The 115,216-nt window shown below is 43.9% G+C and overlaps 1 protein-coding gene across 2 annotated transcripts; it reads right to left on the reverse strand.

Moving 5' to 3' along the window:
- Nucleotides 1-50,107: 50,107 nt before the first annotated feature.
- On the reverse strand, nucleotides 50,108-114,866 carry SV2B (synaptic vesicle glycoprotein 2B). 2 transcript variants are annotated; one of them, XM_088063300.1, is made up of 13 exons: nucleotides 114,665-114,866; nucleotides 79,753-80,602; nucleotides 69,860-70,040; nucleotides 69,113-69,264; nucleotides 67,137-67,270; nucleotides 66,299-66,388; nucleotides 64,132-64,242; nucleotides 63,002-63,090; nucleotides 62,123-62,287; nucleotides 59,470-59,603; nucleotides 58,551-58,751; nucleotides 56,112-56,271; nucleotides 50,108-55,077 (listed from the first exon to the last, which is right to left on the reverse strand). In XM_088063300.1, the coding sequence occupies exons 2-13, from the start codon at nucleotides 80,234-80,236 to the stop codon at nucleotides 54,894-54,896; spliced, it is 2,085 nt and encodes a 694-aa protein (XP_087919426.1). In that variant the 5' UTR covers nucleotides 80,237-80,602; nucleotides 114,665-114,866; the 3' UTR covers nucleotides 50,108-54,893. The 2 variants fall into 2 exon arrangements, with proteins under 2 accessions (XP_087919426.1, XP_005521650.1); XM_005521593.2 differs by lacking the exon at nucleotides 114,665-114,866 and adding an exon at nucleotides 108,818-108,979.
- Nucleotides 114,867-115,216: the final 350 nt, after the last annotated feature.

A 115,216-nucleotide genomic window follows, 5' to 3' on the forward strand; every position in this document is an offset into this window, starting at 1 on the left:
ACAGATCCACACTGCAGTGTGATGGAGGGCAAGGCAGGGAGGAAGGAGGGGGAATGGGAGATGCAGAGGGCTGGTAAGCAGCACACAGAAATCTCATTTTCAGTTGCCAGCTCAAAAACAACCCCAGCTTGCTGTGGCCCAAAGCCATTTCCTGTTGAGTGTAATGACTTTGGTACTTGCTCTGCACATATTAGACAGGCAACCAAAAGAAAACAACAGCAAAAAGCTGTCTTTGAAAATGAAGCAGACAATGCTAACAGCAGCTATCCATCTTAGTCTCCATTTCTCCCTGGAAACAGATCCCAGCAATGAGCAGGACACCCAAATCTTTCATGGATATAAAAAAATGTTAAATAAACTCCAAAGCTACTTCTGTCTCTCTGTGAGCATCAACAGAGGGAGTGAAGGGACCCTTCAAGCTGTAGTCCAGCCCCTCTGCAGTGAGCAGAGACATCTTCAACTTGACCAAGTTGCTCAGAGCCCCATCCAACCTGGCTTTGAATGTTCCCAGGGATGGGGCATTGGGCAGCCCATCCCAGTGTTTCACTGCCCTCACTGAAAAAAAACCTTCTTCTTGCATTTAACCTAAACTGAGCCCTTTCAGTGCAAAGCCAATTCCCCTCGTCCTGTCACAACACGTCCCGTAAGAAGCTTTTTCCCACAAATACAAGTTTGTGCCCTGGTGCTGAGGTCACAGCAAACCCACTGGCACCCCAAAGAGACAATTTGCTCCTTGGCACAGGCGCTGTGAGCTCCCTGGTGTGGAGCCCTTTGGCAGCAGCGAGAGCCACCCTGCAGCATCTGTGTGCAGAGCTGCAGCCCCACAGCCATCCCCTTCCTGCCTGAGCTGGGATCAGGGCAATCAACCAAACACCCTTAATCCTGACCTGGACGTGTCTGGGGGAGACACTGTGCATCTCTGCTGTTCTGCACACACTGACTTTATGTTTTCACCACCCAATGAGCTCCAAGCTGGCAGCCAAGAGTGACAGAGGATTCTTTCCCCGTTAAACAGCTGTGCTGGCAGCACTGATGAATGTTTCAGGATAACTAACATCCTCCTCATCTCAGATGCCTCTGCACCTCTTAGCCTGTTCATGTGGAAATGGCTTAGCCCTGGATTTAAACAGTACTTCTTCCCAGACTCGCTTTCCCTGGTATTTGTCCACGTTATGGCATGTATCCATGTGAAAGAAAAAGTATGTTGAGGGTAATGGAGCAGAAGGACAGAGGGTCATCATTATTTTTTAAGCTGCTTCGAGGACTCCAAAGAAGCTACTTCCAACTGACAATTATGTAGGCATTTTGATGTGGCTGCCCTGCAGGAGGAAGTTTGGCTCCACCACACCTTCCCCTCGCTCAGATTGCTTTCACCTGAATTTTAATCATCTGAAAGACTCTTAAGACTCGAGAAAGATAAAATCAATAAAATGTTTAATGTAGAGAGATGGCACAGGGTGACCCTGAGTGCTGTTCTTTGTGGATGAAAAATGCCTCATTTAAAGTTTTTCAGTTTGTGGATCTCCCCCAGCAATAAATTTTATTTCCTGTCTTTTGCATTCACTTTTGATTTCAGTAGAAATTGGCTCCCACAGTCAGGGCAGGACAGGGAGATGGAGCTGGACTGACTTTGTGCACAGACACTTCACAATCACCCAAGAGAAGTGTAGCTGGTGGAGTTTTCCAGCAGCACAGACTAGCTTCTCCATGAATAGGAGAGCTGGCATGATGAATAGTGAAGCTTTCATCACTACCAAAACATCCACAATAGTTGTTAATTCCTTCCTAGCTGAAGAGGTGGTGTGTAAAGGACTGGAGCTCTTCAAGAGATGAAAAGATATTTTGTCCCCAACAGAAAGCAGCTGATAATGAATTAGAAAAGCACAGCCCACACCATGCTGAACATCTGCATTTGGATTTTAATTCTCCATCCCCTTAGAATCCTGTTTTAGTGTTGTCCAAAGGGAGATAAAAAATTATTCCTCCTTTTATTATGTCTGTGCGTTTTTGGCAGTGAGATGAGCCTGTATCTTGCAAACTGATGTTCTCTCTGATGTGAGGAGTTTGGCTGCTTTGGGCTCTTGTAACTGCATTTACTTTTGGTCCAGAAGAGGCAAGAGCAAAGAACTCACCTTGCTGTTTCAGGTAATTGGGAGCCAATCAAACAGGCTGGGACCCTGCCCAGAGCTTTTGATGGGGACCCTTCCCACACAGGGCTTGGTGCTGTCCTGTTCAGTCAGTGGCATGAACTCTATCATGATTCCAAACCACTTGAAATAACCCTCTCTGGATCTCTTACAACAAAGGTCTTCGCCATCTTTTTATGCATTGAAATACCACAGAGTAGCATTGCAAAATCCACATCCTGGAGGAAAATGATGGAAATAGAGATTTTTCTTCACTGCCAGAGTGAAACTCATTGACTTTTATGATATGTCATGTTTTTCTCAGCACTGAATCTCCTGCAGATGCATGATTAGATAGAAATCTCAGCTACAGGATTCCACAGAAAAGCCTGAATTTAATGCTAGGTTTTAGGAAGCAGAAGGTGCACTAAAAAAAAGTTAAAATATCACGCCTTCTTGGAATCTGACTTACACATTTGGAATGGTAGATACTGGAAATAGTTAATTAGTAAAAACACTTGGGATATTCTCAGCTAGAAAATCCTCTGTGCCAGGATCACAAAGGGCGAGGGTTTAATCTAATACACAGCAGCAGTGGGAATTATGGTCCCTGCTGTATTTCAATATCCAGTGAGCCATTGCTTGGGTGTGTTTGGATACCTCCATAGCCTTGCCCTCATGAAGCACAAGGGGATTTACTTTCCTCTAAACCTGATTAATCAGTACCTGTGGAAGGCACAATGGATTTCAGTTCATTTTGTTATTATACTAAATTCTTTTTTGTTCTGTTTTGTTTTTTTAGCAGATGCATACCTTCAATGCTCACTGAATTTAATTAATTGTGGTTCCTGCCTACAGAGGAATTACCCAAGTTGCCAGCACTGGACTGGACCATCAGTTCTTGGGTGTCCTGCACCAGAATGTCCCTCCTCACCAAAGGATTGCCCATCTGTTGCTGAGAGTGGTGGTTAAAGGTCAAAAGATGTACATTAAATCTTATTTCTGTTTTCTCAGGAGAAGTTCTGCGTGAATAATCAGCGACCTTCAAATGCAAGAGACTCATTCAAGAGGCTGAGTGGCTCCCAAAATTTGGGATCAATTAAAAATGTAACCAAACCAGTAGAGAATGGGTAAAAGAATTCTACTCCTTTCTATATATTATCAGTTTAAAACTGAACTGCAGCAAGTGAAATAGGAAACAAAATCCTTGACAGTTCATTCCAGAGCTACCCTTATGAAACACCAATCCTGTCATTTATTTGCCTTGTCCTTGATAAATACACACAAAAGAAGGGAAGACTTTACAGCAGAAAATATCAATAATGTCTTAAGGGAGTCAGGCAAAATTGGTTTGTCTATTTATAAATCAATACATGAAAACTCTCCATAAAGCTGGTACTTATTTGACTTTGATGCCTGAGCATTACTGAGGGTGTCACGGGTTGTTCTCTGCACTGTGTAACGGCACAGAGAGGCAAAGCTGTTGTGCTGTGCTGGGTCTCTGGTTTCCCACACGTGTCCTTGTGCCAGCACAAGCCAAGAGGCTCCATGGGGTCATGGAGGTGTGCTGAGCACCCCTGCTGATGGGAATCCCACAGGGATGTTCCTCATCCGCCCTCCCTGCCCCTCCATGCTGCCCTGATCGCTGCACTGAGAAGTGGAACAGAAGAGCTCAGGCCCTCCTGGCATCAGCATTTCCTGGAATATCAGCAGGATTTTGTGCAATGCTGTTTTCTCCTCTGTTGTATTCCCTAGGTCCTGGAAATAAGTGGAAAAGGCTATGCAGACTCAGCTGGGACAAGTGAGGTGGGTCAAGACATTTACATCAAAACACAGGCGAGATATTAGCTCTAAACTCTGCTTCCACTTCCCTCAGGGAAGGCCCAGGTCTGTCCCTGGAAAAGGGGTGCTTTTCTGTCTGTGCAAGACTTTAACTGAGAAAAGATGCCCAGGTAACCTAAGGGCATCCCTCCTGCAGCTACCAGGACTTGTAAATGTTTCCCAGAAAAGGAGTGAGTGAAGATGCAGAGGGAGAGATGAAACCTCTCATTAAATCAACAGAGCAGAGCAGTTGTGGAGTAGCAGAGGAACAGCAAAAGGCAGGCAGCCCTTCTGCAGGGCTGAGACAGCGATGGCAAAGCAGATAAGCACAGTCACTAAACACAGCCAAGACCCCAAGCATCAATCTAAACCCTACAATTACGAAAATATTGGCCTTAACGTCACTTGCAGGATGTACAATTAACCCTAAGAAATCAGCGAGAAAAAAACTGATTGGGCAGAAATTCCATAAAATGGGGGTCAACACCTCTTTTGTTTTCTCCATCAGGATTTAAAAAGACATAAAATCAGGGATATAAAGGCCAGCAGCAAGAAATAAGACTTTTTTTTTTTTTCTCATCCAGCAGTAAACAACACACATCTTTCAGAAAATGAGACGTGTCCCAAGGAATTTGAAATGGATCATTGCCTTTTATGAAACATTAGATGTGTCTGGAAGTTAACACTGAAAATTAGAATAGGCAGAGAATAGGCAGACCACAGAAAAACATCATTAAGTGCAATGTATTGACTTTCCTTTCACAGTGGGGATAAGAGCATTATTGTTTAGGTAAGTGAATGGGAATTCAAATGGGAGACCAGACCAAATCTACCTAGTTTTGTTTTTTTGGGTTTTTTTTACAAGATTAAATTTCCTGCAGTGTCCTGTATTACTGTATTATGCATTACTGCCTGGAGGAAAGTTTCTCTCTAAACAAATAGATGAAAATATTTTGAGAGAGATCACAAAGGAGCTTAGAGCAATGAGCAAAAACCAAATAGGCAGTGTAAGCATGATTAATTTGTTTCTGCCTGCTCCTCCATTCAGAGAGGGTTGAGCTGGGGAAAACATGGTTTATTTGCAAAAGGAACAGATTCCTATCACAAAGAGAATGGGGGCAAAACCGCTTTGAATTATTTCTGTTGTCTTTTGTGCAACAAATTCTCTGACAGAAAGATGTAAAACTTAAATCTCCCGCATGCTGGAATGCTCTCACATTGCTTTTTCCAGCAGTGGGCTGTGCTCAGATGCCTTTGTTCTCCATATCTCCCTTCTCCTCTTTGTGTGCTCTTTATTTATGGTCTTCTACCTGTTGGTTACTGTGCTACATGAGTGGGAAAGACTGGATCTCTGATAAAGGGCTTCGATGAGCAGAGATAGCGCTGCTGGCTCCTTCTACAAGGTGCTCCCTAAACAATTTGTGCCACAACAGGAACAGCCTCAGGTTAACAGCCTGTTTTTGAGTCTTAGACCTTGCTGTGAGAGGTGCAAAGGTTAGGGAGATGAGGTTGGAAGGTGAAGGCTGTCACGACTCTGCCCTGCTGGCACAGCTGAGCGGGTGGTGGGTGGTGCTGAGAGGTCAGGGAGTGACTGCCATGGTTCAGCTTCTCAGCCTGGTTTTGCTGCTGAGCTGGAGGTGTAAGAACGGTGCCCTGAATGCAGGAGCAGGAGCTCAGTGGTTTCAGATGACCTACTTTCCACCCACCCCTGTCCTGATGAAGAAGAAGCTGTGGTGTCTGACTTGGACACACTTTGTGTACAGCCTGGCTGTTGCAGGAACTTTCCTGAATCCAGCCCTCAGTTGTGCTGCTGTTCCTGGGTGAGCAGTGGAGATGCTGCTGCTGCCCAGTGAGGCCAGCAGCAGCCTCATCTCCCTGTTCCTCAGCTCTGTCCTCCCAGGCTGTCTCCATCTCCTGTGTGCTTTCCTATCCAGCTTTGTGATAACCTGGCATTTGTACTGATGGTGACTGCTGAAAATATATGTGTGCTTTAGATTTCATAGGGATTTGGTGTCATTTTGGTCCTTTTTAGAGCTTTGCTACTCTTTTTTGTCCCTGAGAATAAGTCCTGATTGTGCTGGTGATAAGTCCAGCAAGGGCAGCTCCCAGATGAGTGGGAAAACATGTAAGAAAGTTTCCTCCAAAGATTTGGAGGAAGGCAATAGATTTTTCTCAAGGTTTGTGTGCTTTTATGAAGTGAAGAATAGCAGTAAAAATTTTATTTTAAGCTATAGTTAACCTGTATGGGGTGAAATGAAAAGAGGTTGAATGCACCAGCCACAGGACTCCAGGTTATGGCATTTTTGTTCTTCAAATCACATTATAACCAGCTCTAAAGAAAACAGAAACACTGGAAACAGTTTTTTGGGGGAAAAGTGAATTGCTTATTGCTCAGCTGTGGTTAAGAGGTTTTCTCCCTCTTCCTTCCTCCATTCATTGCTAAGTTATGTCCTCCCCAGTGGTAATTCACCATAAACACCTCAGGGATGGAGGGAATGATTGAAAAAACAGGAAAACGTTTGAAAGCCTTGACTCACTGCCAGCAAACCACCTTCCACTGCAGTTAAATATCTGTTTGCATTTGAATATTTGATGGAATCTGGTCGAACTCAAATGAAACTGTTGCTGGGAGAGAGATAATGCTACGGCAATCTATAGTAATGATCTGAAGCGGTGCCATTTGCAGCAATGGCCCTGCTATGGCTGCTGCATTGTTAATGAGACCGCAGAAACACACAGAGCCCATTAATGCCAGGGAAAGCCTGCAGGGAGCTGGGCACCAGGAGGCCCTCAGCTCCCATCCTCTGTGCCCGATGTGGAAATTTCCACTCAGCCCCTGACACGCGGGGATTGCCTCCCACTGACAGCTCCCAGCTAAAGAGCTCAGGGGAGCCCTTCCTAACCCATCCCACTGTGCAAAGACTGGGATTACTGAAAGCCTGGTCCTCCTGCAAAGGGCACACCAAGGAAGAAGTAGAAAGGCAGGATTTCCTATCTCTGATGGCTTCTGAAATGAGTTTGCCTGCAAACCACTAATCCCTGTGCTACTAAACAGTTTCACTCTCCCATACTGCGACAGTTTTCCCTCCTGCTTTTCTTGAACAGCTACCACAGTCAAGGATGGATCAGTTATAGATTCCCTCACAAAACATAAAGCCCTAAACAAAATGAAAAACTCACTTAACTTAGTGAAAGATTCTAAGATTAAGTCTGGAGCTAAAGCTGACCCAGAGGTCATCTCTGAACTCCTGCAATGGATAAAGATGTTCACTTCTAAGCTGGGTGAGATCCTGCACAGGTCACTGAACTGGGGAAAGCACAACTGGTGAGGTGACAAATGGAGCCAAAATTCTTCCTCAAAGGAAAGAGGAGCCAAAGGAGAAGGGCAATCACATCTTTTGAGCAGCAGGCTTCATGCCAAGGGAAAAAGAGATGTTAGGCTGTCACTGCTTCCTGCAGCACTGCTGAAGGGGTATTGGCAGGAAGAAGAAAGCAGGCATTGCCTCATAAGCTCACCTTGATCTTCTGAGTAATTGTATTTCCACAAAGTGTCACTTCCTGCCGGCTCACAGGTGTTCCCACCTGTGTTTGCTGCCTGAGCACTCAACACCACCTCCAAGGGGTGGTTGTGGAGGCCCTTTCACTGAGCTGCTGCCAGGCTGAATGGAGCAATTCTCATTTTTCCCATCTTTGCTCCCTGCCTCCATTCCACATACAGCACTGCCAGTTGAATTGTTGGGAAAAGCTGGGACAGGGGGGCTCTTCACATTCAGTTTTTATTATTGGCACTGTAAACAGATGTAGGAGTTTTCCACTCCAGCTTTCCCTGGATGCAGGAGAGGATTTAACCAGCACAGCGACTGCCCAAAGGGAGATGCTCTTACCTCACATGGCAAAGAGCTGATACTGTACCTGGAGAGAGAATCCATGAGTAGGTCACTTAAAGATCTGCTCCTTGAGAGATTTCCCTGTGCCTTATTCTGAAATATCAGGCTGTGCCTTCACCTGGCAGGTAATCTGAGATGAGACAAGTCCTGGTGCAAGCTGATCTGGCTATTTGGACACTGGTTTCCAACAGCTGAGAGAGACTGCCATCAGAACCAAAGAATGACATTTCTTTCAGCAGTGACCATTTAAACCCAAATTATTTTTTTGGGGAATTTATCAATTTAAAGAAGAAATTGTTAGTCAATCAGATTCTGAGAAGTAGCATTCAGTCAGGACTTGCAATACTGATCTCAGCCTTGTGCTGGCATGTGGGGTGTTTATTCAAGCTTGACCCTTGAAAAGGGTCACCAAGCCCCTGTCCCAGGGTATTGCTGTTTGCTTTCAATTGCAAATGAACATTGGATAAGGACTTAATCTCCAGTTTGCCTTGTAGAAATAGATTTATCACTTAATAAAACCCTTGCTGTGATGGGGAGAGAGCAGGCAGAGCCTGAGCAACAGCTCTATTGTGCTGTCAGTATAAATTAGAGCTAAAGATGTTACTCTTTAACTACAAGCTTTGGGGTTTCTGTGTTTTCTTACAAGTGCAATTTTCAGCTGACAAAAGGCATCTTGCACAACAGATCCTTTCCTGTTTAGGGTTTCATCCCACACGGTTTTCACAGCCTTGCTGCCCTCTGAATCTCCTGCAGGCAGCATCATGCAGAGGAGAGGGGATCAAACTACAGGAAAGGCAGAGTCTGCTTTCAGGGGCTGGAAATTGTAGTGTACAGCTATTGATGATAATTATAGGGAAAAGGTTCATTGATTTACACTCTACTTTCTGAAAAACTGAGGTTTCAATAGAACCAGGGAAAGGAAAAAGTAATAAGCTAAGACATCTGTTCTACTTTATCTGTTATTAGAGAGGATAGAGCTGGCTTCAGGTGTCTGAGAGAGTGATGCTAAGCTCCAAGACAGAGTTAATTCTGAAGAAAGAGCTTTACTTCTAAAGTACACACCAACTTATTTTTACTAGGATGTCACCCCAGGCTGAGCAGCTGAAATCTGGAATAAGAGTGCATCAGCTCTGTAGAGATGGCCTTGTCCTGAAACAAAGGTTCAGGGTAGGGTGCAGGGACCACGTCTGGGCTTCATCATTTGGGAATTGCCTGAATGTGCTTCCTCTGTAAGGAGACTAAAAAGATGATAGAGTAATGCTCAGTCAGGAATATTGAAATGCCAGCTATAGATAGATGGATGGGGTGGTATCAGCTCTACCTAGAGCTGAGAGCTCTTGATCTCCTGCCTGACTGCAGAACCTGCTGTAGCTGTAGGTACAGGTTGGACATCCAGGAACAGGCAGTGCCACAGTGGCAGCCTGGAGTTTTAATGCAGAGAAGCTGAATTAATATGAGTGGTGGCTATGAATCCAGGAGGCCAGGTCTAGCTCAGGGCTTTTCCATGTCTGAAGACTCCTGTCTCTTTTTAATCCTGCAGCTTGTTGAAATCAGTTTTGTCTTTTGCATTCAGCTTCTGAGCTGTTCCCATGAATTGTAGATTCCATTATTCCTGGTTTCACCCGGCCCGGGACTTGGGGGTGGCATAAACCAGCCTGAAATTCCCTTGGAATAAACAAAAATTCTATAAAATAATATTAACCAGGACTTATGGAGTTAACTTACTATGGCATAAAAACTCATAGAGGAGAGGAAGATTTATTTATAAGGTAACATTTTTATATACACTCATGCATATATATATTCATTAACTTGCTAGAATATATATTGGGAACATTTAATACACTCTTCAACAGCTGAGAAATTTCTGTTCAGCTCACGAATTCATCACCACAGTGAGTGATAATGAGCCTTTTGCTGAAGGATGCAAATCCTACAGCATCCCTGCATTCCTGGGGAAGGAGGGACTAGGAATCCAGGCTCTCCCTGATACTGAGGCTAGACTGAGAATGGAAAAAAGAAATTAACCCCTGTAATTTTTGCGAAGTGTGTCTATAATGAACCATATTAAATCTGAAAGGTAAAAGTATTTTAAACAGAAAGTAAAGGTGGACCTGATGTACCTAATGACTGTTAATCAAAGAAGAATTAGGACTAATCAAAGGTTTTCTAATATTTTGTTAAATCTTTCCTACAGAGATTTATGCTCTGGCACTACAGAGAGCAAAGTCTTAGGAATATCTTCCAAGTTAATTTCCTCTAGAAAACAAATAATTGAATTTGCGTATTTACTTGCCATTATTTCACACTACTTTTGGGACATCTTATTTCACTCCTTCATTAATTAATTTGTAGCAACTTATTTTCTTTATTCTTATAATGATTCACATCACAGTGATATTGGATATATTTTTCAAAATCACTTTGGTTATCTTAGTCATGACTTACTAAAACGTTTGTACTCAGTGCATATTGTAATCTACAAAATAACATTTAACAATCATTCAAAAAAAAAAATATATGTGAGGGTGGGGAGTTTGTGTAACTTGCTTTGTATGGAAGAAAGAAGAGAGCAGAGAAGCAGCCTGTCAGCAGCACCAGTTCTTGCTGTTATGACCACTGGTGACCAACAGCCTCCAAAATCACAACTCTCCTCCTGTCTCATTTTTCAAACAAAACGCAAATCTACTCTTTTAAAGATGGCTTTGCTGGTCTCTATGATTGCTCCCTCCTTTTCCATTTAGGGAAACACCTTTTTTAAATAATAATAATAAAAAAATAATTATATTGGAGGTACAGATTTGTGTGCCAGTGAATACTTTGGTATTCTGCACAAGGAAATGCTGACCATATTCATTTTATTTTTGTCCTGTAGGCAAAAGAGATCTTTTCTTTTTGAAGTTCTCCATTGCCTTAAGAACACTTAACAGAAAATTTCCCTCCTTGCACTAACAGGACCAACATTCTAAATGTATTGAGCTGAAGGGGAGGCTGCAATCTTCGTTAGCTGCTGAAGAATGCACCACACCATCCAACTTCGAACATTCTGTCAAAAATATAATTAAGCCATCTTCTAAGTAATAGTAATGATGTCTTGTATTTTCCCAGATGCTTTTATTCCTGCAAAGAATATATTTCAGAAATCACAGACCTCCTCCTGTCTCCCTTTATTAAAATAAATTTTGAAAAAATGCCATATCTACTTTGATGAGAGGGATATTTATTTATGCATGCATGTATGTATGTATGTAGGTATGTATAAATTTATTTATTCATTTATTTACTCATTTATTTATGTATCTCAGTGTTTATTGATGAGATCATTTTAGTAAAGGATACTTGGCAGGGTCATGTGCATGTATATTCATGAATACGAGTCAGGGCTGGAATCTCTTTCTCGAATCCTTGAAGTGCATCAGCCTCTTGTGCCACCCTGCAACTTTGCACAATCTTAACCCAAGGAATCGAGGAATCCTTTTTTCAGCTGAAATTCAAAATGTGCTTCACACCCTCCAGGTGCTGCAAAAATATCCAAAACCCCTCCTAACAGGCCACAATCTTTATTGTTTTCCTCTTTTAACACTGGAGGACTCCTGTTTCTAAATTATCACGCCTTTAGGGACAGGGCTGTGAGTGCCCAGTGGAGAGACCCTCGTGGACAGGGGGTGGCAGCAGGAGCCCCACTAGGCATCTCTTCATCTCTTCAGCTCAGCTCCTCTCTTCATGCAGGCAGAGCAGGAAAATCAATATAAAGTATGCCCCCTTCTATTTTATTTATTTATTTGCTTTTGTCTTTTTTAAGGGAAGTTTAAAAAAAAAAAAATCAAACACTATCTCTAACTTGGTTGTCCCTTATGAGGGATTTTAAGGTAATCTTTCATCAGCTTGCTTTACCACCACAGGAAAAAATCTCCCACTCTTGCACTCTTACTTCAGGCGACTGAAGCATGAAATGGGAAATCTCATCTGCAGTGGAGAGCAAATGTGTCACCTTATTTATTAATTTCATCATCAGCTGAAGACTTTGATTTATTGGACAATCCCAGCCAGAGTGTTTTGAATAAAAGCAAGAATAAAGACTAGCTCTGGAGAAGGTTGCTGAATATTTTCTTTTGATTATTTACACAGAGATGCAATGAGAAATGTCATTTAAAATCAAAAATCAAAACACTACAAAACCAGAATCTCTTATGTCTTTTTCCACCCTGTGGGAAGTTTTTATTCCTTTTTCTTTGCCAAGTCTCATCATGGCTTTGGTCACATCACATTCCAGCCCATGCCTCTACAACTTGCAGGTTGTGGAGTGCTGTACCTTGGATCTGTTTGATTTAGCTAAACTTAGCTGCCAACATGATGGGTTGAGACCCTGGAGTCCTGGCTTCAAGGTGCCATTGACAAAATGAGCAGAATTTAAAATATTTGCAAAGTGCTCACATAATGCTGTGAGCTCTCGGGCACTCTGCAAGTGCCTGGTATTTTCTTTGCAAATGGGATTTGCGTGTATCTGACCATTTAAAATCTTGCAAGAAAACGTGAAGTCACCACAGCCAGGCAGGAGGCAGACTAAGAACCTCAGATTTATTTCAGACTAAGAACCTCAGATTTTATTACTGCTTTTGGGACACAGAACACAAAGGCACTATCTTTCAAAAATCGATATTTTCCTCTTTTCTACAGCAGACATACACTGAACCAGTTTCACATAAATTAATTTAAACTTACAATAATAGTAATACATCCAGAAGAATGGAGTTCCCTATGCAATGCTGGAGCCTGAGATCTCAGGTATAAAATCAGGAGAATAGCAAAAACAGAGAGATGGACCAGGCATGGATGCTGGCTCGGGCATGTCCCAGAATGATGTTCCTGCTTCATTTCCCCAGGGCTGTTAGTGGATTATCTACTGATGGATAGGTTTTTATTACAAGTGGACATGTTTTCCAACATCTGATCTTCATGCAGATGTTAATTCAGAGAAATATTCTGCTCTGGTTTGTGCAGGGCAGTTGGCTAAGAGCATCTTGACAGTCCCTTGTGGCACTGTAATCCATGAGCCTTGCCAATAAATCACACCATTGCTCCAGCCTTCCCTGTGGAATCACACATGCAAAGGATGTGATGAGGAGGATCAAATCTAGCCCTCATCTTTGTTCAAAGCACTTCTTTTAAGAGGAAATGTGTATAATGAGTGATTCACCCACTCCACTTAACCCATCATTTAATAAGTTAGGGGGGAAATACAGACTGTCCTCATATGCAAATCTCCTGTTTTATGCCTGTAAGGCAATGAAACTCATAGATATAAAAAAATTATATTGTAATGTTTGCTTCTTCCTTAAGGGGAAGCCTGTGGCATTTAAAAAACACACATTTAGAATCTTAAAGCCGTTGTTTTTGGTGTTGTTTAAGGGATGTGGGGCCAGAGAGTTAACTGAGTTAGATGGCTTTTCAGTTGGCATCAAAAAGAGCAGGAATGAGTCCCCGTTTGACAGCTTGGAGATAAACTGTAAATGTGAGACATAATTTATATGTATTTTAAAAATTCAACAACAACAGCAAATAATTCAAGGGACTCTAGCCAGCTGGTCCTCCTTCTAAAACTGGATACAGCAAGCAGGAAGTCTTTGCACAGTGATGATGACATGCAGAAGCCTTCTATATAAATTTACACATTTATCAAGCCTTTGTGGAATAATAAGCTACAATCTAGCCAGCCTGGGGCAGTCTGCTGTAATTGTTATGATTTGTTTTCCAGATACAGTACAAATTTCTTGGTAATCTTTCCTGAATTTTAATAAGGGGAAAGGAAGACTTAATTAAAGAATCCTTTGTACCTTCTATGGCAGCTGCCATCTGCGAGTGCTTCCTTCTGGGTCTTATCTCCATCGTGCAGCCCCCAGCTCTGCCTTTGTGCAGGGTGCTGGGAACTCACACTCAAGGAGTGAAATACCCACGCTGAGAGGGTTTTGGGAAGCATTAGCCACTTTGGCATCTTCAGTGGAGAGGCAAGGACCAGAGCTCTTTGATCAGCCCTGATGCATTAGAGCATTTATTGAAGACAAATGGCATTTATTTCAAGACAAATTAATGACATTTATTTCAAGACAAATTAGGGAATACCCCATTTTACATATGAAAGAATCACAAAACTTTATTTTTTTTTTTTTTTTAAGGAGTATGTATAACATAATTGACTTCTACCAAGAGTAGTCTCTGGAGTCAATAGGGCCTTTTGTATGTTGATATAAATAGACTTTTGTTTTTACAATGAAATAGGGAAATGTAGCTACCCATAGAAGCTGTCAGTAAACAGGTGAGCTTCTCAGATGCAGCTCTGTACAGACAAAATTGATAATTTACTTGGAAATAAATCCTCCCCACACACAGTTTCATGAATAAGCAACTTTTAAAATAGGAGTTTGTAATTAAGGCTGGGTGCCCCTGCTTATAAGGTCCTGAAAATCCAAATAATATGATAGATTTCTTTGCAAGTATGACCCAGAAACTGGCTGGGATTTCAGAGAAGAATGTGTCTGACCACAGGCAAAAAGAATTCTAGAAACTAACTCTCCTTGACTTAATGCAGAAAGAGCAAACACCAGAGGCATCTTATGGAGCCTTTGCTCCCTCCTTGCAAAGTATAAAAATATATATTCTTATGTAGCTTTTGCTGTAAGAAATTAAAAGTTTGGCCAACATCTCATTCTTTCTGTTCTGTTAAATGATGCCTGGTATAGCTGTGAAAGCTTTTCTCTTCCTCTCTTTGCCACAGTCCTTTTCCCTTCTTTCCTATCCATCTATCCTATATGCCCGTGGGCTGAGAAGCTGCTTTGGAATGGGAATCCTCAGCATTGAGCTCCTTCCTTGCATGTTAACCCCCCCTTAGGAGCAGCCAGGATGTAATTAATAATCAGTCACTGGAGAGTCAGGAATGTAATCTCTAGATAACATCCATCCAACTTAAGCCTGCCCTCAGCATGAGTTTTTGGAGAAATGTCTTGGGACTTTGTGTCTTCTGTTACACCTTGATATGATCACACAGGAATCCTCGTGGGAGTGGAGAAAAACACTGGCAGACCTGGTAGCCAGGGTTTCATTTCTTCCTGTCTGACTGCACACGTGGTGTGATGCCTTGCTTTAGCTGATGGGTGTGTGAAAGCCTGAACTGTGGACAGAGGGGTTAATTTGTTGAAAGAAAAATGAATGCCCTTTGTCTTTTTCTCCTCCTCTTTTTATCCATTTGCTCTACTCTATCAAACTCTCAAACTCCATCAAGCAAACTGCTTTCCTCTACATCTGGAAAAATTCAGTTTGTATTTTACTTCTATTGCACTTTTGTGTCCTTCCAGCTCTGTTAGCATAGATCAAAACAATCTAGGAGCATATGTTCCTATCAGATTTAATGTGTAGACTTTCTTAAATCTCTCAAAAGACCTTTCAGATCTAAGCCTACATTTAAGTAAGCAATTAATTATTGCATAACTCTTCCAATGAAAACACAACTTGTTTTCAATTTAAGCTGCAGTTCTGGCTCTTTTGAAGTTTCCTGTCTGTTCATTCCAGGCTAGGGATTGTGCAAATTTGATCTCAGACAGTACCTGTCATATCATCAAAAGGTATTGGGGAGCCTCCACGCGTCAGGAAGAATCTCCAGTTCTCCACTCACCCCCGTGGAGTTCAGGGACCAGCAAATTCAGTCACACACATCAGTGTGCAAACCACTGAACTGAAACCTTTCTCTGAAACACTTAAAACACTGTATCTTGCCTAGAAGGACACAGCCTTCCTATAAGAACAGGGGGAGGACATTTAATTAATCCTATGACACTGTGAAATGCCAGGCAGGAGGGAGCCCTTGGGGAGGGAGAGGATTTGGGAGTGAAGCGTTTCTTGTCCTGGTTCATGAGCCGGGGACAAAAGCCAGGAGTGATTTTCTGAAGAGAGGGGGTATCTGTGATTCAGCTGTCACATCAGCAGCAGCTCCTGGTGACCCAGTGCCCTGACAGGACAGGGAAATACTTCCACCAGAGCTGGGGGTGAAATATGTCTTTCTGCTGGAAAACTCCGGGCGGTCCCACAGCTTGTCATGCAGTAAATCGTGTTCACCATGCAGAGCATCACCTGCTGCCAACCCAACAGGAGGCACCAGAGCCAAGCACAGAAAGCCCCATAAATACACAGAAAGAGCAGAGGCTTAACATAGGGCTTGTTGTGTTGGTTTTTGAAGGATGGTGCATAATTCATCACCTGGGGGCAATCATGAGAGGGATGTTTAAATTCCTCAGAGAGCACAGAGCTTATAAATAATAATGAACAGAATAAAATGCAAATGTCCTGGAAGGAATCAATAGTCATGAATGAAATCAGCCCTCAGATCCTAATTGAAATGAAAATGAGATGCATATTCAATATGTGCTTAATAGAATATACATAATATGAGCATCCTGAGCTAATGAACAAGATCTTTCCATCATGCAGATACACACAGGCAGGCCCCCCTCCTAGGAAGAGAATGCCAGTAGATGCACCCAGCCTTACCATACCTCTGTGAATTGCTATGTATAAATACATATATATTGAGGATAATAGAAACAATGAACTTTTAACCTCTGTTAGGTCTCAACCACAAACATCCACAAGAAGAGCAGCCGTTGTTCCTGGATATCCATGAAATTGTGATAGGTATTTTGCATATTGCTCCAAAAGTAATTGAAGCTTTTGTTTGTGTTGCAAATAGGCTCTGTTGAGGTAAATGTGCTGAGCCTTTATTCTCCTTTGTATTTCAGGTCATTTTGCAGTAGCTGAATAGGTGCCCACATGCTAGTTGCTCTGGTTCCTTGGTAGCCCTTCCTAGGATCTCAGTGACCCACACAGAAGAGTGGGAGCTGCTGCTCTTTGAATATAATTACAAACAATTCAATTATTTCCTGCACAAAGCTGAGCTGGGGACCTCATGTTACCTCAGCAGAAAGCAGATGTGCACCTCTGTGGGGATGACATGCCCTGATGTGCTAAACTGGCACACCTCCTAGCAATAAGGAAAGAGCAATCTCCCTGTTTAAAACCAAATTTTTGGTGTTTGTGACTTGGAAGAACGAGCAGCAGAGACAGAACATCAGTGTCATGTGCAGGGGGTCTTGGCTAGGGCTGCAAACATCGGCTGTCACGAGCACAGCACTGTTGAGACAGGAGCAGGAGATGCTTCACAGCCCAGGGACCCAAGGAATCCTGACAGCTGGGTAGGTGTGAGGCACCATGGCTCATGTAAGTTCACCTCCCTGAGGTCCCACTCCTCTTGTGCTGGAGAATACAAGTTAAAAGACGCCCAGTTTGCTGCTGAAATGCTGATTGCCCTTTGCCATGCTGGGTGCCTCACTCAGCAAAACAGAATTCCACATTCTGCTCCTGGGATAAAAACCCAAAACCCAAAGTCCTAACTGGAATTCTGCCACAGTTCAACCTCTCTGCCTCCAATTCCTCATCTCCACCCCACATCTGTCCTGAGGGTTGAGTGTTTAACATTGCAATGTTTTGAAAACGTTCTAAATGTTCTGTGCTAAATCCTATCTGAAAGTACCTAACTGTTAAACAGATGGAGCTTATTTTATTGCTTTGCAAAGCAAATGTCATCTGTATTGAATTTCTTGCCTTGTCTGCTAACAGAATTCTTCTCTCTGATTTTATTTTTCCATTCCTGAGGAGACAGGGATGTTGGGGAGGGAGCCGAACACAATAATTTAAGGGCCAAAAATCTCATTCTTGCTTTAGTATCCAGCATTAATGTTACTGCCTCATCACTACTGAGCCAGAATCCCACGTGGATATCAGACTGATGAGGTCTTTATCCCAGACCCATTACTGGATGGAAACACATTCTTCTGAATCTGCACTCCATGACTGGATGGGGCACTCACTGACAGGGAAAAAAGTGTGTTCTGAGTGTAGCAGAAAGCTGAAGCAAAATCATCCCTCCCCTAGCACAGCACAACAGCTCTTCTGACACAGTGAAGGCTTTGCTAAGAGCCACTCAGCTAAGCTAAGGGCCATTAAGCTGCCATAGAAATCCCTGCGGGTTTTCCTCATGGGAAAAATGGCTGGAAATTATCACTGGTGTAAACTGCAAGGGTGCAGCTTTGCTCCTGCCCCTGGCTGACAGCTGAGCCCAGGAGAATGCCTGCAGGGAGCAGGAATTGCTCTTGCTCATCAGCTGTCCCTCTGCCCTGCCTCAGCATCTCCATCCCCAGACATGAGCACAGCGCTTTGGGAAGGCTTTTGACCAAAAGCTGTTCTCACAGCCAGCTGAGTAATTCTTCTTGTTGTATTCCTTTCTCTTCCAGCAGGTGGTTGTCTGTAGCTGTTCCTTTGCAATTTTTCTCCTTATTTTCTGGCTCCAGGCAGTGGAAAGCCAAGAAAAGAGAGAACATTGAGATGATGGACCTGTCTTCATCACCAGGCCTGCATCCTTTCACCCTGCTTCCCAGACCAGGTGCTCTGGGTTCCAGTTCCTCCTCCCTGAGACCCTACAGCCTCTGCACCTTCAGGAGTGTGGCTTTGAGTCATAAGCAATTAGCCTGGAAGGACTTGAATCTATTCTAGGCTGCTGCTGCCAGGTACAGCAGATGCTATCTGTTAGATTTTACTTTCCCAGAAATTCTTCTGATTCATAAAACAGTCAGGATTGTAGACCCCTATTTTGTCAGCTCTTTCTTTCCTGCTGTGTAGCTTTTGGCAGTGGAAACGTGTATGAATGACTACAGAGCTGGTCTTCTTTATTAATATCTTGGTTGGCCAGAACATTGTTGGATAAGCTATGGATCGTCCTGGGGAGTCTGCAAGGCATCAGGAAGTGATTTTCCAGATGAGATGTAGAAAGAAAGAAGGAAAAATCTGTTTTGAGCTATGCACACAATTTCCCATGGATGCAAACAAACAAAATGGAGAATTAATTCAATTAAAGAGCATTCAAGCTTAAGCCTTGTTTTAGGATTTTTTAAGTGATAACTCATGTAGCTAAACTTCTTTGGAGTTTCCCTGGATTTTTTTTTTTTTTGTATTTCTTTTTCCCAAGTAAGACAATCCCTCAGTTAAAAGGATCAGAACACTCTGAAATAATCTTTGAGAGGTAATTTCTCTTGCTGCTCTCCCTGGGGAGCAGCACTCGGGGTGGATGCTGGTCCCAAAGCAGCTGGAGACAGCTCTCAGGATGTGGCTCTCTTCATCCCTTAGTGCTGGGTTGAAGGGGAGGAGAACCACATAAATTGGTGTGGAGCAGATGTTGGGGCTGACCCTGGCAGCCCAGGCTGAGTCAGTCACAGCTGGCAGGGAAGTTCCACACTCCTGACATCCCTGTCTGGAGGGGACACACAGCAACACAGCTGAGCCCAGGCCTGACAACCTGACCCACACCTCCCCTACCAAAGGGCTGCTGCTGCCACTGCTGGAGGGTGCCAAGGCCAAACTGAGGGGTGTGAGAATGGCTTTGCATGAAATACATAGACTACTTAGCTGAAATTTCACTCCTTTTTGACATATCAAAGGCACATGTGATATAAAAAGATACATCTATTTCTAAATCCACCTCATGCTGTTTAGAACAGGGGTGGGAGCCATTCATGTTATACACAGAAGTTGATGGAAGGGGGATCCTGTGAGTTTTAGGGAAAACTCTTACAATAAAACCTTACCTAGAGCCAGTAAAACATTCACCATTATCACCCTTTCCACACTAGTGGTCCTCATCTTCTATTTCTACACTTTGTGTGAGGATTATCAACTTTTCGCTACGCCAATGACACCCTCGTCTTTTGGAAGACTTTTTGTTGCAGTGACAGTATTAAGATCAGTTTAGCACTTGTTTTGCTGGTTTCAGTTTTTTAAAGCACAAAAAAAATTCATTTTAAACAGTAAAATTACCAGATAGGAAGCTAATTTAGTAAGTTGATAATATATTCTCATTTTAATTAGAAGACTGCACATAGAGCTGTCTTCTTGAAGTACAACCTGACACAACTGCAATAATCCTAAACTGCCAGATCTGATTTTGTTTTCCAAGTAGGAACTAAAGAGTACTTTAATTTTTTTAAAAGTACATTGAAGAGGATAATATTTCATTTGCAAGGCCATTCCATAAGGAAGACTGACTCAAGCACTACGAGACATAGAAAGTGGAAAAGTTAAAACCAACTGAGTTGAAAAACAGTTATGATCACCCAATGAAATAAACAAATAAAAGCTTCAAAGGAACGGTTCAGTTTTGCCACCTAAACCTTTCTTAGTTTTCTACAAGCCATGGGTAGAATGCTACTGCAATTCACAATACAGAGCTTATTTTAATATTCTGCTCTCTCTATACATATTCCATGTCTGGGAGAACTGGGCTTTATCTCAATATTATCAAGGTCTTTCCATCTTAAAAACAGTGTACAAGAACCAGAAACTGAATACAGCATTCATGGAGAGAACAAATACCCACAAAATTTCACCAATGTCTGATGAAAATCAAGATGTACCCTCTGCAGAGATGATTATGTGGACCCCCCCACCCCCATTCACAAGTGAATATTCTATTTTTATGTATACCTGCTTCCTAACTCTGTTCCCAGTGAAGGAAATAATAAATTATTTTTAATTCCATTTTTATCCATGAAGCAATCTCAGAAACTTATTAATGGACAGGAAATGTTGGCTGATAGTAATGTGGTTAAGAAGTACTTTACTTTATAATCATTTTACCTGGGTTCAGATTAAGATTCTTAAACCACAGAAGAAATTATTTCTCACTCTTTTCTTGTCAGAGATTGAATACCTAGAACAATTCAGAGTGGAGATGATACCTGCTGAGTTTAACCCAGGGAAAAGGCTGTGGTAGAAAATTTCACAGGGAAGTTTAGGGTAAAGTTGAATCTATTTTTTTGTGTGGTGGAGAGAAAGAAAGGTCCCCACCTCCAGATATGTTTGAGTTACAGGGACAACAGTGATTTTATCAAGAGGAAATGGGAGCTAGGGAAATAATTCTTGTTTCTAAATAAAAGCATTCATTTTCCCCCACCTCCCAATGCATGGGATGTAGTCAATACGAAATATTGCTCTTAGCTGCCTCAGCATGCATGTCAGCACTTTCTTGGCTTGATTTCATTTCAAAGCCCATTCAGACTCTATTCTCCCCATGCTATCCTTCTGCAACTGATTCGGGTTTCAGGTAATATTTTGCTGTCTTCCCTCAAGAATAAAAATCAGAGCTGGCTCCTGTGGGCAGTAACTGATTCTCGCATGAGCTAGAGGCAAACCTTAGGGTTCATTCCACACTCACTCTTTTGTAAGTGTGTCTAGCTTGATTGAAACATGCAAAAAAGCATCATCTACAGCTGTCATAAGCACAGCACTTATCTAGGAAAAAAGGCTTGCAGATGAAAATGATCCTGGGAATAATTGCAAATCCAAGACAAAAAAATCAAGTGACCTCCTTTTAAATACCACAGAAACATATTGGCAAACCTTTACCATTAGACTGGAAAATAAATATCCATCCACTCATGGTCAAATTTCAAATGAACATGATGTAACTAATCAATTTTTGTTTATTTAGCATGCTCTAACTACTCAAGTAAATCTAAATTAATGGCATGAGTAATTGGATTCATTTAAGACCTTGCATTTCCTTTCCTTATGCTCTGCTGCTTGCTGCTGCTTAAATGGGAGCAGCCAAACCATTTTCTTCTGTGGGTCACACAGACAATACACTGTGAATTGGGGTTCCAGGTGCCCTTTTCAGAATTATCCTCTCACATGTGGCATAGCCAATGATTAAACCTGCCAGAAAGCTTAGAGCTCTAGAGCAATTCAAACCTGAGACTTCCAGCAAAGAAAAGAAATGTATACAGAAGAGAAAGTACCCAGCGTTATTCCCACTAGTGGGAGAGGGAAGAGGTTAGTTTGAGGTTAACAACAAGGCTTTGGAGGCCTTGGCATGTGGTAAAAATGTCTTCCGGCACAAAGCTGAGCCTCTGGGCTGTACCTCAGCCTGAGTGGGATGTGATGTGTCCTCCAGCCTCTGCTGGAATTCATGGAGTGAGACATTGCTCACCGGGGATTGCACTGGAGCCCAGGTATACCTGGGATGGATTTTATAGAGGTTGAGGTTGATAGTGGTTTGTACCTCAGGGCTTGTGATCCCTTCTTTAACAACCAAGTCTGCTCTCCTGCAGGCCTCCTTCCTCCTCCCAGCACACAGAACTCCTCATGCCTGTCCTGTCCCACGAATCCACGTGCTGTGATGGTTCTACACATGCACAGTGCACATCTACTCCTCTCTTTTCTGGGAATATTGTTCTGTAACACCGTTGGCAACACAGGGTGATTACAGCAGCTTTTTTTGCTGTATAGCAGGTAACTTGTGTCAGCCTTTGTCTTAGGAGCCTGGAGCTTTACCTGCTCAAAGCAGGTTTGCTTGGCAGGAATTTAAAACATTTCTTATGTCTTAGAGGAGTTTCCCCACTTACATTTTGCTAAAGTGGGGTATAAGGAAAGTATCACTCCATTTTGACTACTCTTGTTTAAACTGAAGTGGTGCTGTAAGTCAGCCCATTCCTGTCAATCCTTTTCTGCCACACTCATGGATGGCATTCCACCAGTGACCTCCTCTCCTCACATGCCCTACAGAAACTCCTCTCATCCAGCAGCTTCTTCAAACAGCAACAGGGAGCCCTCCACAACCTGCTTCCCACAACTGCTCTGCCCCCTTTCTAAGCCAAAATCACACCGACTCCAGGTGTTCAGTTTTATTCCAGAGACACAGAATGCATCTTCCTGCCCTGTTTTCTGATTCTGCTCTAACCAACCTGTTGTAATTTAGGTCTGGGCCAGCTCTTCCTTGCTGCTCCTTTTTCCTTTAAGCTCTCCAGCAGGTTTCAATCCAGCCTGGAATCATCTTTACTGCCATCCCTAGGAAAATGCCTTGGTGCACTGACAGGAGTCCGTGACCAGGCCCAGCATGGTTTGTAAACTGCATCCATCCTCTGCTGTGGAAGGGAAAATGTCTGCCCAGAGAAGCTGACTCTAAATACACAGTGGCGTCACTTCCAGAGCCTTGACTGCAAAAATTAACTTTTTTCTCCCTCGAGTCCTCACTGCCAATGTTCATGCACAGAACTGCTGAAAACTGGGGTCTTTTCTTTTCTGGAGGTGTGGAGAGAGAGGTGGAGAGTTACTTCACAGCACCTGGGCATCATTTAACCCAGCCCAGGGGTTTCTGGTGCCCCTGCAATTCAGTTATTCAATTAGTAACCAAGAACAAGTGCATTCTTTTTTCATCCCATGGTAAAGAAGGCTGGTGCTGCCTGTTGCAGCTTTATTTATAGCTTCCCTACATCCTTCTGCTCTCTCACAGGAAAACCAAGGAATGAGCTGGAGGCTGCTGCATGGAGAAAGGGAGTTCTTTAGGTAGGGGCTGGATGTGGGGTTCTGATAACACTGTGTCACAACCCAGAGAATATCTCTTAGAGCCTGTCTCTTCTCTCTCAAGACACTCTTTTAACAGACTAGGCTTTTTTATGGAAAGAGAACCCTTTTCACCTAAAACGTTGAAGGTTTTGCAAGGCAAAGTTGGATCCAAAAGGGAAAGAAAAAAAAAAAAGTTACTTCTACCAGAGTATTTCTGGGAGAGAACAATCACCTTCTGGCCTTCTCAGCAGCCCTGTCCTCTCTGTGTTGTGGTTAAAATTGCTCAGCAGTGATGCAAATGCCTGGAGCCCTTAGCCCATATGAAAATGGTGTCAGGTGTGTGAGGGTCAACAGGCAGGAGAGCAGGAAAAGGCAAAGGGGTTTTGGACCAGGAGCAAACAGAGTTGTTAAAATGGCATCTTTTCTAACTAGCAACAGAACTGCTGACTCTGGTTTAGATTATTGTTCCTTGCCTTCCATGAGCACTAATAGGCTATAAATAAACCCACAAAACCTTACTGCCAGGGAAAGCTAATTTCTGGTGCATTTACTGATGTTTAGGGCTTTCTTTTCACAGCAGATGAAATCACTGGAGTGTTTGCTGTGGTTTGGTGCATAGTAGCTTGAATCAGAGCTTTGCTTGGAGCAGCTCCCAGCACTCCCTTTGTTGTTGGATCAGTGTGAATTTGCAAGGGGCCAAAGGAATTAAGGGCCCACAATGCCTAATTTTGGTCATCAGGATGCCCACTTTTGTCTTACAAATACAAACTTTGAAAAAGTACACCCTGTTTTCAACCAGAAACCCACTGAACAGACTTCTAAACCACGGAGTTTTTTTTCCCTTGGTCTCTTCTTTGAATTCTTCCTTTGGATTTTGGTCTGTGCAGCAGGGAGAGGTGCCAGTGTTGAGAACACCTGAAAAGCAATTAAAGGGAGCAGCTGCTGAGGGACTGCTTCTTTATTGCCCTCCACTGAAAAGGTTCATGGAAAACTATTTGCTTTCCCTGAACGGCTGAAGAAAATGTTAGACAAGTTGTAGCTCTGTGCAGAGGTTTGTGCCTGCTCTAACCTCTCGCATCCATTTGATATCTGCAAATCTATTGACAAATTATTTCCTATCTGCTTTTCACACTTGCTAGATTCCTGGGATGAGAGGGTCTTTATTTCTTTGCAGGGCTGAACTACCACCAACTAGATTAGAAAATGTTACTTTCTGATAGATTTTTTTTCCCCTTTTAGCTGCCTACAGAATGCTATACCAAGGTACACTGAAAAAAATAAATTCCACACCAGAGATAAGATTTTTCTATTAACCTTCTCACCCCAAACTTCTTCAGAGACATTCATTTTTTCCCCTAGATTTCTATAGAATTTTTCCATAAAAGCTGAAGAAGTTTGCAGAAATCAGCCATTCTTAAGAGAATTTCTTCATGCTCACATATTTATACATTGCTTTTGAAATCAGATTCCATGTAAATATACAATTCTACTATAGGTGAGGCCTTGTAAGGCTCAGTTGGTACATTACAGAGCCCTTCATTTCACCAGGCTTTGGTGAAACCCAGCTCTGCTGTGTTCCTGGTACAAGCTGCAGGAAAAGGTGTCCAGGAGCTGGTACCACACATGGTTCTCTATAGAAATCTGGTGTTGGCCAAGAACTGGAATGATAAAGGAAATGGTCCTTTGGGCACTGGGAATTGACCAGCCCATGTGGAGTGAGTCTGCAGCACTTCTTGGCCAAATTCACAAGCAAATGAGTGTGCCTGTACAGCACTGCCACTGGGATGTGAAGGCAGGCACAATTAATCAAACCTTTTGAAATATGAAAAAATCCATTTCATATGCAGCTGAAGACAGCCCTGCAGAATTCATCCCCATGATGTTCATCCCCATTCCAAAGGGAGAATTCCCACATTTTGATTGCATGAGTACTTGCAGAACAATATGCAGAGTGCTGCCATCAGAGGTCTTTTGCAATCCAAAACAGTCTAATGCAACCCTGTCTCTTGGGGGTTTTGGTTTTGGTTTTCTTTCCCTGATATTTTCTCTTTCTCTCACTCTTCTTTGTGGTTTATTGTGTCCTTTCAAGCATTAATTTCACAACTGATAAATAAAATTTCCTACTGACTGGGGTGCAATGGCAGACAGGGCAGGATTTACACTTCCAGTTTAATAAAACCAGTGAGAATGATTTGTTAAATCAATGCAAGAAAAATGCAGGAGAGGAATTTCAGAGTTCATGGGCATGATTGTATAAGAAGGAAGTAATAGCTTAGATTTCTTCTGATATAAGCAGTGTTCTCAGGACCCTCACACAGTTACAGTGGTCCTACATTCCTTCTTTATAATGGATTGATGTTTATTGCCTAGGATTTGGGATTTTTTATCCTGAAATCTGGACAACTGTTAATTTCAAGATAACTTATGGCTACTCATAAATCTAATGATTCAAGAGAGCTTTCAGTAAAGGGACAATGTGGTAATGACTCCCTTGAATTCTAGCAATGAATTTGAGCAGACTGACTTATTTATGTTCTGCAGGTACCAACCAAATTTATTAATCTTACTGCAACAGTTAGATATCAATGCATTGTGTTGTTAACTATTATATTAGAAAACTGGGGATTTGGAAATCTCTCTAATTATTAGTGGTTGCTGTGGAGAATGGACTAGATCATGATATTTACCAAGGTAGATGTGTTTGACTTCACACCACTTTCCTTCTCCTTGGTGTGTTATTGATAGTGCTCTGTTGCACTCATTCTTTGGAGAAAAAAGGAATTCACCAAATAAAAGAGTTTTCACTGATGTCCACATTTCATTGTGTTGTAATGCTGTTATTTTCCCCCTAAATTTTATCCATCCTTTGTCTAGTATATGTGGGGCTTTGAGGATAAGCACAGCAAACAAACAAACAAAAACAAAAAACAAATAAGCAAAAACTCTGGAGACTCTTCAGTCTTCCTTAGTTATAACAAAGAGCAGGACTGCATGTAGGGGCTGTAAGGAGATGTGTAAAAGGGATCATGATTTGACAGATGTCTTGATAGGTTTTCTTATTCCTGTGCTTTTAAAAATCTTATTTCCTTTAAATATATCCCACACCCCATCCCATGGCAGCTCAGGATACATGGACAGACACACACAGACATCCTGCTGCTGCCATGACAGCAAATGTTATATGGTTTTTATATATATATTTGTTTGTGTGAACACATCTGTCCTCGCTCTAGGCCTAAGGCTCACAAGCCAATGCCAGAAGCTGCAGTGGTTTAAGACCACAGAGTTAGGCTGAATGTGGTGAAAGCTAAGCACATGCTTAACTTGATGGGAACCTTCTTATCCAAGTACAACTGGGAGGACAAGGACAGTCAGAAAGCCAGGAGCAGTCAGATCATCCAGGGAAAACGACTGCAAGTTGTCACCCTCCATCACAGCTTCCCAGGCAAACAGGGCCAAGTCCTTGGAGCCACTGTATCCTACAAGGAGTCTCCCAGGTCAGGGTTTTCCTTGGCCGTCTCCAAGTAATACCCAATAGGGTAAATACTTTTAAATTTTGCCCACAATCCAGAAGATTTGTTGCATTACGTCTTTGTCCAAATAGATAAAAATATTGCCCCTCATTATCCACAACCCTTGAAATTTTGTGGGTTTTGATTTTTTTTCTTCAAATAATTAAGCCTGTTTTCTGTTGGCAGCCATCACATTTGCCTATGCGAGGCCAAGTCTTTCCAAGTTTATTAGATTTAGTATTTCCAAGAAATAGCTTTCATAACCAGAAATGCCCATTAGTTCTCCAGCTATTTCCTGTCTTATCCCCAGGTTGTTGCCCATGCCAGATGACCATGCAAGGGCTGTCTCATGTTACAGAAATAGTCTCCTTCTCTCTGGAGGACACCAACTTCTCCGACCCCACACAGAAATAATGATGACTTTAAAACACAGAGTGCAGCAATTACCCATGCATGTGTCACAAACCAGTTCCACAGAATTATTTACTGTCTCTCTGCTTTTAATTTTGTCCTTGTTCTGCATCCTATAAAGGTCCCTGTCATGCTGCCAGCATTTTGGTGCCTGTTATTTATTTTATTTATTGTTGAGAAATGAAAATATGTGTAAATCCATAAATAGCTAATACAAGAAATATTGCTTCTGTGACATAAGTCTGAGTCTTTCATGGCTCTTGCATCAAATGAATGGTCCAATGGGTCAGGCAGCTGCAGCCAATCTCCCAGCACCCTATGACATTTAAATATAATTTAGCTTTCAGTGTTATGGAGGAAGAGGGGAGGGGAAACTGCATGAGTTATGAAAATACAAATTAAACTGCACTACTATTGCTTTACAATAGCCTGTACCATATTAAATAGCTGACGTGTCTGTTGCGAGACCTTATCTTGTTACTTTTACATTTATGTAAACTTACTTCAGTTAAAAAGAGCAGGAAAAGAAAAATCAATTGAAACAGAAGACAGAGATTTAATTTAGCTGGGGTGAAATCTGATCAAGGAAGGCAAATGATGAAGATAAAAGTAACCCCCTGTCCCAATGAAGAGAGAGAGTGGCTGTCTGATGTTCATTAGAATTAATTAACAGCATTCTGCTCCTCTGGGACCTGGGGGGCTGAGGAGGGTGGGATTTGCTGCAGTTCCAGGAATGAATTAGAAACACAGACCAAAGGAAAAGGGAGCCAGGGGTTCTCACCCTTCGAGACTACAATGGGTTGGTAGATCTAGATGGGGATGGACAGAAGTGAGGTGGTTTAAGCACAGCCCTTCCTCCCCACAGCTGTGGTGGAAAAGGCAGTGACTGATGGATTATTGTGCTGGCAGTGTGCCTGGGAAAATGAGGTTTATGTGATCCACACTTTGTATGCAACTGTCTGCCTCTGTAAAAATCATAATGTCCACTGGCTGATTTGAATGAGACACCTGAATACTCAAAGAAGTTCCCAGAAGGAAATAGGCCAGCAGGTGGAAAAGCCTCTGTGTCTATGTTCAGTCTGAAACTAGGAATGAACTCACATTTCCTTATGAGACACTAGAGAATCAACATTAGACAGAGCTATTATTGACATCCCTGCCAAGCCCACCACTAACCCGTGTCCTCAGGTGCCACATCTACACCTCAATACCTGCAGGGTTGGTGACCTCACCATGGCTCTGGGCAGCCTGTTCAGTGCTTGCTCACAGTTCAGCCTGTTCCAGTAACAAGAAGAAATTGCTGAAGAAATGTTTCCTCATATCTAATCTAAACCTCTCCTGGAACAACATGAAGCTATTTCTTCTTGTCCTTTCCCTTGTTACGTGGGAGGAGAGCCTGACCCCTACATGGCTGCACCCTCCATTCTGGGAGCTGCAGAGACTAATAAGGTCACTCCAGAGCCTCCTTTTCTCCAGGCTGAGCCCCCCTCAGCTCCCTCAGCTGCTCCTTATCAGACTCATGCTCCAGTTCCTTCACCAGCTCCATTTTCTCCAGAGACACTCCAGGCCCTCGATGTCCTTCTTGTAGTGAGGGGCCCAGAACTGACCCCAGGATTGGAGGTGCAGCCTCACCAGTGCCAGCTCCAGAGGGACAATGACTGCTCTAGTCCTGCTGGCCACGCTGTTGCTGACACAAGCCAGGATGCTGTCAGCCTTTCTGGCTACCTGGGCACACTGCCAGATCATATTCAGCTGCAATCCTGACGATGAAACCCGGGATAATCCAAATACCAGACACAAAATGGCAGGAAAGAGGTTTCATAAATTCGTGTGGGTTTTTTTTCTCCTCCTCTCTCACCAAGAAGTACTGCCAGGAAGGCTGTTCATGCCAGCCCTGAAGATCCTGTGCCCACACTCGGTGTGTGAGAGGAGGAGAGGCTGCCAGTCCAGCAGTGTGAGCAAACCAACAGACCTGCTTCCAAAAACATGGGAGGCAGCTGAGTGTGGAAGGGCACAAACTTTGTTTGTTTTGGATTGAATAGGAAAGCTCATTTTAAGCTTCATAGGATTTTTTTTGAGGGATGGAAGAAATCAGCCTTTACCAAATGCAGGGGAAAAACTGACTTTTTAAAACCTGGAGAGGATCAGGGCTTAAATAAACAAGGTCTCTGAAAAGAAATCATGCAAATGTGCTTGACAGATTCCCTGTTCAGAAAATGGTGCCCAAGAACAAATAGTTCTTTGGCTGTTGAAATGTTACAGGATATTGGCAGCCTAAAGAAATGAAAATAACCCCCTGAATCAAGAAATTCTGCATTCCCTGAGCTGCTGTGCTCCTGCCCTGTGGTCAGGGAGTGTGAGCACTCTCAGGATGGTGACGACTGAATGATTTATGAAGTCCCTTTTTCAAGGGATGCCTTGAGAGGTACATCTGTATAGCTGATCCCAGCCAGCAATGGCATCAGTCTCTGAAGTCTGTTCCATGTGTTGTCTGTTCATTACACAAAAGCAGAGTGAATCTTCATTTACTGCTTCTCCCAGCAGTTTAGAGAGGGGACAAAAGTGAACAAGGTACATGGACTGCTCAATTCAGTATTCAATAATAAAGCAAAGACCAAGTGGATGGGGACAAACCAGAAGATCATGCTGATGGCCTGCTTAGATCTGTCCCTCCGAACCTGCTGCAATCTCAAGCCTCCAGAGCTGATCCTTCCAGGTCAGCAAGCTGATTCCATCAGATTAGGAAGATGTGATGTTGGGAGAAAAGGCCTCTTCATTAGGATCATTTGACCATGGAACAATATGCATGAGGAATTCCTTAGCTGGACACTGACTTGAAAAGCAGGGAAAGGAGGGGGAAGGAGCAAGAAGCCTCTTGGGCTGCGCTCTGACAATCTGAAAATTCACCAAGCATTTCGACTATCAAGCTACTCCAAAACACATGAGCACTGTGAGGCATGAAAGTAGAGTGAGATCTGAATTTGATGGGTCAATCTCTTCAGTGATTTGATTGCAATAAATTCAATCTTTAGTTCAGAGAGGTGACACAGAGCTGAAAATTGAAGCTCAGCTACAGAAATTGAGTCTCGGGAAGGCAAGAAAGCAGCAAGGCATAAAGGGAAAAGAAAATAATTTCTTAAATAACTTCCCTTTTGATTCCTCTAGCTTAAGCCAGTGTTTGCCAAGAGATAATCTGTGCATAGCTTTGCCTCCTGTGTTTCAGAAAGGGACTCACTGGGGGCCAGACTTTGAAACCCCAGCACCCAGCAGCCAAGTATGAACTGTAATGCTGAGGAATTTCTTTCATGACTAATCCTGCTGGCTGTCCTGGTAGGAGGGGGAGCCCTTCCCTCCCTAAGGGAAAGGAAACTCAGTCTGGGCCATGGTTTGCACACAGCAGAGACCCTGAGGGCAATGGTCAGTGGTTTGATGCCACCGAGATGTTCACCTACCAGGAGCAGGTGCTCACTTATCACTGGGGCTGAAGAGGGAAAGGATTCAATACAAACAGCTCTCGATGTGTTGGCAGAGTCCCCAGCCAAACTGGAGATTGTCTAGAGGCTGCTTTCATTTCCAGGCCTGTCACCTACCTTGGAACAGTTGTTGTTCTCCAGGAGCCAAGGCCGTGGCACTTTGTGGTCCTTGGAGCCAGTTCATGTCTCAGTATGAGGAGCTCTGTTTTGTCCTATGACGACATAAAACTTTGGTCTTTTCTGCACTCAAAAATATTCAAACAAGAGAAATTCTGAGTTCAGCCCTCTGCAGGAGCTTTGGGATTTCCTCCCTTCCCAGCCTGGGAAAGCTCTTGCAGGCATGGTAGAGATTATCAGTAGTAGTTACAACACTATTTATGCATTGTATTTTAAAACATTTTGCTTGAAGCGTTCTGCAAAGAACCAATATTACAATAATAAGCAACAATTTAGAAATTAGCATCAAAGTGGAAAACCAAGATAGATATAACATAAGAGCTAAAGGGCATCATTAGAAGGAGGGGGATGCTTCCCTTTGGAATGCAGCCATCATGCAGAAAATGCCTGTTCAGAGCTAACTTTCACCTGATCCTTCTTCCCTTCGAGAAAAACATGCATTAGAATTTAATGTTGCAATTTCTATGTTAGAATTCAAAAAGCAAACACAGCCATGAGCTTCTGCTTGTTCTGAGATCTTGTTCACCCTACTTCTCTCCTCTTAGATCTTATTCCTCTTTAACAGGTTGTAAAGGCAAACACAGCTCTCTTGACTGCACCAGGAGTCAAAATTGTTTTCTGCTCTTGCTTAAGTGAAAGATCAGGATTTTTGTGGGCTTGGGCCACAGTTGTACTGTATATGACCACATAGTCCAATAGCAGTGACACAAGTAGAGATGAGGAATAGCTTTAAAGTCTTACAGACATAATTCACCACACTTATTAGTTACTGTGACTGTACAGATTCCTACAGCAATCAAGGTTTTTCATTAAAGCCCATTTTTAATAGAACATTCACCTTCACTGGAGGGAAAAATGTTAAAGACATATCTGTTTTCCTTAAAGTCTGGGAATACTATAAAAATAGTTGGAGTCCTAAAGAAGAATATTTTAATTTTCAGCTGGAAAATAGTGGCCAAAGTGCCAAAATCTCAGCTTCATGCAGAATAGGAAAAAGAAATTAAAATGTTTGGTGAAGTCTTTTCCTCTGGGTCATGTTTACAAGGTCACTGCTACATTCCTTCTCTTTCTTGGCTGCTCCAGGACATCCCTTCCCAATTCTGCTCTTTCCCTGGAGTTTCTCACCTCTGTAATTTTAAGTCCACTGTCCTTTGATGCAGCAGGAGCCTGGCAAAGCCCCAGAGGCTGCTGATTTTGGGCAGCAACTCTGTTGTGCTGTCAGCTGAGAGTCCTCCCACCAGTGCTGATCTCTTTCTAAGGCAGCCTTTACATCAGTTTGTACGTGAAGGTGTCTTTCACTCTACTATTTACAGAGTTCAAGGATAAAAGATTTAATAACCTCATCAAATTTCTCATTTCAGACTTCTCTAAGCTTCATCCAGTTAAGCTGCACTGGGCTGAACTAACTGTTCAGCTTATGTGAAACTTCTTATAGAACATCCAGGTTTTTTTAAAGAACATGGAAGATGGGACAACCATGTCACTAATTATTTTGCTGCTTAAGCATTCTTCCTGTTTAAATGCTTTTACCTTGCATTCAGATTGAATTTTTTAGTATTTTGACATTTATTTTTAAAGTATTTTCCATAGAACCACACACGAATCTAGTGTATTGTAAATATTCCTTTTGGTCCTAATATATTTTAATAATAATATATTAATATATTTTGTAATATATCTTATAATATAACCTATCTAATATGTTTTAAAATTTCTTCTGACAACTGTGGTTTTCACCATTCTTGGTGGGATGACTGATCTTATTTTTCACATGTAACACTGTGTGTGTATATATAACATGCATATATACATTTTATATGTTTAGTTTTGGGCAGCTGGCTGCTAGTAAGATGCCCTTAGCCAAGGCAGTTGGGTGGTGGCTCTGTCCTCATCTATTTGAGACAGCAGGAGCTCTTCAATTTTAGGACCCTATTTACCTCTGCTGAACTCTGTGTGGTACTTCTGGTGATTGTGCTGGTCATTGAGTAAATGCTGTAGATAATTTCAAAGTCATCGGCAAAATATCTTCTGGAGGCACCAGGACTGATCCTTTGTGAGGCAGCAAAAGTGTCTCTGAGTGCATCAAGGACTGTTTTTCCTCCTCATCCAAGTGGCTGAGCACATCTCTGCCTTTAAGAGCTCCATGTGGGAGGCAGCTGGGCTGGCAGGCAGAGCCAGCCCTGTCACGGGGCGCTGGAGGAGGCTGACCAACAAGCCACAGGTTCCCCCGTCCCACATTGTCAAAAGCACTGTTCCCATTTAGTCACTCGCACTCACTGTCTTTCAAGCCTCATTGAGCTCCAACAGGGGTAAAAAAGTCTCTGTGACCAACGTGATCTTCATCTGCAGGACAGAGACGTTTAGAGGATGTCACTGCCATCACTCTGGCTGGGGGTAAGGCTGAAATAACTCCTGCCAACCCCGCGATGGAAACAGGACGGAGGAACACCGCTAACAACAGGCAGCCATCGGCACTTCCCAAACTCTGCTCTGAAATAAGGCCACTGGGCTGTCTCTAACCTGGCTGTGGGTGTGTGTGGTGCTGGGAGCTGTGGGTCTCTGGGTAGCAGGGGCTGTCTGGAGCAGTGAGGGGCCCTGCAGCTGCCAGAGCCCAGCCCAGGGTGACAGCTGTGGAGACATCATTACTGCCCACCTCCCTGCTCCTGCTCACAGCTACAGACACACTGCTTTTCAGCTCAGTTTACCTGTGACATAATTTCCCCATAAAGGAGGGCTGATTGTAAATCCAGATGGAAATGGATTTGCATGAAATGCACTTTAATTAATTAGCTAAATGTTTGCAAAGTGCTTTGAAGATGTAAAACTCCATACGAGTGTTCAACGGTTCTAATAATAAAATAACAATAATTAATTTCCCCAGGAAGCGTGTGTACAGCATGTGCTCAGAATATTCCTATCCAAGAACATAAAAAAAAAATAACCCCACTTTACCTCTGACATTTTATTGAGGACTGAGTACTGCAATAAAATAAATTAATTCATTTATTCATCCATGGAGACTTCAGTTTGGCTCTAGTTTAAAAAAGAAAATAGCAGCCATAGTGCCCATTAGTCAATGTGACAGAGCAAAAGTATAATTTAGAGCAGTTAAGCAAGACAGGGCTGTTTAGCAATGAGGAGTCTGATAAGGGGACCAAGTATCTCTGATTTCAGTTTTCCTCTAAAAGCAGTATGGCCCTGCAATAAGGTGGCCTGCAGTGACTCAAAATCTGGATGTTATTCTGAGTACATTAACTATGAGGAAGCAGGCAGAAATCTGGGCTGTTACAGATGCTTTTACACATTGCTTCTGGATGGAGCCTGGGAAATTATGCTCCCTTCCCTTGGAAGAAATGTTCCTTTTCGTTGCTTGCATTCCCTTGGATTTGATTTCTGCAAACAAGAAGTTAGTGAGAAAAAAAAAAAAAAAAGCCATTTACCAGAGGATTTGCTTCTCCAGCAAAGGCTTCCAGCATTTTAAGGTATTTACAGCAAACCTTCAGCTCAAGAGCCAACCTTCCCTGTGCTGCACCACCAGGATTGTGTTCTCTGAGGGAAACTGGGCTAGATCATCCTCACTCTGAAGGAAGGAGTTGAAAATGCAGTGCTCTTCCTTCAGCTTCCTGATTTTCACTTGAAATCGCTCAGACTTGTTAATTTACCCATGACATCCCACCAAACACATCTGCTGGAGCAGGTCACCACAGAGACTCAAGGGCAGGGCAGAGAAGATCTGAGGATGGGCTGATTTCCCCCTGCATTTTTCATGCTTTATACAAGTGCAGAGACGAGTGGTGAAAGTTTGTGTCATTAATCAATAGCTTATGCCCAAAGCATTAGGGATTTTAAAGCTGAGGAGATAATGTGACAAATGAAAAAAATGATGTGAATTAAGAGAAAACTGACTTTTCCCCTTGATATTAATTCATTTCTATGGCAAGGGTGCACTTTCAGAGAGCAATCAAATTCATTAAGAGGTTTTGATGAATATGGAGAGACAGGAAAACATCATTTATCACTTGGAAAAGCTTCACAAAGCACAAGAAGAGCCCCTTTGTGGAGTCATAACTGCAGGAGATGTCATCTGTCAGGGAGCCTGCACGATAGCTCTCCCTCCCCAAGTGGGGATGTGCAGATTGCAAGAGGGGCTTTAAACTTCTCTCCAGAGCCTGAGTTCAGGAGTTTGTTTTTAGTGTATTTTAGAAATAAAATCAGAGAAGGAAAGTGGGAGAGTTGAGCTGCCTTCTGCAGAGGGACTCTGCCACCCTGTTCAGCAAGGAATTGTGTGAGATTCACCTGATTCATCTGTCTCAGAGCAGGATTTTATGACAAAAACCATCTGCTTTGTTCCCAGTAGTTATATAGAGTATTATATAACAAGAAGCACTGGAAGGAGACACTCAGACAAAAACAAACCTCTACTTTATCTCCATGCCTATAAGCAAATTGAGTGAGAGCAAATGATTTTAGATGTATCTCTAAGCTCCTTACCAAAGCAGAGGAGATATTCATGCTCCAGCAGAAGTAAAAAGAAGCATTCAAAAGAATAGCTGAGGCCAGACATTTTTCCTAAATACTTAGCTGTTTGCCAAAAACTGGAAGATTATTTGACAGTCATCAACATGAATTTTCTTGAAGAGGGTGCCTGGAATAAGTAGAAAGACCTGAAGGTTTAAAGCATGCAAAACTAATAGAACTTTACCCTGACTCTGAATTCATCCTGCTTCTGGAGAGAAACAATGGGGAATTTGAAATCTCCATACAATCTCAACATCAGACAGAATATGATTGACCTGTTGCACGTGACCATTATGTTACTGAAAAATTCCCACCTATGAACCAAGGGATTTAGCCCTTGGAAAACCTACTTGTATTTGCAGAGCCGTTTCCTGACCTTTTCTGTAAGCCAACATAGTCATGAGCAGTAAGATCAAAAGCCTGATGAATGTCTGATGTGAAAAGAAAAGGCTTCAGGCTCTTTCCCTTAGAGACTGATGAACACTCATTTCCAGTTAATTTAATAGGGTATATGCTGAAAAAGGGACTCCTGTATACAGTACATTGAACACAATCTCTTATATTTTCTCTGCTTAAGTGGACGGTCTGTTCTCGTGAGCCTCTGTCTTAGCAGACACTAAATATTCTGTTTGTCAGATGAACGTACCTCTTCAGGAGCTCAGTCTGCAGGCACTGAGTGCACTTCAGATGGCAGATGTTGATTCAGAATGGATACAGAATCCCAGAACCCTGCCTGATTTGGGACAAGTGGAAGAGGTGACCTGAGTCTCCAGTGAGGCAAACCAGCTGAATTTCATTGATTTAGGGGCAGCAGCAGTGATTGTGGTCCCTGATGATCTGAGTTGGGTGCTCCAGACCAGCTGACTGCGCAGCAATTAAAGCAAAGGGAAGAAGAAGGAGCGTGTTTTGAGGCAGCAGCACCAGCATCAGGCTTAAAGCTGACAACAGAAATCTAAGGATGCATTTCATGACATGTGAGCATTTTGTTCCTGAGCCATCATTGAGGACTGGTTTTTGGCTGAGCCACACACCTTGAAGGAACAGGAATTATCCTGGGGGGAAGCAGCTCCTCTGCCTGAGGCACAGCTCAGTGGGACCAGCTCAGCCTGTCAGCCCCTCAGCACTGACTCCTGCACATTTCACTGGAGACAGGAACACACTAATATGTGTCCTCACTGGTTCCTAGCCCAAACTTCCCTACACAGAAACAAAACTCAGCTAAATTTGGCAAAGGCATCTTCAAAAAACTTTTTTTGGCTGGTTCCTACCTGTAAAATAATAATGTCTCTACAGAAAATGACTTTGGGAGGGACATAATGAAAGGGAGGAGGGAAAGAGTTGACATTTTTTAAAGAAATCCATTAAGTGAAGCTAAGCATGTCATCTAGATCTTCATTTTGCAGGTGTCAAGTAAATATAAAAAGATTGTATTTGCAGTAGGCAGGAGCCCATGCTCAAGCCCAGGTATCTATGTTAATGTTACCAATGGCTTTAGGGTTTTCTTCACTGGGACATTATTACAATCTAACCCTCCCAGCTGCTAATTTCCTGTGCTTTGCAGGATGGTGAGCAAGGTCCAGGGAAGGGAGGAAGTCCTTTAGAGGAGAATGGAGCATTTTACTGCATTTTATTGCAGTAAGTAATTACAAATTTAATTATTTCATATACTCTGTGCCTTTGATGGTTATCATCAACATACAGATACTCTGCAACAGCATAATTTCTTTGGCAGCAGCAAATAAAGAGTCAAATGGTGATTGGAACCATCAAAAATCTGTGTCCCTGCTTCTTTTGTCAGGGTCTTTTGTGGAGCTCAAGTTTGTGTGGATCTCTCCCTTAAATCCACTGAGCAGAGTCAGGGCCGCAAAGCAGATTGTTCTCTGTTCTTTCAGGAACTTAAATGAAGGCTGGAAGAATAATAGAATCACAGAATGTCCTGGGTTGGAAGGGGTCCACAAGGAGAATTGTTAATCTATTTCATTGTAGCTGGGGTGGTCAGGGCTGTAAAATGCTTCAGTGCTTAACTGCACTTTTATAACCCTTTTACAGGAGACAGTGATGCCAGAAAGCCTCTGCATTTACCACTGCAGAGGAAGTGGAAGCAGACATGCTCCTAAAAGTGCAGTTTACCAGGGGAAGCTGCAGCACCAGTATCTGTGCTAGCAATGAGCTCTTCCCTCAAGTTCAGCCCTAGGATTCACTCTCCATTTTTCCTGAAACTCAGACAATTCCACGATGGATCAAACACATGTGAGATGCTACCAGGCTGGTCTCTGACAGCTGGAACAGCTCCAAGGATACTGTAGACGGCTTCTGTTGTAGCAGATCTGAATTGCATGAGGAGGACCTGAGAGCTTGCCATCATTACCCTCTGCAAATCAGGACTGAGAGGCTGCCCTGCAGATGTCCCTGCCCTTCCTGTTCACTGCTATCACTTCACTGTTTTCTTACCCTCCACTCTGTTTTCTCTTGATTTAGTCTTAACCATGAGCACTTTCATGCCACCTTTCTTGTTTTTGGATCAGGGTGGAATGTGGCCCCTGGCTTTCAGCAGCCACCCTACCCCACAGGGTACCTGCTGTCCCTGGTACCAGCTGGGACAGACCTTTGGATCCAACCTGAAAAATGGAGGTGCCAGCAAAATGAGGAGCCACAGTTCCTCTTCTCTCTAAATGCCATTGTTGGTCTCAGTGGTAATACATCAGTGTTTAAAACACTTTAGCTTTTCATCATCCATTAGACTAAACATCCGCTACTCATCTATTTTCCTTCCGCAGTATCATTGTCTTCACGAGCCAGAATTAATTGATTTCTTTGTGTTGGCTTGGGTTTCATAGGAAGACTAAATATTCCCAAGAGATGAAAACATGAACTGAGTGGTGTGGGTGTGTGTGTGTGCAAAATAGATTTCCATCTAGATAAGGGGGAAGTGAGAGTTCAATACAGAGCTACTGTTATAATCCTGGAGACACAGGAAAACCACAAAATTGCTCTATGTGCAACATGGGAACAAGTTGCTCAGAGAAGCTGTGGCTGCCTGACCTTTGGAATTGTTCAAAGTCAGGCTGGATGTCCCTGCCCATGGCAGAAGGTTTGGACTAGATCATCTTAAAATGTCCCCAAACCAGACTGTGTTTATATGGGGCCTCTTAGGTAGGTACTGAAATATCTATTTTATAAATAAAGTAGAAATCCATGATGGAAGTTTAATTCTTTGCGAGAGATCAGACAACAGACAAACTACACAATCCTTAAGAAAACAGAGGAATTCTGGATGTCACTCATGCTCTTCCTCCTGAACCCTGTTATCATCTGAATGCACAAGAAAACAAACTCTACAATAAAATAAGCTTCAATCATAAATCAGTGAAGCTGAGGGGGCAGCAGGTCTCTCAGTTTTTCCTCTCTAAATAAAAACCTAAAAAGACAAGGAAAGTTCAATTTCTGTCCAGTAAAATGCCATTATTGTGTCTGACAATGACAGGTTTTGCAAACCCAGACATGCAATGAACATGCCCATGCATACAAAGTTGTTCCATAATAACAGGTTTTCTGGCTTAGTCTCAAAGCTGACGTAAGTGAGAAGACTGGGAGCGTCTCTTCTGCTATTTTATGGACTATGAATAGGATTGCACTTGTCCTGATGATCATCCCATTTGGCCATCATTCATAACATCAGACAGACTGCCCCTCACAAAGAGGAGACATCCATACCCAGGAGTCTGTCAGAGTCAACACATCACTCTAAGCATACCCACAGTGACCCAGCATGTGTTTTTCTCCCTTCCTTCTTTAATTTGAAAAAGTTTTTCTTTTTCCCTTTCCATTTTCACCTGCTCCCTGGATGGAAATTTCACTGCTAGGAAGGCAGGGACACCAGCTGCTCTGTAACTCTCTCCATTCATCTCTCTTAGGTCCTGATTCAGTCAGGTGCTTTTGTGCCTGCTGAACGATAAGCACCTGCTTGAATCCATCCTTGTTCAGTGAAACATTTAAAACTCATTGTAAGCCCCACTGACACCAAGCAGAGTTAAACACAGTTAATGCCATACTTAAAATTCAGCCCAGTTGTGTAGTGCTTTGCCAAATCATTATTTGGCACTGGATAGCAATGCGGGCATAAGTGACCTCCAAAGGCTGCTCATGACAGCTGTTTATAGCAGTTAGGGGCAAATACCTTAAGGTGCAGTTAAGGAAATGTACCCAACTTCAGATCTTTGCCACTCACAAGCAAAAGCTTAAGGAAGCTGAGAGGAGAAGGTTCAATTTGTTCTCCAAATGTGACATAAGCTCTGAGGAATAAATGCACAAAAATGCTGCTTTTAAAAATTTTGAGGTTAGCAATCATTCACAACTGCCATAAAAGCCAGACAATTTCCATATACTTCATTTTAGCTGCCTAAAAACTAAATTCACACGTTACAAAATCTGAAGGTAACTTAGGGATCTTTGCTTGTGGATGCCTACTTACAATTCCCAGCACTTGAAAATTCATCATCTAATAAAATTATTTGAGTGAAAAGCATTCAGTGCCTCAGTTATACTCCTGCCTTTTCATGACCAACTGAGATAACTCATCACTAACACAAATTGTGCTCGTGCACATCAACACCAGCAGGAACAGCCCCCTGGAGGGTGTGCAGTGGGCTGGTTATGAGAGTATTTATGTCAGAGTACAGGGAGTGAGGAGTCCAGAGCTGTACCTACACCATCCATATCCTCAAGAACATAAAGGCACTGAAACTGCCTGACTCTGGTCTACAGAAAATTTGTCTGAGCCATCTGTTCTCCAAGAGTTTGTTGACCAGTGCACAACTGGAGCGGTAATGCCTAATGGGAGGTGTCTAATGGGCAGATGAAGAGAGCAAGCTAAACAGCTCAGTCTCTGACTATTAAAAACTGGCTTTGGTTGGGCTGCCTGGCTGAGCTGCCAAAGGTTGAGCTATTAGAGGGCTCAAGATGCTTATCTAAAAATAGGTTTAGGACTTTTTGTCATATTTCAATATTTTGGTTCTTTCTAACCCACTATAAAATCTGCCTGATCTTTGGATCTGCCTGGAGCGCTGTGAAGATCAAACTGAGGCAATGAGAGACACAGAAAAACAATAGATTTAGTGACAGGAAATATTTATGCCTATCTTTTATTTTTCTCTTAGATGCAGCCCCTAGTACAGATATCACCAGAAACTTCTGAAAGTTCTTTCAAAGTGCAAGGAATCTCTCAGTTCAGGTGTTAAACAGAAGAAGCAAGACCTCAGCACCAGCCATGCTGTCTGCAGGCAGAATCCCTCAGTGTCCCACTTCTTCCTGCTCTTGAAGGACTCTCATGCCTTGAAAGAGCTCCAGTGGAACACAGCTCCTCTGCCTAGCAGTACACTCACCATGAGCTCACCAGAGGTGACAGCACCATTTCCCCTGTTCAGAATATCTGCTGAGATGTTGATGTTTGGCTCTGCCTGTGTGTGGAACCTCTCCTCAGCCAGGACCTGCAAGAGCTTTGCTGTGAAGCATCGGTGAAGCCCCAAACTGGTGAAATGAGTGGTGAGACAGGAGGCACAACCTCCACAGGAGGGAAATCATGACAACACAGCTTGCAAAGAGTAGCAGATGCCACCATGCTCACCCAGAGCTTGCCAAAGAGCTTGTTTGTTTGAGTTGCCTCCATTGCCTTTTTCCATGTACGTGATTGCTCATGCACACAAAGCCAGTGAGTGACTGCAAGGGGATAAACACACACATGCTCAAACCCAGCCACACTGTGTCCCTTCTGCCAGCTGGAAAAGGAGGGCTGGAGTGTTTCTTGTTTTCCTTGTTTCTTACCCCCACAGAAAAGTCTGGGATACCAAACAACAACGTGTACAGAGAAGATAGAGCAGTTTAAAATGGAAAAAAAAATACCTGAAACAGTCTCATCTGCTTGCCCAGGAGGAGCTGCTATTTCACTTTGATGCCTGCTGAAGCTGTGGATGTTTCCCTTAGTCTCAGCAGTGATTTTCGTTCCTTAATTAATCAATTACACATGTAACTGTGGTCCATTAGCAAGGCAGATGACTGTCTTCAGACGCTGATTACTGGTTTCGGAAGAGCCCAAAAATATTTCAGTAGGATGAATAAATTTCCTCTATGAGGTTTTAATGAGACCATTTAGCTTTTATTCTTTTTTTAAAAAACAAGAACTGAAATGGGTGTAATAAACCAACTCCACCTACATGATGCACAGGGGAAAAACAACAGGCCCCAGTTTTAGACCCTGTCTGCACTTAATTGTACTTGGAAGAGTATATAATGGAGGACTAATGGTACCTATGTGTTTAGCTCACTTAGCAGTGCAGAGGGGATGATTTCCTATACACAGCATAGCACTTTGGTTGGCTGTTTTATAAGATAATGATCAGGACACATACATTAGTAATAAACTGCCATGGCTAGTATGTCCTGAGTTATAAACTCCAGCTGGTCATGATCATAATTATTAATAATAACAGTAATGTGCATTTCTAAATCATATCTGACCCTAAAAGCTACTGGAGTCTGTTTATGTAATATACACATTGCAGTAAGTCTAATTTCATCTGTGTATAAATATAGGGGCATTTTTTCAGTATGGGGACAGATTTTCAAAGAAGCAAGAATTCAGTTCTTAGAACAACCCAGTCTACTGTGCTGCACACAAAAATACAGCCAGGATTTCAGTAATTTATTTTCTGCATCTTCCCGTAGAATGCACATTGTGTCTGTTCATTTCATTAATCCATTATTGACAAGAAGAGCGCAGGACTTTGATTTTAAATCTCATCTGAGAGTCTGAAAGCCTCTCCTCTCCTGCAACTGCTTGTCCCTGGGTCACTGCTACTATTATTTGATGATTTATGTTTGCATATTCTGCTTGGAGGTTGCATTATATTTGCTTTCTCCTGTTTGTCTTCCTGACACTGAGGATAAAGCCAGCAATCAACATGGGACATCAGAAAGGGCTCACAGCTGGCCCCAGCCCCATTACCTCCAGCCTTTCCTAATGTTTCACTGATTATTTTCCAAACCGAGAGGCTTAAGCTGTGAAATTCCTGAAAAATTAGTTCTGAGCTCAAGTGCTAAAAATACACATTTCATGTAATGCTGGAAAGAAGACAGGGTGATCCCCACTCTACGTTTGCCAAAGCATCTCTGAAATCCAAATAAATTAAACTTCTTATTCAATCAGTGTTGCCAAGTGGATGGGTACAAGCAGCTCCAGTGGTGAGCAAGTAAATTGGCTGTATTCTGGGATTTATTCTGGTGGGCTTTTTACTAGTAAGGGAGGCATCACAGTCTTTTAGTCCTGCTGGACCAGTGTCCTTCATCTCCCCTGGACACAGCTCCTGGAGATGTGCTGTCCAAAGCTTTGGAGTCAACACTTTCCCTCCTTTTTCCTTCAGGATATTTAGATTCGACTCAGGAGTCAGATGTCAGGAATACATGGATAAAACATCCCCAAATCTGGGATAAAGACAGAAAGAAGCAATTTGCATTGTAAAGAAGTTTTATAAGTATGCAGTCTATTAATAACTGCCTCCACTTGTGACAAATGTCACTGGGCTGATTTGAGCTGCTTTGGAGGCGGAACAGATACAATTATCTATCACCCCGGAAGATATTCTCAACAAATTATTCACATTTGAAGGGTATTAGGATTTTCTTTTGTTTACCTGATGAGCAGTTTTAACCCAAAGGTCCTGGTTTTTAAAGTCTTCCGACTCAGGGACACTTTTGTAGGGCATTTGCATCTCCCTAACCCACCAGCCCTGTTGAGCTTTGTGTTGTACAAACTTGAAAGCACAACATGAAAAGAATTAGAAGCCAATGGAGAAGATTTGGGCATTTAGATAGTTTCAGAGCTGTGATGGCCAAGGAAAAGCTTGCTGTGGCACCTGGAAAGACAGGAGTCTGTGAGCCTTCTTCAGAGAAAAGTTTTGCAATTACCTGGCCCTCACCATAGTTTGACACTTCTGAGCTATCTTCTAGAGAAGAAGTGCTCTCACTGAACCCAAGGCATTTGGAGGAGAAAACAAACTCCCACACAGGCAGGAAAATCTCTGTAATTCAGCTGATGAATTCACTCTCAGCAAAAAGCCCATGAAACAGATCCCATTACCCTGTCCTTGATCTCGGAACAGGGGGAACAGAATCGGTCACTTCTCTGTGACTGTGCTTGGGAACTGTCAGTCCTCAAGACTGCATGAATCATGAAAGTCAGACAGCAAAGTCACCAGTGAAGGTTTCAGCTCCCTCCATCTGTCCCTGCAGGTGGAGAGCCCCGTCTCCTGCCACCTCCCAGGGGCTGACTCTCCACATCCCCAGTCACACCCTGCACCAAGCTGAGATCTCGCTGAAATCAATGAAGCCGGTTCTTTGCAGGACTTGGCTTCCAGCAGAAACAGGCCCACGGGGTGTTGTGAGAAGACCTCACACCCATCCCAGTCCCAGCAGGCACTGACTGCAGCCTTAGGCCCCGTGGATGGTTTTGTGCCCAGTTACAAAGGCACCAATTCCCCACTGTCACTCCATCCTGGCCACTTCTCAGGAGGTTTAAGAGACAGTAATGGCACAGTTACCAACACCTTACCTTCACATTTTCTGTTTTGTTACCTCCAGTACAAATATCAATTACACAGTCTGACAAGGAGAAAATGAAATTGCAAGGTGTTAGGCTGCAGGTATTTAGTTCAATGATTGGGGCTGTCTTTAAAACACTGTAATGACACCATCCTGGACGGATAACAGAGAGATGGGGTATTGTGTGCATTCCTACACTTTTAATTTAAATTAAAATTTGCTGTGATTTAAGATGCAATCTCCTTTGAAGGTCTGTACTTTCCTTGGAGAGAATAATTATTGTCAGCTAATAATGTGAGTTGCTAGGCTAGTGATTAGTATATTTGCAACAGGGTAAATTTGCTTCCTATTGACAAAGACTCAAGTGTACTATTTACTGTCTGATAATTTTAATCTGGAATTAATCTTTGGCTTGAAAGGACACCTATTTTTTAAAGCTCATCATCCCCTTGCCCTGCTTTTGCTTATGTCTTCAGTTTCGAAGGTTCATTTTTCTTCATGATTTGCAGAAGTCATTACCAAATGCTTGGAAGTCCATCAACCAGGTTACCTTGATAATTTCTTTTATGAATAGTAATAAGAACAATGCCAATAAATAAAGCTAAATCATGCCCAGAGGAAAACAAAGTAGTCACTTGTGAGTTGTGCTTGCAAAGATTGGTAGTAAGAAGGTAGCAAGGACATAAAATAAGTAGTCAGCATTATCCCTCACATCTCATTTTGAAATCAAATTAATCAGGCCACCACCTTTATATATAAAAAAGGACTTTATTCATAAATGTAATGCCAAGGAACACTTTCTTGTTACAAAGGGGAGCACAAGAACTAACAGCTCAGGTCTATGACCACTGAGCAACTCGGGACAGAAAATTTTAGTGCTTTATTCCTCAATCAGCTCAAGGACAGACATCAAACTAGACCAGGATCCCTATGTGGCAAGGAGAAAGATCTAGATTGTCTTCCACACCGGCCTTAATTCTTTGTGGCCTATTGAAAGCAGGGTCATTTCCCTGGAAATCTCTGTGGTACAAACATTTCACCTTGTGCTCATTCCTTGTCATGTGCAAGGATGCCCTGGCTGAGTAAAGCCTGGTGATTAGCTCAGTCCTCACTCCTTCCCTGCCATTATCTCACAGACTGGGGGAATTCATTCTCAATGATTATGTTGCTGATAAGGGAATTCCCAGGACTGCAGTGACTGAACATATTGGATTTACATAATCTTGCTTAAAAATCAGCATTTCATTTGCATCGTGTCACCAGATTCCAACTGCATCAAGCAAGGGAGGATACTTGGGGAAGTCATACCTGAAGAGAAAAAAGAAAACCCAGAGAGAAAAGGAGACAGAAGGTGATTTCCCCAGATTTTGCTGTGCCCTGAGACACCTCAGAATTCTAGTTTAGAAAGTCTTCTAAAGTGAGAAGGAGCTGTCATCTTTCCAGTGAGCCACACCGCCACCCTAATTCTCATTCAGAGAATTTGCCACACACAGCTCCACGAGCCTGGGGCTTGCACACACAGCAGAGATCCAGGCTGAGGGCTCTGCCCTTGCACCATGACCAGTGTGCTAGTGGGAGAGGGCTGGGTGGGGCTCTGAGCAACCTTCTCTGCTGGGAGGTACCCCTGTTTAATATGAGACAGTGGTCAGAAAAGTGTTTGGGTTGGAATTTGGGGCTTTTTTTTTTTTTTTTTTTTTGTTGGATTTTAACATTTCCCTGCTTTATTTTCCCATCTAGATTTCCTCTTTATGAAATCCTGTCTCTAAAGCCTATCAAGGCAATATTTCATCCCCAGTGGACACTGGAAGGTTACAATAATCATGTTCATGATTTAAGGATATACTTAACTTCAGCCTTGAACTCTTCTGTGGTGATGTGGCATTCACCCAGGGTTACCTTTTTTTTTTCTCTTTAATGAGAGTTTCTTCCCACAAGTTTTATACTGAACCTTGACCTGTGGAGACAGGGAAGCTGGTTATTTCTAAATGTGTAGCATTTATAAAAAGCTGCTTTAACTGACCTGGAGGAAGGGCATTCTGCAATACCAGAGATAAATGTCAGCAAGGACATGGAATAGTAACTGTCACCCCAAACCCAAAACCTCAGAAAATCTGTCTGAGAAGGTCTCTTGAGCCCCTAATGTAGGGGTCACCCCACACAGAGCAAGAGACCTTTCCCAGACCAACACAAAGGTGACACTATTCCTGTCCTCTACCAGGTGGGATGCAAAAGGGGACAAAGTAACTTAGCAGGGTCCTGTGCAGAGCTAGGGCTGCTCAGAACTCTTTATGGTCTCTTTGGATAGTGTCAAAAGAGGGCTGTAAATAGTTGTTCTGAAATATTTATAGGCCTAAGGGCTCGGTACGAGGCTGGCTTCTTCAGAGCAGTTTGTTGTTCAGGGATCTAAGAGAAGGAACAGGGTTGCTGGAATGATTTCAAAGGTCTTATCCTTATCCTAAATAAGAAAGGATAAAAGAGCTAAGTTTATCATTCAAAGATGTATTTTGAAGGGCTAAGTGCAATATTCTTTTTCCATTCTGAAGCAGAAGATTTCAAGGCTAAGAAAGGGCTCCCTCTGGAGAAATCTTAGACTTCTTCTGAAACCCCAGGACAGGAGGGGATCCTGCTCCTGTCCTGCCCATGGCACTCCACTGCTGGACAGGCTGCAGCCCTGGGAAGTTACGTCCTCCCTGGAGTGTCTCTTTACTTTGCCAGGACAACAAAAGCTAGGAATGAAGCCACTTGAGATCTGGCTTTGGTTTCCTCGCTGTTAGCTCTGTTTGTGTTTACTGAGTAGCTCTTTTGTTTATTTTCTATAGTGAAGGAAAAGCTTTCCAGGGAATTCTAAGCTTGTTCTCTCTTTTCAGAGAGAAAACATCAACACAAAATCCATGGTGGCCCCCAGCTGTAGCCAGGTGTGGTGGGAACCAGCTCCTAAGGCTGGGGTAAAGCCCTGCTTGAGAGGATCACAAGCCTCAGGCTGGGCTCTGTGGGTTCTGGAAGCCATGGGCAGGACAGCTGCAATGTAGATTTTAGTTGGTTAATTCCCAGCAGGATCAGAATTCTGATCTGAATCACCCATATAGGGAAAGCATCGAGGGTTTGTGGCCTCAGGCTGTTTTGAGGTGATAAGCAAAGCACTTAGAAACACCTGTGCTGTCCCCTGACTTACATTCCTCATACAGAGATGTGGGAGGGGGTCACCAAACCACTCTGTGCTGAGACTCCTTTTAACAGCCCAAATTTTAACTGCAGAAGGTTCTGCCTTTTGGGGAAGGAGGAACTTCTGAGACAGTGTTGGTGACATCTTGTCATGATTAGCTGGGCTGGAGACCTTGTCTACAAAGCTCATTCCCTACAGCATCTCAGCAGGCTGCCCCAGGAGGCACCCCATGCCCCCCTGCTCAGAGCCCTGGGGCTCAGGCACTGTCCAGTCCACAGCTTTTCTCCTCTAGCTGCAGTCCCACCACGTTATTACAAGGAATCCACATCTCCCCTGGAAAACACTCAGGATGTGCAGGCTGAGAAAGCTTGAAAACCATTGCACTAGCCTACTGAAGCAGAAATTCTTATTTTCTCCCCCATAATTGCATTTGCTTTGCTTCACGTCTGCACAACTCACATTCCAAAAGCTTTGGCGTTAGTCAGGGCTGCTTATTCCCTAAACTTTCCAATCACTGCTTTTTTTGTTACCTCCTTTTCCCTGATTTCACTGAGGGTCAGAGCCCTGTGAGCTGGATCTGATGGCACTGCTCCAGCACCTCACCTGTCTGATGGGGGTCCTGGGCACAGCCTCCAGCAGCTACTGGCGAGCAGAGACCAGTCAATGTTGTGGGCAACTGCTGCCATCTCCTGGTCTTTCAATCCCCCAAAAAGCTTGGGCATCGTTAGTAAGGTCAAGTGCAATAATTGGATTTTACATACATGTGCATATGTGTGTATGTAGGTATACACACACACATTTTTATAGGTGAAAAAAGAGCTGAGCAATAAATTTAAACCTGACTTTTAGTATTTTCAAATAGTACTGTATGGGTTAGTGCAGTAATAATTCTGTACGCTTAAAATGTTAAAAATTATATATAATCCCCTAATTATTTGCATTATCATGGGTTATGGTAGCTGAAAGTTCTTCAGCTAATTCTCCTTGCTCACTGAGAATGGTAGGAAAAATGTTTTGATATTTTTTTTGGATTTATAATCATCTGCTCACAAAAAAACTTGTCTGAGAAGGACAGACTCAGTATCAGCCCCAAAATCATACCATGGTTTGTACATTGGCAGAGTGCTCAGTCTCCAGCAAATTCTGCCCCAAGCTGGGCTTTATTTCTCATCCACAAGGACCTGGCCAAGCTTTGTTCTTCCCTTGTCTTTTCAACAAACGTGAACTTAGATTGCCACGTTTGGTCTCTACTTTTAAAGTCCCCAAATTAGGATCTGAAATACCGGAGCACTGGTAAAATGATTTGCCATCTTACCATAACCTGACCCAAATCACGTTCCTAATATGAAGTCACTTCACAATTCAGAAGCATCACTCAGGCCTATTGCTGCATTTTGTGGCTGCTAGGAATGCCATCATCCCCAGCCTCCTTCCTCCACCAGGTAACCTCCTGTGACAGCTTGGATGAACTTGCACATCTAGGGAATCTGGGTCATTTATTAGTAGCTACAAGAATCTGTACCAGAAAATCCACATGATGAAAACGAGATGGTCAGGGCAGAAACATCAATATGGAAAAGCAGGAACACAGATTTGTAAAGGTTTTCTTACCAACCAGTCCATCCTATGTGATCTCAGGCAGACGTGCCACATAATCCTGTTTTTTAAGTTCCCTGCACCCTAATTTAAAATTAGTCAGGGGTTTTATGCCTTGTTTTTATCAGCAACCCTGTCTGAACATTCAAATATGGGATTTTTCTGCTTACTGAAACTTCAGCCTTATGCAGAATGTCAAGTAGCCTGGAGTAAGAATGACTCAAAAACACCTCCAAGGCTTTGAGTGCAAATCTCTGACCTTTATCTAAAAACCCACTTTGTAGAAAATGCTTTCTGATGGTGTTTGCTGATGCACGCTTTCCTACAGGCCAAACACACAGAAGGGGCTCAGGGAAGGTTGATTCCATAGCTCTGCACTCTGGACATGAGCACTGCAAAAGTCACAGTTGGCAGCTCCCACCTGAGACCAGCCCGTACCAATCCCAGATTGCTGCTGCCTCTGATTCAGCCAGGGGAACCCCAGCCCAGACAGGTCCTGTGGGACCCAGCTGAACCCAAGCTGAGGGAAATGCTGGTTTAGTCCCCTGATGATGGAAACACCTTCATGGCTTCTTTATTACGTTTCCAATCTCTCTGGCTCTTTATCTCTCACTTTAATATTACCTTCAGCTTGTTGCAGTGGATGTGATGAGAGCACTAATCATTGATTTACCCAACAACTTTTCAGCACTTAAATTTCTTAATTAACTAACTCAAATCAAAACCCTTCAGCGGGCCGAGGACATGTGGGATCACTGCATTTTATGTTCTACATAAAGAAAGTCTTGTTTAAGTCCCACAGTCTGGCAGCCAGCCTCCACTGCTTGTGCCATGAGCTCTTTCCCTACACAACTGCTGCTGTCTGTATCATTGCTCTGAAAGCATGGCCTGGACAGTTAGATATATACAAAGAGCTGCAAATAAAGAGATCACATTCTCTAGAAATGCATGTGAGAAGGGAGTGTGACTGTGGTCAAATAGTGTGCCAGGCCACAAAAGCAGTGCTTCTTTGGGGATGCATTCCTGTTACAATGCAGAATTTAGCTTTTTGGTCTTGCACAGCATTTGAAGATATTTCATGCTTTCTCCTACCAGAAAAATCTTCAGGGTGAAGATTTTCTCATGTCCTGTGTTTGGAAGTCCACAGTGTGAAATGATTATGATAGAAGGCAGATTTAATTGAGTTGGGATTGTTTGAGAGAAAGGAAGGATGAACAAGTAGCAAACATCAAAGAAAACCACCACAGTGTCAGGGTACAAAGTTACCCAGTAGAGTCCTTGTGAAAAGGCTCAAATGTACATTAAACACAAACACTACAAGAGCCATTCTTTTTCTTCCAGCCTTTTAATGTGACAGAGAGAACAAAAACAAAGTCCATTGGAACAGCTGCAATTTCCAGTGACGACCAGACACAGATCAAATAAAAAAAAATAAAAGAAGTTTTTAAATGAAGAAAAGGAACCAAGGGACTGGAATTGGCTATTTCACACATAGAGCTGACTGAACATCTAAATGAAACTTTCCATTAAAGCACGACACCAGGTGTTATTTACAGTGGGACTTGCAGTGTGTGTACATTTATACAGCACTAGCATCACATACAGCAAAGAAATTAATTTCATTTTGTTTCCTTCAGTTCCCAGGCTTGATTCTTCCTAAAAGCAGCATTTGCTAATATAAGGGTGAGAAACTGAGGGAGAAACTTAATGCAAAATAAAATGCATAGGGCTCAAATCTACATAAACTTCAAAATATCCTCTCAGGTTTTGTGACTCCTTTGGAAAGTCAAAGGACACAAGCAGGGAATATAAAAGGACCTAGGGCCTCCTTAAGAGCATCAGAGTATACTCTGCTGTTGGAGGTCTCAAAGCAGGACCTGGAAGGGACCTGGACATCTGCAGAAAGCTCAGCTCCATGCAGTCCTGCTCTGTGCCCTTGTGTGAATGCAGCCTTGGGGCTGGACCACTCTCAGCATCACTGAAGGACATCAGGATGCCTGAGAACTTCCCAGTGTGCAGAACCTCTGGCACTGGATATGGGTTTTCCAAGACTGATGCTCTTCATAGTCCAAAAGATCCATATGCCACCATCTGTAAGTCCCATAGCATTTCAAGGAATTTCAAATAGTAATGTTGATATGGGCAAGGAGGGGATCACCCCACACAGCACAAGCTGCAGCCACCACCACTAGGATGTAGCAGAGCCAAAATCAGTAACAGGAGCTGTCCTGCACAACTGGAGTAAATAAATCACAATAGCACAACCCGTTAAATCAACAGGGAATACAAAGAGGCAGAACTCTTATTGTAATAGCACTGGTCTTTAATAATAGTATCAACAGTGCCTGGTGTTCCTATAAAAGCCTGTGTCTGCATGCTCAGAAATTCAGCAATGGACTTGTCCCACCACAGTGCAGCAGAGCTGAAGATACCAAGCCACAGCAGGCCAGTTTGGGTTCCTTAGGTTCACCTTTCCCATGCCACAATTATCATCAGCTAAGTGGCTGTCCTGGTGTGCCACACATGCACGAGGAGATCCAGCTGTCCTCTAGAAGAGATCTTTGGGATTTAAGGCAAGTCCCCTGCCCTGGTCCTCTGTGTCCCTGTTGCAGAGAAGTTCATGAATCCATGGAAATAGTGCTGTGCAGGGACCGTCAGGGGACCTGTGATCAGCAGATTTCTCTGGAAGGTGCAGTGTATCCAAGAGAGAGACTGTTCACTGTGGCAGACGTGGGCAGCTGAGGGAGGAGACGTGCTGGCCCTTGAACAGCACAGGCAATGCTGATTTTACAGCAGAAATTAAGCTGAGCCATCAGAGGAGGTGCCTGAGGAGAAATCTTCCCCTGCTTGAGGCTCAAGGGTCTGTGACCAAGGCTAAGCCTAGCAGGTGGCCAAGGCTTGAAACTGAGCCCAGAACAAACCCCAGCCAATGCAGAGGGGTCTGCACCCAGCAGCTGCTTTGCTCTGGAGAGCAGCAGTGTGACACCTACACTGATTTACACCACGGCAAGGACTGCAAACAAACACATTGGGAATATTGACTAAGCCTGTCTCCACTGAACTGGGTGGGAGATGTCAGCCCAGGTGTCACAAATTCAGTGCCTGAGCTGGAGCTGTTGCCCTGTATCTCTCTGTCCCTGAAGAAGGACAGACCTGCAGGACTACCCAGGGCAAGTGATGCATTGCCTCTGCCTTTCAGCTGAGAACAGTGGGAATCCATTCAGTCCAGCCCTAGGTGTCTCAGCCAGGAGATGGGAGCTCTCTTTAGCTTTTCCTTTCTTCTGCTCTGCTCATTGTTGTCCTTTATCTCAGGCTCTCACATGCCAGCTGTGGTGTGTGTTTGCTCTCTCCTGTCAGGTCACAAACTCCCTGGTCAAGCCAGGGGTAGGAGCCTTGTCCCAACACGTGCAATATCCCTTAGCCCTCAAGTGACCGACCCATGGATCTTAGGGGTGCAAAGAATTTCCAGGTGACATTGACAGTGAGATCCTATTACTCTTTACCTTGTCCCAGCTGGTCTGTGAGGTGAGATTTAGCAGCCCTTGAAAGAGCCATTCTGCAAGGAAGAAAGGTTTCTAAGACTGGATAATATTTCCTAATATTACCTTGCCATTTCTATCTCCTCAAGATTTCAGTTTCTTCCTTCTCTGAAAATTAACAGGGAAGTTTTGCAAAATAAATGATGTCATTAATGTCACTGCAAAATGTCAGTGGAGAACGCAAATAGTCAGGTTTGCTGTGAGCATTGGGTGACATGTAAATAGGAATGTTATGCAAAATAAATATTTAGAAAAATAGGTTCTGGCTCCTCAGAGCAGCACAAGCGAATAATCCAGAAAATGAAACAAAAATTTGCCCCCCTGCCAGGTTGCAACGTGGTAATTGGCAAGCACAGCCCAACAAAATGGGTGAAACCTAAAGGTCGTGGTGATCTTTTGTGTTAAAATACATATTTAAACTGTCTCTCATCATGCAGAAGGACCAGATATTCTTAAAGAAAAAACCCACATTCTGGGCTGTGATTCGGAATAGAACCTGTGAACTGCTGCCAAAGGACATAATTACATTTACTCCTACCTTAGAGAGGGAACCTTGTTGTTTTGAAGACAAATAAATAAAATAAATAATAATAAAAAAGCCCTAAGCTACCCACAAAATGAAGAAATGAGGCATAATAAGGTTGGTTATTACAGCAGCATGTGATTTTACAGATTTCATAAACTTCAGAAAAAAGGTCAAAAATCTCAAACAGCCCATTGTAGCCTATAGGTGATCCATGAGTGCTTATCCCTGATAGACACAATGAAAAAGGTGATGCTCATTAGAGGCTTTTGCCTCATTGGCAAGGATTTTCTGCTTGTGATCTAACCCTGCTGTATGTCCTTCAGCTGCCCCTGCAGCAGCAGCACGCTGACTCCCACAGCTGCAGCCTGGGCTGGCCCTGGTGCCAGGGACTGTGCAGCCAAAGGCAGGGCTGTGAGACATCACTCCTGCAGGATTTCAGCCTGGCCTTGACTGGTTTTCTTAAAAAAAACAACAAAATCACCAAAAAAAAAAATTTTAAAAAAAAAGCAATAATGAAGAAGATCCAACAAAAGTTAAATGAGAAGATCACCAGCGGAAGTACAAAAGAACTTTTTATGTCACAAAATATCCTGGTTCGACAAATTAGCTGCACTATGAGGTGGTTTCAGATCGATTCTGGTCTATTGCTGAGCTTGTTGAAACAAAATAATTAGTGTTATCCATTGTGAGCACTGCTATTGAACAAGATGCTTTGCATTTCTGGTTTCCCAAGAAAACATAGCCCAAAATACACAACTCACTTTGCCTCTAGGTGCAACAGGACTTAACTTGTGTGATAAAAAGGGCACACAAATTTCAGAAATGTTCTCCACAGGATATCAAACTAAACTGTGCCACTTAATGGGAAATTTAATGTTCTGTACAGTGAAAATTTGCTGTGTGCATTCCCTGTGTAACAAGTTAAATGGCTTTAAGTAACTGTGCTTACAGTGTTTCAATGAGACCCAAGTATATTAGAAAATCAAGCATCATATTCTTCAAATAATATGTCTAAAATGCTGGTAAATTGTCAGTTACCATACTCTAGGTATTAGGCAAAAATCCCCTATTTACACTGGATAATATGTACACATTTGGTTTGTGGAATGCTCCAATATCATATCAATTTCTCCTCTGTGAAAGTTGCAGGGAAAAAACCCCTTTTAATCATTAAAGAAATATATATTCCCAGCCACTAATACATTTAAGTATTTGGTATCTGGCTGTAAAGAATGAACCGTCACTAAGTTGGTCGTGACTCCTGATAATCTTGAATTACTGGGATTTGTTTTTAGTGTGACTCTTAAAATCATCTTAAGGGTACAGAAATAAAAAATCCTAAATTTTAATAGCTGATCACTTCAATGGGTGTACATATGTTTGCAAGTAGATGTAAATACATATATATATATATATAATTATTTAGATATTTCTCTTCCACAGCAAGAAGGTGCCTAGTGATTCCCTGTGCCCAAATAAAGACAGTAAAGGGCTTTGAAGCTCTGAATCTTCTGAGACAGCTGAGCACCCACCCTCACATACTGGAGAAATCAGGACACTCACTCTTCCAGGTGAGTGGTAATCCCAAAACCAAGACAGCTGGGGTCCCCCTGGCCACATCTGCAACTCTTACCCCTATTGCTGGAGCTCACCTACAGCAGGTTGGTTACCTGCCTCCCCCGGGATGCTCTGTGCCTCTGAGCACAGCTGGCGTGGATGGCTGAGCAGAGCTGGCAGGCAGGGCAGGGTCTCAGCGGGCAGAGGCAGGAGGGTGAGGGTCTGTCCTGCCGTGTCACACCCGCACACCGAGCCACTGTCTGCATCTGGTGTCCTTGCAGGGGCGTGGACAGGGACAGGGGGGGCTCCCAGCATAGGCAGGGTGGCACCCAAGCTCTGCAAGGGGCGTGTGGGGGCTGCATGCACCAGTGGTGGCTGTAATAAGGTCAGAAACGATGGTTTTGTTTATATCCCTGCGGGTTCTTCCTTCCCTCTGCTGTCTCGCTTTGAGGTATTGACAGAACAGTTAGAATGAGCGTTTTGGGTTTTCCAGACATGGCTCTTTTTCATTCTTCTTCTACATCTGCCCCCCCTCCAAGCCCCCTGGCCTCTGTTGCTCACATCAGGACCTGTTCTCGAGTCTCTGGCAGGCGCAAAGCGAGCAGGCCACCCCCAACCAGAGCGGAGGAGGCCAGAAGGATGGGAACCACCTTGGTTATCCCTACGAAGGAGGAGAAGATAGAGTTCCCCAGGATGGCACCAAACTTGCAAAGACCATTGAGGATGCCAAAGGCTGTTGCCCTGTGGGGAGGAAAAGCAGAAAGCAATGGTTAGGAGGGAGTTTCTGGCACAATCAGAGAAGGTTTGGACTGGTAATTTTGTGAATTTTCTTATGTTGCCCAGGCTACTCTTCTAGTAAGGAAAACTGGGCAGAACAAATAAGTAGATAAATAGATGCAACTGTTTTGCATGTCTGTGTAAATGAGAATGTCTGTGTGCACTCATTTCTCCTTTTCATCTCACCTTCTCCATAGCCCTACAGTGGCCCATTCTGTCAGCCTTTGCCCTCCCCAAAGACAGCAGGACAAAATCTTTCTTAGATCTCCTCAAAGCCCTTCCAAGGGCTGCCTGGAGTAGGTTGTCCCTAGAGAAACAACCACAGCTCTCCTCTAAATCCTGTTTCACCCAGCAGCTAAAAGCACACTATTTTCAATGTATAGTCCTCCTTCATTTCTGGCTTGCCCCTAACAGTCTGAAAAAGGCAAAAAGGGGCTTATAATGATGTTGTAAGGAAAGATTTAATCTGCAGGATGTGGTCCCAAAGTCTCCTGTTCTTCCTGGTGTCTCAAATCACTCTATGCATATGGTTTTCTCCAGGTTTGGAGGGGAAGGCTTGCCCCAGTGATGAGCCATGCCGAGAGGCTTGGGGATGCAGTGTGAAAGGCCAGATCTCCATGCACATCCATGGAAATGACAGAGTACATCTTTCATTTGGTGCCCCTGCCCATGGCATGGGCTTTAGAACTAGCTGATCTTTGAGGTCCCTTCCAACCCAGACCATTCTGTGATACCATGATTCTATGGTTCTTTGATTTATCAGCCCATAATCTCCATATGTCCACGTGATCCCTGAGTTAAACCTGCCACACAAGCAGAATTATGCTTGAAAATGTCTGTTGTGACCCAGGATTAAACAGCCCTGAAGGACTGGTGAAAGTAAAATAAATAAAAATATACAGCTCCCCCACCTACATGTCTCTAGAGCGGCTTTTTTCATTGGGAACCAAGAGAACTAGGTAGAGGGTGGAGGCTAAAGGGAGAAATGTTCTGAGCACCTTTTGTCTGTGGGGTAGAGCTCCACGGTGATGACATCCAGGGCGTTCCAGGCGGCGATGCTGGCCCCACAGAAGAGGCACTGCCAGCCGATCATCGCCGACTCGCTGTTCCCGAAGAACAGGAAGAAGCAGCACACGGCTGAGATCAGCATCGAGCCACCTGAGGGGGCAAACCAACAGGAGAACACTGGCACCAGCTTTCCCTGTCCACAGCTGAGCAAACATTTGTTAAAGATGGCTTTCAAGTGATGGCATTTCATCCCAATAAGAATTAAATCTGTGAGAATCCAAAAACACCTTGATGCTGCCTATCTGTCATTCTCTGATGCTGAAAACCAGCCTGGAAATGTTCTCAGTGTCCACCTGATCTTGCTGATAATCCTGCTCTATAAAGACTGTGAAGATGGGCTTTTCCAGGCAGGCTTCCAGCATCTCAGACTTCCAGATGGACCCAGGAAGAGCAGAGACAAGTAAACATGAAAGTCAATGAGGAGGAAGCATCATTGTGAAGGTTTTTCAACTTGAGTTTCAAGTGATAAGCTTGTGCATTTCATATCATATTGAAGTCACTTGACACATTTCTAGTCCCAATTAGGATAATTTACAGTCACTTGTATGAAGCACTTGAGGTCTCTTTTAATTATAAGAACATCATTAGATTTCATGGCACATTTGCACAGGAGCCATAATTTTATGAACATCACCGAGGGAGAAAGTGAGAGCATTCATGCTCAGTTAGGCACAGTTCAGATTCAGAAATATTAATAGCTACATCACTGCTTTCTACCCCATTGGGAATTTTCACCTGAAAGATGAAATTTGTGAAAAATCAAACTATTTTTCACCAGAATGTTCTGTTATCACTGTAATATCTCCATTTATTAGCAGAAAAGCAAACAATTTTCTCTGTTGTTTGGTGTTTTTGGTGTCAATTTAACATCATGCAAAATAATTTGGATGCTGAAGTGTAACTGAAATGCTTCAATTTGGACATTATGTTGCATCTTGCCACTGAAAATGCCAATTTTCACTATGAAAAGCTGCTGTTCAGGTCTCCATGTCCCCTGCTCCTCCATGGCACAAGGCCAAACTACATCCCCACAGTGTGGTGTGGATATTCCCCCTGCTGCAAAAGCCCAGCCCAGCACTGGTCACCATGAGAGCACCAAGAGATCTGCTGTTTAGTACAAGAGAAGGTTTGGCAGAACATGATAAAAATGAACTGAAGCCCCAGGAAGGCACATAACACAAAAGGAGAAATTCAGTTTTCCTGTTAAGCTGACCAGAAATAAAATGTTCGACAGCGTGATACAGGTGGGACGCCAGAAGGCTTTTTCAATTGGAAATTTCATAGTGAAACATTTCAGCATGTCGTTACTAATTTTTGTCTTGTTCTCTTCATTTTGCAGGAGAAATAAGCATTTAGGGCTCCAGCTGCCATCTCAATTCCAGATGAAAATGCTGAAATGCTGACATGTCTGCAGGATGGACAATCTGATTCTCATTCAGCTTCCTCTAATTTATTTCCCACAGACCTTCTGGTTTGTTTGGGTCTTTTCCAAATCCACCACATGAATGCTCATTTTCCCTGTGTACCTTCCTGAGACATCAGTCATCTTGCTCTACTTTAACCTGTCTGAAGGTGAGGCTGAGCTAACCCTTCCTTCTGTTCTCAGAGGACAGAGAGGAGCTCAAGAGAGTGATTCACCCCTTACCCCCGAGCCACATCCCTGATTTTATTACCTTCCTTTGGCTGTCCCTCAGGGCATGATTCCCACAGTACCTGGAGAGCAAGGTCTGAACCCTGGAGGCTGCAACACTGGCAATTCCCAAAGTATTCATGAAGCTGATAAGGTGATAACTTGATAATTTATTCCCATGATGCTAAAGGGTGTCTCCTTTCTTGGCTGTGACATGGTCAGTTAATTTACCATATGGTCTCTGAAGCTCCTTGTGCAATCATTTGAAAATCAGATAAAAACCAAAAGAGGGAACTCCTCGGCTGTCAAGCTGCCACATCAAATAACCTTTGTGAATATTCATTGCTACAAGCAAAATGTTCATTTATTTATACAGAAGCTTTGGATTTCAGCAGCAGCTCAACAGGACCAAGAGATCCTTTTTTAGCTCTGACCCTGATTTGCAGAACACTGAAAAAAACGTGCAGGATTTGACACAAAAGGCAAAATAAATTAAAAAAAGGAAATGCTACAGACACACAGAAAAGCAGGGTGAAGAGGAGGGGAGTAGGTTACTTGTTCACTGCCATGGAGTAGATCACCTGCCTCACCCTCCATTGTTAATCCTTCTGCTCCTTTTGTTTTGAGGATGGCTCATTCCCTCCAGAGCCATGCCAGTGTGCAGACACAGCCAGCCCTTCACATCGAGCAGGGCTCTTTGCAGGGCTGTGCTCCCACCACCTCCTGCCCCATCACTCACCAATCATCTTGATCCTCCCAATTTTGTCCATGAGCAATGCGGAGATGATGTTGCCTGGCAGCACGGACAGGCTGCCCAGGAAGCTGACCAGGTAGATCAGAAAATCATTGTCCTCCTCAAAGTCGATGTGGCAGCCTTCCTTCTCCTTCATGAACGTGCTGTTGATGAGCCTGCAGTTGATGAATTTGTGTTCGTAGAGATCTGTGAGGGAAAGAGGCAAGGGCTTGACCCTGCTTGGCTGAACTCCTTCATAGCACAGCAAGGACCAGACCAAAGACCCGAGAGAAGTTTGTCATCCAGTGGAAATATCCAGGGAGTATTTGTTTCAGTGGAAATTTTTTAGAGTGGCAAACTCTAGCTGAATCTTTGGCTCCTGGCTGATGCAAGCTCATGCATTCCTTTTATTTGTGGAGTCACCTGAACCAGTATTCCCATGCCACAAGGACAGGGCAATGCAGGCTTTGGTTTTCAAAGCATTATCATTTGTTCTTTATTAGAGTAGAAATTAAGAGCTTTTTTTGGTATAAATTACAGACTGTTTTACAGCTGATGATCTTCAACTGCTGGAGGCTTGAGATTATATTTTAAGTTTTACTGAGTAGAGCTGTAAAGTGCTGAGAATTGTGCCATTACTTTAACCTGTCAGGGCCTGAGCATAGAATTTTGCATTTCCCATAAATCACCCAGAGACACCAGATGTCATGGGGTTAAAATTACTGATGGAGCAACCTGAGGTCTCCTTCCAAATGCATCACACTCTTTTCCTCCAGCACCACTTTCATTACCCAGCACACACTCAAACACACAGATCCCTACCATCCTTTCTTCCACAAAACAGATAAAACAGTTCTAATAAAATAGTTTTCTGATAAAGTAGTTCCTAGTTACAGAAATGACACTGCAGCAGGAATCCCATTACCGGTGTTATAAAAGACAGTAGAGATGATGGTGCAGTTTTCAAAGAAGGTCTCACTGGATCTCACATCTTCAAAGTAGCAATCCTCAAATAATGAATCCTCAAATCTCACTTCCTTGAATTTCATGCCAATAAATCTGTGGGGCAGGAAACAGAACTTCACTCAGTGCTTTAAGATATTTTCTACACTGTAGAGTGTGCAGTGGCTGTTTCAAGAGATGGGGCACTCATTCCAGTTTCTAGTGTCATTTACAGAAAGGGTGTTGCTTGAATGCATAGCTCCCTCCAGGTCCTTCTGTGTTTTATTAGGAGATAAGGGTCTGAAGAGGTATTTTTTTTAAAGAGACATGGATCTTTTAGGATTTGGCCATTTTTCTATTCCTCAGAATAATCACATCTGAGAAAATGTGCTTCTAAAGCTGAGGGGACAGAAATCCTCTCATGTTCAGTCCTAGTCTGTCTGAAGAAGACAGAATTTCTCTCAATGCAGGGAATTTCCTTCATGAGCTGACCTTGCTGCCTTCCTTAGTTTCCCCCTCCCTCCATCAGAAACAAAACCAGCCATTATCAGGAGCCTATTGAGCCATTTGGTGAAAGGTTTCTGACAGCTGTTTAAACTCAAAGTGATTTTTTAAGTGAAAATGCAGTAGGGATTCTGGAGAGAGTGGGGAGATTATCCGAGTTCTGCTTGTAACCATCTCTGTTCGAGGTTTATTACGTATCATGTAATGAAAAGAGATTTCACTAAAAATAATAAACTGTGTCAGGTGATTGATTTCTCCTCTGATGGGAAGCGTGACATGTCTGACCTGGCTGCCTGAAAGATGACACAATATTGATTTACCTGTGAGATTTTGCAGGAACACTGAGAAGATGTACTAGGTAATGCACAGGCATGTTTAGAAGATGTAAGGAGCTATTAAGAACAAGCATTACTGCTCTAGCTAAAGAGGCCATGACTGTCACCAGATGAAAAAAACCCTTCTAACACGTACTCTGCAGCTTAATTGAATTGAGCACTTTTAACACAGCGTAACGTGATGGTTGTTTACACCTTTAAATGAGCGCTGCAGGGCTTCTTGACTGAGCCTACTAACAGAAATTATTAATGCACAAAATACCACAAGAAGATTATTCAAGTGTTTTGCTCCATGTAGACGGTCTCACATGTTACAGCAAAGTTTAAGCTGTTCTGCATTTGCTCAGTGATGTATTTGTCTGTGATGTTTTTACTCCCAAAGGCTGTTAAAACCCATTTTCCCCCTGCAGTTTGCTTTCATAACACCCAAGTTTAGAAGAGTCAGATAGCAATGGCCTGGTGATCCATGGAGTTTTAGCTCACAGCCAAGGGCTGCAGGGAAAACACAGCTGTAAGCCATGCTGAGATAACTTCTGGGCATTATTGCAATTTAGCTCCATGAGATTTTGTGTATTTAAAATGGAGAGGGCCAAGGTGGGAGAATAGTGATTTACAGCACAGTTTTATGTCTTCATCCAGGTGCTGAGTATCCTCAATTCTCAGTGAAGTTAATGCAAGTTCAGTACCTCCTCTAGGCATAAGAAAAATGTCTCCAGTCCTTAAATTTGACCAACATCCACTTCTCACTACTTTGTTTTGGGAAACAAGAACTGTGGGGCCAGGTTTGCATCACCAAGCTCAGCTCCTTGCTGCAGGGACGGTGTGTGGAAGGACATGAGGACACATGTTGGGGTCCCCCACCGATTTATATAAAATATGTAAAAGGAAATGGAGATGAATAGTTTCTGAGGGGATTGGAACAACCTGGCTGGGTAATGAGATGTGGTTTCAGCTGTGAAGATTAAAACAATGAGTGTTTTGTGTAACATTTAACATCCAATAGGTCCACCCCACTTGAGGAGAAGCTCCCTCCAGCAAGGCAGCTGGAGCAGCATCCTGCTAGGTCTGCCTGGGGCAATGAGATCACAGAAATTGCATAGGAATATTTTTTTTATTTTTATTGGGATTTTGAAAAGTAGTAATGGAATGACTAAGATTTACATTTCTGTGCAGCATAGATTGATGGGCCCAGGCTGGACACAGAAGGAGAAACAACAAGTCTGGCCCAAACAGGGTTAAAAAAGGGAGGAAAGCAATGATGTTCTTCTGGAGCAAATTCACAGACTTCAAAACACTAAAGGAGAAGGTGACACACTCATCTGTGGGGAGATAGTGACTGCAGTGGGAGAAGCACCCCAGTGTGGCCATGGCCCAGGCTGAAGGATGGATACTGGGGTAGTTCATCTTCAAGAAGTTGCTTTTTATTTTGGAAATACAGCAGCGATTTCATTACCAGTAGCTGCCCAAGCCCTGTAGATGTCAGTGTGGGCTAAGGAAAAAGAAGTCACCTCTGCATCCAGGGCTGCTCAGCACAGCACTCTGCCCTGATCCCAACACAGGCCTGCTGTGATCCCCTGGGCTCTGCAGAAGTCAGTGACAGAGGCAAAGTAGGTGGAAAAACAGGATTAAAATTATATTTTGTCAGTCAAAAGCTGCCTCTGGGACTTGAGAGATTTAATTTGAGTGTCCAAAAGAACAACAGAGAGGTTCAAGTTGATGAAAAATGGAAAAGAATAAAAGAATTTTCTAGAAATTTATTTCACTGTGATTACAGCAAAGCAAATTCTGTTCACTTACTTGTCATTCCTGTATTCCCCATTTCTGTGGATCTGGTTTTCCAGGGTGAAATTAAAGGTGAAATGGGACACTTCTTCCTCATCAAATATCTTCACTCGGGATTCATATGCCTCATCTTGGAAATACCGGATCATGTCAGGGAACCAGACAATAAGGCCATAGTAACTGCAGCAGGATTGGGAGACACATCAGGGATACAAGATTCTTTAAAAGATCTACTTCACATCTTGCAAACTTGTTAAACTCCAAATGTGAATGCAAGTCTGACACAAATTCTTGCTCAGTGCTGACACAGGACTGAGCAAAGTGTTTCTGTGCTCTAAGCACCCTGCTGATCTCAGAAGCGTGTTGGTCCACTCCCTTTCATTTGAAGCAGGACAATTCATTTTATTTCCCCTTGGCTGGGGAATAAAACAATGTGCTAACCTTGCTACCCATTAAATTAGCAGAGCAGAAACAAATTGGGCTGATTTCTGTAAGTGTGCAGTTCATGTGAGAATTAGACAAAATTTCCCTGTAGTTTAGACTCCCCTGAGTGGCTTTGATCTAGACTAAGGAACAGCTGAGAATCTGGTAAAGTTGTGTCTTTTGTGTGTGTGTGTGGACAAGATCAAATAAAAGATCTACAGGTGAGAAAGTCAATTTATTACTGTGCTACCAACCACTTCTCAAGTCCTGATTTGTTCAAAGCATCTTGTACTTCATATAAAGCAATCAGATTGATCAATATATGTAGAAGAGCAAGGCTTAGTTCACAAAGACTCTTTAAAGTAAGACCAGGATTAATTTTGTAATAGTTTATTTACATGTGTAAATAATTATTTAGACTCTGAATAGTGGTTTAGTTTCCTGAAAAATATAAAGAAGTACCTTCCTTACCTTAAGGCCATTGTAAACCAAACCACAGCCAGCATCAGTGTGTTCATCCTGTACTGGGCTGTTAAACAATATAGCACGTTGTCCCAGACCTACAAATCCACAGGAAGGAATTAGATGTCAGGACACCTCAGCAGATGCTTGACAGCTTAATTTATGAGTGCATCATAAACCTAATGTCAGAAAAATGGGTTCATCAGGGGAAGATCAGATGTGTGGCATATATTCAGTGTTTTTCCAAAATTGTATTTGTCAAGCAAATGACTTACAAAAAAATCACTTAATTCAGCTCAGTGCCAGAGTACTTGATCAGAGCCCTCTGTAATGAGCTGGAGTGCATGATTAGGGCTGGGTATGAGGCAATGTCTCTCTCAGGTTATATCAGCAAATGTGGATATGAGATTATTCTCAGACCCTCTGACAACCTTATCTTTTCAAATATATGTATGGTGTCAGGAGTGCTTTCCAACTGAGATTGAAAGCTCTCTGGAGAGCAAAAACCCAAACACAGCTGGCACTGTAAGAGGTATAAGATGAAATCAGGTAGGGATGAAGCCAAGCAGGAGGCAGACCAAGATCTGCTCTTGACTTGTTGCAGAAAATGCTGCCAAGAAGATGAGGGGATGTAACTCCTCAAGCTCTTATCTTGCCACTTTCCTTTATTTTCAGCTCATCCTTCAAGACTAGATGTTCTAGCAGGGTTTTCCACAGTCCTACATGGGCATTAGGTGAGCAGCATAGCAGGTGTGAAAGGTTAAATTTGCCTAGGAAACAATTCTCAGAAACTTAGTCTCAGCAGAAGCAAAGAGCAAACACTTTCTGCCTCCTCTGCAGGTGGTAATTTCACTTAGGCTTGGGGAGAGAGAATCAATATTTATCTGCTCAGGAGGAGAGGCAAGCACTTGGGGCTGTGGCTGGAAGCTCTGCACTGCTGGATGACAGTGATGCTCACAGGGGCATTTTGGGGCCTGCCTGGCAGCATGGCAGCTTGCAGGTGCACACACCTGCACAGAAAATGCAGCTCTCTGCAACACCCAGAAGATTTCTGAGGTGAGAATCAGGGTTTCAAGGTACCATGACCTGAATAAAAGAGGCACTGGAGCACTGTGTGAAGATTTTTTTCTTCTCTTTACCTGTTTTAAAGTAGTTGTGATTCTGACCAGCCACCGCTGGTACCAGGTCCCTGTTGAGCTCTGGATTTCAATAAATTCATCTACTTGCTTTGGAGTTTTGATATAGGAAACCTGGAGAGAAAAAAAAATAGGACTGAAGTTTCTAGAATTCATCCTGGGTGGATTTAAATTCCACTGTCTTCCAGGCAATCTTTCTACCTAATAACCCTTATTATTTTTTCTTTAAAAGTTAGCATTAGCAATTGAGCTAATTGATTTAATTACAGCAAGAGACTATTAACAGAAATGAACCTTCCTTCTTTTCATCCATCCTTTCATCCTCTCTTTCTCTCTCTTCTTCCATGAAATATTTTAAATACATCATGTCCACTTCAATCTTTCATTTGCTGGCTAATGTACCTGTATACTACCCTATTTCTCTATCTTCAGATTCCTACTACAAATTAGGACTCAGAAAGTATAGTAAAAATTATCTCCAAGATGAGTCACTTGTACCCAAACTGTGTCCTCAGGATTTCATGCTTCTAAGACAACTAGCAGGAATATCTCCCATTCAATATCTTTTAAATACCACTGGCATAACTTCTATGACAAATGAATGTGTAGATGGGAATCTTCTCAGCTGAAAATGCATCTTGCCATCAAGTGAGCCCACACAATGCAATCAGTTTGCTTCACCAAAAGAGTCTGAATTTTCACTGCTGAATACCTGGACTGCTCAGGAAAACTCACAAATGGATCCCAGTAAATATTTGCTTAGTAACTTTAATTAAAGGACATATTCAAGGAAAACAGAACTGTTTGTAAACACTTGGAAAAGGCCAAAATTTGCTGAATAAATTTCTGAGTGTGAACGAGCGCCTTGGCTCAGCTGTGGAGTCTCCGCATTCCTCCTCCTGGCACCGATTAAATGTCAGATCTGGGAACTGTCCCATACCAGCTGACTCATCACAAACTGACAACTTCTGGCCTATCAGAAGAGCACAAAACCTGCCAGTTTGTGCCACACCAGGAGCACTGATCACCGCCTGTGCCAGCGGGTGTGAGTACATCTCGGCTCAGCCGGAGCCACGAGGTGCGATACCGAGCTCAGCTCCTCCACTGCAGTCATGACTCTGTTGCATGGAGTAACGAGCACTAACAGAGGCTGTACAGCTGCTCCTTCATTCTCCTACTCAGCTCAGACTCTCATAGTGCCCTACTTTGTGAGATATATAGATATATTTATATATATTTCTATTTGAGCTTCATTTCCCAGCTCAGCGTTACAGCAAAGCCAGTGACAGATTTAAAGAAAACGTCTCTCTCATCTTTGCTATCAGGGCTTGCATTACTCAAATGGCTGGTAGCCTAAAAATAACACATGCTCATTAAGATCCTACATGAACCTGCACGCAATTGTCATGCTCAGATATGAAACTTTAATTTCCTTGAAGGATCACTCCCGAGGGGCACAGTTTCCTGACAACCCTTCTGAACATGGAGCGTTTTTCTCCTTTTTTTCCATCCTTTAAAAGCATGTGCACTCTCATCTTTAAAAGTATAAATCAAGAGTTCTTCCCTGGCTGGCTCACCAGGATTTTACAACTGAATTATAGTAATTTGCAGCTAACCCCAGCATAAACCTTTCCTCTGATTTTACTATTAACAACTCAGCTGGTGTGACCTTTTTCACAACAAGCAGCAGACCAATGCGTAATAGCCACTCATCCCACTTTCCCTTGGAGAGATTAAAGACTGGATATGAGGCAGGTGGAGTTTGGAAAGCTCATTAGAAAGCACTTGAAGTTTAATCAGACTTTGATTAGAAGCCAGAATGGAGAAAGGACTGACTCAGGTACCCCACATGGCTAATATATTATTTTGTTTTAGTCTCTTAGAGTAAGCCAATTAAGTATGTGCATAATTGAGAAATCACTGGTCTAAAGGATGTAGAGTAAGACCAGTAATATAGAGTATTCACTGCAATTGATAGACTTGACTAATTCTTGGAAAAAACCAGACTGGCATCTAAGTTTAAACACACAAAATATTTCTCACAGTCCTTTTTCTGGTTGCTTGGGGAAAGATTACGCTGAGAGAGTTCCAAGGAGGAGTAAAGTTGTGCTGTGCTGCACTAAGGGGGGTATGTCCAGCTTTTCTTAGCTGATGGCTTTGCTCAACTCACCGTAAACACCCTCTCTGGCTCGCCCTTGGCCCGCATGTTGGTGTCATGAACTTGCTTGAGTATCATCCAAGCCTCATCATGTTTACCAATCTGAAAACACCAAAGAGAAAGAAAGCAAGTGTTCAAGGTCCCAGCTCTGTAATTTATCAAAGCACAGAGAGAAAACAATTCTAGAGGTTCAGCATAGTAGAGAAGCACACAGCCTGGGCTGCATGAAATCTGAAGAGCTGAAAGCAAGGTTGGTATCCACAGAGTGCAGCATCTCTGTGCTGGAGAAAGGAATTGTCCTAAAACTGCCTGAGGCAGAAAAGGGGTCAGGGATAGAGCTTTAAAAAGAGATGAAAGGAGATGGATGGGGAGAACGGGACTCCCATCCCCACTCTGCTGAAGACTTGCAGGCTTGAACTATGTATTGCTACATTTTCCATCTGTGAAGTGGAGATACAGAATAATTGCTTAAGATTTCTGATGTTTAAGTATTCTACTCAGTGAAATGCACTTTGCTCTTTGCTCTACCACCAGGATTCAGTAGTTCCATGCCCAAACTCTGTGAGATGTTTTCAAAGTGCCTTTATTGGACATACAAAATTCCCATCTCTCACTACCTTCCTCCTGTACCCCATCTGGCAGTGACACACAAATCATCACTGACTGACCCCACAGTCTGCAGTCTTTGGGCTTTAAGCAGTCTGTGGAGCTGGTGTAGACATGTAGGAGTGGCTTTGCCTCTGAGCTTGTGCTCGGTGTGTTTGATGGGACAAAGACAGACAGTGACACTTTAGGGACCTGCCATCCTCTGCTGATATCAGACTGCAACGTTTGAAATGAATCATCTTACCTCCAGCAAAAACCGTGGGCTTTCAGGCATGAATTTCAGCGCCACCAGGGAGGCAATACAGGGCAGAGCACAGACGAGTACAAAAACTCTCCAGCTGTGGAAGTGGTACTTGGTTCCCATGCTGAACCCCCAGCCTGGAAACAACAAGAGCAAACAAGTAAAAATACTGACCAGGAATTCTGAGTTTTTCTCTGCTAATGCAGCTCTGAACTTTGCAGCTCTGTATGCCATGAGGACAGGTTGAAAGTTTGCTATTCTTAGTACTGGCAGTTCTTGGAGGCTCAATAGTGTGCTCAGCAGACAGCAGCAAGTTCATGTTCATTACAGAAATTGGAACATGCTCAGGCTCTGCCTTTTAAGAACCTTCTTTTATCTTTGAGTTTAGAAATCACCTAGTGATAGGGACAGCTCTGTGTTAGCTGTAGCAAGGCAGGAAAATGGTACAGGAATAAGGGCCATAACTGATTGTTTCTCAGTGATATTACTAAATTTTACAAAGGTTAAATCTCTGATCTGAGAGGCACATTAGAGACAGCTTCTTTCCATCTCCTACATCACATATGTATTTCACATTTCATGGAAGTGAGCAAGAAAAGCAAGTTTATTTTTTTCCAGACCTACAAAACCTGAGCTGGGGTTCAAGCTTAAAAACATCAAAATCCTAGTCTTGCATTTGAGGTACCCCTTCTGCTTTTTTTCCTGGTGCTTGACCAAGTTAGGTATTCCCCTGCTAAGAACTGGAAAGTACAGCCTCATTCTCTTACATTGCTCCATTCACCTTCCCTAGGATCAAATCTCAAAAGGAGTGTTTAAATATTTTTTTTTTGCTATAAAAGTTTTATTCACATAACAAGGAAATCATCAAGCAATGGGTTTTGCAGATGTCTCATCTGAGCCAGTCATGGTGTTCTAATGATTTCACAAAGTTCCAAAATAGTAGGTGGAACACTGGAAATCCAAAAGGAAGCTACAAAAACACAGCATCAAAAAGTCATCTCAAAAATAATTATGATGTAAATATCTAAGGGCTTTTAAAAGCAAATGTTGCAGGTAATACAATTTTTTCTACCTGACACCACTGCAATAAGTTTGTCTATTTCTTCCAACAGTCTCTGTCATATCAATCAAAAGCAGGAATATTTCTTTATACTGAATGTGCTTTCAATGTGCTAAAAATGAAATGATAGACAGGTAAACGTTAGTGGTTTCCTTTGTGGGTTTTGTGAACTGTCCTACTTTCCTCAAACAGGATTTTACAAACATCTGGTGTCACTGAGTACTGGGGGAATTAATCTTCTCCAGTAGATATTTGCTTCTGGTGTTTTCCCAGGTTATATATACAAGTTACAAGGAGTTCCATGTGACATGCAGACTCTGCTTCTCAGAGCACAAGTAAATTTCAGCTTACAGCCATCTGCTTTTTCATTCCCACTTCCAGCTGAGGGCAGGGAACCCATTCCACTCCTGCATCCATTTAGGTGAAGTCAGAAGTGACTTCAGCCCATCACACCTGGGCAGATGTGTCATCAGGTACACAGCCCTGCCAGTGTGGCCACTTTGCTAAGGGACAGCACATGTGCTGTCCTCACTGCTATCATTCACAGCATCCAGTGATTCCCTGATTAAAGTTGCTTCTTTTTGATATCAGGATCAATTTTTGGAGTATAATCTCAGCCAATTTTTCCCTGAATGAGCTAACATTTAGATTAAGGCTCAGGCTCCAGCAGTGTAATTCAAGAGATGTATTTGAGGCTTTAGATGGAAAGCAGCCCCATCCAGTTCTATCTGCAGCCTTAGTATCCATCAGTCAATCGTGCAGTCAATTTATGAGACCTTCTGTGAGCACTTCAGGTGTCTGTTATTTTCAGTGATATTTATGCTGGGATGTGTAAGAACTGTCATTACCTGTGCAAGGGTTTGGGGTGGTGCAGTGGTGTAGGAATGTGGTGGTGTAGAAGGTCAAAAGCAGAAATTACCGTAATGTGGGATGATGCTCCAAGCCATTGCTGAGGCATAAATGCCACCAATCATCCAGAACATGCAAAGCCAGCTCAGGTGCTCCCCCCTCTTCTCACGAGACAGGAATTCAGAGAAATAGGCAAACACGATGGGGAGGGTGCCCCCAATACTGAGGAGAAAAAAAAGCACATGGAAAAAATGAGAGTCTTGTTCAATGTCTTTGTGGTTAGGATTGCATGTTTAATGAGGGAAGGTCACACTCACAGATGGGCTGCTCAGAAGTGAGGCTTGGAGGAAAAATGCAAATCTCTCTTTGGCTGGACTGGTCTTAGACATCAAAGATGAACAAGATCCTTCTCATGCTCTAAAAGCTGAATTTCCTGTACAGTTTGTACAAACCCAGAGTAACACCCTGCTCTTCAATTAAACATCTTTCGTTATTTCATTATCACTCATTTTAGGGAGGCAAAATACAGGCAGCCAATGGGAACTGCTGATGGTCTCATTGGAGGCCTTGGAGGTGGGCATTTTTCAGTTTTGCCCACATTTCTGCACAATTTGGGCAGTACCAGAAGAACATCAGTGACCAACCTTTCCCACCATTACAGCTCTAAGGGTCAAGAGTGAGGTAACAGACACACATCCTAAATGGCAATGCCATCCCAGCTGGGTAGCAGGGATGCCTCTCCTGAGCAGCCTTCCCTGTTCCTGCCCACACACCCACCCTGTCCAGCTGTGCTGGGGCAGATTCTGCAGGTACCCACCCGAGGCCCGAGATAAGGCGGCAGAAGAGGAAGAATCCGTATCCCTGGACGAAGGAGGAGAGGAATGCAAAGGCAGCATTGATTGCAAGTGATATGATGAGGCATTGCTTTCTTCCCAGTTTATCAGCGAGGCCACCCAGCAAGACAGCCCCCACCATCATTCCTAAGTAGACTATCAAGCCTGGAAGGGAGAGAGACAGTCAGCTTGTTAACAGGGTGGAAATAGTACTCAGTGTAGAAGCAGATTTCAAGGTGCCCATGTGGCAGCTGATGTTGCCCTGTCATACTGTGCAATAAAGCAGAGATAAACCTAGCCACCCCAAATCTCAGATGCCAGAAACTCTGCCCATTGGCAGGACAGTAATTTCCCCATCTCGTGCCTGAGAGCTTGCATCACTTCAGGCAGTATGGACACACCCTCATTTGACCATACCCACATCTTTCCTTCCCAACCTCGCTGCTCACATATCCCCTGCACGTAAGCAATGGCCAGGCATAAGCAGCTTAGGATGCACGTGTCCCAGCTATGTGCCACCAACAATACAACAGAAATCTGATGTCTTAACTCCTCTGACCCCCCTGAGTGCATCGGGATAGAGGATGTGTAGGGAGAGGCTCTGTCAGGCTGCTGTTTCTGCTCAGAAAGCTGTGAGAGCAGAGAGACTGATGAGGCATGGCTAAATCTCTTTGCAGTGTTTCATCTCTTTCACTCTCTGCTTTTCCCAGCTGTATCTGAAAGGATCAGTCTGTTACCCAGACTCACCTCGTGTAGCTCAGCTACTTCCTTCGTTTCTGAGCCAAGATCTGGCGTCTAACTAAAGGACAGCTTACTCAAGAGTGCAGTCTTGATCTGAAAATTTGAGGAGAAGGGAGAATCTAAGGCTTGTCTGGACAGTTTCCTCTATAGAGTTATCTCTATAACACTGTTAAGAAAGATGGATTCTTCTTTTTAACCTGACTTCACTGGATCTACTATGGGGTCCTCAAAAGGCAGTCTCAATGACTCATTTAGTGCCAGGCTGAATAGGAGAGAATGGGTTTCCACCCTGGGCAGTCTCCCTGTCCCCTGCTCAGACTGTGCTTGCTACTCTCCTGGAGAACACAGCAGCTGCCCTTTGCTCTTCTACTGCCACTGCTGCAGAAGGGCTGCAGAATTTATTGTCTTTTGCTTTATGCAGGTACCAGTGTAAACAGCACTCGTTAATAATGCTCAAAAGTTCAGGAATATTCTTTTTCATTTATTTTATCTACTTTATGTAGTTCAGAGGAAATTGTTTGCAACCACAGCTTTTCCTGGGGAGCACAGAGGTCCAAGAGGCTGCTCCCAAGAATACCTCCTGCATCATATCAAACTCCATTGACAGGATTGTAGCCTGTGTGCAATCCTACAGGACTGCACAGCTATGGGCTGTTCTGCTCCACAGTCCTGCTGTGGAGATCCTGGTGGGGCCTGACCACAGCTGGATGTGATCCAGATGAGCTGAGCTATTTCAGGATGGAGAACATCTGCTTGCCAGAAAGCAGAACTTGCAGTGCAGGGAGTTCTTGAAAGAAAAGGATGATGCTTGAGGATGTCTGGAGACTGGGGACATGTCAGGTTCAAGACCCAGCTGAGCAGGGGTTGAAGGAAGGCAGCAGTACTCCCTGCATCCCTGGCCCTGAGTGAAGGCATCAGATGCTGAGCAAGTAAATACACTGCCTTAACAGGAAACGTTCCTATTCACTGATTGAAGAAATACAGCTAAAAGAAACATTTCTTCAAGCATGATGGACTCTTTGGAGGTTCATTCCTCATCTTGAACCAAGATTGGCTTCTCTTGAGAGCCAGCATCTTCCCTAGGTCCTGTTCTGCCAAACACACTTGGAAAACAAGATGGGAATGAATGATTTTGTAATTCATTAATGTTTAAACAAAACAGTCTGGTGGCTGAGGGCAGTTCTGTGCCATCCAGCAAAGCCAGCTAAAGGCTAATGCAGAGTTATCTGGCAGCTGATCCTGTCTTCCTTCTCATTGCAAATGCTTGCACTTGATTTAAAATGCATTACTAAATTAAAAACTATACAGCAGAGTTCCATTGCAGCCTTTGAAGGACACTTGTGTCACACTGATCAGATGTAGAAAAGTTTGGATTTCTTAAATCTCCCCATTCCACAGTAGGGTCACCTCTCTGTGAGTGATTCTTTTCAATCCACAAGACGTCTGATGGGCAAGATTTGTGTGTCAAAGGCAAAAAAATCTGTTCTTGTCTATTAAAAGCCTTTGTACCAGAACTGTGGAGCAGGATTTGGCCAGTTGTGCCTCCACCATGAGCATGTGGCTCTGTGCAACCAATCCTTGCACTCCCTGCCCTGCCCTTCTGATCCAAGCTGTCCTGGTGAGGAGATCTGAAGGTGTGTAAAGGTTTCAGGTACTGATCTGAAGAGAAGATACAGACACACCTCAGAGTCTGGAATCTCTATTTCTATTAACCTTGACCTCCAGCTTGTCCACTGAATTGCAAATTACAAGGGTGAGCCAAAGCAAAAACAGTTTCAGTCCAAAAACTTCCTGAAGGAAGGATCTTAATGCAGTGCTGGAGGCTTAATGCTTTTACCCTGGCTCCTGAGCCACGTTTAATGGAGCAGCTCTGATGGCAGCCAGTGGAAGGAAGTGATGATGAGCCCTGTATCTACTCACTGGTGCATCACAGCCACCCATCTGGCAGCGAGCCCTGCCAGCACCACCAGTCCCTGAAGAGGAAGAAAAAATGATCTGCCAAATTTAATTTTTCCCCCTCTTTCTCCTATTTTTTTTTTTTAATTTTTTTTTTTCTTCTTTTCCGGAGAAAATCCCTGGATGGCAGATGTTCATCCAAATCCTCTTAGAAAACATCCCAGGTCAGGAGGAGGTGGAGGAGATTGTCACTGTCTTCTGGTGTTTTACTGCAGTGACTGGTGAGGGGCAGCCTGCTCTCTGGCCAGGAGAAGAGTAGGATCAGTGTGGGATGTGGCATTGCTTGAAACTCGACATCAAGAAGTGGAGCTGCTTTTGTAAGCAAACCCCTGCAGATTCTGACTAAGGAGCACAAACTTGTGATGGAAGGGAGGACTGGATCTCTGCAACACAGCATCCATCAAACACTGAGCAGATACATCACAGCAGAGCTGTTAATGTCACAAATTCATCTAGAGGATGTTGCTTTAATTGGTTATTATATATGATAAATCAATTGATGCATGATCCCCCAGAAATTTAAAACAATAAAAAACTGTAGTAAAGAAGATATCAGGCACAACCAGAGACTGTCTACTTAGCCAGGTTTTGAGGGAAGGATCCTGGTTATGGAAATATGTGCTCCAGGGCTGAAACAAAATCAACAGAGCACTTCATTATCATGGAGAGGTCTTTTTTTGGTGAAGACTGCATGTTCTGTCCAATGTAATTAAAATTTTGGGGTAGCTGCTATAGAACACTGTCAGCTGATGGATCTCGGGACCCAGGGTGCAGAACAACGTCTGCTTTGCAGATTGCTGTGTCCTGGATTGACAACAAGGTGGCAGGGACCCAGGGAGGAGTGGAATAGTTACTCAAACAGCCTCCTTGCAGGGAGACAATCTTCCAGAGAGCACAGTGATGGATGCTACCTCTGAAAAAGATCCAGCTCATGTCAAGGAGACTAAAATTTTAAGGAGAGTTGGACAAAGAAAAGTGATCACAAAATGGTATTTCTTTTGCTGGGCTAGTTCTGTCCATCAAATATTCTGCAGTGCAGCGTTAAAATGGTCTGCACCAGAATCTTGACTTCTAAACTTGGCTTCAAACCACACAGACTTAGACTGTGTTAGGAGGGATCAGCTTCCCAATTGACACATAAGGTGCTCAGATGAAATGTTAGGGGCAACTCTGAATAAGCCATTATTTGCAGGCTATTCCACAAGTCCTGGAGTATAATGAATGCCTGTGGGAAAGTCTGCAACAGTCTCCCATAAAAGTGGTGGAAAACCAAAGAGCTGAAATTCAATGAATAAATTTTGGGTTATGACTCATCCATTGCTGAACTTATAAGGAAAATATGTGACCACTGTCTGGGATTATTCCCACTAGAAAAGGGGTTACATATTTAGCATTTTCACACTAAGAAATTTATTAGCCTTTACTGAAGTTGTGTGCTCAGTATTAGACAGGAATTTGAAGTTGAAAGCTGAAGTTCTAGGAATAAGGAAAGGAATATACTGCACATACAGTATATGACTCTCAGTGTGCTAAACTGTATTTTTACTACTTCAATATAGTTAAAAGTAGACTTCTAAGGGTTTTAGAAAAGAATCAAAAACTTCAAAGTTTACCTAAGTCAGCATCACAAGCATGAATTTTTGTCATTGTTAGTTAATGGGATTAAAGTTCTTAAAAAGAGGCACATCTAAAAATAATCCCTCTTAAGACAGGACAAAGACTTGTGAAATAAATAGAAAATTTGAGCAGAATAAAACCCAAATAGCTCACTGAGAAGAATTAGTCCCAGAGTCCCTGGGGCTGTCAGGGAGGTGAGGAGGCTGCCTGGGCCCAGTAACCACAGGAATGGGAAAGCTCCTGCCTGCCTTCCAATCCCAGGCCACTACCAGTACAGCCTTAGGGTGAAAAAAAGAGGTTCTTGAAGAGGGAAAATATTTGGACAACAGAAAATGATTAGGACATTATGTATCTTGTAGTTCAAATTGTACTAAAAACAAAACTGAATACTGTTACTGGTGTAGAATCTGTTAGGGATGCACCTTATGGACACAAAACTTTGTGAGTCAGGACAATTTGAGAGATGGATGTGGCAAAGCAAAGGATCCAATTGTAAGTAACTGAAAGAGAGGAATTGAAAGTAGGGCTAGTGCTGACTCTCTTGTACCAGTGATGTCCCAGAACAGGGGACAGTCTTGACAGAGGATCAGGTGAAGTCTGGTGGCCTTTTTATTCCATTATTCTTGCAATTTTCAATCTGCTCTTCCTTGTAGAAGGAATTAATAAGGAATGTATTCCTTATTAATGCTTTCCCCAAGAATCAACCTGGCCTTTAAATGGAAGTCAAAGGAAAGGCTTGTCCCACCCCTCTGTAAAGCAACAATTTCAGTGGAGGAGGCCAAACAAATCCTTTTCTGTCCAACAAAAATCTCCCCAGGCTGGAATCCATCAGATGAAACTCCCACAGTGTTTACAGATGGGGACTCAGACATTCATCCCCATATCAGACCTACACAAAATGTGGGGTGTTCTCAAATCACAAAAACATCTTTTTTTTTTTTTTCCTACTGCTCAAGATGATGATGCTGCTTGGGCTGCATCTTGGGCTGAGCATTTCTAACTGAGAGCAAATTTGCAGCCAGGAATCCATGCCTGACATGGGCAGGTCTCACCAGGGTGTAGTGGCTGCTGTGTTGGGGGTCAGTGACCATGGAGGAGAAAAAGAGGCAGCAAAAACCCGTGGCAGAGCAAGGGAGCCATGGCTGGGCTTCGTGCTCAGCCAGAGGAAAAAAAAAGAAGTGGAGAAAAGCCATTGAGCTCTGCAGAGGGGATTAGGATTTACTGTCATATCAGGTGAATTCAGGTCAATGAGAAGCTGTGACCAGATTTTATCTCAGTTGATAATAAAACATCCTTTTCACACAAGTAAAAGCAGGCATGTTGTACACATCCTATTTAATCTGACTCACACAGCCAAGCTTGATTTGCTACATAAAAGAATAATTACTTATAGGATTTTTTTCTAGTTTCTTTTTATCCGGCATTGTGAGGTTAAGAGTCTGTAATATGATATTCTCCTTAAAAATATTATTATTAAATCATAAAAAGGAGAAGGGAGCCTGAAAAAGCAATTTTATTCTCAGCCTTGGTGTAGCTATTTTACAGTTATGGGCAAAGCCCTTAAAAATTTCCTTGTCTCAGTTTAGTGAACTGTGAAATGACAATAACACAACTGCAGCTCTGGGATCTGGGAGGGCTGATGCTTTAACTGTGCCTTGAGTTTTTGTATGCAGGATGTGAAAAAGTTTAAAACATAACTATGTCATTATCTTCTATATTTGTTGTGTACTTACTGCTCTGTGCTTGCAAACACAATATTTAGTCTTCTAAGAAGTGATTTATAGTGTGTAAAGATATATATTTATAAGATATTTCTCCAAATAATGTGTGCCTTTGAGCAAATACAAAAATACAAATTTTATTATTCTTTTGATTATCCTTAGCATATTAAAAGAAAATGTTTCTAATAGGCTGTATCATACTGAGAAGGAATATTCTGCTTCATTAAATTTAAGAACAGAATTATTATTTTGACTACTGCTGATGGAAGCTGAGCAAAGCTGATCTATCAAATGAATATGTAAAAATAATGTTGTTACATGTTACCAAACTTCTTAACAACTTGTATTATAAGTTGATTAAATCAAACTGCTAAAATATGTATACTGTTGTTTCTTTTTTTCTTTTTTTTTTTTTTTTTTTTTTTTTTAAATACTCCTGAAATCATCTTTAAATTAGCATTTCTCATAACTGAAAACCCCCAAATACGTGTTTAGTCCCACTTGGGATATTTAGGGCTAAAATAGTTGTTACTTTGCATCTGATGGTGAGATGTTTATTTTCAGAATGAAATGTAAACGTTTTCTAAGATGTGTCATATCCATTTCACACATTTCATGAAACACTGTGGGCATCTGTTTATTTGCAATTTTTGCATAATTTGGCCATAGTTTGCTTGATATTTTCCTATGACTGCTTTCCAAGGGAGAAAAAAATATGCAATATGCAGAGTGTTTAATGCAAAATATCCTTTTAACAGAAGCTGAACTTCACTAAATTAGTCTTTAGGAGGCATCTGCTTTATCTCTTATTTGTCCCTTCCTATTTCTGCTGGAGTTTGATTACTCACCTGACTTATTTCCCGGTTTTTTCCTCCTGGCCTCTCTTGTTATGGCTGAGACCTTGTATGTTTAAATGTTAGCAGCTGCCTGGAAGTGACCTTAACTGCTCCTGGGAAAACCTGGTTATGTTTCCTTAGCAAAAACGTGTGGAGATAATGGGTTCCTTGGGAATAAACACGAGCTTATCTCTAGATGTTTATCGGTAGATGGGGATAAGGCAAGGGGCAGTAGCTCATGTGTGGATAATATCCCTGCTTCCCTAAACCCATGTGATAACTTGAGGGAAAGCTGTTCCTGCTCTAATCACCCCCCTGTTCATCCTGTGCAGGCACACTCGTGCAGGACTGTCACTGCACATTAGAAATTGAGGTGAAGGCTCTTTGACTGCCACCAAATCATTCCCTAAGTGTAACTGAACCCTGATCAATGTCCACTCTCATAGCCCACTAAGACAATGGAGTCACAGAGGGACATGAGCTTGTCTTGGACACTGAGTTTTGTGGGGGACACCTTTATTCCTACCTGCAGGTGGATTTGGGGGAGTTGAAGCTATGCTAAGAAAGATTTTGCTGATTTTGTTCTTGTCTCCATCAATGGCACTTCCTCAGCCTTCCCCTTGAGAAGCTGATATCTGCTGTCCTTATGCCCCAGCTGCTCAGAAAAGAGATGAAACTTCTTGCAGGGGCAGTATTTGGGACAGAAGGCTGTGCTGGAGACAGGGCTGCACCCACACCTCATGTCCCTGCACTGCCCTGCTACCTGTCAAACCTCCAACACCTTCTTTTCCCTGCTGCTGCCACCCTTTATTTGGCAGAAAGGTCCCCTTCCCCTCTCCAGACCCAGAGATCTGCATTGCTCCCTTCCTGTGCCCTCCAGCAGCCCCCTACCCACCCCAGGCTCATCACACTCGATGCCTTGGGTACTCATTTCTCACATCAGAGCACTGCTGGGCAATGTAAGGCTTTCCAAGCCGTGCTTAATTCATTTTCACAAAGAGTCATCTCACAAACCTCAGATCCAGCAGCAGAGAAATGTCCAGCAGACAAGAAGGGGTGTTTAACAAATAAGATGGGCTGAATCAGAGACCTGTCCTGTGTACACCACCAGTCAATAACAACTGCATGCTACCATAACCACCCCCTCTCCTCCCTACTCCAAACTAAGATGGACCAGCTTTTATTGTTTTTAGAAAAATTCTTTTCTTTCCTCTCATAATGAAATCATGAAATAGTTTGAATACAAGCTTTGACAGCAGATCCCCCAAACAAGCAAGCTAAGGACAGGAGAAATTGTTCTGGAAGATCAGGTTCTCACAAGCTGTGTTTGAAAGTGGGCAGGAAAGGCAGCAAGAAGAGCTCTCTTCCCCTCATTAGCAGTCCCAGATTAGCTCAGTTAGTGCGCAGGAGGCTGGAGCTGGGATTGGATACGGACCCAAATGTCTCCTTGCTTATTCAGAGCTTATCAGCACAACCTGAACTTTCAGCCTTGCAAATACTGAGCTGGAAAACGCAGAATGTGCTCTCTGGGGAGATTTCATGTTCATTTTTACCTGTGGTTAGGCCAGAAATACTTCAAAGATAGGTTTCCTTGTGACATTTGAAGTTTTCTCATTTAGGAGCCTGCCAGAGCTTGAGCTATACAGAGATAGATATTTATGGGGTCAGAGTTTCTGAAAATCTCAGCTTTCACAGAGTCACTAAAATAAATGACCTGCTTTTCAAAAAAAGGTCTCATCACTGAAAAGACACCAAGCCTTGTGTCCCACAGGCTGGTGAATTCCAAAGTTCCTTTGAAATCAGGATCTAATTGTGAGAGGTTTGTCTTTAGATATCTGACCAGAGATATTTTGAGCTAGAATTTTTAAGGGGTTTGTGAAGCAAAAAATGTGACTAAATTCTTTAAGACACAAAAGTCAGGACAAACCTGGCTAACTATAGAAAGAAACATCCAGATCCTCAAGTTCAAGGAAAAAGGGAGAAAAAGAAAAGTGAATATGACCTCAGTACACCAAGAGGAGAGATTTATATAGGGATAATTATCTATTGCCTTTGTCACATGAAAATAATGTAAATAGAATGAAGTCAGTGGCTGGGGTCTAGTCCCAAATCTACATTTACCTTGCCTCAGGCAGGGCTTCTGGGCCAGCATGTATGACTGCAGTCCCTGATGATTCCCTGCAATCCCACTACATGTCCATCAAGACACTCTCTCCCTCCACAAGCAGTTATTCCTAGAGCTATTTTATTTCCCTTCCAGATGCTCTGTCCTATTGCATGGCTGGCTCTCACTACAGACCATGCTGGATCCTGTCCTGATTCTTGGAGATCTGGGAGGTTTTGCTGTTTTGGCTGATGGAATTTGGCTTGCCTATTGTTCCAGGGAAAAAATTGTTTGTCCAAACCTTTCCACCCAGTCTCACTCCCAATAACTAAGCCTTGTACGTTGTCCTCAGGGAGATGTCAGTAGTGATGCAAAAGGGATGTTGCCAGTAGTCTCAGCTTTAATCTGCATGCTGCACTTTAATTTCATTCCAGAGACAGAAAAAGAAACCTCCATTGACTACATCTGATCCAGGACATATGAGCAAACTGAGAAGTTAGCAGGCAGAAAGAACTGACTGCACAGTTGATTTGCCAGTTGGGACTTTGGGCTGAAGAAAAGGGAAACCTTCTAACAGCTTTGAATTTTGAGTCACTAGATCCACCTTTAACTTTTCATTTATTTATCCTTGAACACCCCTTGGAGTTTTGCCCTGGGGACCCGCAGACTGTGAGCTGCCTTGCCCAGATCCAGCCCATTGTGACCAGACTGGCCACAGCATATTCTGGTACAATTCTGCTGCTCATCAGCATGTGGACCCCTCCTGAGTCAGGCATGACTATGCATGACATACAACACAAGAAGAAAGTCATCAGAAGATCCTGAAATCAGCTGGTCACTGCAAAAAGTTGTCCCAGCTGCTTCTCACTGCATTAGAAGATCTGTTTGCCAGTGGCACTTACCCAGCATCCCTTTGTTGGAACTGGACAAGCACATATCCTTCTCAGCACTGGGAAGAACAAATCCAACCACAAACACCTCCACCCCATCTGCCATAAGTGCCAACCCTAAAACAAAGAAGAGAGTCCACTGGAAGCGTCCGTGGCCACACTCCTCAATGATGTTCTCGTACTGGTGGGCAAGCTGCTCCTCATCCTCCATCCTCTCGGCCATAAGGTCAGCACGGTCTCTGTACTCATCATCCATGGCAGGGGCTCGCTTCTTCTGCTTTTCTTTAATGTCATCTGGGTGTGGGATCCCTTGGTACTCGCCCTCATAGACCTCATCATCCTCATCGTGGCCTTCTGTAACATCACTCTGGGCATCCTCTTCCTGCGCGGGCTCGTCCCCGCCCCGGTAGTAGCCGTCATTGGGTGTGTCGTAGTTGCCATCCTGGTACCTGTAGTCATCTGAGACCTGGTTTGTGTTTCTATAGCCATCATCCATTCTGAACAGAGAATTCTAAATGCTGTAGGTCACTGTGTAGATATTCTGAAATGTGTATGGATTTGTGCAGTTTCTGGTGTTGGTTACTTGAACATATCTTCTCTCCGTTCTTTGGAACTGATGGGATGCACAGCTTCCCAGGCTCAGAGGGAGAATTATATATAAAGGTTCTCTCTGACAGAGTCTCACGCAGCTTTTGGTAATGCTTCACTTTTCAGCTGTCATTTGTGACTTGCTGGCTTCTGTGCTTTGGGTGAGAAAAGCTGCTGTCTGGGGAACAGAGAGGGAACAGCAAATTGCACAGCCAGGGAGCTAGGAGGATTTGACAGGTTTTTCCTGATTCATTGTGGTGCTGAAGGTCATGTCCTGAGAAAGAGGAAACAAAAGCAATGAGACAGCAGTAAGCTTGCAAGCACACATGCACTGAGTTTAATGCCCAACATTTTGAATGCATGCCTTTCCTTTGAAAAAATACGGCAACAGAGGAATGTTCTTGCATCACCAAAACCCAAAGCCTCAGAAAAAAACAGCATTAAAATGTACCAAGTTCAGCGGGAACCCAAAGTAGAATGTAAAGTACCATGTGGTCCCAATTTCTGTCTTTCCTGGAAGTCCTGCCTCCCATATGTGGTACTGCTTTCCACAGAGAGCAGAACTGGGCTGGGTTGCTGGAACAGAGCTCTCAGGTTGCTAAATAAGTTTTTATCCATCTCCTCAGAGTACACTCAGGCCTGGTCCCCACAACTGGTGAGCATCATAATGAGACAAAATATGATCTTGGTTTTCTTTTTCATCCAGATCCCCACATTAATTTTATTTATTGGCTTCTTTTTTTCCCTATTGTCTCTCCATCTGTATGCCAGATGCACAGCTGGCATGCAGCATCTGCCAAGATGAAGTCACCAAAAGTGACACCAAGCACTGTTCTCTCCATATCTAAACATCAACAGGGGATGATTTTCAGAGAGAGTAAAAAAACAAAGCTAATACAGAATCACTGCTGTCTGCAGGGAAAACCAAGGGGAGTCAAGACACAGCTAAACACATACTCCTTCTGGACACCTGATTTCCATTATTTTCCAGGCAGGTTCCAGCCAGCTGGCTCTCCAGTGTTCCCCTGCCTCACACAGCTGTAGACACAGGGTTTGGAAGGAGAAGCACAGGGAAAGGGAGTGGAGTCACGCCAGAGCAGCCAGCACAGCGTAGGCATGCACATAACGTAGACTTTGCTTTAAGCTTTGAGCTACTTGCCTAAATAAAGTGTAAATGAGGTATGGATTGACATGGGCAGGCACAAGCCTGAGGATGTGTGGGTGTTGTTACCTACACAGTCAGTTGACCTATAGAAGCGCACGCAAACGCACACACTGTAAATAACAGTGCTATATGCAGCTAAAATGTCTTCAGAGGAGAAATTCAGTAGCACTCTGTATAATAAAATGCTCAGAGAGGCATCACTCCTGCTGCAAATGCTGTGCTTTTCTGGCAGCCCAAATGCTCAGGGTAAGGAAGGAGCAGAGACCTGACTTCTCTGCATGGATTAATGGCCATGCTTTGCCTGTTCATGGAGCTGCTCCAAGAAACTTCATAAAAGCTTCCTCTGCACTTCTGCTTATCTACCTATATATTTGTGGCTCATAATTACAACACAGCCTCTGCAGAGCCTGCCAGAACCTCTTCCTTTTCTCTGCCCCTCTGCTATTTGTCACTACACTTCAAGGTGTTTCCTCTTCCCTTTCTTCATGCAGAATCACACCGTACATTTAGCATCAAGTGAAAAAGGCAACAGGGTATTCTTCCAGGGCTCAAAAAGAATGATCAATAAAGCAATAGAAAAAAAAATATTAAAATTCCAAAGGCATTATTTTCAGGCTATAATGATCAGGCATCTCCAGTGCATGGAGCAGTATAGAGAAGTATTTGCATAGGCACCAGAGCTGTTAATGTGCAGGGGAGTTAATACATCTGACAGCCATAAGAAGCACTTAAGTGAGTCCTACAGCTCTTGTTTCAGTGCTGGAGTGTTACCTTTAATGGTTAAAAAAGTCCAATATTACTTTTGAGTCTCAGAGCCTCCCAGTCCTGAAGTAACTTTCTTAATTACACAAAGATTTGTGTCATGACTGAACATCATGGTCTCCAAGGCAGTAAAATGTCCTTCCACAGAGACATATTTTCTTTTGAAAAGTAGGAGAAGGAGCCTTTTATTTAAAGAGAAAAAACAAAAGAACAATATGTGCAAAAGAACATTAGGCCTTGCTTTGGAAATCTTTAAGAATCATCTGCAGCCAGGTCATGCTTCAAAGCGACCTAAGTGCTGGAGCAGGAAGCGCAGTGACCTCACTGTGTTTGTCCCTTTCTGGTTGCTGCAGAACTGAATTGAAAACTCATTTTAGGAAACAAAGTAACAATAACACTGATGATCAATAGCAGAACTGATCAGACCCTGGGTCTCCACAGACCTTACCTCTCTTTTCTAAAGGTAAAAGTATGTTCTTAAAGACCAAGTGCTGGAAATCTTTTTTGTTCTCTAAAAGCTGCTGAGGCTTAAAGCTGGGCTCTTTGCCTCCCACAACAACAGGACCAAAGATCACAAACTTAGAAAAGACCTATTGAAGCATCTGTGCTCTTTCACTGACACACAAAGACTGGCATTTACCAGACGGAATCACATCTTGGGCAGCCTAAGAAATAATGATATGAGCTGATGAGTCTTACAGACTGGTGAGTCACCTGTATGGGGAAGAACCTGTACTTCAGAGAAAAAGTTGTGGCAAAAAATAGTGACTGGGTTCCCATTCAGTTTGTAGGATGGATATTTCCTGGGATCACCCTAGGAGAAGGGGCAGCACAGAGAGGCAGACTATAACTTCAGAATGCTACACTTCCTGTATTTCACACCACTTGTTTTCTTTCGTTGCCACATATGCACAGGCTGATTCACTCCAGACCTGATTCTTTAACACCCTTTCACTCAAGCTGAGCTGCACTCACTCATTAACAGCCCCATTTAGCATTTAGATGCGAAACCATGATGTGTCATAAAGACGGCAGGCTTGGGTTGCTATAATTACCCTTCACAGTGATGCATGAGCACTTGAGACAAATATACACATCACACCGAGCCTATTGTAGCAGGGTGGGTGTCAGTCTCTTCTCCCAGATAACAAGCAACAGCACAACAGGAAACGGCCTCAAGTTGTGCCAGGGAAGTTTCAGACAGGAAATGAGGAAAATTGCACCATCAGAAGGGTTGTCAAGCATTGGAACAGTCTGCCCAGGGCCGTGGTGGAGTCATCACCCCTGCAGGTATTTAGAAGACCTGTAGCTGTGGCACTTGGGGACATGGTTTAGTGGTCCATGGGCCACTTGGCACTGCTGGGTCAATGGTTGGGCTTAATGGTCTTAGAGTTCTTTTCCAATCTAAATTATTCTAATTACAATCCTTGGCCCTTCTAAGCTGCCAGTTCCTTTCTGAGACACACAAGTGAGGTTTGAACACACAACAAATGTGAGGCTTCATAAGGCAGGGTCTGCAGGGGCAAGAAAGCCTCATTCTGGGTCTCCCCAAAACATCCCATTAAACTGAGTGTTGGACACAGGAACCTGGAATACATCAGGATTCGGTTCCTTTCCTGCTTTCTTTAAAATACATTATGCATCTTGGAGTTTTCTTGAGCTCATTAGTTAGCTCAGATGTTGCATACTTAGCCAGGAATTCAGTCATTTGAGCTCTGCAACTTAAAATAGGAACCTAAAGTCTTGGATATCCTCATAATAGAAATGGTATCTACTCTAGGAAAAGGGATGTTTAAAAAAAGCAGATTAACACTGCATTTTCCTTTGTGAGAGGGCATACAGGTAAGTCTGGCATGGTGAGGTGATAAACTGGGAGCTGGAGAGCAGCAGAGCTTGGAGGGGATGCAGAGAAGGGCGAGTTCCTTTAGCCTGGTACTAAATGAAGAGAGCCCAGGGCTCATCAGAGAGCTGAGCTCTATGACAGAACAGAAATCATGCCAAGTTAGTGAGCAGGGCAGATATGAGCAGGGTTTTCTTATAGAATATTGCAGCTTGGGGCATGAGGGGGTTTCTGGAAAAGCAAAGAGAGTGAGGATGTTGCTTGGTGGGAGCACAAGCCGTGGGTGCACACACATAAATGCATGATGAACATCCATGATGTGGATCCAGCAGGGAGAGCCAAGGCTGGCAGCTGCCAGGGCCTTGCTGCACGCTCAGAAGGGGAGAACACTCAAAACCAACAGCAGGAGGGAGAGGTTGTTTGGACCCTAAGGAGAAGGAGCAGGACAGGGACACCATAAAAATGCTTTCAAGGGATTTTTAGCATTCACCAGAATAATCCCTGTAAAACAGATGGCAGAGCACTTTAATATTCTGCCTGAAGGACAACTCATCCTGCAGAACATCCTCACCTCCAGAGCTGCTTTCTGCTGACAGCAATGGGAAGGTGCCCAGATCCTACAGTGACCGTAAGGACAATTCTGCAGTCACAAAGCTGACTGTAAAAGAAATTCCTGAGGAGAAATTTTCCTCACTGAAAGGAGAAAGCTGATTATGTAGATAGGTTTCTGTGAAGTTCCAGCTTCAGATTCTTAATGAGGTTGCAATTAATGGATCTATTTGTACACAGGAAGGGACAGATTTCTGAGGTGCCTAACAAATCACGGCTCCCAGGGGAGCAGCATCCTGGATTTCAGGCAGCCAGCAGTGACACCAACATCATCAAACAGGCTGAGCATCCTGGGCTCTGCTCCTTGGCTTCTTGACATCTCTGTGTCCCTCCAGACCCCACACCAGGGCAGCACAGCTTTCCTCTGGTGGGAATTGCAGATCCCTTTGCAGCTGTGGTTATACGGATACATGAATAGATGGCAACTTGTGTCCCCAAAAGCTTAAGCCTTAAATAAACCAGAATTTAGGGAAAAGAGGTCTCTATGCTCCCAGCTTCACAGCTGAGGACCAGGAAAAGTGCTCCCAAGTTTTGGTCAGGTTTTCAATGAAGTCTTGGATTTTATTTTTTTTTTAACTAAGAAAAATGTTATTTTACCTCAGGGCAACCTTGAAAATTTCTCTCTTTCCAAATAGTATAAATAATAATAATTATTTTAAATCTAAAAAATTGGACTGCAATCCCGTAATTCACAACAAAATGCTTTCAGATCGGGTCCATTATAAATTCTTCATCTTATACTGTAGAAAGTTGCCCTTTTCATTGGCATTAAAAAAAAAAAGAAAAAAGAGGTGCATGGAGATTTGTTTGAAACTGAAACAAAAGATTTCATTTAAGAAATGCCATCTTGTCAACTGCTTGATCCATTTTTTATTAGAAACATTCGTCTAAACTGATTTTTTCCCTCTAAATAATTCAGGTTTGGAAAAATGGCATGTTTTTATCAACAAAAATTGTAACATGAACTCTGATTATGCCCCCATGGATGTAAAATTATCTCAGGTGCACCTTTAAGAAGACAATATAGAGACATACAATATAGGAGAAGCAATCCTGCTATTTATATGCATATGAATAAAAGTATCTGACCTCTGTGAGGCAGAAAAGGGCTTTTCTTCCACAGGGCTCTGATATTGTTTGGGTAGGTTTCTTTTTGTTGTTTTGTGAGTTTTTTGGGAGGGGCTGGGGAGCTTTTTTTTGGGGGGGGGGGTTGTTTGGTTTTTTGTTTTGTTTTGTTTCTTGGGGGTTTTTTTGGGTATTTTTGCTGACATTAAAATTGCTGCTGCAGCCACACAATTCAACATCCAGAAGAGAGCTGAGCAATATCATCATTCTCCTGGACAGATGGCAAGGCTGGGTTCTTGGCAAGGATCCTGCAGAGGGAAAAGCAGCAGGATCTGAAGAGAATGTATATGTGAGAGAAGGTAGAAAAAGGAAATGAGGGGGCTTTGAATACAAAAAGGTAGAAACCAAGTGAAATTGGAAGTCAAGGAGCAAGAACAGGGATTAATGGTCCACACTATGCTCAGAATAAAGGAGGAAATGGCCAGGGAAGGATGGAAGCCCTGAGATATTACTGATCCACAAACTGTGGAAAAAAATGCTTTGTAGTAACAGTAGTTCTTGCTTTCATATCCAAGGATTATAAATGCATCTGGTGCCATCTTGTTAAAGACCAGCCTTAAGGCTTATTAATTCTTGCTTGACTTTTTGCATCTCTCTTTCACTGCCAAAATAACAGGAGAAAAGTCTCAGAGCATAGGACTCTGAAACACTTTTGGAAGAAGTTGGCTGTGGGGGACATCAGTCAAAAACAAAACCCAACCCAACCCACACCAATGACTGAACATTATTTTAGGGGATGATTGTATCAATATAGATCACATCTCTTGCAGGTCTTCAGCAGTCACTTTCCTTCTTTTGCCTTTCCATCAAATATCCTAATCAAAGGTGGTGAAGAGCAGCGTGTCCTGGGGAATTTCCAGGAGGATGTTCTCAGATCTGAACACTGGCCAGTGGATCAGATTTAATCAGCTGAAAACCTGGTCTCTTTTTTTCAAAATACAGATCATCCCTTGGAATGCAAGTTTCTACAGGATTTTAGACAGGTAAAGGAACACTATATACAACACTAGAAAAAAAAATCCAAATTGATTCCTCTCCAGTTTCACAAGATTGGAGTAAAATTTGTCTTTGCAATTAATGTCCAAAAGAAACCATGGTCATCAAATATTCTTGAGGGAGAATTATATCACAGTCCCAAGTTGAAAACCCATTGCAACTGGAGCAATATCAGATCCAGTATAATTTCTGAGGTTTCTTTTCTGCTCTTGTTTCAAAAAATCAAGGAGAATAGATGAGTTTAGTTTTCTTACTCAGTGACATGATAGCTGGAAGAAAAAAAGGAGCTACTTTGCCATCAAAGACAACAAAATTACATGGAAGGGCACATCAATATATGGTTTTCAGGTGTAAAATTATGTGTTAATGCCTACAACAATCAACTGTGGCTGCAAACACAGGAGGCTAACTGGGTCTGGGCAGCAAGAGATTTAAAAATCACAGTCTGTAGCAGAGCCTACCTTTAAAAAGAATTTGCTTTGAACTGTGTAAAAAGAGGTGTCTTTTGTTGTAGCTTCAGAGGAGAGCACTGTATTAAGTGAAAACTAAAGAAAAAATAGTTTCTCCTGAAACTTTTCTTATTATTAAGAAATTGTTTGATAGATATGTAACACAGGTTCAAAAACTCTCTACGGAGCTTGTTAAGCAAGCTATCTGTGCCACAGATTCTGTAAAGAAGAGCAAGATATTTGAAAGTCATTGGCTTGAAATCATCTGGTTCAAAGAACTGACTTTCAGCAGTCCAGATGACACCTACTGATTGCTCCCCTACAGCACAGGTAGGACATGGAGGGTGAAAGTCCTCTCTGCAGTGTAAAACACATTGATTTGCTCAAAGATGCTGCCAGGGTCTCTGGGACAGGACTCATTTATTCACTGCTCCCACACTGTAGGCTGGAAAAGACTGGTGCAGATGCAGCCCTGGTATATCAAGAAATGCAGGGAAACCAGAGCTGGAGCATTTAGTGTGTTACCAGCAGCACTGATTAATTATTTAGAGAAAGCATTTTAGTTCAAAATTCTCTGCTACACAGTTTATTGAGCTGAAGTTCTCCTACAGTTTCTGGATAATCTCTATTGATCTGTGCTGGGTTTTACACATTCCTGGGCAGGTGCACACTGTGTATGCTTGTTCCACTAGGAGAAAATACTTATTGCACTATTTGATCCTACAGTCCTGCGTTACACAGTGTTCTCTGAGGAGAAACTATTGTCTCTGAAGCATTTATAGTAGCCCTTGGATTTGGAAACAGAGAAGGAATACAAATAGTTCAGTTATTTGATTGAACTGTTCTGATTAATGCTGAGTAAGAATCTGGCTGCACTGCTCCAATGCCTTTACATTTTTTTCATTCTCACCCATCCCACTGGGGGAGATTTCTGGTTTCCAGCACATTGCACACTAAAATGCCATTGCTTTATGTGGTGGTGGTGACTCTCACAGCAAAGTGGCTGTGGGCTGAATTCAGCTTGTAATCCACTATGTTATGTTAAGAACTAAGGGACAGAAAGACCCCCAGACTGTTATAGGGAGATTATACCCTAAAGTCTGATACTCTGTTGGTGCAGATGCTTTAAAGGTCACATCTAAGACAGGATGTGCTACAGCAAGCTGGCACAGCAAACATGCAGCAGATGAAACAAGGAACAAGCATCAGTCAAGCAGAATAAACAGTTTTTCTGAAGTTAGGGGCGCAGACTAACAAACTGGGTGTTCATGAGATAGATACAGAGAGGAATGTTTAACAGTAGGAGTTGGAAAGCAATGGCTTAGCAACACATATCTATATAAGGAGGGACAGACTACACATTAGGATTCCAGTGAAAGGCCATAAAAGGTCAATTTGACAAGCTGAATATGGATAATGAGTTGAGACAGATGGTGTAAGAGGATGGGAGCTAATAAATAATGAACAGACTTGCTTCAAGGAGCAAACGCGGGGAGAAGTCGCAGCCGAGAGCTTAGTCAGAAGAGAGAAGAGAGAATGGTGAAGGGGAAAAGAACAAAACCATGGAGGATAGAGGAGAATCACAGCAGGAGGGCTGGTGGGAGAGGAGTCTGCTTTTATGTGCCAGAGATTTGTGGAAATGATAATTTACCCAAAGAAAACTAAGAAATTAATATCCTGAGCTGGAATTTGGACATCTTACTGAGATTAAAAATGTTTTAGCTGAGAAATTACTCATGGTCTCTAAACTTCTTCTAGCTATCTATTTCCTCTTCTCTCTCCCATTACCACAGTACCTAAGCAGCCTACAGTGCTCCCCAAGTCCCATCAAAGGCTGAGAAAAAGTCTCAGGTTTGTTCTGCACATCATGACTCGAGGCAGAGATAGACTAAAACTGTATCTGAGCATGGAAATGGAAATACTGTGTGCTGCCCCCCCATATTTCAGGGACTCTGTGGACAAGCTAGGTAAGGATTTATTCCCATCCTCAAACCCAGCTATCCTCCACATGAATACCAAGGTAAAGGCGAGCTTTGCTGCCCCACAAACATTTTCCTTATTGTGGAGCTGAGGCACAAACCCCAACCTGGACACCAAGTAATACTTAGGTGTGTCCCAATGTTGATGCAAATAAAGGAGCTTTCCCAAAATCACCTGGGGGAGCCATATCAGAGCCAAAAAACCAGGACATGCTTCTACTATTTCCCTGTCTCTTTAAATATAATAATGAGTTAGAATCTTTGAGGTTTTACTGCTTAATAATAAACCAGCCTCTCTATCAGCACCGCACCTGGCAGTGTAAACCAATAGGAAATTGGATGTTTATTCAGAAACAGCAGTGCCCTGGTGCCCTTTCATGAATTTGAGCATTTCTAAGTGTGTTTGGCCTTGGACAGCTTATTAGATTTAATGTTATTGGGCTTGGAGGCCCTGACAAGCTCCCAGAGAGAACTGTAAGCAATAACCTTGGAAGTAAACTGCTTGCAATTCAGCAGATTCTGCCTGTGTCAGACAGCAAACATCCCTGATTAACTATAAACTGCTTAGCTTATTGGCAAAGATGTGCCTCTGGCTACAAAGGGGATTTTTGTTTCATCACACTTGCAACCTGAGTTATTAAATAATGAGTTGCTTAATTAACTAATTCATTAATACATGGCTGTGATGAATAGATTTGCTTCAGTGCCATGAAAGCAGAAAACCCTAGAGTGATTTCTAAGTACTGCTTTCTTTCAGGAGGGATTTTCTTTGAGCAAGTATCCTTATTAAATACCCCTTTCCTTCTTTTTCCTGCCTCTACCTAACACAGCAGCCTTGAGGTTTGCTGTGTCTGTTTGCCCCCAGCACTCCATGCTCTTGTCCTCTCCTCCTTTCTTCCTGGCTCCTCCTTTCTTTGGATCCATGTGGCCAAAGTGTCTTCAGAGTGTTGTGCCACAAAAGGAGCCTTTGCCCAGTGCTCCCACACTGCTGTGGCCAGGAGGCTCCATCATCCCCAGTCTCAGATGGGAGGTGACTGTGGTGTTTCAGGTACTGACAAAAAACCATCAGTTATTGCTCATGAGCACCTTCCCATTGCTGGGGGACCCACCAACCTCCCCACAAATGCAGACAAAATAATTTACTGCACCTCTCGGCAGCCTTTGCAGGGTTGCTGTCTCCTGTTTTCCGTGGTAGTGGAGTGTGTTGAGAAAGAGCTCTAGCAGAGACATTTCCAAGGCTGGAAACCACTCCTGCCATCAGGAACAGCTCTTCCCCAGTCCAGGATGCTCAGGCATCAGTGTCTCGAGACAGCTGCTCGCCAGCTCCAGTGAAGTGTACAAACGCAGTGGCCATGCCAGAATTCTCGCTCGCTCCCAGAAATCCCCTGTAGCCTGTCACAGACACAGCCAACCTTATGCTTCCATCATGCCCTTTAATAGGCTTGATCCCTGTGTTTCCCTTCGGGGCTGCACAATGATCAAGGCTAAAGGGGCACAGTTATTATGAGATCAGATAAAAGGGGTGGTTCTCAAACTAAATCCAGCCTCTTTCTTTTCTGCATAAGACCTCCAAAACAATTGTATTGTGGCCTCAAGGGTTTTCAAAATTGCAGATGCACTGTTCATTATGCACCTTGCCTGTGGAGAAATACAAGTGCAAGCAGAAGCAAATTTAAAAAGACTCCTTTCAAGGTTAAGTGGCAGGGAAAATACTGGAGCAATTGCTTTTCTCCATTCATGTTCATGGCATTTTGATGAGTTTAACCTTTTTCCTTTCTTTTTTTTTTTTTTTTAATATGAGACACTAATGAAGAGAGCTGAACCTTGGAGCAGCCGTGATCATTCAACAGATTCCATTATCTAGCTATCAAATTCACTATGTGCCCCACATGTATCACTGCAGCACAAAGCATACCCACAGAGAGATGTCTTCTCCTGTAAGGAGGAAATTTGTAAAGCCTGTCTGAGCTGTACCTTGAATATCTCAGATTCTCAGATCTTTGAAGAACCTACTTTTGAAACCAGCATCTTGAAGAAAGTCATAAAAAATTGCCATAGGGCCTGAAATATGTTGGTATTGACTTACCAGCAACCTTACACATAGCAACTCTACATTTATACTTATGTTCTTATACTCATGAAGGATTTTGACTCAAAAATTTTTGCACCTGCAGAAGAGGAGAATGCATAATTTGAGCACGTGTAATGGGTCCCTTAACACTTTGGAAAGTTGGATTGCCTGGCAGTGGTTTTGTCCTAAGCCTTCCTCATTCCTTTCTTGCTCCTGCAGGAGCCTTTAGGACAGATCTTTGCAAGAGGAGCTCATTTACACAGAGCCTTAAGCTTGGCCAGTATTCTGACAACCCAAAGTCATGTGGCTTTCAGCTGTGCCATGGGGCACTTGCTGCCTCACAGGCTTCTGAAATGATGTTTGTGCCTCTTTGGAATAGAGAAGGAAAGGAGGAAAAAACTGAAACAATGAGAAGATACTGCAGTAGCCAAAGAATGACAGAAAGCAACAGCAGAACATGAGATAAAGGAGAAAGGACAAGCCAGGGGATTGTGAAGGTCGGAAAGGTAAGGAGAGTAAAAGGCATAACAGTATCAGTCTTGGAAACTAATGTTGCCTTGAGCCAGTAAAAAGAAGAAAAACAAACAAACAAAAAGCAAATTAGGCTCAGCACTTCATAGCAGTGAGAAGGTTCTGCATTTGCTTCCCAAATAATTCCCAATAAATTCCTGCATTTAGGTTGGACATTAATAATGAAAAAGCTTCATCTCCTCAAATTAATAGCCACAATACATCATCAGGCTGTGGCACTATACCCAGTGTGTACGCAGAGAGAAAATCCTCAGCATCACCTGTCGAGGCAGAAGAAGGATTTAGCTGTTATTTATTGCTCAGTGTGACTCATGCCTGTGGGTAGGGGCACGACAGTACAGATGGGAGTTAAATTCAGACTGGCATCAGTGGAATTTATGCCAGGAGAGTTGAATTCAGGCAACTTCTGCTTGTGTTTTATCAGGAATTTCTCTATAAAATACGAAAAGAGTAAAAAAAAAAAAAGAAAAATACATGCCTGTACAGACATTTGCAAGGACTCAGACAAATTTGATTAAAGAGATGGCTTAGTGGCTTGGGCAACATCAAGAACTCTGTAGTTTTCTCGAATGCCACAAATGGCTTGATTAACCTAAGGTAAGCCATTTAGTTACTCTTAGGTTTAGCTCTTTGTCTGCAAAATAATAACTTGTTTTCTCTACCTGTCAGAGATTGTGTAGGGAAAACACAGGCATAACTGAAAAGAGAATCTTGTAACCACTGGTGAAGAGCTCAAAAGCTCACCTTTCTGGCCTTCAGATTGTCCTTGCCAAGACCAGTATGATGCTGAAATTATGCTCCCATGGGCAGAGTCTCCTGTGAATGACCTTCAGTGTGCTGTTTCTGACCAGAATCAAGAATATTTCCAGCACGTTTCATAGCTCTCCTTCTGCTCCTCTCATTTCAGCCCTAGCCAAAGAAGGCATGTAATGACTCTAAGAGTCATCAGACTCCCTAAAAATGAGAAGGCAACTGAGAGAGATCCTGAAACCTGAGCATCCCCATGCAAAGGAGAGACTCTGGCTTTCAGAGGTGGGGGGCAGGTATCTTTTGACTTGTCCCTGGTCCAAGTAGGCTCCTTCCTGCAGGTACTGAAGTGAGGGACGTCCCTCTACCTGCTCCCAAAACCCAGATTCTTTGACCCAGCTCAAGGAGCTGTACAGCAGAAATCCCAGCTGTGGACACCCTGGAAGTGAGTTTAGTGGAGGAATATGGCTTTCAGCAAAATTTGAGCAGCAAGAACCTTCATCATCTCCCTTCCTTCCTGTCCTGTCTGGGACCTGCCTCCTGTACATATTGGCTGGTCTCCACTTGCCCTGAACCTGCTTGCAAAATCTTGTTTGGTAGGCAGCCTTTCCATCAGCCCTCTCCATACCTCAGCAGGAGCACAGCTCCTCGTGTCAGCAGGTGAATTTAGGGACTGAGGTGGACAGCAGCATTTGGCCCCATCTGAGGATTTCATCTGTCAGTGTGTTGTTGCCCAACTTCCAGTCCACATTCTGACACGCTGAGATCAAACCTCGCCAGGCTCCTTGGGGACATTTTGTCTGCCTGTCCCTTTGACAGGCATTTTGATAGTCCAGAGCTCCAGGAGAGCTGGCTGTGCCCTGTGTGCTGCAGAGCCAGGCACAACAGGCCTCAAAGAGCTGCTCTTGAAAAGCGTGTCAGGGACTGGCTGCCAGGATTTGGGCTTCAAGTGGCCCCTCTATTGGCAACCCTCCACAGCAGAGTTCCTCCAGCTGGCCTCCCATGAGAGGGATCAGGGACTTTCCTCTAGCCCCTGCTGTCCCAGGCCTCACAGGGGAGCTCCTGGATTCAGCAGCATCTGCAGCTTGCAATGTGTTGTCACACTGACTCCTACAGCTGCTGCTGTCCCTTCCCACCGAGCTGCAGAGATCCCGTCCTGTGTCCTGGCACAGAACTTCCACTCCTCCCTTCTGCCCCAAGTCAGCAGGCAGCACTTCAAGCCTTGTCAGGGCTGAGTGGAGCCACTCACTGGCAGATGGGTCTGGTGGCCAAGTGGCCACCAGATTAGCCCATACCCAAGAGCTGAGTTGGGTGGAAGAGAAGGCACAACAAGGCAGCAGCTTCTAAGAGGCCTCCACGCCTTCCTTACCCTCTGTTTGGGCTCTGTTTCCAAGCATGTTTTGGGACAGGGAAAATATCTCTTGCAATGGGGAAGAAAAAAAAAAAAAAATCAGTCTCCTTGTCCTCAAAATGTAAATGAGATGGACTTGCAGTCTTATAATAGGAGACAAAAAGGACATTAAAGAAACTTGAAAGCCAAGAGATTAAAATCTTGCACAAGGAAATTCCTATTTACATTAACCTGTGGGGCTCCTGGGAATAAAAGGCAAGGTCTTGGCAGCATTAAAAAGCAGGGATTGGATATATTTGAGAGAAAGAAGGTCAGTTTCATCTGAGTTTCTTTTTCTACAACATTTTTTTTCTACTTGGAGGAATAAATTCTTCAAGACATTAGGCAAATATCAAGAAAGCTTCACTCTGGTGTAGGCTGATCTGTAAGTATCCACCAAGAAATTTTCTTGGACGCATTTGTTGGTGCCAACTGTCAGAGAGGGCATCCCAAGCTAGATATTTCCCTGGACAGTCAGTCCTGGGCAGCAGTAATAGGAAGGCTGTGGAATGTTTTTCCCTTCACCTGCTACACTGGGACTATTGACACAGAAATGACACCAGAAGATAAAGTGATATCTCAGTAAATGGCTTCTGCTCCCCACAGGGAGGAGAGAATTACAGTCTATCACACCTGGAGTAAAGACAAAATAGATTCAAGACTTTTGCTAGAAGCAGGAATCCTTGATGATATATGGGAGAAGGCAGGAAGAAGTGGAGTGAGAGCAGGTGTCCTCCAGATGACAAGCCTGGGGGGATTAGCTGGCAAATTTCAAGGGGATAACAAATACTTCAAGGCAGATCACATTAGTGCCTCTTCAGGGGGAAAAAGGATAGAATATCCCAGGTGAAGAAAGTGGCAAGGAGGTGATGATCACAAGTTATTTATCAAAGTGTAACCTCATACTTCCTTGTCAGGGAGCCAGGGAACAGCCAACAGACTGCGGGGGGATATCAAGCCTTTCAGCTAACCCAGACTGGATAGGCGAAAAGCTGCTTTCTGATGGCACTTTAATGATGAATGTAAAGTCTGGCTGCAAAATCTTTCTGCTTGCCCAGGAATAAACATCCAGAGCACAGTACCACAGTACCAAGCTTGCAGGAACAGATCCTGTCTCTACAAACCAGGCAGGAGGGACAAGAGATGACCAGTCCCCCTCTTGCTTGCATGAGATCCCTGCAGGGAAGTGATCATAGGACACCATCATGGACCCATGATCAACACATCAGTTTTGGACATTTCCTATAGAAAGTTATTTCTCTGAAACAGAATTTTTGTAGGGCTCTGTGTGACTGCCATTTCTGTCTCTACTTTGCATTTTGGGAATGGGATTGAGTACTTTCTACCTTCCAAATATGCTGCGAGGTACTTGGGAACAGAGGTAGATAATGTTGCATCTCCACTGGACAAGGGCATCCAAAATGCTGTTGCTGGGTGTAAAACTGGTGTGTTTGTGCTGGAGACAAGGTTGGTTTTCAGGCCTGTGGATTTGGTGCTTTGCCTGAGCATGGAATTCCCTCGTCAGCTTTTCCAGCGAGGTGCAGGTATGAGGAATCCATAATAATGAATATGGAGCGAGGACAGCCCCTGCACACATGAAAACCTCAAACAGATCTGGAGGTGGGCACAGAGCTGAGAGCTGATGGCGTTGATGTGCCTGTTGTGTTTTAAGCTCCATGCTGGAAGAGGGCCAAGCAGCACCTGCCTCTTTTCCACAGTAAATGGGTTTATTTCTGGGATTGGGATGAGATGGGCTGTAAAACTGGTCAGTGGAAGTCTATTATTTTCAAATAAAACAGGTTTCTCAATTCCCTGTAGAGAAGCTGAGGGCTGGACCTAGTGGCAGCTACCATAGTTACCAACGACCCATGACTGGGGCTGGGTCCTGTCCAGACCTCCAAACTTTGAGGTGCTGGTGCCCAAACTTTTCTGCAGGACTGGCCCATGGCCTTTAGTGGAAGCAGTCACGAGCCACATGCCACAGATACCTGGACATGACACACAGATATTCCCTGCTCACTGCTTCCCATAGCCATGTGCTGCTGTGCAGGGCTGCTCACACCTGTAGGATCCGGGTAAAACCTTTTTTCCACACAATTAGAGAGCAATAAAAAGCCACACTATACCTCCAAACTAATCTGAGCCAGGTACAACAGCCTCCAGGTGAGGCATTTTGTCTCTCCCTCTTTTTTTAATTTTTAGTAAGATATTATCTCATAAAATTTAGTGTTTAAAAGGTCTGTCTGTCCTCTGCAGAGTGTAGGTGACAGCTTTACCTTCTTCCTAAGGGTCCCCTGTCCAGCTGTCCTCATCTAGGCTCTCCTTCCAAGGTTCTGCATGAGGTCTCTGTTCAACACCTGCTGCATTGTGCCTGAATTTGGGGCACCAGCGTTTGATGCAGAGCTGAGAAGATAGCAGAGGTTTTGTGTCTGCAAGCAATGTACCTTGGGAATTTGCCATGAGACAAGAAGGATTTTCTCTGGGAAATACCTCCCACTAATTGTTTTGAAATTACTCTCCTCCCTTGTTTAAAACAAAGAAAATGTCTCTCCCTGAGGGGTCCCAATCTGTTGCTGTCTCTGAATGTTGCAAATTGTGGGGGAACTCCCCTGTGGTCAGAGCTGGGTAACTGCACAGTGGATTGCACAGCAGGGCTTTGTGAACCCAGATTCATCCCTGCTATTTGCCCATATAACCCCACGGCTGCCTCAGTGCTGTTCCTACAAACCAGCAGCCACTTCTGCTCTGCTCATTTAGGGCACCCACCTCTCCCAGACAGACTAAAAGGCAGACTGAGCTTGCAGAGCCCTTGATAGAGGCAGGGAAGTTTTGCCTGATTTTTCCTTCCACTTCTCCCGTTTCTGGCGCTTTTAGAAGGGAAGCACTGACTGTGGTCTCTGCAGCAAGGGGTTCCCCTGCAGCATGACATCATGCAGAGAGCTCCCTTGGCTCATGGACAGGGCTGATTTCTTCTGCTAGAGTAACCCTGGCTGCCAAGTGAAGGCAAAACTGCTGATCCCTCTGCACAGCACCCTCAGCACCTGCCCCCAGCCACAGAGCAGCTCCTCACTCGTTTCCACACTAACCTGACAGATGACCTGCTGCGCTGCTGCAGATGGCTGAGGCACAGCTGACTTTCTCTGCCCAAATGTGGCCAAGTTCTCCAGCCTTCCTGCCCTCCCTGGCGTCTTTCTAGCTCCGTCATTCTGTGGGATTTGCCTTTTTAACACATTCCATATACTTTTTAGGAACTTACCAGCGACATTGGCTCATGCTGCTGGCCCATTCACCCCTGAGCTCTGGGATGCTGATGAGCAGTGTCTCTATTCAAAGGGTGCTAAAAGTCACCTACTTTGCTGTAGGAGTGTGACCATGGACCATGTGAAGAGAGAGTTGGAGAATCCAAATCAGCCCCCTGAGCTGACTCTGAGAAGGGTAAATATCAGAGGATATTTAATTGGGTTCCTAATTACAGCAGGTATTTCATAAAATCACCTGTGCTGGGATCCCAGAGCAATGTGAGCTGGAGATTTCAGAGATATGCACTGCATAGATACACACGATTATTCCTTTGGCTTGATCCCAACTGCAAGAAAAACCAGCTGCATTATCAGCAACTGAAGATTTAACTCTAATGTGGCATTTATTCTTTCCACAATAAAAGCAATGTAAAGAAACCACACATGGGCACAGAAGGGTTCAAGTACTATCAAGACCTACTGTATTTCAATTCTAAAGTAAAATCAAAATAATAAAAAGGTGGGATCACTACTGGAAAGCCCATATGTTACTTGAAAAAAACCTACCTTACCACTCTTTTCTGCATCCCTTCTAAAAATACAGCCCTTCTGAGAGGAACAGGCATTGTTTCATCTATATTATCCTAAGTACCCAGAAAATGGGGAATCTACTAGAAATCAGGGGAATAACTTTGAAGGTTTAAAACTTTATAACTTTGAAGGTTTAAAAAAATCGATCTTTTTTCTACTCCTTGCTTGTTTGTTTCATCAGGCTGATAAAGTAGAAAAGAGCATCAAAAAATAGACTGGATTTCTATGAAAAAAAAAAAAAGGTGCTAATAATGCTTTTTCTTTCCATAAATTTTTTTCTTGAAAATTTGGCTGGTTTTCCCTGATTCAAAGTTCTGCAGGGGGTTCAGTAATTTTCAGTGTAAATGGAAAAAGGGAAATATTTGCTTCTCAAACATTTCTAATTTGTGCAGAACAGACCCCTTTTCTTTTGCGAATAAAATTTTTGGATGAACATTCTTTGACCAGAGGGAAGGAACATGTTCTTCAAAGAGAGATGAGGAGTTTCTCTTTTCCATTGACCCATTGGCTTCACTGGGTTGTATAAAGGGACTCAGCTCTGGACCCAGCTCTGTTGGGACATTTGCAGCAGATGCAAAAGCCTGAAATTCAAACTGATGCTGAAGTTTAGGCAAAGCTTCCTGGCAGCAATTTTTCTGAGGTTGAAGGACAGCATCTTGAGGGGATAGACAGAAACCTCATCAGCAGGGTTGCTGAAAAGCAAAGGCAAACTGCTGGTAGTAACCTGTAAGTGTGAGCCTGCACTGACTGTACCACTGAGCCAGAAGTTTTAAGAGACCTTGCTTTAACCCTTCGATGAATTAAAGATGGAAAAGACACCACAGCGTGGCAGGAGGGGGTCAGTGCTGCTGTTGGCTTCCAGCTTGCACAGGGTGTGAGGAGCAGCTTGTTCTCTACATCAGCCCAGTGGCAGGTAGATTAAACATCAGCTGGTACCTGGCTGCTGAAAAGAGCATCCAAATGCCACCCAGCATTAAGGGGATAAGGCCAAGGCTGCCAGGAGATGTTAAATCCAGGGAACTTCATCTGTCTGTGTGTTTCTCTTGAGTCATTGCTGCTTTTGCAGTGGAGGAGCCCTTCACTGCAGGCAGAGCAAAGTGCTGCAAGCCTCGGGGAGTGTTGAGGCTGATGAAATATAGATGGGAGCCTGGCAGGCTCCTCGGGCTGGGCAAATACATGCACGGTAATTGACTCCATCTTCACGCAAGAAATGCTCTGCATAAGGAGGCAGAACAGGCTTGTTTGGTAAAGTGTGATATGCACATTTGACTCAGCAATCACTGAGGAAAAAAGAAAGAAAACCCCTCCTCTGTGATGAGTAACTGAGTAGTAACTAACAGGTAACGCCATTTTCAACCTTTCTCCCTTTTTACTCCACCTATTTTCCATCACCCACTCAGCAGATGCTATCTCTGATGTCCTATAGAAGAAGCACCTGATGAAAGCAGATGCTGCACGGGCACAATATCCCAATCCAAACCACTTACAGGCTCCATAACACTCCCAAAGAAAACATCTGCCTACCTGGAACCAGCAGGAAATGGAGTTGCTGATGCTCAGATCATGCCATGGCCACAAAGCCAATGGCTGTAAGTGGCTACTGTCATAATGAACATTTGGTAATGGCTCTTTTCCAGCTGCAGGGACAGGAATTCTCACAGGGATGCCCTGAGTTCATGAAACATGAATGGCTACTCCCTGTGAAATTACTAAAGGCTTTGATTGAGGGTCCTGCCTGTCCTTTTGTATCAGCTGGATCCTGGGAGGTCTCTGCCTTCATGTGTTTTAACCACACGTGGCTGGTCAGAACAAGCCACTGCTTCTGCAACCACAGTAAATGAATTATTTCTAGGCACCTCTCAGGAGCCTCTCATGTTTAACTGGATCTCTCTCACTTGGAGCAAGCAAGATTCCCCTTCCTAGTGAGAAGATGAAACCTGAATGACCATGCCTGTCAAGGGCAAGGCACAAGTCCAGACATGAGCAAGCAGGGCCAGATGGATGTGAAATGAAGCCATATAGGAAGATTCTGAACTGAAATCTCATGTAGGCTGAGCCTCATGATGGAATCTCACAGTGGAAACAGCAGAAGCATCTCCTGCTCAAACAGGAATTTGAAACATTTCGAAACAGATATTGAAAATTATTTTTCCTAACAGCAGGGATGAAATTCACCCCAAACCCACTCAGCTCCAAGCTGCATCTGTAGACAAATTAGTAATGCCTAGTATCCTATATCTGCCTGCTAATTAACTCAGCAGCCGCTGCCAGAGTTAATCAGGGAAGCAGCTCCATTATCCCCAGTGGCCCCACAGGGCAGGGATCCACCAGCTGCCGCCTCCCACGTGCTGTAAAGGCAGGACAAGGAGCTGCTGGTTTTGCTGCTCTTGAAAGCCCCTGCTGTCAGCTTCCCAGGGTGTTTGTGGATATCTGTGGGTGTCCCTGGGTGTCTGTGGGTGTCCCTGGGTGTCTGTGGGTGTCCCTGGGTATCTGTGGGTGTCCCTGGGTATCTGTGGGTGTCCCTGGGTGTCTGTGGGTGTCCCTGGGTGTCTGTGGGTGTCCCTGGGTATCTGTGGGTGTCCCTGGGTGTCTGTGGGTGTTCCTGGGTATCTGTGGGTGGATGTCACCGAGCCCTGCACCACCACTCTTGCAGCCAAAGAACTTTTTCCGTCCAGGGGAGACCCCTCCACAGAGAGTTCCTCCCACACACTTTACACTGATAGAAAGGAGGGAGTAAAAAGAAGTCACTGGACAACAATTACTACACTCAGTAATTGGAAAAATACAAATGTTGTCTCCTATAATTCAGGTGCCATAGACTCTGATGGAGCCCTGAGCCCCCATCCCACAGCCCTTGGGCTGCTGCCTCCCCAAAGCATCTCAAGGGGAAAATGTTCATTCAGGGCGATGCACAGGAGACCAAGACCCCTGGGGAGGGTCTGTTCTGAGCTGACCTATTTACCTGGGGGGTTTAATTCCAACTTGTGGGGTGGGCAGGCTGGGCATTCCTTCCCATTTGAGGGAAAAGCCATGCAGCACAGATGTAACAGACTGCATTTGATTCCTTACTTGCCGTGCATTTCTGCTGAGCCACATGGGATCAGATGCTGTAAGCCTGCCAAAATCATGGTATTATTTCATAGCACATACGAGGGGAAAAAAACCTCAGCGATAGTTAATTAAATAATTACAATGAGATCCTGCATTTCTCAGTACACTGCTGGGAGATGGAAATTCTGGATGTTTTTTTAATCAAATGGCTTATCTAAATCTAGTAGGAATTAAAAACCATTTCAGAATTTGATTTTTAAATGTCAAAAGAAATATTTTCTTTTGGAAAGCTTCCAGCTGGAATATTTCCCAGTGCAAAAATTTTTCTTATAATTGTGAAAAAAGAATTGAAATTGAAGAGCTACACTAGGTGCTCTGAAAGAATGAAAAAGATGCCAAAATGATAGCAAATATTTCACCATGAACACACATCCCATTTTAATAGCAGCCTTGATTTTTAATTTGATTTAAATTATGTTATGGATCACAACCTTTGGGCTATAGATTAATCCAGATTTGCTCAGATGAGAATCCATCCATCAGCCCTGCTGTGACTATGCTCCTCTAATCAAATGCAATTAACAACTGTCATGAAACGCTAGAAAAACCACTTACAAACTGCTTAATGACTCCCATAAACTGAACTGATTCATGTAATTTTTGAAATCTCGTTGCAGTTAGGTCCAAAGAATAATGAAAAGCAGCACGGCAGATTCTGCTGTGGACATTTCACCTCGTTCTGAGCAAGGAAGATAAATATGATCTCTTTTTTCCTTACTATTGGGGGAAAAAAAGAATTAGCTGCTAAATGCCTTATTTTGTGCAGCAAATGTTGGCCAGTTCACTCAGGCTGTGAGTAAGCAAAGCTTTGTTTGCATGTTTACTCACAGGCATTTCTACAGACTTCTCTCTCATAGGATGCAAGCACCAAACTCTAGAAATATTTAATAAAATTATGACAAAATTTTACTTAATTTATAGATAAAACAACCAGAAACCAACTCTCAGTGATGATTATGCACTAAAATAAATGCAGTCCAATGCAAGAACTAAATTCCCCTCGCAGGAAGGATGGAAATCCCATCTCTCCTTCTTCTGTCTGAACCTCTACATGACCCAGAGGGGCCAGCAGCTCTTTACCCATCCTGTCCTGTTCCTCCAGGCTGGATGGCCTCCCTGCCTGCTGGGTAGCCTGGTGCTTTCAGGACAGATTATCCCACATCTCTGCAGATTACAGCAGCATTTTAATCAAGTTGATATCTTTTCTCTGTTTATACTTACACTAACAAGATCAGAGACATTTTTCCAAAGTTTGCCCTTGATCACAGGACAGATTTGCATGCCTGTTTTGGACACTCAGACAATGAATGGAGCTTTCTTTTCCTGCTCAAATGTGTCTTTTCTGACAGCATAAAATGACTAAACATCTCAGGCCAAGCTGTGCTGCTGTAACACTACCTACAATCACAGCCCACAGATCAACCCTCTCAATTTTTCACACTTTTGGCCCCTACCTCTAATCCCAGCTCTCCTCCTGCCTCTGCCTTTATCCTGTAACTCAGCACAAATCCCTTCCCTCTCCCCTCTCTCTGCCTGCACCTCCATCCCTCACTGTATCTCCCAGGCTTTTGGGGGTGTGTGGGAGCTAAGCCTGGAGCTGTTGTGTGACCACACAGACCTCAGGTGTTGGCTCCCATCACAACCAGCCTTTGAGCACCTGCAGCAGCCTCTGAATGCCACAAGGCCTCTGACAACTCAGCCTGACCCCCATCTGCAATCCCCACCTCCCTGAGCACTCCCACACCTTGGCTCCGAAAATGAGGAACCCAAACCCACGTCCTGCTGGTGCCTTTTCCTTAAAACCCACAAAGCTATTTTGGGTGTGTTTGTATGGTATGGCCAGATGTATTCAAACAGAGACTAATTCTGCCAGCACAAACTTGTCCTCACATAACTTCATTTTCATCCAGACAGAAGCTTTTCAAGCAACAGCAGTGAAACCCTTTCAATATTTAATCAGCTGCATGGCCTGGAACAGCAGGAACCAGCAGCAGCTGCCTGGCACAGAGAGAGTGAGGGGGGATGAGGGTTCTCATCCTCACCAAGCCTCTCTCCACCCTGAGAACTTGCCTCCTCTATAAATTTGCTCTGGAGAAAGCCAAATGGGATTCCTGTTTCAGCCTTCTGCTTTAGCTGTGACATCTTTCAAACAGCATGGCTTTGAAGCACCTTATTTCTCATTCCTCCCTTCCAAATTCCCTGACGTTTCCCAGGTGTAAATCTTACTTCCTTTCCTACTGATGGCTGGGAAATCGCTGTGCTCAGCTCCCTGTAACTGTGAGTCAGCAGGACATGAGCTCTCTCCCATTTCTTTCTGGTTTCAAAGCAGGCAGGGTGTAAGCTTTGGCTACAGACAAGGCTTTGCAGAATTTGCAGGGTGTGTGGAGGGGCAAAATTAGGCTTTTCCTAATATTTCCTCATTCCCTTAGTGCCCGTCCTGTGTGTGTCAGAAGGATTACAGGAGCTGAAAGGACATCATCTGAAAGGACATAATTTGAAAGGACATCACCTGAAAGGACATCATCTGGCTCTGCAGCATTCAGCACAGACTCTGTTGGCAGCCACCATGCTAAGGAGGGTAGCTTGGAAATAAAGCCTTAATGAGAGACCCCAAAGTGACCTACCTTAGTCATGCCTGACTTTCCAAAATCATGTCAAAACACCAAATGCTCTCTGGTCAGAAATGGTCTATGAATGTTTCCTACCAGAGTCCCTGATGTCTGCAACATCCCCAGACCCAGCAAGGCTCTGGTTTGTCCCTGCCCTGCTGCTGGGCACCCTGGGCTGGAGGTGTCCGTGCTGCCCAGCACCCCCAGGCACTAATCCAGGCTGCAGCACAGGCAGCAGCTCTGATGGTTTGCAGTCTTAGCTTCTAAGAGCAAAGGATCCTCTCTTGCTAGAACTATGAAATAGATACTAATAATCAACCCTAAACACCCTTATCTATAAGAAGAAAAAAAGAGCACCAAAAGCATATCCAATTAGTGATAAATAGTAAGTACAAGATTAATTAAAATTACTCTGTTCTTAATTCACATGCTCTGATTCTGAGAATGCAAAAGGAATTCCCCACCTTCCCAAGGGTGTCCCAACGTCAGAGAACCACCACAGTGCCCAGAGGGCCAGTGACTGGCAGTGGTGACAGCAGGATTTGTCACACATGTGCTGGCCCCACTGGAGATGGGCTTCCCGCCCCTTTCATGCTGGCCATAGCCTGCACCAAGCCCAGCAATTTTGGGTTTGAATTGCAAGTGAAAAGACTCCTCATCTCCTCCCCAATGCCAGGAAGTCTGACCTTTTCAACAGCAGCTACACAGGAGAAGAAACCACTGGGATTTCTCAATCTGGGTCTTGGTATAAATCATTTAACACCTTATTTACACATGCTTATAATTAATGCACACTAGATTGCTGCAATGAAACAGTCCTGATAAAACATCTGAAATGCACTGGGCTACAAGTACATTGGTTTAGGGGTCTAGAAGGATAAATGAACTCAGAAATGGCTGATCCCACTGGTTCCCACTCTCAGTGGAAGCAGATGAGGAGAATTTGGGTCAGATTTCCTCCTTTGTGGAGCATAGAAAGCATTTGAGAACCAGTTGCCATTAAAAAAAACAAAACAAACAAGTGTGTAAAAAGCCAGCTTGTGGCCACAAATCACCTCCTCTTCTCCTACTTTCCATCTATCAGGTCAGAGAGAGTTTTGGACTTTGTGTACAGAGCAGAATTATCACTTTTTGTTTTATTGCATTATGAGGTGCCATATCTGTCATAGTAGCCCATCTAGCTCTTATTCTGGTATAAGTCCAGAGAAATTTTACTTATTTTACTGGATTTATAGCCCTGAGAATCAGGATCCACCCACCCAGGATAGTTTGTAAATCAAAAATGACTTTTTATCCATCAGTGGGAGTGTCCTGTGCAACACACCCTCTGTGCCAAATACAGCTGCAGAAGAAATTTGCATACTTCCATTCTTGTCCCCCAAACCCTCCATCATCCCCTTGGAGGCATCAAATCTAATCTGCCTCTAACCTGATTCCCTAGATGTGCTAATCCCCTGAGGAATGACTCACAGGAGCTGCAGAACAAAGTGCAGCTGGCCTTGATGGAGGGCCATCACTGCAACATAAATGAGGTTCCTCAAAGAAGTGACCATCACCTCCTCTACGGGGCCTCCTCCAAGTGTCAAGGCATAGAGGAGACAACAGGAGAGTCCTGCACACCTGAGAAGGGCTTGGATATAAGTTCAGGAGGTCAGGAACCTGTAAGCTGCAATAATTACAGCAGTTAATCTGCAGCAGCCTGACCACCTGCCACAAAGGGCAAGAGAAGTGGTCCTTGCAGGAGGAAGCAGGTTTTTCCCTGTGCCAGGAGGGATATGGTGGGAGCAGTCCCTGAGACACCACTTGTGTCCTGACAGAGTCTTCAGTTTACCACTGCAGTACCTCGAGAGCAGGAGGGGTGTGAAGTGTATTGTGTGCACAAGCAGATTGGCTCCCATAGCACTTTCCACAGGGTCCAAAAAACCCTGCAGGGGTCTATTCACGCTCTCACACTCTACAGAACACTCCACAGAGATTATCTGCAGGCCAGGACTGGGAAAGTCTCCACGTTGCAGTGCTGCTCAGAGGACACCATGCCTCTTACTCCCAGCCTGGGAGGGTGGGAGGCCAAGGAGGCAGCTGCTGTGCTGGGAACCAGGACTTGAACAAATCCATCCATCACCCAGTCAGGAGCTGCTGAATTCCAGCCTCCTGCACACTCATCTTCCCCAAGAGCTGCTGTGAAGCACAGCAAAACACTGAGTTTGGCTGGAAACACTGAATCAGTGAGAACTGAGCCCTCACAGTCCTGCAGCATCTCCTGGAGGAGCCTGCCCAGCATCAGAGCTGACACAGTCCTCATGCTGGAGCTGTACCTGGCTTCTCTTAGTCAGTTCTGATGTTGCCTAGGTCTTGGATTTGAGAAGATAAGTCAGCAGCTCTACTGACTGCCTCCTCCACATCACAACTTTGTAAATCTCAATCACATCCTTCTCTATCTGTAGTCATATCTCCAGGTTTGACACACTAAGGTGAGCAGAAAACATCTCTGGAAACCTGTAGGCTCTCCAACTTTAATGAGGGAGATTAGAATACTTACAGTGTTCTCACATTTCAACCACCTGCAAGAAAAGCTGTAATTTCTTCTCCCTCCCTGGCACTAGGGCAGGCAAGAACACGCCCAGGTGAGCTATGTCACCTTAGATACTGGAGACTCTCTGACATCTATTTGTAAACATTCCCTGGGACAGTACTAGAGAAAAAAGAATTGTCCTCAGAGTGGGCTGAGCTTCCCAGCTCCCTTTCTCTGAGTAAAATCTCATTCATAAGAGGTTCTTCCCCAGTTTTAACAGAGCTCCTCTTTCAAATTCAGCACAGCCAGGGGAATCTGCCAGGCCACCTCAATCAATCCCATCTTCCTTCTCCCCCCAACACCAGTGAGTTTCCTCTGCCATAACCATGATCACTAAGTCGTGACTGCACGGGAAGAACAAACAGGCTGAGCAGATGGGGTGTGCGGGAGGAAGCCCTCATTTAAAACGCAAATAGCTGGTGGTAATTTAGCAGATGTGGTAAGAAAAATCTGGGAAGACAAGCATGAGGTGACAGGATTCCAATTTCAATCAAAAAATGTGGAAGTCTCCCTAGCAAGGAAAAGTTTCATCTTCCATCTTCTTGATTGCTTTGTCCTGAAGAGATGATGGCTGATGCCAAGTGCCATCACAGGAATGATCTGGAGTATTCTTCATTTAAGATCCCATATGACTCCCTGCCCTCACCAAATGGATTTTTTTTCACAAGGGAAATCCATCCTTTATAACCCAAATGTCTATAAGAAGAGACTAAAATTCAATTGAAGTCATAATATTCATTAATTCTGTGGCATATTCAATTTTGTTTCTATCCAGAGACAAAGACTTTGGGATCAGTACTTCACTTCCCCATTATCAAATCAGGAAGGCTCAGGAAATTTGGGACATTATAAACATCTCTATATCCAGCATATTGTAATATTCATTTGGCTCTAGAATTTCATCTTGGCAGAAGTACCAAAGTTATCACAGATGGGTATGAGGTTTTTCTCTTTGTAAATATTACAGAGCCATTAATTAAACAGGGGAAATTAACAGTGCCAGGCAGAACTGCAGAGGGACAGGAAAGCACAGTCACCATTGGCCAGCATCTCAGACTGAATGTGGGACACAACATCAAACTGACAGCAGAGATACTCTGCTATCGACATTACTGCAGGTTTTAGAAGATAATTCAACAACAAAAATAATCTACAGACATTTCTGGTGCTCAGAAGCATTATTCCAAGAAATGTGGAATGAAGGATTTTCAACCTTTTGAAACAAACCATGGTGTTTTGGTAAAAGGACATAAAAGCTGTCCTCTCTAAGATTTCCTCACATTATCAACCCCCAAAGACAACAAACTGGAAAATTCCTGCACTTGCACTCTCCTTCTTGCCCTGTGCTGGGATTTAGTCACGCAAAGCCCCTTCCAGTCCCCCATGTTCTCTTCACCCCTGTTTATCACACAGATTTGGTCAAAAATTGTCCCTGAAACACACTTGGAACAAAACTCCAAGTCAAAACCTGCTGCTGAAGAGAGAAGGATATTTTTCTTTAGATTTAATATAACTGATGCTTGAAATGTCTATGTTTCTCTAAAATAACCACAAACCCCAAAGTGCCCTACTCTCAGTGTCACAGTATCTAACATCAAAGAGTAGGAAATGTGTGAGTTTTTAGCAAGTGGAGGTTTCTGCATGAATATATCATGAGAGGAATATTTTTATAAACAAGTTATCTCTGAAATGTTCTCCAGAAGTAGTTTTCATTCTGCCAGTCATAAATAAATCTAGAGAAAATGTTTTGGTACCTCCAAACCAAATTCTGCACCAATTTTTGGTTGAAACACAGGTCTGTCAAGAAGGTCATATCTTTAAACCTGTTAGAAAAATTGCCAAAGCTCCCCCAGTACATTTCTCCTTTGTTTTTATGTACAGACCTTTGCAGATTCAATACAGCCGGATTGCATAGGCTGCTTTTAGGTTTATTATTCCCTGATCCTCTTTAAACAAGGGCCCTAAATTCATCCCTGGTATAAGAGCTCCACTGTCACTCAACTAAGATGCAGGACACCTATTTTGAGATTCCTGTGAGACACTGACTTGCAAACCTCTCATTTGGAGTAATCCCATGTCCAGGACATCAGACAATTCATGGTCCCAATAGAGTGTCCAGTGAGACCCTCTTCCTTCCAAACATCTTTATCTGCACCTCTCTCTATATCAGCTACTGGCAGAAAACCTAGGGGACTGGTTTCAGTGAAAAATGCAGTTAGACTTCAGGATGGAGATAGTTTATCAGCTAGGAAAGTTGCAAGGCTTTATGCATCAACTCAGGGGCAGGAATTTATGAATGACTTCCCAAAACTCCTGCAGTAACAAGACCAGGGCAGAGAAAGCAGCATTTAGGTAGGAGCTCACATAGGACTACATGGAAAATATCAGACCAAGCTGGAAATCACAAAGGAAAAAAGATACAGGGTGGGCAATGGATCTGCCTGTGAGATCTGGTCCGACTGCCCAGGCACACACATTGATCAGCCTGGATCCCAGCCTCTCACTTAACAGTAATTAAATTGCTTAGATGAGCACTGACCCCTGGAAAAGCCTCACTACAAACCAAATGAGCTTCACTTTTTTTTTCCTGTCTCGTTCTCAGCTCCCTGCTTTTGCTTTTCTACCCCGTTAAGCCCTGGTACTTTTACATCTGGACTGATTGCCCAGGAAGGGACCAACAAAGATAAAAGCATCATTGCTTACCAGAACTAGGAAATATCACAGCCGTTCACCAGCCATTCCCCCTGTTTCCAGCCCGTGGAGCTGCTCCTGAAAGGGTTGCCCCTTTCCGCTAGGATGTCACAGGGCGGAGAATAGGAGTGGGTGCTCCGCAAGCCGAGCCGCTCATCCCGCAGGATGTGAGGCTGGAGCTGAGGCAAAGAGCAGCAGGGAACACACGGCAAGCACACACCCCCGGAGCGATGGGAGGGAGCGGGGCTGCAGGCAGGGAGCTGAGGCAAAGTGCAGCAGGGAACACACGGCAAGCACACACCCCCGGAGCGATGGGAGGGAGCGGGGCTGCAGGCAGCGGGGACAGCAGATGGGAGGGGGGAGGCTTGGGGAAAGCAGGCAGAGGGCGATGCTAACGTGACAGATGTGTTGACTTTAAGTTAAACAGGAAATTGAGGATGTTCGACGCAGGGAGGAAAGACATTAGCTCACATTAAAGGCAAAGACTTTCTACGGTCTTTCCCTTCTTTGCTTTCCCTCTTCCACCCAGGCTTTCTCCAGTGATTTCTAGCTCTGCCTTCACAAGCCACGGTTGATACTGACTCTGCCTGTGTGTCTGGGCAAGGCAGGAGCTACAGGGCCAGCCACAGAATTTCCCATCCTAGCAGGGAGTTGGGAGACTGTTCTTTTATTCCTTCTACAGCTCAGACTCCCCTGACATTATTTAAACAGCATCCTCTAGATGATATGAGTAAAAGAGGGAATGGTGAACAGCAAAACAAGGCTTTCAATTTGTCCCAGTTCTGGGCAGGGGAAAACACAGGGTCAAAATCCTGATTTAGCTTAGGTAGGATAAGCAGCAGAGAGTAGAATTTATTTAAATGCAGGGGAAATAGTGTCTTGGTGCACTCAACTTCCCCATGAATAAGCCTGATTTTTCCACAGTCCAGATAAGGGTGGCCAGGCTGAGTCTGGGGCATAAGAGCTGTACTGTGAGGGTCCACAGCTCCAGGGTGATGTAACTCCAGGGCAAGGTGGCTACATGACTAGGCAGCAATAAAGTGTGAAGTTAATTGGGGATATCAAAGCCCTGCACTAATTTCTTAGTTACAGCTTGGAAAACCAAGTGAAAGAAGGCAAACCATACTGGCTTAGAGCTAGACCCCAGCTTCTAGAGATTAGGGGAGGGAGAGAGTGGCCCCACCACAAACCCATGGACAGAAAATCAACTAGGACACAAGGACTGTGTTCCTGTTTCATGAACTGGTCCTCCCTGCTGGCTTTTTCCACTGCCTTTGGCACAAGGAGGAAGAGCCCCCTCATCGTCCTTGCAGAACTGGGTGTCAGCCACAGCCCAGCGTGCACAGTTGAGCCTTTCTCATTCGTCTCCCCACCAAAGCTTTGTCCCAAGACCCACATGTAGAGGCATGTGGCATGAATGGGTCCCCAGGGTGAGATTAGTGAAAGGACTCCTTTATTTCTAGCAGCTATGCATTAGGTAAAGAACAGAAATCTGCTATGGGCACTTACTCCATAATGGAGTGAAATATTCAGGTTTTGGTGCAATCTAGCCTGCCTCCCTGCTTGCATCCAATTCTTCCCCACCCCCTCACTGTCCCTGAGCTGTGCTGTTGGCCTCCCTTCAACATTTTAATGGAGTATTGACACTGATCCATTCGCACTCCAAATAGATTAACCTGACTTGCATCCCCAGACTCGCATTTGCAGAACCAGCCCGAGCAGGTGGGCTTGGAGCATCTGCTCAGATGGATCAGCTGCAGTTCCAAAAGCATCCCTTTTTCTGGTTAGAGAAACAGCTTGGAAAAGTCTAGCGAGGATATTACACTTTGGAAAACTGCTGCCTCGGGTCTCTTGTCCCTCCTCCTACCTGCTGCCACACTCCTCGTCTCTGCAATTATTTATAAAGCTCCATGTTCTTTCCTAATTGGGATGTTCCCTTTCGCCTTGCACGTCACTCCTGTGTCACTCTGCGTCTGGGCCCCTGGTGACCTCTTGGAGTGCTTGGCAAGGCTGGCAGCAGCCAAATGAGTCATCAGCAACCTGCTGGCATCTCCCTCCCTCCCTCCAGCCATTGCCCCCCTGGCTCTCACCGAGCCTGGCTGCAGCCAGGGAGGCCTGGGGGAGTTTAAAGCTGTCTAATCCCCTGGATAATTCATGAAAAGAGGATTACCCATTCTGTGCAGAGCCCTTAACCTAAATATAAACCAGCCTTCCCCTTGCATTGCAGCTCCTGTGGCACGGAGGCGTTTTCCCTGCACTGCTTCCCCGTCCCATCTTAGGGGTTAACTCTGCTCTTGCTCAAATCTGGGACAACCTGGTTCTAACCCATGGAGCTACAGCACAGTAAAACCAGGTTTTGTAAAGCAGAGGTGAGACTGTTCTGTGAGCACCAGCAGGATCAATGCAGGCTCATCCCCAGAAGCACATTCTCTCCCTAATAAATGGCAAACTCCTTTGTGGGGGGGTGTCAGCGAATACACCTTCTTACTGTATGTTTGGAAACCAGTGTCATGGTGCCATCAGAGCCTGACAGCAATGCATCAGGAGGGCAGAGGGAAGTGCTAAACTTGGATAATGCCATGGGAGTTACAGCAGCCTGCCCCAGGACCCAAGCCCTGGTGCCCACCTTGGGCCCTGGGTCACCAGGAGCTGGGTTATTCCTGCTGCCGGAGGGTACAGCCAGAGAGATGGTGAGAAGGGAATAGTTAACATCTTACCTTTCCTGCTTGGATTCAGAGATAAACTGGGGAGCTACAGGAGGGATTCCTGATAGGTTCAGCAGCTTCCTGGGAGACCACAGCAAGCCTCACCTCTCTCCCCATTTTCTCTCTCCTTATTTTCCTGAGTGTGTCTCCTCACCCACCTCTTTTTTTCCTCCTTTCCTCTTCCCCAGATGGTGAAATGAGGTCTGACACAGCCACCACAGGCTCCCCTTTCCTACAATGCCTTTTCTTTTTTTTTTTGGCAGTTAAAGTCCTTATGGGACTTTACTCACCATAACATTAAAGCATTCATTAACACAGGAGTAATTCCATAATCTCTTCAGAAGAGAACAATTTCAGAGGTTCAGCTCATGATCTGGAAAATCAATTTGCCAGCTTGACGATGCAGGAAGAGGATTTTCAAGGCTGGCTTTGGCTTCCCCAGCAAGACTGTTATCAACCCTGGGACCTGGTGGCCAGGAAGAGGCCACGCACAGCAGCTCTGAGGGGAGGTGGCAGGACCCAGGGGCTGTCATTTGGCTCAGGCAAGGAGGGGAGCTCCAGCAGTTGCAGGATGAGCCTCAAAACCAGACCTGTCTCACCAGGTTTTGCCCAACAGTGTGCTGTACAGGTGGGACAGCATCACCATGGGTCATGGGGAATTTTCCTGCCTTTTTAATTTCTCATACTTCATTTCACCAAAGCAGTGCTCCCAGCTCAGAGCATGAAAGGGACTCCTCTTAAGAATCCTGCCTTTTTCCTGCTAGTTACAGGCTAAACTAAACCCTTGCACCTCCTGTACCAAGTACCAAACCATGTGCTCTTCCTTTCCTCATGGAATTTTTCACACTTGGACTGTGCTTGTCAGAAGCTGGGGCCCACACCCTGCCTGCAGGCACACAGATTGGCAAAAGTCATCTACAGGTGCAAGGCTGACTTTAGGGAAGCATCCAGCTCTGTGCTTGCAGGTTGGGAACTGCCTCTGAACCTGAGTGGGCTTCCACCTCCAGCTCAGCTCCTTCAATCAGAAGTTGTCAGGTGCCAGAGACTTTCATTTAAAGATGTTCCAGAACATAAATAGGTGCAGAAAGCTGCTTCATGGGATAGACCTCTCAGAATCTGGCAAGCTGAAGTGGAAGGCTGTCTCCTGTCAGCTGCTTTCTGGTTCTGGCTTTGATGTTCTCAAAGGGTTCCCCAGAACCCACATTACCCAACTGCAAAGTTGTGTTAGGAAAACCTAAGGTGTCCTTGCAGATCTGATCTCCAGCTGAATTCATCTAACAGTGGTGGACATGCTTTTCAGAGCAAGGCCATGAGGAGGAGAAGGAACAGGAGTTAATTAGGACCTCTTGGAACTCTTGAGACCCAGGGCCTCGATGTAAGTGCTGCTACCTGTGGTAGCTCTTTTGCAGTGAAGGGAGATGTTCCCCTCCTCTTTCTGATGGAAGAGGGCTTTTCTATTATGACAAAAAAACAGAAGAAGCCATGGATGCTGCCTCTGCTCCCACTCCTTCCTCCAGGTTGTTCTGTAGGAGTCTGACCATAGACATCCCACTGCATGAAGTGTTAGTGCCCCGTGTCATTTAGGGCAGAGGCACTAAGGTGTATTCCCAAGGGGCAGCAGACCTTGGGCTCAGTGCCCAGGATGATCAGTACACCGCTGTTGTATGTTCAGGATCTGGCTAAGTAAACCAGAGAATTAACCCTTTCCCTCTCCCTTCCCCCAAGTGATAACACCAGGGACACAGCGGAGACAAGAAACAGCAATTTTCATGCCATGTCAGATACATGGCTTTCTCTCAGCCTACCAGAAGCTTCTGCCTCTTCATGGCAGGAGTCCCCCATAAGCTCTAGGGGTTGCTTACAAGTGTCTGACCTAAACACAGTCAGGAATCCCCCTCAGAACCATTGGAGCACTGCATGCTCCTCCCCTGTACATTATCACCATCAGGCTGTTATTCTTTTCCCTTTTTTCTAGAGATGAGGTCATCCCTGACAAGTAATATCCTTGCAAGGCCGCTTTTTACCCATTATTTTTAATGGGATCTTGGTGTCATGGATCATATTGCTGCAGTTTGACACACGTAATAAAATTTTCCCTTGAACAACACTTGTCCTCCAAAAGAAAAATAATCCCTGCAGAGATGTGTGCCTGGATGTGTTACAGGATGTGCTGGGGACATGCACGGGAACTTGTCAGCACAGCACCTGCATCCCGCCACAGCCACCCTGCCAGATCACTGCTTTCTCTCTGTGGCTTCATTTAACCCTTCCTAAGAGGGGAGACGAACTGCAGTTTTCTCTTTAGCTGCAGCTGAGCCCTCGTGGAGCGGGTGCTGAAGGGAGGACAGTGGCAGTGGGTGCAGGACAGCACAGGCAGCGGCACACTCACACACACACACTCCTGGGGTGCCAGCACCGCCAGCGGCCCGCCCTGCTCCGTGCGGACACCACAGCCCCAAGCGAACCCTTCTCCTTCTCCTTCCTTCTCCTTCTCCTTCTCCTTCTCCTTCTCCTTCTCCTTCTCTTTCTCCTTCTCCTTCTCCTTCTCCTTCTCCTTCTCCTTCTCCTTCTCCTTCTCCTTCTCCTTCTCCTTCTCCTTCTCCTTCTCCTTCTCCTTCTCCTTCTCCTTCTCCTTCTCCTTCTCCTTCTCCTTCTCCTTCTCCTTCCCTGCCAGCCCCGCGTGGAACACGGGCACGGGACACGGAACACGGACACAGACATTGAACACCGAACACGGACACGGACATGGAACACCGAACACGGACATGGAACACCGAACACGGGCACGGGAACGGAACATAGAACACGGACACGGGACACGCACCAGCAGCGCTCTGGCCCAAACTGCTCCAGCCCAAGTTAAAACTCTACAGCACAGCAGCTCCTGGGCTGCCAGCAGAGATCGAAGGCAGCATAACGGGACTGGTTTAAATTGTTCACAATTGCCCTGACCCCTTCAATCTCATTACACCGACCCAGCCCCGACAGCTACCACCGACCCATCCCAACTCAGCCACCGACTCTGCGCCCTTGCGCATCTCCTTTTCAGCGGCATCTTTTGTTCTAGTTTCTTTTCCCTCCCCGGCACCGAGTCCCCCCGGGCTGCCGGCTGCCCCCCGTGCTCCGTGGGGCAGAGGGAGCTCCCGGCTCTTACCTTGAGCGCTCCCGGCGAGGTGCGGGGGCGCGGCGGCCGGGGCGGAGCGGCGCAGCGCGGCTCTGCGCTCGCATCTCCTCTAGCACTGATGCAGTCCTGCCAGGCGCCGCATGCCAATGCTGCGGCCCCGGGGATCCCAGCGCAGGAAAGCCAGCGCTGGAAGGGAGCCCAGCGCGTCCCACTGCTCCCCTGCCGTCCCCAGCCCGGCTGCCGAGCGAGCGGAGAGGGAGAGTGCGGAGGCAGCCGAGGAGCGGCGGAGAGAGCGAGAAGCTGCGCAGCAGGCAGGGAGAGCGGCAATGCTTGTGTCATTTCTTCACGGTAATAAAATCCGACCCAGAGTCTAAGTGTTGCAGCTCTCTAGCAGAATTCTTCATTACACGAGGGATATTTTTTTTTTTTGGTTGGTTGGTTGGTTAGTGGGGTTTGGTTTTTTGTTGTTTTTTCTTTTTTTTTTTCCCTGCAATTGCTGACATACAGGAATGTTTCTAGCTGGAAGCAGAGGGGAATCCCAGCATGACTGGACATCCTTCATCTCTCCATATGTTAGACCAC

The sequence above is a fragment of the Pseudopodoces humilis genome, chromosome 16 (genome assembly GCF_049639895.1).
Source record: "Pseudopodoces humilis isolate 2021_Gansu_Grassland_sample_001 chromosome 16, ASM4963989v1, whole genome shotgun sequence".
NCBI lineage: Eukaryota > Metazoa > Chordata > Aves > Passeriformes > Paridae > Pseudopodoces > Pseudopodoces humilis.

Excerpts from the sequence above, each read along its gene's own strand:
- SV2B (XM_088063300.1), bottom strand. The coding sequence starts at position 80,236 with ATGGATGATGGCTATAGAAACACAAACCAGGTCTCAGATGACTACAGG. Across the intron at positions 70,041-79,752 it reads TTCCAACAAAGGGATGCTGG|GCTTGATAGTCTACTTAGGA; the intron begins GTAAGTGCCACT and ends TCTCCCTTCCAG. Across the intron at positions 62,288-63,001 it reads TGGTTTACAATGGCCTTAAG|TTACTATGGCCTTATTGTCT; the intron begins GTAAGGAAGGTA and ends ATCCTGCTGCAG.